This window comes from Gopherus flavomarginatus, chromosome 4 (assembly GCF_025201925.1).
Source record: "Gopherus flavomarginatus isolate rGopFla2 chromosome 4, rGopFla2.mat.asm, whole genome shotgun sequence".
Lineage (NCBI taxonomy): Eukaryota > Metazoa > Chordata > Testudines > Testudinidae > Gopherus > Gopherus flavomarginatus.
In genome coordinates, this window is record NC_066620.1 from 84,935,913 (window position 1) to 85,070,324 (window position 134,412).

General features: G+C 43.1%; 2 protein-coding genes across 3 annotated transcripts; one reads left to right on the plus strand and one right to left on the minus strand.

Moving 5' to 3' along the window:
• Window positions 1-51,233: 51,233 nt before the first annotated feature.
• RAB4A (RAB4A, member RAS oncogene family) lies at window positions 51,234-86,664 on the plus strand. 2 transcript variants are annotated; one of them, XM_050949197.1, is made up of 8 exons: window positions 51,234-51,438; window positions 58,395-58,475; window positions 60,639-60,753; window positions 63,005-63,067; window positions 66,896-67,050; window positions 69,473-69,568; window positions 71,774-71,934; window positions 81,493-86,664. In XM_050949197.1, the coding sequence occupies exons 1-7, from the start codon at window positions 51,408-51,410 to the stop codon at window positions 71,887-71,889; spliced, it is 657 nt and encodes a 218-aa protein (XP_050805154.1). In that variant the 5' UTR covers window positions 51,234-51,407; the 3' UTR covers window positions 71,890-71,934; window positions 81,493-86,664. The 2 variants fall into 2 exon arrangements, with proteins under 2 accessions (XP_050805154.1, XP_050805155.1); XM_050949198.1 differs by lacking the exon at window positions 69,473-69,568.
• A 5,071-nt stretch (window positions 86,665-91,735) lies between these two features.
• CCSAP (centriole, cilia and spindle associated protein) lies at window positions 91,736-110,180 on the minus strand. The gene is made up of 3 exons (XM_050949184.1): window positions 109,758-110,180; window positions 99,715-99,983; window positions 91,736-93,436 (listed from the first exon to the last, which is right to left on the minus strand). The coding sequence occupies exons 1-3, from the start codon at window positions 110,095-110,097 to the stop codon at window positions 93,263-93,265; spliced, it is 783 nt and encodes a 260-aa protein (XP_050805141.1). The 5' UTR covers window positions 110,098-110,180; the 3' UTR covers window positions 91,736-93,262.
• Between the last annotated feature and the right edge of the window lie 24,232 nt (window positions 110,181-134,412).

Here is a 134,412-nt window from a genome sequence, read left to right on the forward strand (position 1 = left end):
CCACACTTACAGCAACCAGCGCTGCAAGTGGTGTTAGATGTGGCCACACTGCGCGCTGTTTGGTTGGCTTCAAGGGGGGTTCGGGAACGCGAGAGCAAACCGGGGAAGGAGACAAGCTACACCGCGGTTTTGCGTCTCGCGTTCCCCGAACCAGCCTGCAAACGCAGGGACGGAGACTGCTTGCATGGGGGTTCGGGAACGCGAGAGCAAACCGAGGTAAGGAGACCAGCTTCCCCGCGGTTGCTCTCGCGTTCCCCGAACCACCCTGCAAACCGCAGGGAAGGAGACCTGCTTGCTCGGGGTTCGGGAACGCGAGAGCAAACCGGGGAGGAGACAGCTTTCGCCGCGGTTTGCTATCACGTTCCCGGACCACCCAGCAAACCGCAGGGAAGGAGACCTGCTTGCTCGGGGTTCGGGGAACGCGAGAGCAAACCGGGGAAGGAGACCAGCTTGATTACCAGAGGCTTCCTCAGGTATGCTTGGGATACCTGCTTATTTCCACTGAGGTCAAGAAAAGCGCTGGTAAGTGTCTACACTTGATTTACCAGCGCTGGATCAACCAGCGCTGGATCCTCTACAAGACCCGAGACAAAACGGGAGTACGGCCAGCGCCTGCAAACAGGGAGTTGCAGCGCTGGTGATGCCCTGCAGATGTGTACACCTCCTAAGTTGCAGCGCTGTAACCCCCTCACCAGCGCTGCAACTTTGTGATGTAGACAAGCCCTCAGTCTAGATAAAGACTGTTGGTGCTTTTGGTTAATAAAAACCATTCCAGAAGTATTTCCTTTTACGTATATGTTTCCCTTGCTTCCCTGTATAGATGATGTGTTAGTATGCGTGCCCCTTATCCTCTGTTTAATAATCCCCTTTGGTCTTGTGCACACATGGTACATTGGTTTTATGTAGATCTTAAGAATACATTTTTTCCTCTTTTCCCCTTACCTTGTCTCTGCTTGTAGCACGCTAATAACAGTTTCTAGAGATGAGGATGATCCAATGGTTTGGGCACTAGCTTAGTATGCCAAAGACTTGGGTTCAAGTCCTTGCTCTGGTATGATTTTAGGCAAGTTACAAATCTCTCTGTGTGCCTTTGTTCACCATCGTACATGGGGATGATCATCCTTCCCTGGCCTCTGGGGTGTTATAAGGATAAGTTACAGTAAAGACTGTGAGGTGCTCATATACTATAGGTATAGGGGCCATATAGTACCTAAAATGAGAAGAGCAATTGAAGAGGGAAGGGAGCCTAACCTGACCAGACCCTCAAACACACTGATGTGCTACTATACCAGTTTCTGAGGATCAGAAGTTTACCCTGGAAACACAGTCAGATTAAAAAGAGCTTCTTTGGTGGCATATAAATTCATTTTTTTCCCATCTGCAAGTCCAGCCACTGAGCACTTGTTACAATTGTCCTTATGTACTCTGCAGGAGCCGCCTAAAGCCAGAATTAAAATGATCATCAATTTTGGGACTGTAAGCAATTCCCCTCACCTCCTACTGACAGCCACCTTTGGAGATTTTTCTTCCTAATGCCGCACTGAGGCATCAACATCTGTTAGCATCATTAGGACGTAACTGATTTAATCATTTTCTTTGATTGCCGGGATTGGATATGGTGGACCACAGTCTTTCCCATCTTCTGTGGGTTTTTGCAACATGATTACATTTTATGACTCAGCTGTTCACTGTGGATATTGCCAAGCTCAGGCTCAATCAGGGCTTTGTGTTTGATTCACAGCTGATCATTTTGTCATTAAGCAAGAATTATGAACACTTCAGACCTGGGTAATGCAAATAATCACTTTAAAATAAACAACTGAGTTTATTTGTGAGAGTGCCCAAAATGGAAATGACAGCAATGGCTGCAAGTAAATTACCACTGACTAATTGGGCCCAAAGAAAGTTGAGGGCCTGAAATGTCTCTTTCTATTTCATGTAGAGAAAATAAGAAAGGAAAAGCATATTAGACCCAAGTGCATTGATTTTTGCACTCCTGAAATCACTCATGTTTTCTCCTAGTCCCAGAAGAATGGGAAAGGACTGATTCATCACTAATTCTTCTTCTATTGGGAGAGGCCCTGAGGATTAATGGTTTGATATATTTACTCTTCATTTGACTTGAAAACAAACTTGGCAGACACTGTTTGTTAATTTAGTTCAACTCTCCCCCGCTCCTCTCTTCCTGTGAACATTGTGTCAGCCCAGGAAATCTGCTGTTCAGCAGTTCTCTTATGCATCTTTTCAGTGTATATTGATTATCCTGACTGTAAAAAAAACAGATGCAAAAACACTAAGTGATGGTTGTTGCAATTATGAAAAACACTGAATTGTTTGTCAGTGATGGCCCAAAACACTGTAGTTACACTCCTGCATCTTTGCAAAGCTGTCCTTCAAAATTGACTAGCACAGGCACAAAACCTATGCATCTGCCCTTAACTCTGATGATTGATAATGATCATTAAATATATATATTTTACTTACCAGTCAAAAAACACACCAACTCTTTGACCTGGGTGAAGGCAAATCGAATTTTGCAGGCTGCAGAACTGTAAGCTGTAGAATTTTGGATCATTAGGATTTAATCACAGTTTGGAAATAAACTCTTTAAAATGAAAAGTTAGCAGATCTGCGTATGGGTGAGTCCTCTTGTGCTACCAGTTCTCTTTTCAAAGCCAAAAGGAGATTATTTAAAGTACAGTTCAAATTATTTGGTGTTCTCTGGGAACATCTGAAACCTTTGGATAATAAGGGGCGCGGGTCCAGCAGGAGATGTGCTCAGGGTGAGGGGCTGATTATAGAGAATTGGCCAGGTTGCCCAATAGCTGCTGGGTCTGCAGCTTCTCTTCTATGGAGCTTTGGAACTCCATCCACCTGCTGTTGCAAAGCCTAGCATTTCCGTAGGACAGAGCTGCACAAAACTTCCTTCCTATGGATCTTAGGAGTTCTACATGTCTGAATGGCTCTGTGGAGCTCATTGGACAGAAGCTCAGTTCTAGCAGAGCTGAGGAGCTCTGCAGTACCAAAGCTTAAATTAATCCCAGATAAAACTCTGGCTTAGTCAGACATAACGTTTGCTAACAGGAGCCCAGTTAGTGAAGATTAGACAGCAGACAATTTATATCTACTAAGGTTCACCTGAATTACAATTCCTCAGTAATTCCAAGGGAATGAGGAAAAAATGACAACTAAGCATTAATATAATTAAAACTGAATTAGTACAGTCAAAGGAGTGGGGCTCAAATCGTCAGGCTGAATTGCCCACATATCAACGCTTGCTTTAATTTTTCTTTTTCACACTCATTTTTTGATCCTGCAAAAATTTTCATTCATCTGGCAGGTTTTCAAACCAGAACTGGTCATGCATGGTGGCCAGTGCCTGATGCTAAGCACACAGGGCTAAACTTGTTTTGACTTCAGTGGCAATTGGACTCACTATCAGATAAAGTTACATAACACCTGGCTCATCCGTGAAGAAATGCAAAAAAGAAAAAAAAAGCATGAGGAACATCAGGGAGGAGCAAATGGCAAGCCCCGATGGCATGATAAGGTGGTGGATTTGGAGGTGCCCTGTGGGTAATGTATGAATACTGCATGTTGGCCTGGTTATTGGGGTGTTTTCTGTCTGACTCTATTGGGTTAGCTTAACAGGAGTCTGTGTGGAAAAACAGGCACAAAGGAAAAGAATGGCTTAAGATGAGCCACCTCTCAGCAAACTCTTAGGAGTTGTTAAGGGACAATGCCAGAACTATTAGCTTCGATTATTGTGCCTCCTGTCCAGCCAACCTACAAAACTGGTTTGGACAAGGGCAGGGAAGGCCTGAGAACACAGAAGAATAAGTGAACTCTGGTAGCATAAAAAGGGACCCTCTCTCAAGAGACGCAGTAATTGTTCAAAGGAATGAGGCAGGGACAAGGGCAGGGAAGGCCTGAGAACACAGAAGAATAAGTGAACTCTGGTAGCATAAAAAGGGACCCTCTCTCAAGAGACGCAGTAATTGTTCAAAGGAATGAGGCTGAGACACAGGACCCATTTGGGGTGTCAGGTGAAATGAGGGCTACGTAGGTCACCATCACAGCATGGTAAAGCTTTAGGTAAGATAAGATTTTAGAGCAACAATCTACATGCATGCCTTTCTCTCAAATCTTTGTTCCAATTGTTAGACAAGCAATATTTTGGTTTAAGACAGCTGTCTGATCACTGCACGCCACTGGTCACAGACTTCCAACATGAAGAACCACAGGTGACTAACTCTGGTAATATGCTTACACTTTAAAGCTATATCAGCATAGCTATGTCGGCCAGGGGTGTGAAAAAGTCACACAGTTGACTGAAGTAGCTATGCTAACAAAACCCCCACTGTAGACACAGTGATGTCCATGGAAGAGCGCTTCTGTCACCATAGCTAAGCTAACCTCAGTTAGGGTTCTGGTTTTCCTACAATGAAAGAAAAACTTCTGTCTGTGTAAGCTGTGTCTACTGTGGGCAGGTTTGCACTAAAAATTTACATCAGCACAGCTGTCCCAGTGAAGCTACACCTCTGCAGGACATCTGGTGAAGATGCTCTAAGCCAATGGGAGAGAGCTCTCCCATCAGTTTAATAACTCCACCTCCACAAGAGGCATTACCTATGTCAGCGAGAGAAGTGTGGATTTCACCATGAGCAACATAATAATACTGAAGTAAGTGTGTAGTGTAATCCAAGCCAGTAGGCGGCTATGCCATCATAGCTATGTTGGCACAGGCTTCACAGTGTAGACATAACCCCAGTAATACCTGTTGGGTAAACACATTTGGAAAACAGTGTTCTGTAGCCCAGGGCCTATTCTAAGGGAAGAATTGCAAAATTCCACCTCAGAAGAGGTAAAGGCATGAAAACATAAGAACGGCCATACTGGGTCAGATCAAAGGTCCATCTAGCCAAGTATCCTGTCTTCCGACAGTGGCCAGGGCCAGGTGCCCCAGAGGGAATGAACAGGGCAGATAATCATCAACTGATCCATCCCCTGTTGCCCATTCCCAGCCTCTGGCAAACAGAGGCTAGGGTTACCAGCCCTGCCCATCCTGGCTAACAGCCATTGATGGACCTGTCCTCCATGAATTTCTCTAGTCCTTTTTTCAACCCTGTTATAGTCTTGGCCATCAAAACATCTTCTGGCAAAGAGTTCCACAGGTTGACTGTGCATTGTGGGAAGAAATACTTCCTTTTGTTTGTTTAAACCTGCTGCCTATTAATTTTGTTTGGTGGCCCCTAGTTCTAGTGTTCTGAGAAGGAGTAAATAACACTTCCTTATTTACTTTCTCCACACCAGTCATGATTTTATAAACTTGTATCATATCCCCCCTTAGTCGTCACTTTTCCAAGCTGAAAAATCTCAGTCTTATTAATCTCTTCTCATACAGAAGCTGTTCCATACCCCTAATCATTTTTGTTGCCCTTTTCTGAACCTTTTCCAGTTCCAATACATCTTTTTTTGAGATGGGGCGACCATATCTGCACACAGTATTCAAGATGTGGGTGTACCATAGATTTATATAGGGGTGATATTTTCTGTCTTATTATTTATCCTTTTCTTAATGATTCCCAACATTCTGTTTGCCTGACTCCGGAGGGGTGCTCTCAGAGAGACTCGAAAGGGACACAAATGCAGCTAGCCCTATAACTGGGACAGTTAAATAATAATCTTAAAGTCCATTTTATCTCTTTATCCTTCTTATCTCAAGAAAGCCTCCCAAATTTTAAAAAGCTTATAATGAAAGGGGAGGAATGAAGATTAAAAACCATGGAGAATGGGAAAAGGTAACCCTGACCTGGGCATGATCACAAATCCACACGTTGAAAGAGAAGGAAGACAACGAGGAAGCACAAAGTAGTCTATACATTTGTGAGTAAGCAGAGGGATTCCAGGATCTAATAGCCGGAAAAATTGCAAGTAAGTTTCATGAAAAATGTTCAACTTACGAACTAAAAAAAAAGTTCGGTGATGTGGGCAAGAATTCATTTCCAAAAGGTAAAGAAAGCTGCAAGATCCAATTTTGTACTGGGAGTCAAACTAATGTGCAATTAACCTTTCCTTCCTGCTTTGCCAAAAGTGAACATTAATCCTCAAAGCCACTAAAAGAAAAGCCTTGCAGAAATTCCCAAACCCCTTTCTGTGGGTGTTTTATCATGGAAGGGTGCTCGTGACTTGGTTTTGCCTGTGTAGGCATGTTAAGAACTGAGCTACAACTCTGAAAAGATAAGAGTCTAGCACAGTTACCTTAATATGGTTATAACACAGACAAAAATCAAATAGTGTTATTCCTCAGTAGGGAAACAACTGTGTTGCAACTTTGTTTCTCAAAAGGATTGCAAATGAAATAGAAATAACTGAGAAACCTTAACCCTTGTGTTAACATAGCTTCATGTAGTTCATTTCCTAGCTTTTTAAAAAAAAATAGAGAGGAAGGAATCTGTGACAGAAAGTTTATTTTCATAAGGCAAAACTCATCCCAAAACTCAAAAAATCCTATAAACTTTACTAAGAATTTGCAGTAAGCATCAAATGTAGGAAATGTTCTACATCTACTATAGTCTGATTCTTCATGCTATTTGTGAGTGGAGTACAAGACAGATGGAAAGATGAAAATCACACATACACCCCAACCCTGGATCTATGGGTTGCCGCTGTGTGCCAGTTTTGTAGGGGTTTTGGGCCTCTGGATCTATGCAAACATGGATCTGTGGCTCATCTCAGACCTGTCCCCAAGCTATCTCCAACCTGCACCCAGAGTAGCCATCTTTGCTCCAGTAACACCAACTTGTAAACAAATAACTATTTTTGGCAACAGGAAATGTCTTTTACAAAGCTTTACAGGTTGGGCCTGATGCTAGTCCCATTGAAGTACATGGGGAGTTTGACTTTGATTTCAGTAGGAATAAGAATGGACCTAGAGTGTAAACGTTTCCTTCTGGAATGAAATGTTTCCGCGGCTGCTGCTTCTTCAACTTCCCCTGACAATTTCTCAAATGTCTTGGAAATGTTCAGTTGTTCTCTGCAAAACCTTTTTTAAATCCATGTTTTTATCCCATGTGATTGTAGGCCTTGATTCTCCTCTTTCATTTATGCTGGTACAAGGCCCCAGTTCAGCTAAGTACTTAAGCACGTGCTTCAATTTAAGCAGGTGCTTAAATGCTCTAGGTCCTGCTTTAGCTGTCTATTCCTATGCAGCAACGTGCTTAAACATATGCTTAACTTCATACATTATATCCCACTGAGGCATAAGTTCCATTGAGTTTGATGTGACTAGTGCTTTGCTGAATGTGAGCCTAACTCAGGAATAGCGTCATTGAACTCAACAGGATTACACTTGCATAAAGTCATTCCAAGTGAAAGGAACATCTACCTCTTGCCACTGGGGATTAGTAGAGAGCAAGGGTTGGTCTACACACAGATCTTATACCATTTTAACTATATTGGTTTGCTGAGCATCACAACACCTAGCTTCTTTGGTGCATCCAGCCCAAAGTGACTTGTCCCAGGTAACCCAGCAGGCCAGTGGCAAAGCCATGGACAGAACCAAGTGCTCCTTAGTCCCAGTCCAGTTCTGTATCCACTATCCCTCTCTATCCACTATCTTATTCCTATAAATTTAGGCAAATAAACTAAATCAGTAGAAAACATCTTTGTCCTGGTAATACTGCATCCACACAAGGGGGTTGTGGTGGTATAACTATTTTGCTAAAAAATCACACCCATAACTGATATAGTACAAAATGCGTGTGTAGACCAGGCCTAAGAACTCATCTTGTGCTTTGCCTGAGGCTGTAATGCAAGCAAAGTATTATCTCACTGGACCATATCTGTTGGATTTCTTCCTTCCTGGCTGCCTGAGAATACGGTCAGGGAGAAGAGAACCACTTCCTTTGCTTTAATGTACTGGCACCAAATGTTTTCAATCAAACCGTGAATGGGGGGTCCTTATGTGTCTTGCGGTGAGCACCCAACAAACAACGCCAGGAGGAGGGATCTGTAGGAAACTGCAGATATTGCTACTGCAGGGCCAGCTCCAGAAATCTAATTACAGATTCTGCAAAGTAGAGAGAGCTCACAAATCACTCACATATTTCCCTTCGCTTAGCAGCTAGGTGATGGATAAAAAGGAACATTTGGTTAAAGAGTCATATATTTGGAGACAGTGGCTCATCCAGCATGATTCAGCAGTGCAAGCTGTAACCCCTAAAGCCTCAAGAGCTGTCTCAGTCACCTCAGTGGATTTAGCACTGCCATTAGCAAAGAAACATATGGCTTTTTAAGTGATGTTGCTTTTTAAGTGACCATATGCTGATTATGTCATTTCCAAGATACTCAGCTGGGCACGCACCCACAGGCTGATTCGCACAGGCGCTCACACACTGAGGCTTGCTTTTGTTGCAAACACGTGCACACATACACAGGCTTGTTCATAGTTTGATATTATTTGAATCATGGAATTCTGACCCAAGTAAGATTCACTGGACTCCGGTCTATGCTGCATAGAGGGTGCTCTATGCTAACTGTCCACATTTTGTACAATTAACCATTGTGAATCACTCAGAAGAAAAAAAAATCTGTTTGTTGACCTTTGTGAAATTAATTGCTTACCTGTCCAGTTCTTAGAAGATAAGAGTCCTCAACAGAAAAAGCCACCATCACCATCATTTTTAGTAATCTCAGCAGAGAGCTCAAGGATTAAATGAGTCTGAAATCTGAACCGTCGCTAGAAGTGGTCCCAGGCAGTCTGACTGGGGCAGCGTAGGGAAGTTTGCATTGCCATCACTCAGGCTTTTTCTGACTATAGTCTTCAGTCCCTGGCTGCAAGTGTAGCTGTTTTCCCAGCACCTAATTCACTTAGGAAAAAAGGTCTTTGAGAATCCCAAAGTCTTACTTTGTCTGAGTTGTTATTTGTCTTATTTATACAGTATCTCAAAATATGCTATGTGCTTGTTATACTGATAAAAAGAATATGATCCCCTGCCTTGAAAAGTTTACAGCCTCAAATTTTAGACAAGATGCAATGTGCAATAGAAACATGGGACAAAGGGAAATGGAGGATAAGGGTTACAATAATATCATGTGGTTACTTAAGGTTGTTATATGCATGTCTTGGTTGTTTCATTATATATATAACACATACATACACACTCTGCCTATGTCTATATTTATCTCTGTATCAATCATGATATACTGTAGCATGAGGGTGTGGTCTCCCCCCCGAAAGACAGAGAGAAAACCACAACCTCTCCCTGGTGGGCAGAACCGGATATCCATGGCCACCCCGCTGGAAAAAGAGTGGTGGGACAGGAACAGGAACTATAAAAGGCCAGTCCTCTAGCTCAGTTGGGGCAGAGCTTGTCATAAACAGATAGTTAAGGGTTAATGTCTCTTTTATCTGTAAAGGGTTAACAAACAGTAAACCAAAAACACCTGACCAGAGGACCAATCAGGAAACAAGATACTTTCAAATCTCGGTGGAGGGAAGCCTTTGTTTGTGTTTTTTGGGTTTTGCTTTGTTCTCTCTGGGTCCTGAAAGGGACTAGACGTGCAACCAGGTTTCTTGCCAATCTCCCTGCTACAGTCTCTTATATATTCAGAATAGTGAGTATTAAGTAGGAAAGGCGGTTATAGTCTTTTGATTGTTTTCTGTATTTGCAAATGTGTAGTTTGCTGGAAGTATTTTAAATTGTATTTTGCTGGGGGGGGGGAATTCTCTCTAGTGTCTATAAGCTGTAAGACCTGTAACTTTTACCATCTAAATTACAGAGACAACTTTTACTTTTCTTTCTTTCTTTTTATTAAAGTTTTGCTTTTTAAGACCTGTTTGATTTTTTCCCCTTGTTGAGGCTTAAGGGAACTGAGTCTGTACTTACCGGGAAAGTGGTGGGAGACAGGGAGAAAGAAGGGAGAAGGAAAGGGGGAATCCCTTTGTTTAGATTCATGGAGCTTGAATCTGTCTATCTCTCCAGGATAACCCAGGGAGGGAACGCCTGGAGGGGAAGAGAAGGGGGGGAAACAAACCTGATTTCTCTGTGTTGTGATTCAAGGAGTCTGAATAACAGTGATCTTCCAGAGTAACCCAGGGAGGGGAAGCCTGGGAGAGGCAACGGTGAGGGAAAGGGTTTACTTTCCTTGTGGTAAGATCCAGAGGGTCTGGTCTTGGGGGTCCCCGGGCAAGGTTTTGGGGGGACCTGAGTGTACCAGGCACTGGAATTCCTGGTTGGTGGCAGCGTATCAGATCTAAGCAGGTAATTAAGCTTAGAGGAATTCATGCTGGTACCCCAATTTTTTGGACTCTAAGGTTCAGATTGGGGATAGTATACTATGACAGAGCTGCCAGAGGAGCAGGATACCTCCCCCTGCTCTGCTGGAGTGCGGACCTGATGGAAGTTGCTACAGTGCCAGAGACCCGAAGGAACGGCCGGAACTGCCAGACACAAGGGACACCAAGGATCTGATGGGGCTGCCACTTGCTGTTTAAGCCAGCGAGACCGACGACGACCCCAGAATCCAGGTATCCTCAGACTGGGAGTGTAGGAAGGAGCCCAGGGAAGCCGAGTAGGGTTTGGCTGTGTTACTGACTGCAAGCCGGCCAGCATGTTGCACCTGCCTTTCCCCGCTGACCCAGCGGCAGACCACTGGTGGCACTGTTAGGGCCCTGGGCTGGGACACAGTGGAGCGGGTGGGCCTGTGTCCCCTTACCACTGTCAGGGCTGGTAGCCTCCCTCCCTAGCCTGCATTGGTCTGACACCCATCTGAGCTAGGACGCCAGACGGTTTAGCTGGCTGTCCCATTAGAGAAATAATACCCCCAACTGCTGGGCTGCTCTTCCTGACAGCAGGCCAGAGCCCCCTTACCTGATTGCTCTCCTGCCCTGAGTGAGGCCTCCAGGCAGATAGATTTACTCCTGTGTGGCCTGACTGCAAGCTAGGGCCATTAACTGAGTATGGCCCCATCCTGATTGAAGGCTCTGGACTATAGATTTGCCACCACCTAGCCTGACTGTGGGCCAGACCCATTAACTGCATGCTGCCCCACTCTGGCTGAGTGTCAGGGCTACCAGACCCAATTGATACCCAGCCTGGACTGAAGGCTGAGGCCTACTAACTGTTGGCTAATTCCCCCTGAACGAAGTCACTCTAGGAGCATCGCAGTGAGGGGGCATGGTCTCCCTCCTTGACAGGTGGGGAGAGAACCACAATCACCTTACATATACATACATGACTAATAGACTGAAGGCTTGACGGTATATACAGTACGCACCTTAAAAACTCAACATTCACTGACCAAGATACTAGCAGTAACTGTGATACTGGATATTCCTGTACTGAGAATAGAAGGAAACCTGCTGTACAATCTCTGCAGGATGGCAAATGTGGAGCTGATAATAGTGGCCACTGTATCAGAGCAGACTGGTAAATATCATGCTGTTTGGTAGCAATACACAGATGAGCCAGTGTGAAAAGTGCAAACGCTGGTAATAGCATCAAGATATCAGTAAATATCATGCTGTTAATAGCAACACACAGAGTAGCCACAATGTGAAAATCTATAACATCCACTGTCACCCAGTCAAGGATGCATGAATGTAAAAATACTGATTCCTTTTGAGAAAGCAGGATACAATGACAGAGGCATGGATTTCAGAATAATTATAGTCACCTCTACTGAATCACCTGTGATGAGATCCATCCTGTGCAGAGAGCCATTACAGGGCTTGTGCACCTCTTAAGTCCTGCATAAGCCTTGTGCTGGTCCTCTTCACACTGATGAATTTCACCCTTACTGCACAAGGTTCCTGATCTTAACCAGGTTCCCTGCTCGATATGACCACAAAAAAAAGAGAGAGAGAAGGCAGAGGGAAATATACACACTCTGTTCTCAGGACCCTGAAACCTTTGACACCCACCAAAAAAACAGTACAGATAGAACCTACCACAAACTAGCTGAGAACTGATTGCTGCTTACAACATGTCCAGGAAAACCCAAACATATGGTAACCCTGCCTATCCTGGCACAGCGTAGGTAGCATCTCCACTAAGCAGTTCAGGTGTGGAAAATCCATATCCCTGAACAACACAGTTATACAGAACTAATCTCCTGTGTACACAGCGCTATGTGTAGACAAGCCCCATGTTGATTTGCTCCCTCCTATGCTTTGTTATTGTGCTTGAGATGAAGCTGTGTTCTTCCTACTGATAACACTGAATCGGGTTATACTGGGCATTTGCACCTTCAGCAAAATTAAGGCACATGTGCATCTGGGGTTAGAATTTTTCCCATTGTCTCTAATGTTGTGGTGTTATTTCTTTGAGATACCAATTACAAAGGTGACTGTTGTTTTTGTTTTTTTTTTTTAAATATAACATGAAAAACTCTTGGAAAACTGAGTAGGGAAGGGGTTCTTTTTTAGTTTGATTGCATGAAAAGATCTAGTGGACAAGGGGGGCTCCTGGTTTATCATTACGTGAAATATTTTTACACGTGGGAAGGTATTAGCAAGAAACTAAATGCATTCAAGTCATTGCTGCAGTAACTGTGTATGCCTGTTGTGTTAGGGGCTATTATTTCAGATGTGAGACCAAGCAATCGTTTCCTTTGTTCCTCAGATTGAAAACAGAAAAGAAAATACTATCTCCGCAGTCAAAAGTAATGTACATTCAGCGCCATTTCCACCATGCAGGCAGAACAGGCCTAGGGCAGCAGAATGTTTAGTGACTCTTGATTCCATCACTGGATGGGAAGAGGTATCCCTTTTCCATTTTGCCCAAGGCAGTGAAAGCGTCAGCATCAGAGCAACTGCATGTTCATTGCTCTGACTTAGTATTCAAGCAGCATTTGCTGTTGTTTCCTCTCACTCTCAGCCCTGCTCCTCCTCCTGTATGCTGAAGTCATCAGGCGAGCAGTGATTCCCACTGCCTGATACCAGCTAGCACATTGCACTTAATCAGTGAGGAGTGACTCTAATATGAACTCCCAGTGCATTCACTTCAGCAGATGGGACCTGTGGGAGGAAATGGAGAAGAGAGGCTAGTGTTCCAGCCAAGGACCTTCATTATTTTTAAACCAGGAACTGTTTTTTTTTCTCATGTATTGAAATATTCTTGCAGACCCTTGAGTTAGAACTTGTCCCTGTTTCCAGAGATATCAATGGGAGTTTTGCCCTTGACCTCAATGGGAATAAGAAGAGGCCCCTAGTCTGTCTTTCTTCTAACTTTTCTGATAATGCTCCTGGATCTGTGAAGCTGTTGATCTACTAGCTTGCAGCAAGTTACAGCCAATCAGCCCATCCAACACCTCAGCCTCTCTCTCTTCCATCTGCCACCTCATAGTGGATGTTGAGTTTCAGTTGGTGACTTGACATGGTCAAAACTGATTTGTTGATCTTTTTCCCCAAACTCTCTCCTCCCCGCACTTTCTCAGTCACCATTCACAACACCTCAGTCCTTCAAAACTCTTGGATGAAGACTGTTACCCCAGGTTTTCAGAACCCAAAGCAGTGGTAACTTAACTGTTTCACTCCAGGTGGTGTCAGGAGTAAATCAATGGGAACACAGCTGTTCTGTCTGATGAAAGATTAATACAAGTAAACATGCTCTTACCTAAAAGTATAATTTATTAGATTAAAGCACACACAGACTTAAGTAATAGATTTAGACCATCCCAAATAATTACCTAGAATCTGAGATGGTATTGAGCAATTTGCAGCAGGTCAGCAATAGCCGGTTGCTTCCCGCTAGGGAGTCTGGTGTCAGGGAAAATGTTCTCAGGGTAGCTTCAGAGAACTGCTCCAAAGTACACTCTATTATCTAGTCTTTTTATAACTAACTTTTATAAAACACATAGATTATCCTGACCCCAACTGGATCATGACTTCACCTAACTTCAGTAAACAACTTATCAACAAACGTTCCTAACAATTTTAGTCGTAATAAGCCTCCATAGCAAAGACACCCGAATTCAAAGTTTTCATCCACTTATTTTCTTTCAGGCTCAGTTTGTTGACTTTTTCTCCCCTCCTCCCATTCTGATTAGCAGAAACTGTAAATGCAGCTAGCATTTGACCTGGCCTCCAGAAGCCCTGTTTGTTCAAATTAACCCTTAACTATGTGGTGTTCTATTTTAATTAATGCATGGTGGCTGAATGCACATAATATGGTTGCACGTAGCTTGATCAAAATCTGGGGTACACAGATCTCTCAACTCAGGGGCAACAAAGACCATCTGGTCCCGGTGATTTATTATTATTTAATTTATCAATTTGTTCCAAAACCTCTTCTATTGACACCCCTGATTTGTTCCTCAGATTTGTCACTGTCGGGGAAAAGACCACCACCTTGTTGATTGATCAGACAGCCTGAGGCTCCTTTTATTGAGAAATCATCAATACATGTGTGCACACACGGAGAGACAGCGTGTCCCCTAGCAAGGGTTAAGCCGCTCTCCCAAACTGATTTTTGCCACAGCTTATAAAGCGTAAAACCACAAATTAGCATATTTGCTTACACATAAATCATAACCTTATTTGGCAATCATATGACATACATTTCCGAAGAGCAATTAACATTATCCTTATATGGTAGGTATAACATATGTAAAATTGCAAGCTCTTATCTTTTACTTCCTTAAGGATGTTTTCGTGACTGTCAGAAGACCCTGACATCAGTTACCCTACTTGTGGTCTAGCTGACCTGCCTCGTAAGGCCCCTTGGGACTCAGTGTCCGGTGTTCAGTTCCCAATTCTGGCCAGCTGTTGCTATGCTGATACTTGGATTATGCTAACACAGGCCTTTTAATATGTTACTGTAGGGCAGTGGTAAGCTGGTTCTTAGGGGAATTTTTCCCTTATGCTAGCAGCATGATCATGGTTTGTGTATACCGAAACTGCCTTCTGGGAGTGCAGTTCCGCAGTGGTTATGTTAGCTCATTTCTTATGTGTTAGTACTTTAGGCCTCTGATCTTGTGATTAATATAAGCAGATTAGATCTGTTATAAAAAGGGGGGGGTAGATTTCCCTGTCAGTCACCTAAAAAGAATGGCTCCGGTGTGAGCATCTCTCTCACATCCTCTACAGTGAAGACTGATACAGAGAATTAATTTAGCGCCTCCACAATGGCCTTATCTCCCTTGAGTGCTCCTTTACCACCTTGATTGCCCAGTGGCCCCACTAATTGCCTGGCAGGCTTATTGCTTCTGATTTACTTTAAAAAAAATTGCTGTTAATTTTTGAGTCTTTGGCTAGTTGTTCTTCAAATACTTTTTTGATCTTCCTAATCATACTTTTACACTTGACTTGCCAGAGTTTATGCTCCACTCTATTTTCCTCAGTAGGATTTAACTTCCAATTGTTACAGGATGCCTTTTTGCCTCTGACCGTGTTTTTCACTTAGTTGTTTAGCCATGGGGGCACTTTTTTGGTCCTTTTGCTGTGTTTTTTAATTTGTGGTATACATTTAATTTGAGCCTCTATTATGGTGTTTTTAAAAAGTTTCCATGCAGCTTGCAGGCATTTCACTTTTGTGACTGCATCTTTTAATTTCTGTTTAACTAGCTACCTCATTGTTTAATTCCCCTTTCCGAAGTTAAATGCTGCTGTGATAGGCTTCTTTGGTGTCCCCCTCCCCAGGATGTTAAACTTAATTATATTATGGTTGCTATTACCGAGCAGTTCAACTATATTCACCTCTTGGACCAGATCCTGTGCTCCACTTAGGACTAAATCAAGAATTGCCTTTCCTCTTGTGGATTCCAGGACTAATTGCTCCAAGAAGCAGTCATTTATCGTGTCAAGAAACTTTGTCTCTGCATCCTGTCCTGAGGTGATATGTACCTTGTCAATATGGAGATAATTGAAATCCACCATTATTACTGAGATTTCTATTTTTATAGCCTCCCGGAGCATTTCACAGTCACCATCACCATCCTGGTCAGGTGGTTGGTAATATATTCCTACTGGTATATTCTTATTGTTCGAGCATAGAATTGCTATCCATAGAGATTCTATGGTACAGTTTGAGGCATTTAAAAATTTTACTGTATTTGAGTCTATGCTTTTTTTCCACATACAGTGCCACTCCCCCAGCAGCCCAACCTACATTGTCATTCCTATATGATCATGTTACCGTGTCCCATTGGTTATCATCATTCCACCATGTTTCTGTGATGCCTATTATATCAATATCCTCATTTAATACCAGGCACTCAAGTTCACTCATCTTAGTATTTAGACTTCTAGCATTTGTCTACATCCATTTATAAAATTTGTTACTTTTTAGCTGTCTGCCATTATGTGAGGTAATTGGTGGCAGGGCCGGCTCTAGCAATTTCACCGCCCCAAGCACGGCGGCACGCCGCGGGGGGGCGCTCTGCCGCTCGCTGGTCCCATGGCTCCGGTGGACCTCCTGCAGGCATTTCTGCGGACGGTCAGCTGGTCCTGCGGCTCCGGTGGAGCTGCCGCAGGCGTTTCTGTGGAGGGTCCAATGGTCCCGTGGCTCTGGTGGAGCTGCTGCAGGCATGTCTACAGGAGGTCCACCAGAGCCGCGGGACCAGTGGATCGTCTGCAGCCACACCTGCGGCAGCTCCACCGGAGCCGCCTGCCACCCTCCCAGCAACCAGCAGAGCGCCCCCTGCGGCATGCCACCCCAAGCACGTGCTTGGTGCGCTGTGGCCTGGAGCCAGCCCTGATTGGTGGGACTCTTTTTCATTTGACAGTTTCTCTTCAATTCCTACTTGTACTTTATCATTTTCCATTCTTGCCACATTACTAGGATATAGAGAATCCCCATTAATAGAGCCTCCCCTCAGGGATGTATCTATCCAAGCAGTGTGATCCTCTGCACCTGCTGGCTTCCCCTAGCCCTTAGTTTAAAAACTCCTCTACAACCTTTTTTGTTTTACATGCCAGCAGTCTGGTTCCATTTTGGTTTAGGTGAAGCCCATCCTTCCTCCATAGCCTCCTCCTTTCTCTAAAGTTGCCCTAGTTCCTAATAAATCTAAAACCCTCCTCCCCACACCATTGTCTCATCCACTCATTGAGACCCTGCAGATCTACCTGTCTAACTGGCTCTGGGTGTGGAACTGAAAGGATTTCAGAGAATGCTACCATGGACGTCCTGGACTTCAATCTCTTACTTAACAACCTAAATGTAGCCTCCAGGACCTCTCTCCTACCTTTCCCTATATCTCTGGTACCTACATGTACCAGGACCACCAGCTCCTCCCTGGCACTGCATACATGTTAAACTTTGAGATTCACAAAAATATTGTTTAAAAATCAAGATAATACCTATTATTTTTGTGGGACAGTGAGACTCTTCCTCCTCTGAGCATGCTGTGGCTATAGTGCATTGTTTATGCTATGGGTTGTTGCTAAAATCTGATACCAACAGCACAAAGATTACTTGTGATTTCATATCATGCTTTTTGCTGCACTTTGGTTCAGAGACTTTACTGATCCAACTTTGGCATCAGTGAAAATTGTGGCTGCAGGGTCAACAGTTACAAGTAGCTAAAACTACAGCGCCTATACAGGGTGATAGGTGCTGTATCAGGCGCCAATCCTGAAATGATTTATGCAGCATGCTTAACTTTATGCACTGGGAGTATTCACATTTATTTCAATGAAACTACTCATATGGCTTGATTTTCCGAGGTGCTGAGAACCTGCTGCTCCCCTTGAAGTTAACTGGAGTTGAGTACTCAGCACTTCTGCAAATCAAGCCCAAAGTGTGTAAAGTTGGCACATGCATATGTCTTGTCAGGTTCAGAGCCAAAATGTGGATACATCAGATATTAGAGAGATAAGGTGGGTGAGGTAATATCTGGGTGCAATAGAAAGGTTTCCTCAGTGCTTGGGATTGCTGCTTATGAGTGGCTGCCTATTCCAGCTTTCTCTCCTGTCCCATATCACTTTACATGCATATCTCTAGTGAAAAATTTATTTATCTTATTCTCACCGTGATCAGAATGGCCCAAACTCTTTCACTTGGCATTATGCATAGCACTCAGTGATAGCTTTCTGGGCTAAAGGTCAACAGCCCACTACTTCCTTAAGCCTTGCCTCAGTGGCACTAACCATCACATTGTGCTATTAGAAAGAAAATATGTTTTGCCTGATTAAGGGAGTTAGACGTCACGGGTAATTGCAGAGTATTCTGCACATTGCACTTGGAACACAAGCAGTATTTTGTCTTGCCAACCAGCAATTAGTAATGTGTTAGCAAACAATGACTTCACCGGACTTCTCTGGAAAATTCAGGACAGGGGCGCACAACAAAAGCAGAGGGCCTGATCTGCCTGCTTTCAACACTGGTATAAATAAAGACTAACTCCACCGAAGTCAATGGAGTGACACCAGTGTAAAACCAGCATACATGGGAGGGGAAGCAGGCCATGGAGTTTTTATTCCGGGAGCAGATGCATTGCACCAGCATTGGTGTCAATACCCTTCAATCCCTGCCTTTTGAAGTGGCCCGCATGACTGGCCAGCCTATTTTATAGTGCTGACAATTGTCTGTCCAGAAAAAACAATGTCAACGAACTGCTCAGCAGTTACTGGCTGAAAACATCAAGCAATCTATAGCTTCAGGATGATTAGGCAGCCTCAGATCACTGGGGATGTGGATGTTCCCCTACCCCCTCCCATTTATGAAACTGAAATAAATCCTTGTTTTCCATCAGCCTTGAGCTGCACAATTGCTTTGCAAGGATCTAAATGGTGAAGCTGTAGAAGAAACGATGAAGCTGCAGTTTATGTTGCTCGTCTTCCCTAGTATGCAGTCACTAAGGATCGCTCAGGGCTCCTTAGCTACCATCCTAGGTAATATGGGGTGTTTGGTGTTGCAAGCATAGTAAAGCTTGAGGCTAGCAGTGGGAGAGGTTGTTTCCCTTCTCCCACTGCCCTACTGGGGCATGGGGAAAGCACATCCTGCCCTCAGCCATAAACCCTTTAGGATTTGGGGGGGTAATGATTCTTACCTGGCAATGATCTTACCCCAAAGAAACCACTCATCACTTCCCAAATGCCTTGGGCCATAGAGACCCAGACACAGGAGGTGGCAGCACAGATGGCTCCCCTGAAGACACCTAAGGAAATACAGACAGTCTCTGAGCCCTGAGATGGGGAGTGGCAGATTCCTTTCCCAAATCTGAGCTGAGGTATGTAAATAGCAAAAGAAACTGAACCACACTCCAATTTCAGGTGTATTCAGGATTCTATGCAAATCTTTCACACAGCCGTAGCGTTAAGACTGCATATTCACTCTTCCAATCCAGTCCAAGGCCTAATGGTGTAAATCAGGAGTAACTCCAGGGCAGTTAATGGAGTGTGAGATCAGAATCAGGCCTGACCTGTGCATTTATGATTATAAAACAAGTCTGGTTCCTTCCCACTCTATTCTGTTGTATCATTTGCTGGGCAGTATGCTACATTGACCAGTGACATATGATTAATGCCTGTGTAGTTTCAGTAAATCGTACTAAGAATGCAGGAAATGCTGTCCCGGGAGACACAGTGACAACTACAGAAGCCTAAATGATGCTGTTCTTCATCTTACCTTCACCTGAGCTTTCTAACCCTCTCCCGCCTTTCCAAGGACTAATCCTTTTTTAGAATGATTGCATTACTCAAGAGCAAATATTTTTATCAGCCAGCTACATTCACAAGATACTGGAGCATTCATTTTTTACTATCTTGTTTCCCTAAAGGATTTCACCTTGAAATGTCACTTGCATTTGCTACTCTCCTGTTTCGTCATTTGCTGCTGTGCATACTGCAAAAAACCACACCTCCTTTGCTTGGGCAGTCAATTTTTACTGAGTGATATAAAGTAGTATATATTTCTCTTGCTGTCTGTGCACAGCACTTGCCGTCAGTCTTCTTATAGTTTGTGTTAGGGAGTATTCATAAGTAGGGCATTTCTCTTCTGTCTTGGGAAGAACATAATAAGTGTGAAGTATCAGAGGGGTAGCCGTGTTAGTCTGGATCTGTAAAAGCAGCAAAGAATCCTGTGGCACCTTATAGACTAACAGACGTTTTGGAGCATGAGCTTTCGTGGGTGAATACCCACTTCTTCAGATGCATGTGGTGGAAATATCCAGGGGCAGGTATATATATGCTAGCAAGCAAGCTAGAGATAACGAGGTCAGTTCAATCAGGGAGGATGAGGCCCTGTTCTAGCAGTTGAGGTGTGAAAACCAAGAGAGGAGAAACTGGTTCTGTAGTTGGCAAGCCATTCACAGTCTTTGTTCAATCTTGAGCTGATGGTGTCAAATTTGCAGATGAACTGAAGCTCAGCAGTTTCTCTTTGAAGTCTGGTCCTGAAGTTTTTTTGCTGCAGGATGGCCATCTTAAGGTCTGCTATAGTGTGGCCAGGGAGGTTGAAGTGCTCTCCTACAGGTTTTTGTATATTGCCATTCCTAATGTCTGATTTGTGTCCATTTATCCTTTTCCGTAGAGACTGTCCAGTTTGGCTGATGTACATAGCAGAGGGGCATTGCTGGCATATGATGGCGTATATTACATTGGTGGATGTGCAGGTGAATGAACCAGTGATGGTGTGGCTGATCTGGTTAGGTCCTGTGATGGTGTCGCTGGTGTACATATGTTGGCAGAGTTGGCATCGAGGTTTGTTGCATGGATTGGTTCCTGAGCTAGAGTTATTATGGTGCCGTGTGCAGTTACTGGTGAGAATATGTTTCAGGTTGGCAGGTTGTCTGTGGGCAAGGACTGGCCTGCCACCCAAGGCCTGTAAAAGTGTAGGATCATTGTCCAGGATGGGTTGTAGATCCTTGATGATGCGTTGGAGGGGTTTTAGCTGGAGGCTGTATGTGATGGCCAGTGGAGTCCTGTTGGTTTCTTTCCTGGGTTTGTCTTGCAGTAGGAGGCTTCTGGGTACACGTCTGGCTCTGCTGAGCTGTTTCCTTATTTCCTCGTGCGGGTATTGTAGTTTTGTAGTTTTGTGCTTGGTGGAGATTTTGTAGGTGTTGGTCTCTGTCTGAGGGGTTAGAGCAGATGCGGTTGTACCTCAGTGCTTGGCTGTAGACAATGGATCGTGTGATGTGTCCGGGATGGAAGCTGGAGGCATGAAGGTAGGCATAGCGGTCGGTAGGTTTTCGATATAGGGTGGTGTTAATGTGACCATCACTTATTTGCACCGTGGTGTCAAGAAAGTGGACCTCCCGTGTAGATTGGTCCAGGCTGAGGTTGATGGTGGGGTGGAAGCTGTTGAAATCATGGTGGAATTTTTCCAGAGTCTCCTTCCCATGGGTCCAGATGATGAAGTTGTCATCAATGTAGCGTAGGTAGAGAAGGGGCGTGAGTGGACGAGAGCTGAGGAAGCGTTGTTCCAGGTCGGCCATAAAGATATTGGCATATTGTGGGGCCATGCGGGTGCCCCTCACCCCAAGCCCAAATCAGCTAACGCGGGCCAGCCGTGAGTGTTTTATTGCAGTGTAGACATACCCAAGACCCTTGGAATAAATGAGAAATCAGGCCCCCATTTGTTTTGCCTGATGAAGAACTACAGAGTTTGGCCCAGAGTGTCTTTTATCCCAAAGCCCTTTACAATTACCAATATAAAACAAGTACATACTAGCCACAGGAGCACAACACTCAGCATTGATAGGCAGCCACTACGGCCAGGAAATGTGGTACTTATTTGACAGCAACAGAAATACCACACAAGAGCTTATGGCCAGGATATGTAGAATATCACTTCCCATTGATATGGCGGGAGCAACTTTTGGTAGGCAGAATGTAGTTACTCAGGCTGGCATTTAGTTACAACTCCAGGGGTAATAACCCTACTTTTACCAAAAATGTCATTGGCTCTTTAATGATCAGATGGGGAAGATCTCAGTTTTATATGATTCCAACAGCAAAGTGGCCCTCAACAATCTGGGCGACTGGTTCAGAGAGAAAAGTACCACCTACAAGATAATCAATACAATGTCATGCAGCGTTTACTGTAGGTTTTCCATTTAAGTACTGATCCAGTCTAACCCTCCTTCACTTAGGAGAGCTGACAGGATCATAGCACAAGGAGAGGTAGCAAGCTACATACATGAAAAACAGCATGAAGTTATTTATATGCTTGTTTGCATTTTAGCATATATAGCATCATACAGTGTGTCATTAAATATTACCATATGCATTGATCTAGTGTGTCTTGTCTTTACCTGAGTGTGGTGTCTTGAATGTACTTAATTAGAAAATCCTTTCTAATCTGACTTTCTGACAGAAATTTGATAAAGCTTTGTAGAAGCTCTTACTGAAATTCCAGTAACATCCATGGTGTAAAACTGGGGTAGCACAGTGGTGAATCAGGTCCCTAAATTTTGGATGGATTTGGAAAAAACAAAATGGGATATATTCTGGCCATTAACAACATTTGAAGTTATGTATGTCACAATAAGTATAATCAAATCTCATTCATTAGGGCATAAATTGATCACCTACAGGAGACCAGAAGGAATTCTTTGTTAATGTACAGCATAGCATAATTGACTATTTGAATTGTGGGGTAGGGATTTTGGTTTCCCTCAGAAGCACTGGATACTGTCCATTGCCAGAGGCAGAATACCAAATTTGATGGACCAATGGTCTGATTTGGGATGGCAAATCCTTCTTTGCCATGGGGAAAACAGATATTTCAGTAAAGAATGACATCATCTTTAATAGTATAGGATTGGCCACACCCAAATCCAGCAGTCCTGATTAACAACCTGAGTAGCCTATTCAGGCGATGAGACTTGGTTGGCATTTGTTGTTATAGACCTCATCAGATAGAACCAGAGACATGAAATTTTGCAGCAGTGAGTAGATTCCATATTGGTTAATCTGAGGTTACCTGGGAAAGAATTTCACCAGGCCAACAAGTGCTCTATCTCATTACTTTTGCTCTGACAGCAGTTGCTTTGGAAAGACTACATTGATGGCAGAAATGTAGTGTTTTAAATGCAGAATGATGGGGGCCAGTGGTAGTTTTAAGACATCTAACTATCAGAGAGCAAAAGCTTCACATGGCCCATTCATGATGTACAACTGTAACAAACCTCCTACACTGCATTGTTACCAGGTTTGAACCCTGAATCTTCAGGACAGATTTCAACTGCTTGAGCTACAGGACTAACTACATTTCATTTTCAAACTAGAGAAGAGAGAGTGAGTATATATGTATGTGAGAGAGAGAGAGAGACAGAGGAAGGAGCAGGAGAGGAAATCACAAACATTTTCTTTCTAGGGATATTCCATCTGACAATCAGCAAATGCTCAATGGGGTGATTTCTCCTATTGAGTCTTTCCCTGCTGGATGCCCCTCCTATTCCATTCCCCATGCTCTGAATTAGAAATCTATGCTACCATTTAGAATCATAGAAGATTAGGGTTGGAAGGGACCTCAGAAGGTCATCTAGTCCAAACCCCTGCTCAAAGCAGGACCAATCCCCAGACAGATTTTTTACCCTAGTTCCCTAAATAGCCCCCTTAAGGATTGAACTCACAACCCTGGGTTTAGCAGGCTAATGCTCAAACCACTGAGCTATCCCTCCCCCCCAAGTCCCTAAGGTCTTGTCTACATGGGGAAGATGTACCCATTATACCAATAGTTATACCGGTATAACCCGCCATGTGGACACTCTTATTCACATATAAGAATGGCTTTGATTTAGTTTAAACTTCTTCCTAAGTGACATAAGCTAAACTGGAAAAGGTACTCAAAGTAATAAAAGTGTCTACACAGGCAGTTATAGTGGAATAACTATAGTTGTTTAAATTCATACATTGGATTATACTAAAAAAACCCTTTCCTGTCAAACAAGACCTAAATTACTTCCTAACAGGACAATTCCATTTAAAAAAGCAATATAAAATCAATTCCTGCAAAGCTTAAAGACAGTTCCTGTAAAGAGGTCTCTTAAGTAACCCACAAGGACAGACAGGAGCCTGCAGATTTTACGTCTTTACTTGAAGAACTGATCTTGCAAAAGTGGTTCATGGTCCTTTGTACTGTCTATCTTACATCTCTGAAGCTGCTGACAGTTTATGGAATAGTATCACTCATGACCTTTACCCCTTAGGAATATGAGTGTGCAATGCCATTGCTATCTCATAGCAGTGCAGTTGATTTCTGAAATACTGCCACCTAGTGACAATTTAAAGAAGAAGCTCAATCAACTCCGATTCACAGATTTCAGTGGTGGGGAGGAGGGGGAGGGGGTTGTTTTGTTTTTGTATGTTTTGTATTTTTTTTTATTTAGGTTCCGTTTGGGGAATTTTTGTATTTACCTTATACCACATGCCATGGCAGCCACAGTCGTGCCCCTGACATCATCCTTATCTCATCTCATTGTTGTTTATTGTTAGAAATCTCTTGCAGCGCATTGTGAATGCCCACAGCACTTTACAAATTGAAGGCCACCTCCCGCACTCCCCTTACAAGTATGGTGGTGAGGAAAACAGGCTACAAAGTCTTACACTGTATCAGTGGGAGAAGGAACAAGCCAATGGAGAATCTTCCCCCTTCCCTCCAACTCCACAGAAACATTTAGGTCAGGGTATGGCTACACTTGAAATTTCAAAGCGCTGTCGCAGCAGCACTTTTGAGTGTGAGTGTGGTGAGTGCAAGCTTACGGGTGTAGCTTGCAGCGCTGGGAGCTGTGCTGCCAGCGCTGCAGCACTGATAACACTGAGGCTTTACAGCGCTGTGTCTTGCAGCGCTCAGGGGGGTGTTTTTTCACACCCCTGAGCACAAACGTTGCAGCGCTGTAAAGTGCCAGTGTAGCCAAGGCCTCAAACTCTGGACAACTGAGGTCCCCCAGAGGCCCTGAGACAGCTGGTCAACGGGAGGGCTGTTCTCCAGGGCATCAGCCCCCTCCAGACTCATCTGGATTTCCCTATCAGAATTCTCTTATGCAAAATGCCATTCCACAAAATCAACCCTGCTTTGAAAGGCAAGTGTTGGCCCAGGTATGGAGCGGGAGCGAGTTTCCCAGGAGAGCTGCTGTGCGAGACAGGAACTCTGGGGAGAAGTGCAGATGCACTAGGATACACTATTAATTTATTGGCCTTCTGCATACATATCTAGAGCTGCAGGATTTTGCTGTGGATCCACAGACTTTCATTATTTGGGAGGGTCATGCCTCCCCCTGCCCTGTAACACACACCCATCACTATGGGCTCTGCCCCCCGCTCCATGGTAGGATGCTTTGTAGAAATGCCACAAACTGAAACACATGGCATTTTCTGGCCCTTGCACAGTTTTCTCCTGCAGAAGGCGTGAATTGGCTCATAAAACACATTCCCACTCCCTGGAGTTCTAAGACATCCACATTACGGAGGCTGGCAATTATAACATCAGTAATGAGAAGTAGGTCAGCAAAGGAGGGATTCACTCCTATGTTGAAGTAGATTTTTGTGCTTGAAGCTGGAACAAAACATGTTTGCTCAATGTAGATTATGGTGTATTTTACAGGAATGCTCACATCAGTTCTGGCCAGAAAGAGAGGCTACTTGAGAGGCAATGGGCAGGTGACTCTTGTAATACTAAGGAGAAATACATGTCATTTCCTCAGCATGTTGTGCAAAAATCTGTGAGTGTGGGACCAACCCTGCATATGCTTGTGGAACATGGAAGAGGGAGCAGAGACTCAAGAGTGCACCACAGCAGGCACAAAAAACGACATTGCAGGTGCACAGGTACCAGTCTTTGTCTTGCACAAATGTAGTGCATGAATGCTCCACAGGTTTGAGAGAGCCATTAAGGTGCCATCTGGAATTGGAGGCAGAATTGGATTACTGCTCTATTGGTAGGGCCCTACCAAATTCAAGGTCCATTTTGGTCAATTTCATGGTCATAGGATTTTTTAAATTGTTAATTTCATGATTTCAGCTATTTAAATCTGAAATTTCATGGTGTTGTATCTGTAGGGGGCCTGACTCCAAATGGAGTTGTGGGGAGTTGCATGGTTATTGTAGGAGGGGGCTGCGGTACTGCTAACCATACTTCTGCACTGCTGCTGGCAGTGCTGCCTTCAGAGCTGGACAGCTGGAGAGCGGTGGCTGCTGGCCGGGAGCCCAGCTTTGAAGGCAGAGCCACTGCCAGCAGCAGCGCAGAAGGATGGCATGGTATGGTATTGCCACCCTTAATTCTACGCTGCTGCTGGCGGGGTGCTGCCTTCAGAGCTGGGCGACTGGCCAACAGCCACAACTCCACAGCTGACCAGCTCTGAAGGCAGCACAGAAGTAAGATTGGCAATAACACGACTGCCCTAAAATAATCTTGTGATCCCCTGTAACTCCCTTTTGGGTCAGGACCCCCAAATGAGAAACTCAGGTCTCCCCCTGAAATTAGTATAGGGTAAAAGCACACAAAAGACCAGATTTCACAGTGAAAGACCAGATTTCAGTCCATTACATGTTTTTCATGGCCATGAATTTGTTAGGACCCTAACTACCAGGCTAGGTGGGAAGCACACACCGAAAGGACCGTGCATTTGCTGCACTCCCTGGGAGCTCCTGGAAATAATGTGCTTCTTGCAGCTCCCAGGTTGTGCAGCCCATGCAACATCTTTTCAGAGGGTACAGTGTGAGTGTCCCACCTAGTCTGAAGTCTTCTTCCAGATAATTTTGCCAATGTTAATATTTACTGTTCTATACTGTTTTCAATCATAGAGTTCAAAGTGTTTTAACAAAGGAAGTATAATTGATCCCATTTTACAGACAGGGAAACTGAGGCACCTATATATTTCCAAGATCACACTGCAGGTCAGTGGCATAATCAGGAAGAGAACACAGGTCTCCTAATGCCCTGTCCTGTGACCTATCCACTAGGACATGCTGCCTCATTTTAGACTCAGCCAAAATCAATTCCTCTCAGAGAAGCAACTTCCTGCACATGTATTAACTATTTTTATTATAATGACACTTTTAAAAAATAGGTATATCCTTTTTTAAATAATATTTTTGGAGTTTTGCTCTAAGAAACTTGTATGATAACACTCTGTTTATCCATAACCCAACCCTTCTTTAGCCAACCATTTTTATATCTGAATCATGTTTGGTCCCCTTGAATGAAGCACTTACCCATTAACTCCCCTGATTGTCCTAAGTCTTTTTTATCTGAATGCTGTTGATGTTGCTGACACATCTTAAATGAGGTTGCACTGCAATCAGTTGTCCTAAGCAAGATAAGCTGTGCACACTGTGCATGACTCCATCTATTAATGTTTTCTTAAGTTTGCTTTTTTTTAAGCGCACCAATATTCATGTTAAAGTTTAAAAGGCTGGAAAATCTTGCAACATGAGGTTTTCTCTAATTACACCCTCTGCATGGTGCAGTAAACTAAGTCTCCACATTTTTGTCTGTGTGTGCTTCATCCCTGGAAACTATATGGAAAACCTTTTATGAAACCCCAGTGCTTAGCTTTGCTGCACAAGAACACCACAGATCCTGATCCCCCCCAGGCTGTTTTCTGCCACTCTGGAGGCATAAAGTATCCCTAAAGTTGGATTAACCAGTTACATGGGGAATCCCCAGGTGGCACAGGGCTGGCATAATATGTGCCTGATACATCCCTTCCCATCCCAACGTGCCAGAGCTGGTTATGTCAACTCTACAGCCACTGGGGATCCCCCCCCATGCTAGAGAAATAAACAGCTGGGGTGAGGAGGCCAGTTTCAGCTTCTTTTTGCCCCTAGAGTTCCACAAAGGGAGCAGAACAGAGACCGGGATCTGGTTGGGAGTGTGGAGGCCCGTGAATAAAAATATTTATGAAAATGCATAGCCACATGTAGTTACTGCAGTTGCATGGACAAATAGGATAAAGCACATGTAAGCCAATAGCTAGATGCCCAAATATCCATTTGCAATCAAGGAGCGTTCAGGTTCGTGGATGGAGAGAATCAGTCAGAAACTGACCTGGAGGGAGGGGGAAAAGAAGAGGAAGGGAAGGAAGCAGTGTTAGAGATCAGTTCAAGGGATCTGTGGAGGGGATAAAGTATCTGCTTGGGCTGAGATGAAGAAGGAAAGATAGGAGCCACAGAAAAGGGAGAAGAGAGAAAATCTCAGATTATTTTAGAACTCATCCTCTGAAGGTGAAGAAAGTCCTGCAATTCAGTCTCCAACTCTAGATGAGTCCTGGAATCCTCACGAGCTCAAAACACACACTCGGAGCCAAGGGTGTCTGTTCAGAATTGCATTTGAAAACTCAAGACAATGAAATAAAGCTCTGCAGACCACACTGACACTGAAAATCTATGGCTGCCAGCCACCTAGTAGCCATTTGTCCTCACCGTAGAATACCAAAGAGGAACATCTCATGGACCTTCCCCCTGGCAATTCTGCACACCTTTAGGCTCCCAGAAGCTGCAAATAACTACTGCACAGTGGCAAACTGGCAGTAATGGCACAGCAGCAATATACTATCAGAGAGAGTGAAAGGGTGTTTCCAAATGAGATCAAGACATGATGTTGACATTATTGCCCCCTTAAGGCTGAAAACACCCCCCTTATTTCTTTTTAATACCTTAGGTTTCATTTAGATTCCATTCCCAAAGGTGAGCAGCCAATTTCCTTCTCCATGAATAATTCAGCCTCCCTGTCTATTGACTATTTCATGTGTCATCTGCAACTCCATATGTCACAGTTCATTTCTGACAATATCTCCACACCAGGCTGGAAAATATTTTTTCCTTTACTTATTACTCAATATTTGCTAATTCTTCTGCTTAAAGATCAAAGCGCTTGGACTTGCTCCAGGAAAGGATTTTCTAGCCTGTGGCTGCATATCAGCCACAGGTCTGGCAAGGTTTCAAGATTAAATGTTAGCATTGCTAGGGGAAGTTTTGCATATGTTACTGAACATTTCAGCACTGGAGGAAGAAAACAAAGCGAAGATTCCAGTTTTCCAAACAAATCCAGGATTTGGGATTTTCAGTAAAACAGAACCAATTGTCTTTTTAACTTCACCAAAAACAAGATCGAAGGCACAAGGAAGCAAATGGGAAACGTTTTCTAAGGGCCCAGTCCAACTCCAATTAAAGTCAATGAAAAGATGCCCAATTCAAAATGCACAACAAAGGTTGATTGGAGAAATGCCTCTATAGCTAAATAGAAGGCCAACAATGCAAAAAGAATGTCTGGGAGACAGGCTTACAAGTCAAAATTAGAGATGGGTCTGATCTGGACCTAAACTTGCCCCAAAATCAGGGGTGTTCAGATCCAGAAATACTGTTTGCTCCATTACCCAGGAAAAGATATCTACAAAGTTTGAATTCAGATCCAGACTTCCTCCAAGTTCAGTGGTGTTTGAGTTCGGGGTTTTTACTCAGGCCCATCTTTCCAGCAAATAAGAGGGCTGACAAGAGACCGTTTCCTTCCCATAATTTAGACACTGTTCCCTTATCCTGTACATAAGAAGAAGTAGATCACAAATCTGGACCAGATCCCAACCTCAGTGGCATGGCTTGTAACTGCAAATCTCCCCTGTTGGGATTGGAATCTAGCCCTTCAGAGTTAAAAATAATTTAGATGAGCTGAGCCAAGAAAATAAAAAGGAAACACCCTCCTAACACCAGCTAATGAAATCAAGAAGCTGTATTATTAAAAGTCATTGTTGCTTTCATTTTATTATAAGTATTTTTTAGCTATACTGAACGTAAAGTAAACTGGTAAAGGTCTTGTGACCCTATATTTCAGATGTCAACAAGGGTATTATGGAGGAGACCCTGTTCTAAGAGTCTATCTCTGCTTCTACTAGGAGCATCATCAATGATGTTCTGAATCCCCTGTAGATACCTGTGTTGGAACTTGTTTGAACCATCATCTATCTTAGACCAAACTTCAGCTCTTTTTTTTTTTCCAGTTCATACAAGTTCAGATAAGGATCTGGTGGTTCATGCTTTAAGCACAAAGCCAGCTGCTGTCACTCCTGTCAGATGTGCAACATGCTTCAGAACTTGTGCAGATCCAAGGGAAAAATTTGGCCGAGAGGACAGGAGCTGCATGTGCCCTGGGAGGAGAAAATAGACCTTCCAACTGGGCATCCCTGAAAGCCATAATAACAAGATAACATAATCTCCCTTCCTCTTCATAAAATAAAGCAACGAACGACTTACAACACTAACAAAGGCTGCTGTCTGCCAAGGTTGGGATTTAGGCTGCTGTCTGCCAAGGTTGAGATTTAGCCAATGACTTGCACTCTGTTTACCCAATATGGATAAATAAACTGATGTCAGAGTAAAGGTCAATGGCATATTTGTCCTAACCCTAAATTACACAATAGTGTGTCAGGGTGCAGACATTACTTCATAATAACTAGCCCTGTTTTGTGTTTTAGGGATACTTGCCCCTATCACCACTGATGTGAATGCCCCTTATTTTGATTTTTAAAGAGGTAAAGAACAAGTTTCAGGAGGCCCTTCAGCAAAATGTTGCCATGTTGTGGGAAAATGGCTGCCAACCAAAAGTAATATCTTGTCGGGAACAAGTTTAAATATTCAGACAACAAAATTTAAATAAGGAAAAAGTTGGAGCCAGGGGATGTTGAAAACTAAACATTGGATCCCGCAGCCTGGTCACATGCTTTTGCTGGGTTTCATCCAAGTATGTGGGCCCAGCTCTGTGTCCCAGAGTTTACCCAATTGGAAACGCTAGTTGGTCTTTTTGGTGTGAGGCAGTACCATTAGAATGGATGAGCAAACACTAGAAAGGAGAGCTAGGATTCCCTTGGAAAACTTCCTCAGTTAGGAAAATGGGTCAAATCCTGCTCTCAGCTAATGGATCTGAGTTCAGAGTAACTCCACGGGAATCAATGGAATTATGCTTACTGATAAGACTGGTGTGACTGAGAGCAAACTGTAGTCCATTGAATCTGTATGAGATTGTATGAACATTGCTGAATGTGAAAGCCAGAACACCATAACAGTCCACCCCTTCTGAGAGATACTGATCACTCTCCTTGGACTTGGGCATTTTTCTTCCTGATTTTAGAGTAATGTCTTGTTGATGAATCACAACCCTGAACGGAGGGTACAAATTATTATTATTATCTATTGCTTATATTGTGACAGTGCCTTGAGGTTCCAGCTGAGAGAGGATCCGCATTGTGCTAGATAAAATACATTGAACCTCTTTGCACAAGCAGGGCCCACCTTGTCTTTGGGGCATTGACTTACAGAGGAGAGGGTAAATGGTAAGTTCACCGCAACTCTCCCTCAGGGATTCCACCTGAGATAAGATTGTAAACTGTGGTCTGGATATCTGCAGAATTTTACTGGCAGAGGATGATAACAGGGGATGCACTTCCGAGTACATCTTCTGGCCACACTTCGTCTTTAACCACCATCTTCTACTTCCAGAGCCTTCGGTGGAAAAATTATGTCTCTGCAACTTCCCCCGGTGGACTTTTTGCCTCAGATGGCTCTGTGCCCAGGATTATATCACTAGAAGATGGGATAATCCGGGGCTGAATCTATTGCAATGTGTTATCACGACATTTTAGACAATAATGCTTTTCAGAGAGAGTCTAACCTCCACTCATTCTTGGGAGCCAGGGACCGGGAGCATCAGGAAACCCTGCTGTTGCATATTCAGTTATAGAGAAGTCTAGTACAATTAAACAAAAACTATACAAAAAAGAATTTTGGTTCTTATTATAGATGGGACAAAATCAGAAACTTGAATCCAAAATCCTATGGATTTGTGACAGCTGAGATTCAAATCCCATCTTCACATCCCATACATATGGCTTTGGTTCAGAGCTGTATTCAAAACAGAAGGGCTCTATTTTCTGGGTTCATTGGTACTGTGACTGAAATCTCCTCTAAGGTTTTGGACCAAGACTCAAAAAATAGGATCCACCTTTGACCTATCACTATCTCAGTGATTGGCTCACATACAGATAGGTTGAGTGATAGACTAATCTACCTATATATACTCTAGCTACACTACCTAGGCACAGTGAGGTAGATTAAGGTTTAGAACTCCATTTGATAACTTCTTCCACACCCATCTTTACATATTCTCCCCGACACACAGAGTATCTTTTCTGATCTGGTCTGCAAAACCTCTACACCGCTCGTAAAGGCTCCATCCTACTCCCACTATAGTCATTGGAAATTTTGTCATTGGCTTAAATGGAGCGGGCTCCAGTCCATAAATCCCTCCTGAAGGCCTACTTCTTCCATGATGCCTTCAAGAAAGCTAAGACACCTATTAATTAATTTCATGTGTTTATGCATGAAAGAACTGCACATATATGTGAAGGGAAGGAAACAATATCACTGGAACTGAGGTAGGGAACTACTGTGAGGGAAGATGAGTAGGCTGAATTGTGGGGGGAAGTTATAATGATGTGCCTGTCATTCTCCTGATCATTTTTTTTATATGTTGAATCCATTTCCCCTGCCTTCTGTCTGGGTGAGATTCTATGATTCAAATCTTGATGCAAGAAAAAGAGGAAATTCATTGTATGAATTATTCATCCAACACTATAAAGGACATTTCAGCCATCTCAATTTTCCAGACTTCAATATTATTTTAATCATGCATTAGCAATGACATAGCTTAGTGTGCTGGGATTTCCTTGAAAAACACCTGATTTCCGGGGTATTATAGCCTGGTAAAGCAAAACCCTTCCAGGTTGAAATGTGATATGTTGAGCCAAGGAAGGAATTTTTTGCAGCATTTGGTAAAACAATAATCTAATCATGTAAAAATGTAAGTGCTGCCTCAGTTTGACTTGAATGTTGCTGGATGTTAATAACAATGCTGTTTTAAAATATTTTGCCATAAAATAAATGGTATGATTTATTTTATACACAAAAAATAACTGGAATATGGAGCATGTTAAATGGAAGAGGCTATTTTGTGTCTCTTTAGTGCTTCTGATGTTTAAATCTGCCTGAAACTAGGGAGAAATGGGTTAAATTCCCTGTTCTACCACAGACTTCCTGTGTTTGGCCATCATGGTCATCTCTGGCCATAATGATAAGCAGCTGCTCAAACAGTTCCCTCTGCTGCTGGAGCTCCTACTTCCTCATCACTCTGTCATGGTTGATGTACTCCGCCACCACCCACTCCTTGCCCTCCCTCTGCATGTCCAGGAGCTGCTCCAACCTTTGTGGAAAGTCCCTATGTATGTCCTGCAGCAGATTGTCCCTGAGCCTTTTCTTTTTGGACAGTGTCCAGGGTCCTCCTTGCCCAAACAGGCTTGGGTGGGTGCCCTGCTACAGCTGAGGTAGAAGGTCCTGCAAAGGCAACGAAAGATTGTTTCCAAGGGGGGTGGGAAATTCTCTCCTTTAAAATTCTGAATAACAGCAAGGCCAAAACCTGAACCTTTGATCTCCTTGGTATCAGGGCCGGCTCTAGGTTTTTTGCTGCACCAAGCAAACAAAAAAAATAAATAAACCAAACAATCAACCAAAAAAAAAAAACCCTCTGGGAGGGCAACTGCCGAAGTGTCTGGAGTGCTGCCACTGAAATTGTGCCGCCACAATCACATGCTTGGTTTGCTGGTGCCTAGAACCTGCCCTGCTTGGTATGCCATTATTCCGTCTCCCTAAATTTTCCTGCTCAGAAACCACCCCAGCCCATCAAGACAATGGTAAATATTTCATATTTATTTTATTTTAAAACATTCAACAAACCAGATGTCCCCAAGAACCTTGGTGTCAGCCTCCAGTCAGCTAGCAGCATGCTGGGATAGCATCTCTGTTCAGTCAGGCACCCTTCAAGTGCTATGTAGAAATGGAGCAGGCCACATGGAATGAGGGATATAAATTCTGACCAGGTGCATATAAACTGGTAGGTGATTTTTAGTGTAGAGGAACGTAGTAGGTAGACAGCCAGGAGTAGTAGGTAGACGGCCCCAGGGAATTGTGGGAAGGGGGTGGACTACCAGAACCTAAGTCTTGTAACTCATATTTCAGCCTGCACTCTCACTGTGAAGTAGGTGTGTTAGAGCCTGAGTAAAAGTGAAATCTGAGCTCTAACCTATACCCCCAACTGGACAAGCAAGCCTGGGTTCAAAGCACATATAAATCCAGGGAAAGGGGTTTTGTGTGTAGATGGTGGGAGGAGGATTGTGTAAAAGTCCAGATTAACTCTGAAGTGATAACATATCTTAATCTCCCTGTGCCTCAGCTCCCCATCTGTAAAACGGGAATAACAGCATTTCCCTACCTCACTGGAGAGTTCTAAATGCATTAAAGATGGTGAAGTGCTCAGAGACTACAGTAATGGGGGTCATATGAGCACATTTGACTGATAAATTGAAATGTTCTGTATTTTGCAAAAACTGCTGCTTGGAATGATGAAAATAGTCACTGAAACATTGAGTGGAGCTGTGCCAAAAAAAAAAAAAATCTATACTACCCCAGGCTAGAAGTGTTCAGTCCTGCTGCAAAACCAAGGATGGATGTGCTTCTTCCCTTCATCTTGCCTGCCGGCTTGGAGTGCATCCTGAACCCCAGCAGCCCCTACATAGTGCCCCCACACAAAGTGCTTTACCAGTTTCCTTTACTTGTTTCCAGTCCAGCAGGGAGAAGCAGTCTACATCACTGACTAGGTTATTAGAAACTTTTTGCGATTCCCCACATGCCCTGAGTAGCTTTGTGCTGTAGGATGTCTTTACATTTGGAGCTGAATTCTAATCTTGACAAGTGAGTCAGCAGTTGGTTTCATAAACAGCTTATCAAGACAGAGTGGAGTATGTAAGACCCAAATGAAGCCCTTACTAGTATGCTTTTATTTGGAAGTGCCATGAATGTTCTGTTAAAGGCCTTAGCCTGTGGAGCTGTCTACCATCAGAAATAAGACCGAGCCTGCATTTTGTAACACCCTTTGCACAACCCTGTCTCCAGTAACAGAGCCACAGAATAGCCCCAGCAACATCTTCCTGAGAGAAAACCATCTGAATTAGCCTGCATGGAATACACAGAAGCTGGGGTGAAAATTATAGTCCCTTCTTAGCTGAATCAACGTGAATCTCATTTATGTGCATGATATTCAGATTCTGCCATAACAGCTGCATTATAAAAGCATAGATAGGAGTATTATATTAATCTCAGGTTTCACAGAAATAACTCCTGCAACCACTTTCGGAAGGAAACCCATTGGATTTATGACATTATAAGATTTTCCATTAAGACTTATGCAGTTGACATTAGCTTTATATGTAAGGACTTTATACAGATCTAAATCTGATTTCTGGAGTTTAAAAGGGATTGCATGGCTCAGCTGCTGTAGAACTTAATCCTGATCCAAGGGCTAAAATTTACTATGCAGTCAGTGCAATGCAAATCTTAGGCAATGACCCATCAATTAATCTATATCAAGAAGTCAACTTTCCCAGCTATAGGAGGTGACATATATAAAAGGGCATCATACACTTTTTTTTTCCTGTTCCTCATGCTGGTAACCCACTCCTCAGAGAATATACATAGTTTATGCATTGGGACCAGCAGGATTTTCTCCTTTATTACTCAGCTTCTTTCTGGTGCCATTGACTGACATTGACATGACCTTACACAGAATAGTCTGGGTTTCTTTGCTGGCATATACATGTCTCATTAAAAGGAAGAGAAAGATTAGAGGTTTCCAAACTGCCTACTGCAAGACATAAGAAAACAAGACGGCCACACTGGGTCAGACCAATAGACCCTCTAGCCTTGTATCTACTCTCTGAAAATGGCCAGTGCCAGATGTTTCTGGCAGTTGTAGGTTTAGGGAAACCCAGAGATGGGGTTTCATCCTGACCATCTTGGCTAATAGCCATTGACATAGGCGCTGACTTTTCATTTTGCCAGTGGGTACCCCACACCGGCTCTGCCCCCTCCCTGAGGCCCTGCCCACACTCCTCCCCAGGACCTTGTCCCCACTCCAGCTCTTCCCGCCCCATTCTGCCCCTTTCCCTGAGCATTCCTCCCCTGAGTGCCTCCCGCCAGCTGCTGGCTCATTTCTGCCCCCTCCTGGCTTAAGGGCAGTGAGGGGGAGAGGGTGGGGCAGCCCCCCTCAACAGCTGATCAATGGATGAACCGCTGAAGTGCTGCTTGGATGTAGGGCCAGCCGCTGAGCAGCTAACTGGCAGCTAACCCCAGCACCATCATAGCAGCAGCCCTGGCCAGGCCTGTGGGTACTTGAGCCCCTGTGCACTCACAAAGTCACATCTGTGACCATTGGCAGATCTATCCTCTATGAATTTATTTATTTTCTGAACCCAGTTATAATTTTGGCCTTCACAATATCCCCTGGCAACAAGGTCGACAGGTTGACTGTGCACTGTGTGACGAAATACTTCCTTTTGTTTGTTTTAAACCTGCTGCCTATAAATTTCATTGGGTGACCCTTAGTTATTGTGTTATATGAAGGGGTAAATAAGTCAGGATAACTTCCTTATTCACGTTTTCCACCCCATTCATGATTGTATAGACCTCTAGTATATCCCACCTTACTTACCATGGATTTATATAGAAGCATTATGATATTGCTTGTTTTATTATCTATCTCATTCTTAATGGTTCTTAACATTCTGTTACCTCAAGGGTTCTCAAACTGAGGGTCATGACCCCTAAGAGGGTCATGAGGTTATTACAGGGGGGATCACAAGCTGTCAGCCTCCACTCCCGAACCCTGCTTCACTGCCATCACATATAATAGTGTTAAATATAAATAAGTGTTTTTAATTTATGGGGGGGGAGGCCCACACTCAGAGGCTTGCTGTACGAAAGGGGTCACCAATACAAAAGTTTGAGAACCACTATGTTAGCTTTTTTGACTGCCACTGCATATTAAGCAGATATTTTCAGAGAACTATCCACAATGACTCCAAGATCTCTTTCTTGAGTTGCAACAGCTCATTTAGACCCCATCATTTTGCATGTATAGTTGGGATGATGTTTTCCAATGTGCATTACTTTGCATATATCAACATTGAATTTCATTTGCCATTTTGTTATCTAGTCACCAAGTTTAGTGAAATTCCTTTATAACTCTTCACAATGATTAATTTTGTATCATCTGCAAATTTTGCCACCTCACTGTTCACTCCCTTTCCCAGATCATTTCTGAAAATGTTGAACAGCACTTTTCCCAATACAGATTCTTGGGGAACATTGCTATTTACCTCTCCATTGTGAAAACTGACCATTTATTCCTATCCTTTGCTTCTGATCTTGTATCCATTTACTGATACATGAGAGGACCTTTTCTAGTGTCTCATGACTGCTTAGTTTGCTTAAGAGGGACCTTGTCAAAGACTTTCTGAAAGTCCAAGTACACAATATCCACTGGATCACCATTGTTCACATGCTTGTTGACTCCCTCAAAGAATTCTAATAGATTAAGGAGACATGATTTACCTTTACAAAAGCTGTGTTGACTCTTCCCCAACATATCGTGTTTATCTATGTTTCTGATCATTTTGTTCTTTACCATGGTTTCAACCAATTTGCCTGAAGTTAGGCTTAGTGGTCTGCAACTGCCAGGATTCCTTCTAGAGCCTTTTAAAAAATGGCATTACATTATCTACCCACCAGTCATCTGTTACAGAGGCTGATTTAAAAGATAGGTTATATACCGGAGTTAGTGGTTCTGCAATTTCATATCTGAGTTCCTTCAGAACTCTGAGGTGAATACCATCTGGTCCTGGTGATTTGTTATAGGTTTGTTTATCAATTTGTTCCAAAACCTCATCTACTTACAACTCAATTTGTTCCTCAGATTTGTCACCTAAAAAGAATGGCTCAGGTGTGGGAATCTCCTGTGTGGGGATGACCCTATTTGGCAACTGCAATTGTCCATGAGCCCTCTTTTCTCTATTGCTTACATATTCAGTTTATAACATGAGTGTCCATGGGTGCAATCAAGAGTAAAGAGGCATATGGTGCCAGTACATATATGCTGGCTGTGTGCAGAAACCTTCCTACACTTAAGATGGCACTTCCTGGGTTATGCAGGCCAGATATCTAAACTGATGGTTGCTTGGCACCTATGTCCATGGCAAGGATCTGATTAGCGTGTGTGCAGGCACAAGGACAAGATTGGCACATATGCAAGTGCCCAATTATGTGCACCAGGTGTAGCTGATGAGGATAAGATGCCCTTCTGGGAACACCTAAACAACTGTCCAACTTGAACTTCTACACTAATGGTTAAAGGAAAGTGCTCTTGATAAGTCTATTCGGAACACAATCTTAAACATGTAACAGATTTGACATTTGCACTAAGCCCCCTTTACACTACCAGAGTGTTGCGAAGGGATTTTAGCATAAAAGAGAATCAGACCCACTGACTGTGGAAAGTGAGACTGTGACTACTTTGAATCAGGAGGAGTGTTGAGTAGTTATGTTAGCAAAATGTGTTGCTGTGGAGTGTAAAGTAGTGATTCCCCAATTTGCCCCTTCTTGAGGGACTTTGCAGTACATGGTGGAAAAAGAATAGTTAAACATCTACACCCTTATTTAATCAATTTGATAGGCAACAGCTTAGGCAAAATGGATCTAAAAGACTTCCTTGGGTCAGCTGACTTTATAAGAGTAGTAGAGTGAAGAAATCTATACTATCTACATAACTACTAAGGATTGCTAAGAATTGAAAGTGGTATACAACTTAGTTTAAACACTTTTTGGTGTGATTTACACACTAAAAATCATTCTTGAAAAATACTCTTGAAAGAAACAAAAGAATAATTTGCTATGATACGTTGCCAATATAGCAGCAATATACGATTCATTGTATTTTCTGTGTTGCTGATCTAATACGAACCCCTGTCCTCCAAATGGATCCACATGAGAAGACTCCCACACCACCTGGAGAAGTTTTAAAGATAAGAGCTATAAATTGCAGCTTTGAGTTATATGGTCTCTGACAGAATTTCACTGAAAACCATGTCCAGTTCATGACCATTCGTTTTGATGTTTTTTTAAACTTAAAAAACAATTGTATAAAGTTACTTGCTGTGAAAGGTCCAGCACTGGGAGCTCTAGAGATCACATTCTCTAGTTGTCCACAGAATAGATACAATGTTGCACAGGTACCAGCAGTGCAAGCTTCTCTACACTGCTCTGCCGGCATATGAAAGGGAGGAAGAGGGTTATCTGCCACATTAAATCTTGTATGCAGTGTTGCTACAGCGGTGTCAGTCCCAGGATATTAGAGAGACAAGATGAGTGTGGTAATATCTTTTATTGGAACAAGTTCTGTTGGCAAGAGAGAAGAACTTTCGAGCTTATCGTATCTCTTCAGCAGACCTGAAGAACAGCACTATGTAGCTTGAAAGCTTGTCCCTCTCACCAACAGAAGTTGGTCCAATAAAAGACATTGCCTCACCCACCTTGTCGCATTAAATCTTGGCCTTTCTGCTGAGCACACCAACAAAAGAGCCAATGAGTGTTAACTGTGCTGTGTGGGTTTTGTGATGTGAACAGCTGAGAAGATGGATTAAGATTAAACACGTTTTACATAGGACATCACAGCTGTGAACAATGTGTCATGGACCATGAAATCACACCTCCCCCATGAAATCTAGCTATTGGAGGAGAGGAGAGAGGAGGGGAAGAGGGAGGAGTGGCAGTGTCCGAGCCAAGAGCTCCTGCCATGCCTGGGGCTCCAGCTGCTAGTCCCATTCAGGCTGAGGAGGGACAGGACTTGCTCTTCCACTGCACAGCTGCTCTTGCGGGGAGAGCAGATCCACCTTCAGGCACGTCCCCCAGCTGCAGGAAGCTCCGGGGCTAGGCAGCAGCCCCAGAGTTTCCTGCAGCTGCAGGAGTTTGCCAGAGGTGGAGGGAGGCGAGTCTGATCTGCCCTTTCCCCCGCCCCCAAGAGCAGCCATTCAGGGGAAGAGCAAGTCCTGTCCCTCCTCAGCCCAGCCCGAACTAGCAGCCAGGAGCCCCTGGTTGGGGCACTCTCAGCAGCACGGGGGAGATCAGACTCACCTCCAGCTCCAGGAACCTCCTGCAGCTGCAGGAAGCTTTGGGGTTGCTGCCTGCAGAGCCCAGCTCTGAAGGCAGCGCAGAAGGGAGGGTGGCTATCCCACAACCCTCTTTTGGGTCAGGACCCCCACAGTTACAATACTGTGAAATTTCAGATATAAGCATCTGAAAATGTGAAATTGACTAATTTTCAAATCTTATGGCCATGAAATTAACTGGAATGGACGTGAATTTGGTAGGGCCCCAGCCATCAGTAACAATCGTCAATCACTACCAGCCTGGGCTGGATTTGAACAATGCTCATCCATTTCAACTTGATGACGTCTAACTAGCTTCCTTAGAAATGAAGAAGAAGTATCTTCACATAACACAAGTATTTTCAAGGTACTGAAATTATAAATATACTCCAAAAAAGGAAATAACAGCAGAATTAACCATCCAGAGATCCAGCAATGCTAGGAAAGTGGCGGTTATGGCCAGGAACAGAAACCTCTTCTGGTAAACATAAGCAATATACTTTTTCATATAGATATTTTAGATATTTGGTAGTTAGGACCAAATTCTGCCTTTAGATACACTTGCCCAATTCCCACTGAAGTCAAAGGCAGTTGGGTGTGAATATATGAAGATATACATATAATTTGGCCCTAAGTCTTCATTACTTAAGTTAATTTTAACGTATGGTCATTTTCAAGTCACATAAATGATCACCTCACCCTAGAAAAAGTGTCAGTTTTAATGTATATTTATGTGACTGAACCAATGATGAAAAATGTAGAGACCAGGAACTTCAGTGTATCTCTAGAACAAACTCAGCACAGTAAGCAGCAGCAAAAGCCCAGACACTGTATCTCAGTCATGATGAAGGATCAACTCTGCTGGTGAGAGCAGTTCAGCCTTTATGTCCATTCAGTCCTGCTGAGATTGCCAGCAAAGGTTCCCATGCTGTTTGAGAGAGCATTTTTTGTTATACTGACTCTTGTCTGACAGGAACAGGACGGACACCATTTCACAGAGAGAAGTGAAATGATAATCCATTTAAGGCAAGACTTCTCAAACTTTGTCAAAGGGTGGACCACATCCTAATAAAGAGATTGTTTCATGGAGCCTCCACCCTCCTATTCATCATCATATAACATCCCTGTGGCACCCACAGCAATTACTCAAATGGAAAAATAAGATTCAAAAAGTTTTAAGGTCTTTAAGCTTTTTTCAGTAAGATATAGCAGCTGAAACCAAAGAAGACAGCCAGCACCATGTGACCAGCTAGTGCTCTGTGGGTGACCAGCTAGTGCTCTGCAGGCCACCAGTAGCTCAGGGGCCACAGTTTGAGAACTATAGCTCTAAACTGCACTAGGTTTCTCTTTAATCAGATTTATTTGTATGGAAAAATAGACAAATGAGAAGCTCCTGGGTTGATATAGATTCACTTGAGAAAGCAAATTCCAAAGTCTAGAGTGAGATTAAGGGCCAGATTTTTAAAGGAATTTGGGCATCCAGAGGTTCAGATAGCACTGCCTATCTGCCTCTTTAAGCACTTAAATACCTTTAAAAACATAGCCCTAAACCCTGAACTTGTGCAAAAAAATTGCAGGTTAAGATTTTGATTTTATCTGGGATGATGAACTGCCAGCAGCAGGCCTTGAAACCCCAAAACAATTTGCCTTCAACCCAATATGAAAAACATAATCATTGCTTCCTAAGTAGAAAGAAAAGTACAGTGAGATTAACTAGCATCATCTGCAGTCAGTGTGGCTTGAAAGCTTGTCTCTCACTAACAGAAGTTGGTCCAATAAAAGATACATCCTCACCCATCTTGCCTTTCAAATATCCTGGGAGCGAACCCACACTTCATACATTCAAACCAATAAATGCTCAGATAGTTGTGGAATAGAATCAACACTATTACATCACATCTTTGAGGATATTTGTTCCAAAAATGTGATCCAGCTGATCAGACTTCTGTCACATGACCTGGCTCTTGAGTTCCTTAGAACAGAGGAAGGAGCTTCATGTTCCAGAGGTTGAACTATAGGCTCTGAATGTTCCCTAGTAATCGATTAGGAAGCCTTGTGTTTCAAGGATGTCATGATGATAAATAGCAAGCACTTCAACCATTTGCCATTGTTTTCAATGAATAAATGCAGCTCATGTCATGTCCCCATATTCCTACATGTCACCAGCATAAGAGTTAGTTAAGTGACACCATCAGGCTACGTTGACAAATACCTGCTGATGCTTCCACAAAGCTGTACTCACCATAGTCACTGCATATATTTAAGTGTTCTTCATAATATGACACATTTTTTCAAAAGTGACTAGTGGTCATGGGTGCCTCCGTTTTTGGGTGTCCGGCCTGAGATACCTTAAAGGATTTGCAGAAAGAGGGTGCTTGGTACTTTTCTGATATTCAGGACTTTTAATGTATCTCAGAGCAGGTGCCCAAAAACTTAAGCCACCTAAAATCACCAGTCACTTTTGAAAGCTGGACCTATACTCCATTTTCCTTGTGAGCCTCTCTCTTATACCATACATTTCTGTTTGTGATATAGGGATTGTTTGCACATTTGTGCCCTATAAAACCCCATGACAAACAGTTTCATCACAACAAACAATGTAAAATGTTATATAATGTTCTAGTGCACATAAAAAGATGGTGTCAGATCCTGGGCTGCATTAAGGCAACTTTGCACCACTCTACTGGCACAAAACTACCCTGAAGCTATCTTATTCAACCACTGGGGGGATTCTCCCTGCATGGGCAGTTTCCTGAGATGACAAAGAACCACTGCAGTGGCTCCTGTGCTCTCTCTCCTCCCTGCAGTTGGTGCAGAAGGCATGACTAGAGGAAAGGGAGTGTAACCAGGGTATCCCTTTACATTGACAAGCACTATCTACCATAATGGTTCCATGGCTGGTAATCAGCACCATATAAGAACCCCTGTAGAACAAAATGGCTCATGAGCTGTTCTCACTTATTCTGGGAGAAGATCCCAGTGCAGATCTACTGCATGACCGAGGGCGCTCAAAAGGTAGATTAAAGCCATTCCTCTTCCTCAGCTGCATCAAACACTCCTTGGCAGCAGCCACAGATTTGGTTCATGGTATTTAAGTGCCATATACTATCTTCAATCTTCAGACACAACTGCAATTAGCTGTCAATGGGAACTGTGCGTGTGGATCAATGGCAGCGTGTGGTCTTCGGTGAGGGCTGGCAGAGGGAAACACTGCAACAGTGTAGGCAGGAATTTTCAAAGTAACCTAAAGGAGTTGTGGCCTCAACTCCCAATGACATTCAGTGCTGGTGGGGTCAGGTGCCTAACTCCTTTAGGTTCCTTTGAACATTTCAGGCATAACTATACATGTATATTTAATTTGGACTCTTTTTACCACTGGTTCAATGACAGTTGAAGGCAATGGCTTCCATCTACCATAGATTCCCTCTGTCCTTCCATGTCAAGTACCCATGAACCAGGAAAGTATCATGAGGGAGGGAGACTCCTTGTATCTTTCTCCCCCCATTCCCTGAGCACTTATGAGCTATAAGCAGAACAGCTCAGAATTGTCAATGGAAGACACACACACGCACACACACTTACATTAACGTCAGTGCCTTTCACATGTGGCCTTTTAGCGCCACCTTCAGGTTAACCTGAGATTTGCTCTGTGTGCTTTCTTCTGAGCACCAGTCCCTCCCTTAGTCCTACTGCATTCCAAAACTAGCAGGAAGCCATGGAGTCTGAAGTAGATACAGGTCTAAACAAAATCAGATCTGAACTTCAGATTCAATTTCAATTGTGTATCCCTGTAACGGGCAGAAGCAAAACATCAAGATCTGACCAATCTCAAACTTGGTTTTTTTTAAAATCCATATCCAAATTGGTACTTCCCCAATATTCATGATATTTAGCTTTGGAATATTACAGAGAGGTTCCAGCTGCAATCTCATATCTGAATCCAGATCCAGGGTTTGACTCTGAGGTTTTGATTCAGGCCCATCTCCATTCATAAGGCACCATACACTCACATTTTTTGGTATACTGGTTAGTTGAAATTTGTTGTAATTGTAAATGACTTGGTAAAATTTCTAAATGGACCTCATGTCTAACCTCTCATTTTATGTCTGCAATTTTGCACCCATAATCAACTGCAGGCACAAAATTATGGCGAGGTTAATTGTGGGTATAAATGATAGGATTTAAATGTCTGTCGATTTGATGTACTGGAACAACCTGATATTTGCATGTTTACCTGCTATCTCATTTGAGCCTGCATTTACTAGCAGGTGCAACTGGTTGCTGCAGGCACAAAATCAGAGGGCATTTTTTTAATGAGCTCATTTTTAGTGGGTCTATAATTTCTCATTATCCCACTCAAGTTAGATGCTGGTGAGATTTGTTCTATGCAACTTTATTTGTTGAGTACTAAAAAAATAATGGCTTGTATTAAGATACAGTAGTCTACACTTTCAAACAGCAGAACTGTTAGCTACGTACTTTCCAGTTTACGTGATTTTTTTTTCTTGGTTTCTAAGTTTTACTTCCTGTTCTTATTTCATCTTAAAAGCAAAACTACTCAAATACTCCATTCCTAACCCAACTCACCCTTTTCTTCATTCTTAATCATAGACTTTAAGTTCAGAAGGGACCATCGTGATCTAGTCTGACCTCCTGCACATTGCAGGCCACAGAACCTCATCCATACACTCCTGTAATAGACACTCAGTCTCTGGCTGAGTTACTGAAGTCCTCAAATCACGGTTTGAAGACTTGAAGATATACAGAATTTACCATTTACACTACTTTAAACCTGCAAATGACTTGTGCCCCGTGCTGCAGAGGAAGGCGAAAAACCCCCAGAGTCTCCGCTAATCTGACCCGGGAGAAAATTCCTTCCCAATCTCAAATATGGTGATCAGACCCTGCACATGTGGGCAGGACCCATCAGGCAGATACCTGGAAAAGAATTCTCTGTAGTAACTCAAAGACCACCCATCTCCTTGCCTTCATCAAAACCACCTCCACCTACCCTCTTTCTGTTCAATAATAATATTCAGCACTTTATATAGAGTTTTACATTTTTAATCACTTTATTACCATAAACACGTTAAGTAATCTTTTGGGGCCATTAGCTGCTACTATTTCTCTACCAATCATTAATCTCTGCATTGTCACACTCTCCTAGCAAGCTATACATAATTAAAGAATCAAAGACAAGAAAGGTCAAATGGGACTAATTGCTATTTTAGTGAAAATGCCACTGCTGTACCTCTGTGCTCTGATACTGGTGTAAAACCATGTATCTCTGACCAAGTGAATTCTTTCTTCTTGTTTGATGGACATTGTAACCTTTTCCTTTCAGGGAAAAAAAAAGAAATCAATAGCACATATACTGAGGGATTCACTGACCCTGGCCCCTTCGCCCAACCTTGCCCTCATGCTGCAGTACAGTTGGCTCATGTGAAGCTCTGGTCCATGGCACACAGACAAGCAGACCTCTGTGAGAGCTTCCTGACTCCTGCCCCAGCCCCTGCACAGCAGAACCACACCAAGAGACTTCTTAAACGTTGCATTTTAGACTCTCTTAAATGATGTGTATCATGGCTAAGGCTATGTTTTCATCACAGGTATTTTTAGTAAATGTCATGGACTGGTTGCAGGCAGTAAACAAAAATGTACAGCCCGAGACCTGTCCATGACTTTTACTAAAAATACCCTCAACTAAAACTTGGGGTTGGGGGCTGCCCAAGGGCAGCATGGATGCTGGGAGAAGATGGCTTGGGTGCTGGGGTGGGTGGGCAGTGGTGCATGGCCCAGAACGCCTGCTGGTGCTGGGGCAGGGTTAGGGTTTGACAGGGCCGGCAGGCTCCCTACCTGGCTCTGCGCCTTCCTCTCCAGCAGGAGCAGAGTTTCGGTGTGGGTGGGGGCAGGGGGTTGGGACATGGGATGGTGTGAGACAGGCTCTCCGCTTACCTGGGGGGCTCCCTGGAGCAGTGACACCGCCACTCGCTCAGTTCCTAGGCAAAGGTGTGGCCAGGAAGCTCTGTGCGCTGCCTCTGCCTGAGTGCTGGCTTCACAGTTCCCATTGGCCAGGAACAGCAGCCAATGGGAGCTGTGGGAGCGGTGCCTGCAGGCAGAGGCAGTGCGGAGAGCTGCCTGGCCATGGCTCCACCTAGGAGCTGAGCGAGGGGGATGTCGCCGCTTCCGGGGAGTCCACAGGAAAGCACTGCTGCATAGGGGGCTGGGGGAGAGGTGTGCAAAGTTCCTTATGTACCCTTATAAATACAGTACAACTTCTAGTAACATAGGGGATATTGAATAAGTTTGAATAATTGAGGGTTTTTTGGTAATCAAGGGAATTTTCAATTTAATTAAATGATGCCATGGGATATGACCCTGTTTTGAATAACAGCGATTATCTGATAATTAAATGTTTGGCTAATCAGAGTTGCACCCTATTAAGAATCGGCTCCATTTCTTTATATATGTAAATTGTTTAAATCTCAGCACAAGAACATTACATTTTTCTAAAGCTCATTAAATGCCCTGATTAAAATACCACTGGCCTCTACAAAATGGTGAATCTGGGGGGATTTTCTTGACCAAATTATCTTAGGAGTAATTACCCACTCTTCACATATTCAAAACTCCCACAGGTTACAGGATAAGGCCTTTATTACTAACTGTCCAACAAAGCAAAATGTACTGACTGGTATCATGTACACCCACAAAAATTATTTGAATCAATATTGAATAATTATCTATTTCCAAGCACAATCTTAAAATTCTACCTTTTCTCTCTTTTGGAAAAGCCCTACATAATTTAAAAAATATGAAAACAGTAAGATTCTATGGAAATGTAATAGATTTCTATAGAAATTGCTCTAAAAATATGGATCCTTTCCACGGGGTTGTTTTTAAACTACCTTATACAAACCAAGAATACAATTGTCTATTGAATTATATATAAATTTTAAAAAAATCTTTAGAAAAGTTATCACTTGCTATTAAATTATATAGGATTATTATAAGATTAAGTTCTAGAGGACTTTTTCATTAGGATTACCTCATACATTACTGCTATCTTTCAGCCATTATTGAAAATACCTTTCTAAAGCATATTTTTCTAATATGAACATTTGAGTTATTTTTCATGTCCCTCTCCACTGCTGCCTATTCGTAGCAACCTGCTTTTCCATCTAGCTCTGAAGCACATTCTCCAGGGTAGACAAAGGGATCACAAAATTTATCAACCACCAGGGGATACTACTGACAATGGAAAGAAGATACTAAAGTTGACTCATTAAAGGGAAATGCAATTTAAAACTCAAACTCCTGTGTATGTGTGTGCGTGTATACACACACACACAAATAAAACATACTATTGTTACAAGTAACACTTAAGATTACAATACCTGAATGGAAATGGAGGAAAATGTTATTTGACTTTTTTACCCCAGTTCGTTTACTTTGTGTATTTTAAGTGTTTGTAACCAGTTTCACTGTTTTACCCTATATAATCAGTTAGCTATTCAGTCAGTTTCTTCTATTGTTTGTGTGTTTTAAAGAGGTGTTTTAAAATGACAAAAATAGGTGTCCTACCTGAAACTACTCAATGTACTGAAATTTACCAAATTTCAAGCAGATAGTGCCTCTTTAAAACCCTTATCAATATTTATGAATGCACCATATAACTCAGCATAAGAATATTATATTAAAACCATCACACTGAAACAATGTTTTAAAAACAAAAGGTACTGACTTACAGAATCTAGACCTTATTAGTTGATTCATAAAAATGACACCATATATCAGAGTACAGCAAAAAGCCATATAAATGAACCAGACAACTTCCAGACCTCAGTATTTAAATTTATTAATAAAGTTTCAGTCTGCAACTTTGACAAAACATCATTTCAGAACACCACAGAAGTCAATGGGGCTGGGAGATGCAGATGTTCACCAGTCTGGAGCTTGTTGCAGGACTAAGGCCCTAGACCATATACAGGCGGCGTCGGTTTCCAACTTTCCCCGGGGGTGTTCAACCCCCGCTCAGCCCCAGGCCCTGCCTCAACTCCACCCCTTCCCCCAAGCCTCCATCTCTGCCCTGCCAAGGATGACCGTATTTCCCAAAGGGAAAATGGGACATCCCTAGTCACTTACCCGAGTACCCTCCCCCTCTGCCCAGCAAGGCTGTTGCGGGCTGCTGGAACCCTGACAGCCCCCCGCATGCTGGAACGCTGCCTATCCCCCAGCTCTGCCTCCCGCCCCCGAGTGGGACTGCCACCTCTGCTCGCCTCCTCCCCCTATCCTCGCATTTTCCTCTGCACCACACCACACTTTTTTGACAAAAGTGGGCATTTGTCCCATTTGCTCTTGCCAACTGACCAAGTCAGCAAGAGCAAATGGGACAAATGCCAACTTATGCCAAAACAGTCAGGGCAGCTGGAACAGGAATGTTATGCTCCTACAAAGCACACCGGATCTTACAGAGGAAAGTAAATACACCACATTGATTGAGAATACAACAGTTAGCATATGTTTTTTAGTCATACACACACAGAGTCCTGCCAGTGATGTTCCTAGTTACCAGTCTGTTACAGCTCCAGTCAATCTAATGGCCAGTTAGACTGAGCATGGGTGTGGAGCTGGGCTCTTGTCAGTCACGATCAGATGCTCCTGGAGTGTGGCAAGACAAACCCAAAGTCCCATGGCCAAGCACCCTGGTTCTGATAGATTTTTCTCCTTTGTTGAAGTCTATGGATTTTGCTGTGTCAGTTTATGATCGGTTACTTCTTAATTGGTGTAAACATTCCAATACATCTCTGAGAGGGTCATCCTATCCTTTGTTCTGATTTAATCAATTGTCCTCAGGGGTGCCAGCCTTTACCTCTGGGTCGTCAATCTGCCCTTCATTATGGATGTACGTTGATGATTCTTTGATGTCTTTTAAGTCTCTTTACTTCTTCCTTGACTCTGGCTATAACAATGTCCTTCACACCTTATCTTTTCCTGATGCATACATCCTCATTCACACAAACAGATTGAGAATACAAACAGCAGTATGAGCAAAAAAGGAATTGCAAATTAAACCTTGCTAATCAATAACCAAGACCGGGTCTTCTATGTTCCTCTCATCTACTTAACATAGTCACAATAGAGAATCCTGTCTCTCACTTGTTAAACCTTAAGAAATGTATATTTAACAAGAGTGCCTAATTTGTAATACATAAAGGAAACCATAGTAGACATTATAACTCATCCTAAAACAAAAGAGTGACCATAATCACTCATAAGGATTGTTCTGGTCTGTCATTCCTTTCTGCTATTCAAAACAGGGTGGCTGACAGGATAAAATCAAATCATACATTAATTCTCATAGTACATTATAGAATTCAGCTCCTACACAGGACTTAAAAAAGGGACTGTCCTGGCCAAAATGGGATGTATGGTCACCTGAGCCCTGCCTGTTCCTGCCCCCACTCTGCCACAGGCCCTACCCTCACTCCACCCCTTCCTACCCCCACTCCACCCAGTCCTGCCCAGTTCTGCCCCCTCCCGTGAGGGTGTCCCATCCCTGCTCCTCCCCCAGCACCTCCTGCATGCCATGTAACAGCTGATTCGTGGTGGGTGGAAGGCGCTAGAAGGCAAGGGGAGCAGCTGATCAGCAAGGCAGCTGGCAGGCACAAGGCAATGGTGGACGGGGGGAGCTTGGCTGCAGACGGGTGCTAAGCACCCGCTAATTTTTTTCCATGGGTGCTCCAGGGCTGGAGCACCCATGGAGTAGGTGCCTATGAGACCATATTTATTACTTGACTTTACATTGAGACCTCTTCCCTCATTTCCAAGAGGCTACTGGACAGTTGCCAGATAGTAATAACTTCCATTCATTACTGAGTGGTTCTGAATTTGAGCCAGCCACCTAGAAGTGAAAGGCTATAGCACCTGTAACCAACCTCTGAGTCATCCTGTTTCCTGCGTTTATGTTCATTACAATATAATGTTTTGTACACGTTGGAAGCTGCAATACAATATATAAATGATTTATAAATACATATTAAAATAAAATGCTGTCATTTAGGAACACGGGAATTGCCATACTGGATAAGACTCGAAGTTCATCTTATCTCTGACAATGGCTAGTACCAGAAGCTACAGAGAAAAATGTAAGAATCTCATTATAGGCAAGTATGGAATAATCTGCCTCCCTTAGAGGTCTCCTCCTGATCTCTAATAGTTAGGGAATGGCTTAATCCCTGAAGCACAGGATTTAATATCCCTTCCACCATTTTTGTTGTACATTAAATCAGTTTATAAACATGAAGCAAGATTTTTACCATTTAAATGTCTTGACCTAGATTATTCCATAAATTGACCTTTCCATCAGAGGTCACCAACCTTTCTTATGGGATTTTAGCCATTCATCCAAGTACTGGTGTGAGGTACAAACTTGAAATTTGCTCCTGCACACTTGTATCTGATTTCTGGGGAGGTGGGGGGGGGGGGGGGAGGCACTGGGGGTGCAGACTGATTATCAAGGATCATCAAGAACTCACAAATCTAACCATTTACAAAAATCATCACAATTCCCTCCGCGCAGGGGCCATGTTGAACATAAGGCCTTTGACGTGGAGACACGACTGTTCTTTCAGGTCAGCAGCTCTATTAATCAAACAACCGTCAAGAAACTCATTTTAAGTGAGTGTGTCACAGGAAGATGCAAGCACCAAAGGGTGGGTTGCTTCCACTAGAATCAAATGTCGGCAGCCCTCAGGTTCCTGGTAGCCAGCCTGGCCTTAGGCCAGGTAAAGAGGCACAGATGACCCGGATGCCCCCCGCACCTCAGGGCCCACGAGCCACCTGCCCCAGCCATCCCACTCCTGCATACCCAGCCAGCGGCCCAGGCCAGCGGACAGAAGGGTCCCACCTATCCCGCACCAGAGCTGGCGAAGTGACACCATCCACCCTCCCCACGTGCCTCCCATACAGCTACTGACCCTGCACCGCGCCCCTCCCTCGCGCCCTCAGTCACCTGCCCGTGTGAGGCAGCCACGCCCCCATCACCTGCTCAGCTCGCCCCGTGACTCCTCCCAACGGCTCCGCGGCTAGTTCTAAAGCCGCGCACGTGCGCTTTGTTTTGGTGAGTCGTTGGGGGTGGAGAGGAGGGCGGAGGAGAGTAGACAATGCGCATGTGTGGAGGAGAGACCACGCCCCGATAGGTTGGGGGTGAAGAGCTGCGTGCGCACGCATGCGCAGAAGTGGCGGTGCGTGCCCGGTCTAAGCCAGTTGTTGCTGCTGAGGAAGTTTCTCTGGTTGGGGGGTTTGTAGCGGCGGCCGCTGTTGGGACTCGCCCCTGCACCCCCCCCCCGCCCGTTGTACTTGGCGGCCTGAGGCGCCCCCAGCTGAGCAGCAGCCGAAGGCGCGGGAGGAGGCGCAGGCGCAGGCGCAGGCGCGGCGCTTCCAAAATGTCGCAGACAGCCATGTCCGAGACCTACGGTAGGAGCCGGGCCGGGGCCGGCGCCGGCGCCGGCTGGGGGGCTCTGCGCTTGCGGGGTCCCGGCGGGTTCGTTCCCCCGTTCCCTGCTGTCCCGTGCCCTGTGCGGCGGTTCGGCCCGCGGGGCGTTGGGGACGCTCAGCTCCCCGGGGGCGGGGGCAGGGCGTGTCAGCGGCTGCGGGAGGGTCTGAGAGCGCTGATGGCTACGCGGTAGCGCGTGTGGCTCGGGGGCCATCGAGTCCCCGGGCCCAGCGTGTGGGATGCAGCAGGAGCAGCTTCCTCTCCGGGCGCAGCGCTGCGTGGGTGCCTCGGTGTATGATCATCCCGGGGGGTGTGTGTGTGAGATTTGCATCCTTCTGAATTACCAAGAGTTGGCCACAGCTGGCGACAGACTAGGAAATGTGATGAACCCATGGCCTGACTCGGTTTGGCAGATCCTTCGAGGTCTTGGACTGCAGCAGGCTTTTGGTACCTATCCTTCCGCCAGGCTTTTTCTCTTATATTTATCAAACAAACAACAAACATTACTTGTGTTTTCAGCCTCCTGGATTCCACCATGGTCCTTCCCTTTGAAGCTCAGTACAAGCAGCCTAAAATTAGAATGCCTGGTTTAATATGTTTTTTCACTGTTAAGAACTAGGGCCAGCTCTTCCATTTAGGCGACATAGGCGGTCGCCTAGGGCACCAGGATTGGGTGGGCGGCAGACTGCTGCGGTGGACCTCCCACAGGGATGCCTGCGGACAGTCCGCTGGTCCCGCAGCTGCGGTGGACCTCCCTCAGGGACGCCTGCGGACGGTCCGCCGGAGCGCCTGTAGGAGGTCCGCCAGAGCTGCAGGACCGGCGAGCCGCCCCTGAGCCTAAGGCGCCAAAAACCCTGGCACCGCTCCTGTTAAGAACTGGTGAGTTATTTGACTTGGTGGTGAAATTCAGGCTTCGAATCTTAAGTAGACACTTAATACTGTTATATTTTAAATGGGTTCAGAAGGAATATCAGAGATCCATTATTTTAGCAGGAGGTGATTGGTACTTTTATGGCAATGCTCAGAGGTTCTAATTAGGTTCCATACAAACTTATAGAAAGACATGATCCTAGCAGATAACGACTCTAATCCTATATCCAAAAAGCTTGAAATCAAAGATAAAATATGTAAGTATAGCAAACCATAGGAGGGAATGGCGAAAGAGGACCAGATAACAGTGATCTCTTGTCTATGTAAGCACATGTATGTTACGGGGCAAAGTTAAGGCAATGAAGGGGCTTGTGAACAGCATGGGCATGTTGTTGCCGCTTGCTTGGTCTGGCTCACTACTGTAGCTGAGATTGTTAGGGCTCTCCTCCTGTCCTAGAAAGGGGTAAGCACAGTTCATCATTGTCCTGTTAAGTTGAGGGTGCCTTCAGTGCTAAGGATAAATACAATTCACATTTACCTGAGATTCCTTCCACTGCATTAGACTTGCCTGTGCTTGACTGCTGGGATTGCAGTGGAGTCTCAAACAGGTCCTGGCTCATGGCATAGTTGGATACAGTAGTTGTATGTCCCCCAATCCTTCTCGTCCTCATTGTTCACACCAGGGGACTCTGGCTTGGTCTCCTCAGACATTTCCATGGGGGCATTCAGGGTAATGTTGGGGTCTCTGCCAAATATGGCATGCCGCGCTTTGTAAAAACGGCAGGTGTGGGGTTTGACACTAGATTGGTTGGCCTGATATGCCTGAAGCAATTCCTGCTGTTGGTTCCTGTCATACCCCTTCTTCTGCAAACCTCCTCTTCACACACCCCCATGCAATCTGATTGTAGATGTCTGCTTCTAGCACTGATCCATAGGTGTGTTTGCATAGCCTCTTCTCCTCACAGGCCCAGTAGGTCCAGTATTTCATGTCTTCTCCAAGATAGTGTGTCTGTAGTGTGTAGCCAGCATGATCAGCTGGGCAGTTGTGCGCGCACACATGGAAAGCTAAATGTGCTTACCAAGCTGAACAATCAGGAAAAGGCATTTAAAAAATTCGTGGGGCTTTAAAAGAGAGGAGGGCCTTCTGGTCTTTGTGACCTGTGGGCAGTGGAGTTCACAATAGTGACCAGAATGGTCAGTATCGGGTGTTATGTGACAGCTGCTGGAGGACAGTTATGATTGATATAAATATCATGATGTCTACACTTGCTCTGCGTTGACCTCCATACATTGACTATGGCTCAACACCAGCTGGAGATAGTGAGGTGATGTTGCTGTAACAGGGTACCTACATTAGTGGGAGACAAATTTAAGTTTAGACATGTGTACAACTAGGTCAATACAAGGCAGCTTGTGTCCACCTAACTTTGTCATGTAGGCCAGGCCTATGTATGCTGACTTGGCTGGCCACCAGTGCTTGAAATAAGGCTATCCTAGATACTGCAACCTCTGCTCCACGGTGTTTTGAATCAGCGCTGCTGTGGGAAATAAGACAGCTGTGCATGAGACCCCTTAAAGTACAAAGACATTGGGACTTGGGTCTGGATTTCTTCTTCCACAGACATGCATAGTGCTTTTCACACTAAAACAGCACTCTAGGGAAAGCACATCTTCATAACCATAGGGATGAAAGATCAGAATGGAGTCATTTGGATATTCATTTGGGAATGCTGACCTCTGCATTCATAGCTAATACTTGATTTTGGTATCTTGTTTGCCTATATTAATGCAGCTCCCTTTTTATCAGTCTCTTCTAGTTTATGAACTAGCCATACCTTTGTCTTAAGTCGCTAATTCTAGGTGGGTTGATGTTGTTCCATAACAAATAATCTCCTTTTGCAAGCATCTCGTGGACTTTTTGGACTGGTATAATGTAAAGCAAATACCTGACTAGAAATGGAATTGGGAGAACTAGCTCTCACAAGTACTTTTGGCTGCCAACAAAACACACAGTATTACCTTTGGGGTCTTATGAATTTTTGTGGCTGCAGTACTTGCTTTGGAACTCTCCACTTGTCACAAGTTAACCTACAGAATAAAAGTTTTTAATTTAAAAAAAATCATGAAAGAAACCTTACAATGCTAAACGAAACAGTATTTTTTTCTGAATCTGTAGATAAACTGATGTTTCAGGCTTAAGAGGTATTAGAAAGACAAGGTGGGTGAGGTAGTATCTCTTATTGGACCAACTACTGTTGGAAAGAGACAAACTTTTGAGACCTGCACAGCTTTTCTTTGAACTCAAAAACTTGTCTCTCTCATCAACAGAAGTTGGTCCTATCTCACCCTCCTTGTCTCTCTAATATCCTGGGACTGATAGGACTACCACTTACAACAATCAGCAATGATACAGTTAACAGTTGTATGCAGTGTAACAGACATCCAGCTAACATGTCTGTCTAATGATCCCAAACTGGTTCCTATGCTTTGAGGCTTCAAAAGTTCTGTTCCTTGTCTAGCTGTCAAAATCTTCAGATTCTCCTTGACCTTTTGAAATGAAAGCTGTGCATTGTTGGTACAAAGGTCTATGACACAGAAAAATGAAAATATGGGGGATAGTATATAATCTGAATTTTCTATCAAAATAGCACAAAGATTACTATACTGACTATATTTGTCTGTATTATCAAAAAATCAGTTTTAAATGAAGCTGCTGTAGAATTTAGCTTAACCAGTGCCACAAAAAAAGAGTGCCGTTCTGCAGACTTTTAGATCTAGCTTAACATGACATACGCAAGGCCTTGGTTATTGTCTGATATTCCTTAGAGTGAGATCTTCGTTATTATGCTGCGTTTTGGTTGGAAATAAGAAGTATGCTGCAGGCAGTCCCATGTATAATGCTGCTGGATTCACTCTTGCAAAGAGCCAGGTCCATCGAAAGTACCCATGGGCTGTGGGAAGTGGCGCGGGCACACGGATGTGCTGGTCGCCGCTTCCCACTGCCCCCATTGGCCTGGATCGGTGAACCGCAGCCACTAGGAGCCGCGATCAGCCAAACCTGTGGGCACAACAGGTAAACAAACCAGCCCACCAGGGTGCCTACCTTGGTGGGCTGTGTGCCAAAGGTTGCCAATCCCTGCGCTACAAAGTACCCACATTGATTTAACCATGATGTCCCATGGTATCTGGAAACATTCAGGACTAGTCTCCACTACAAAGGCTTTGCCAAAACAGTTGTGCTGGTAAAGCTTTATTGACACACTCCCTTAGTGGAGAGTAATACCAGCAAAAGAAACCTTGTTTTTAATCCAGCTCCCCGAATGACATAAGGTATACTAGCAAAGGAGTTATTTTGCCATATAGTGGCATCTACATGGGCCATTTGACTGGCAGAGATGTGATTTTCCCTTCCCCCCATCCTCCCCCCCGATCCGACTTACAACCCTACTTTGCCGTTAAGAAGTGATCCCACATTTTTCAGTTTGGTTCTTGGACTCTACCTACTGCAAATAAGAATTTTATGTTGAGATGTTCTCCTCTTCCTCCAATTAACTTTGCTGCTGATAGAATTTTGGAAAATGGAAGGTAGCTGTTTTGCTAAGGAGGTGGTGTTAGCTCTTCTCACAAAATCAGAGCAGTTCCGGTAACCTTGATGATTCACATGTAGGTAACAGATCCAATACAACTTGAAATAATCTAAAGACCATCTTAGGAAGCAGTCTATATTTATAGTAATATCCAGTGTATTGCCGAGATTGATTATGCAGTGTTGCTTCTGCTGCTAGGTAAAAATGTATGGACCCTACCAAGAGATGCTAGAATTACAGTGTTCTAGTCTATTACTGTAAATTTGCAGGTGATCTGCTGTTTAAAAATGGAAAAATGTCTTAATAGTATCAAGAATATAGTATTCTGTGACTCTCATCATATGAAATTGTTCCTAATACCATTTTTACAAAAATGGTCATTTTTGTTTCTAGAAATCTGGATGCAGACAGCTAAAGCAAAATAATTTATTTCTTAATCAAGTTTCTGTTTTGGCACTAGGTTGAAAACTTGCCCTGAGCTTAACCATTACCACATTTTCAGTGTGAGTGGAGGTTTTCAAGAGCATCTAAGGGAGTTGGTTGCCCAACTTCCACTGAAAATATATTGGAGTTGGATACCTCACTCCCTCAAGTGCTTTGAAAATCCCACCCTGTTTACCAACAGAATTTTAGGTAGGCAAACAAAAGGCTGGATGCTGTGGTGAGTCAAAGATTTGAAGGAGGGGGATTGGAGGTCATTCCCCTGCAAATTGTAAAATGATTGGTGCAATTTTCTGCATTTCAGAAGATAGTAGACAAAAGTTTTAGGTGCTATATAAATAAAAGCCAAATGAGCAGTGGGGGAGGGAAGCCTATCTGTTCTTAATTTGGAGTTCTGATGTAACTTGCTGGTGACAAATAAAATACCAGCAAAGGTGCATCAGAAATCCTGGGTTCTAAAATATGGGGATTTTTGCATGTGAGAACACTAGGATTGTCACTGTTTGGTGTCATGGTGGGTTTGTTGTTTATTGTTTTGTTTTTTTTTAAACAGAAGATTATCACGGTCTCCATAGACATTAGCCTTTTATGTCTGTTGCCTAACCCCAGTCACTTCATCCTACACATATATACATTAAATAAAAATGTTTGATTCTACATCATATTTTACTTTTCAACTTTTTATTACATAAGTAAAATAAATGTCACACTTCAGTCTTTTACTGTCTTTTTCTACTCACTGTAGGCCTTGCTGGAGCCCTAAGCACAACTAATAGTGTGAACCAAAGGCTGTGAACCAGAGTAGGCCTGGCCTTGGCAGAAACAACAAAATAGGTATTTGTTAATGCCAAGAAAGCACGTACATGACATGAGAGGATGACACAAAAACACACATTAACTACGTACACACTCCTAAGAGAGTACAAGAATGCACAGACTCTTCATAAAGATAAGGAAGAGATGACAGGATAATGTTTTGTTCCAACTAAAGCAACTGTCTGCAAAACATCAAGCTGTGGCTAAAGAGTGACAGTTTCTGGAGGTGGTAGTGCCCAGTAATGTTTTTTTCATTTTTAAAGTGAAGTATGTGTTTTAAAACGACGTTTTTCTTAATTTATCTTTGTAGTAGGTGTTATAATACTAAAAATCTTATTTATTCCTTACAAATTGGCTTACATATCTTACTTGACTCCAACAGTTTATTGATTTGCTTATGCCACAGTGTTTCCTGAACTCTAACTATTTCATGTATCAGTATCTCTTGAATGATGTTTTCATTTTGTTCAGCATCATGGTGAATTTCTTGTTAGTTCTTGATACTACAAATAGCAGTGCTTCATTTTCTCTTGACTGTCTGAAGATTGACTTTTTCTGTGTTCTCTTGATGTAAGAACTGTTATGTGAAGCAGATCAGTTTTCGTGTGTTTAAAATAAATCAACTCTTGGGTTCTTAACAGCCAAGAAGCATGGAAATGTTTTACTTCTAAGTAATATCACTTCTATATTTTTATGGTAGGAATCAATTCCTAGAACTTTCAGTATTTGACTTTACATAAAAATCCTTGCATATGAGAACTATGTTGTAATGTCTGAGCAACTTGAAATGACTTTCAAATAATGTTTAGGGCTCTCGTTGTAAGAAGTGGGGATACTGTGAAAAACAAGAATATACCCTCTTGGAATATGAAAAGGCCACCTATCTTACGATGCCTTTGTATTTTTCTTTAAATTGCCCTTTTAATCCAACTTCTCTCTTTTTTTAATTATCTATTTCTATAGCTCAGTAAACATAGTGCTCTCTCTTTTTAACCCCTTTTAAGTTACCTTTTTCCTTATCTTTATGGCCATTTTCCTAAGTTTCCTACCTATTCCTCCTCTTTAGAATAACAGCTAGTGGCAGGTGGCTGACTGAAGAAGTGCTTTCTCCTTATACTTATTTACTTGGTCTGCTGACAAGGCAAAAAGCAGATACTAAAACAGAAGTAAATGTCTCATAGTTGGTTCTTATGTCTTTTTTTTGTTTTGTTTTCATTCTTCAGATTTCCTCTTTAAATTCTTGGTTATTGGAAATGCTGGAACTGGCAAGTCCTGTTTGCTTCATCAGTTTATTGAGAAGAAGTGTAAGTATTTATATCTAGGCATAATGACATTTTTGATGTTTCACCATATAGTGGTTTTACAGCTCTGTCCACACTGCCATCTGTTTTTTTGCTAGCGACAACATTGTTTTAAAGTATTTTGTACTAGCAACACTTCTTTAACCAGTGTAGACAGGGATTTTGTCTGGGAACTGTGTTCAGAACTGTTCTAAAACTGTTGTAGACTACAGAGGGAGGTGATCTATACTATGATACTTATTAATAATTGTTGTCCCCACTGTCCAAGTAAAACCATACTAGGGCATGCTGGTAGTGAGTGTTTTAAGCAAAGTAAGCTTGCATGTTTCTGATGCCAGAGTGCATTTGTTGGAGTACACCTCTCTGTTTTGTACTTTTATATTTGATGGCAAAAAACTGCTTTAATACAGAGTTAACGTTGCTTGGTGGAATGTCATTCCTTTGCAGAACATTGAGTTGATCATAACTAAGACTTCAGAAAATCAGCAAATGCAGAGTTAAGGTTACCCATACAACCTTAACGCTTCTCTTTCAGCAATACTCCCATACACCACCTTAACACACATACCTTTACTCTGCCAACTCCACAGTTGCCGAGCTCTTCACTTCCTTTTACAGCCTGTTCTCTCTCTCACCCACAGGATTCCATCTAACACTAGTAAAGGATGAAAAAGAACAGGTTTTCCATACCCTCTTCAGGCAATACCTCATTATTCACATTGGCTCTTGGCATTATAAGATTCAGGAAGTTCCAGATCCTGGCATATATTCTCATACTTAGCCAACTCCTCAGAAAAAAATAGCATATGTGTTTGTAGGGAGTTGTGGTGCATTTGCAGAGCTGGTGGGAGATGCACTACTGTTGACATAGTGCTCTACATTTGGAGTTAAGTCAGTATAATCTTGCATCGTTCAGGGGTGTGGATTTTATATACTTGTTTTTCCTTTTACACACCCCTGAGCAAAGTAGTTATACCAACATAAGTTATTACTGTAGACCAAGGACATGTCTACACTACAAAATTAAGTTGACATAATTTATGTCAGCATACAGCCACTGCAGTAATTGTGTCGTTTGTATGTGTCCTCGCTTTATTTCTTGTGTCGGCAGGCACGTCCTGATCAAGAGCACTCTTACTGACAGTGACGGGCATTGTGCAATGGCTTCTAAAAGCCAGTAACAGTCAATGTAAGCAATGCAGTGTCTATCTTGGCTCTGTGTTGACCTAACAACATCAACACTGACTCTGTGCCTCTCATGGAGGTCGAGTTAAGTCGGTACAGTGAGGCAGATATGATGATGGGAGCAAAATTTTAGTGTAGGCACTTACATAGTTAGGTCAACACAAGGCGGCTTATGTCAACCTAACTCTGTAGTGTAGACCAGGCCCAAGCCTCAAATTGCAGCAATCTCCCACCACTCAGTTCAAAACTCCTTTTGTCTTAAGTGAGGGATTATGATTAATTATGTTAATTGAATGGTGAGTTCACAACCATCAAGAAGTAGGTCTGTGATTCATCCATTCGTAGTACCTCTCAGTGTAACAGTACAAGGCAGCAGAATAAACCATTTGTGGGGCGCTGTAACTTGCGCATAAGAACAAGCTTTACAGGAGAAATAGAGCCTGCATATTTGTGGACAAGACAGAGTCCTTTGTGTTCTGCTATTGTATTGAATTGGTCTGTTTTTAAAAATGTAGCACCTTAAACATGGTCTTACAGAGACTATATTAAAATTACTCCCAAAATTGCTAGTGGGTTCAGTATTATGAAGTAGTCTTATTTAAAAGCGAACCTTTCCTGCAGTGATATTTTGAATCGGTCAGGATATTAAAAAACTGAAGGGGAAAATGTATTAATGGCACAGGAGCTATGTTGGATTATGAACAATTCATCCGGTCTTTTGACAAGCAGGCTGTAACTTTATGGTTACACTTGAAGTTTTGCTCCTGCCTAAACTGGGAGCATATGCTTCACAGAAGATGACTTATCTAGCATTTGCAGTAAGTGGTAGAGATCTATTTTTAATGGCACTTTCATTGTTTATACTCTTACCTTCACAATGAATATATATTGAAGTGTTTTTAAGTTATGTAAAAACATCTAATCATAAACCTGAAATGTTCTCAAAATAAACACTAAATCTGTTTTTTCTTTCTCTTTTAGTCAAAGATGACTCAAATCATACTATAGGAGTCGAATTTGGTTCAAAGATAATAAATGTAGGGGGTAAATATGTAAAATTACAGATATGGGACACAGCAGGACAAGAGAGATTCAGGTATCTTTTTCATTTACTTTATTAAAGAATATTTAATACCAAATTGGAGATATAGATATTATGGACCAAATTCAGCCCTGATGTAAATGAGTGCAGTTAATGTCTGAGTCATTGGAATTGTATCTGCTTATGTCATGGCTAACTCTGTTCCACTGAACCTGATCCTCAGTTTGTGTAATCTGGCATAGCTTCATTGAGGTCAGTAGAATGATGCTGACTTGCATCAGCTGAGGTTTTGGCCTTCCTTCTGTTTTTCATATAGTGAAACACCATTCATGCAGTTGGTTGTGTAGTGTTGTGTAGTGTAAGTTTTTTATATAATGATTAAGGTATGTAAATAGAAGAATGCATGCCTTAAGTTTGCTATCCAAATTCAAATACCATGTTATCAAATTTTGAGTACTCAGATTTCTGTGGAAGACTTCTGGCTGGAACAAGGAAGTGCCAAGAAATTCTATGCCAATCAAAATATACAAGAAAATAAATCTCAATATCAGTGGAATCTGTTACAAAAATAGTCCTAGTACATTTGTCAAATACATTCATAGTCTGCCAAATACACTTCTAGAGAAACTGATCTATGCCCCAGACATGCTGGTATGGGTACAATATGTTGTTAAAGGTACATTTGGTGTTTTGGTTTTGACAAGTGAAGGGCATTGCCTCTCTCCCCTCCTTAAATTATTCAAACAGCTGTTTATTATCTAGTATATTCCAGGATCCCCATTAAAGTGTAGATACTGCAGGTTTTGATAAAAATATTTGAATGGATCTCTATCTAAAAGTATTGAACGATACGTTATGTCTACTTCAATATTCTTTAACTGAAATGGTTGATCAAAACTCAATTAGAAATTATCTTTAGTTGCTTAAAGCTAAACTACAACTGACCTACACTGGGTGACTCTCTTTATCTGGGTTTATCTGGTGAAGTTGCGAATTTTTAAAAAAATACCATGTCTGAAACACATGTGGACTTACATTGCAGTGTAGACATACCCAGGATTAGTGGAACTCCAGCTAGCACACCCTGAGATAGTTAACGTAGGATTTGAGCATCTTTACTCATTCCTAACTCCAAGTTAGGAATTGTTGAACCCTGGGTCCCAGCTTGGGGCACCATTATCTACACTGAATTATGAGGGCCCAAGTCCAACCACCCATATCCCAGATTTTTTAGCAACTCCCAAAATGTGGCCACTCTAGCCTGTTTGTGGTGCAGTGTGGGGGAACTTCACTGTCCAGAAGACAAAGAATAGCCCATGGGATCGTGGAATATTTTTGGCAAACTCCCAGAGTGTGAGTCTAGTGGGGCTGTGCCTACACTGGAAAGCAATAGGGCTTGAACCCTGGGTCAACTGTAGGGTCCTGGGTCCAAGCCCTGAGTTAGTGCTATTTGTGTGTAGATGGCAGAGGCGGATAGGCTTGAGCCAGAGTTCAGAACCTGGGCTTACATTGCAGACAGTGTAGACATACCCAATAAGAGCCTCTTAGGAAAACCTCCACCGAAGGTCACAAAAGACAGGCCAAATAATAGGAGAAATGAATTACAAAGCTGAAGGCTCCTGAGAATGTCCTGCTGTTGGGCATTGCCTGTTTAAACCAGAGGACTGTTCATGCGCTTCAGATGATCACAATTGCCCTGGAATGAGTGGAGACAATCTCTCATGTAGCCAGGACCCAGAGTTTGGAACTCATAGATCAGACCAACAGTTCAGTCTTCATCTGGAAGTCATTCAGTAACTAGTGCAGATTGTAAAACATTGGTGGAAGGTGCTTCCTCCAAGAAATACTGCTTAATTTTTAGCTTCAGTTTCTGAATTGTCTTTCCTGAGTGCTGGTTGGTGAGTCTTGCCCACATGTTCAGGCTTTAGCTGACCGCCATATCTGGGGTCTGGAAGGAATTTTCCTCCAGGGCAGATTGGTAAAGGCCCTGGAGTTTTTTCACCTTCCTCTGCAGGATGGGTCACGGATCACTTGCTGGAGGATTCTCTGCAGCTTGAGGTCTTTAAACCATGATTTGAGGACTTCGATAACCCAGACACGGGTTTGGGGTTTGTTACAGGAATGGGTGGGTGAGATTCTGTGGCCTGTGTTGTGGAGGAGGTCAGACTAGATGATCATAATGGTCCCTTCTGACCTTAAAGTCTATGAAAGCATAGCCCTATGTGGAACACACCATGATGACCCAGACTTGAGATGAAAAAGACATTATGAGAGCATAATTGTATAACTTAAAATTCCCTTTCAGGTCTGTAACAAGAAGTTACTACAGAGGTGCAGCGGGTGCTTTGCTTGTCTATGACATTACCAGGTAATAAAAATTAACCATTTCTGGTTTTTTCTTTTTTACTTAAGTCTATAATTCATTTGATACTAGATACTATTAACGGTTCAAAATATTTTTTCTTTAAAATCAATACCTGTGTGCTTATCAGTTGGAAATGACGGAGGAGGAGAGAGACCTGGTTTGTTGATCACTCACAGGATGCTTTTAATGTGATGCGGCTATGAAAAAAGGCAAATGTGCTCCTCAGGTATATCAGGCAAGGCATTTCCAGTAGAGAAAAGTATTAATGCCATTGTAAAGGTATTGCTAACAGGAATACTGTGTACAGTTCTGGTCACCTGTATTCCAGTAAAATGAATTAATCTGGAATTGGTGTGGAGAAGATTTAGTAGGATAATCAGGGTCTAAACAGTGAAGTTCCACTCTGCTCTAAAGCAGCATTAATATAAGGTAGAAACAGTGTAACAATCTGACACTAGTTTACCAAGCCCAGGGTATAACAAGTGAAGAGCAGAATTTAGCCTCTTGACGGAGGAAGCAAATTCTTTTCTGGAAACCTGACTTATCTGTGTGCTGATATGGTAGTTCCCCTCTTGCTCTATGGAGAAAGTGAGGTGGTTGACTGGATCCCCCCCAGATCTGGAAGCTACAGCTCTAGATGTAGTAGTAGAATTACTTCTGTTCATGGTTCTGTCTTAATTGTATTTTAGGGTTCTCTGAGATTTCTTAGCTGGTAGTGAAACCCAGTTCTCAACAATGGTTAATCAGACTTATATGCACTGACTTTTATGATCAACTGTCTTCTCCCGTCTGATGTTCTTTAACCAACTTCTTGTAGAACACCAGTCTGATTAGACTGTAACTGACTTACAGATCCTTGAAAATTCTTTAGAGGTGTTCTTGCTTAATATGGTGCTTTTTTTTATTTTTAACACTAAGCTAGATAGCTACTCAAAATCTGTAGTTAGAGGAATTTTGTATTACCATAAACACAAGAACATATACAGAATGTTTCATAGTTACGTCATTATACTTCACTAGAAGCTTACTGGTGTACACATCAGTTCACCAAAAAAAAAAAAAAATACTTCTAGTCTAAAGCTCTTGTGCTAAACTTCATTCCAAAGTGAACTCTTATTGCTGAATTATAAACCCCGGTAAAAACTTCCACAAAAATAAATGCCAATATGATTGTAGTGTACAAAACAACTATGTTACTCAAAGCAGTAACTTTGTGTGCAAGATATGAGAAAATTAGAATTGGAACAAGCTACACCACTTTTTATTTCAATAGCAGTACCCACAAGCAAGAGTATACTGCTAAGCACCCATCATATAAGCACGCACCATACCCTGACAGGTGAGCTGAAATAGAGCCTAGAATGAACTATTGGCCAGATTATTGTATACCTCCCTGGGCTAGATGGTCCTCTTGGCCACCTGGACATTACCCTGACACTCAGCAGTCTTGCCATATGAAGAAACTAAGGGAGATCTCTTACTGGCTCCAGAGATCCAGGATCTGTCAACTTCTAGAGAGAAGGACCAGTCTTCAGTTATTATTCCAGATATACTCTGGTAGTGCTGGAATGTTATAAAGAGATGAATCCAGAGCTGGAGGACCATATCTCTCCAGCTGAGAACATGGCATTAGCATTGCCTCTTTCAGAGGATACAGTCTTGTCCTACAAATTAATAGGAAGAATGGCAACAACTCTTAAAATTCCTCCTGTGGCAGTGTAAGAAACTCAACAGCCTAAATTTGATATCCTGTGTTCTAAGAAGATGACCTCATCAAATAGCAGCAATGTACTTTTAGAGCCAGCCAAATACATATGGTCCAAGCCTGCATCAGTACAGGCTATGCCCAACAAGGGAGATAAAGTTTTGTTAAGGAACCTGACAATAGTTTATTTTCACCTTCACCCCTCTCCCAAAACTTTCATAGTGGAGGCTGCAGTTCAGAGCTCAAAGGCCAATCAAGTTGACTTTACACCAGCAGACAGAGGGGAAAGATGATAGATGTAACTGGCAGAAAATTCTTGTTGGCAACGCTTGGCATCAGAGTATACAATGGCAAGGTACTAGTTGCATCTTTAGGAAAAGATATGGTATTTAAAGATCTGTTCCAGAAGATCAGAGAGAGCTGACTAATGCACTGATATCGGAGGGACAGTTAGTGGCAAAACACTGATTGCAGCATTCAATTCCTCTGATGCATTTGGAAGAGCAGTAGCCTCAGCAATTTCTTAAATGTCACGCTTGTCTCAATCTGCCTTCAGAGACAAAAGTAAGAGTAAAGAACCTCCCATTTGAAGGGGGATAGCTTATCCTCCATTAAGACAAAGGATACTAGGTCTTCTGCTATAATGCAAATATACCAACCTCCCAAAGGAAACCTGAGGTAAGTCTTTAGGAAACAGACACAAAAATCCATTTTCATCTAGTTCCTGTTTTAATCAAAAGCTGCAATACCAACATCAACAGGTCCTCCTTTGATATTGATAAGGAGGATACCATAAGCCACAAATAAAGATCGGGAAACCCAATAACTTTTTCTGGGTCAGACCTGAGGTGACAGACTTGATCTGAGGATCAGGAACTATGAACCAATATGGAACCATATCTCCCTCTTCTCCCCCCAGCACCTCATTTGGATACCACCTATATAACTTTTGTCTGGTTATCCCAGTCCAAGGTGGGCATTTAGAAATGATACGAAGCAGATGTGCAAGCCAATTCAGATACTGCACCCTCTCCTTCCCAGTTCATGTAGCAAGAGGTAGACTTATTTTTTAAAAACCACTCGTACCAAAACAAAACATTCCACTTCACACGCTTTCCCTCTGGGGACAGGATGTGAGAACAAACAACACGTGTAGTCACATTGCTTAATGCACTACCAGAAAGCACTCAGATACTACAGTGATGAGCGTAGTAAAATAATCTATATACAGTGGATTATTCAGGAGTCCTTCTTATTTATGAAAGCCTGCTATGAGCAGAGGCTCTCTTTTTTTCTTTTGGAGATGAGGGCCATAGAAGAAGTGCCAAAGAAGTTTAGAGAGAAGTTTTTACTCAAGATATTTACTGATCCCAGAGACAGCGATCTATACTGGACCTTGCATTCCTGTCCTTTAGGCAATTTTCTAATCAAAGCATCCTCAAAAGTAAGCCTTCCAGCGCTATATCCTCACAACCTGCTGCCTTCTTGGAAGACTGGGACTCATAAGAGACTGTCACTTTTGCTTTCCACTCAAAGGATCCTCTTAGTGTTTCTGGACTCTTGGGTAGGAGCAGCCTTTCTGCCAAAGGACAAACATTCTTTGTTATAAAGTTTCCCTCTTCCTCGGAGTTCTAACTATAATTCTGGACTTTAGGGGCAGAGAAGGGGGGGAAGGGTAGAAGGAAGTGAGGTGGGCAGAACATCATGCCCTCTTTTATAGTCTGACTCAAAGTTGAGGAACAGTGAAAAGAAGAATTGGAGGGTGTGAGTGAGTGCTCCAACAGGTTCTGTCAAAAGAATCCACTATTAGAGCTGCACCATTGACACCTCTCATGAGTGTGAATATTCAGAGTCTATCTCAGAGAACTCTGGTGACAGTAAATAACCTCTTGTAATGCTCTTTATCTGTAGATCTCAACATGCTTTACAGAGATCAGTTTTATCCCCATTTTAAAAATGGGGAAACTGAGGAAGTAACTTGTCCAAGGTCACCCAGCATGCCAGTGGCAGAGACAGGAATAGAACCCAGGTCTCTTAAGTTCTATCCTCTAGGCCATCCTGGTCCAGAAGTTTATAGAAATATTATTCATTGTGTATTATGAAAATGTTGTTTTTGTGTTACACAGCCGAGAAACCTACAACGCACTTACTAATTGGTTGACGGATGCAAGGATGTTAGCAAGTCAAAATATTGTTATCATACTGTGTGGGAACAAAAAGGATCTCGATGCAGATCGTGAAGTTACTTTTTTAGAAGCATCCAGGTTTGCACAAGAAAATGGTAGGTAGTCTGTCTAATCGACTTTTGAAGATTTTGTTCACATTATTCAGCTCTTGTGTCTAAGGAGCTAATGTTTGCCCACGTACAAACCTTGTTACACTGATAACAGTATTAGAATTTTAATGCCCCTTCCCCTTAATTTAGTATTTAATACAGAGGGCTTCGCTGAAGTAAAGGGGGAGGAGGGAGGAAATTTTATTCACGGAGGCTCCCATCATGTAGTTTCCCAAGAGTTCACTTCACTGGCTTCCTTCCCCGACAACAGAAAAGGTTAAAAAGATGGCCCACAAAGCCCCCATTTTCCCAGGAATCCAGGGGAGGTTAGAACCATCCATGTAAGGACTGTGTGCCTCAGGTGCTTCATCCCCTATTTCCTGTTCCCTAATCGCATAGTTTCATTGAAGTCACACTACCAAGGATTCCCCCTACACATAACTACTCTCAGGGCCCTCTTAAAGGCAGATTCTGAACCATAGAGAAGATCCACAAAGAAAATATGGCAAAAATACAGGCAATACAGCTCCAGGATATATCTCCATAGGGCTGGGGAGAAGATGATGAATAGGATCGTCTAGCTCCCACTCCTTCCCCCTATGAGGATCCCTCTCCCATAGAGATTCTTTTGCAGATTCTTGGGGTGGGATGGTGCCACAAAGGCAGCTTCCACATGGGAGGGGTGAGATCCAGACATAGAATTTCCCCTCCCTGCAGGGATCTGGAAGAGCATTATCGGGGGGAAAATATGAAAGTTATAGGCCAGCTGATTCTTTTCTGCGATTTAAGGGGAGAAAGGGAAGGAAAAGGGAACAGAGTTCTAAAAAACCCCAAGACCTGGTCTTAAAAATCCAGTCTTAATTGTTCTTCAGTCTCCTACATGATTTTGCTCTGATCCAAAAATTGCAGGCAGTGCAACATTATGTGAGGATCTGAGTGTGGGTAGTGACTTCAAATGTTGTCTTCTTCTCATAAAGAGGAAAACAAGTAACTTGCTCTGTTAACTGGTGATAATATATAGTACAGTACTTGCTTGAAGCCACTGTGGAGCAGCATTGATTAACTTTGTCAAGGGAAGTTAAGCTTGCTGCTCTTGGAAATGTAACGTGAATGGTAGGTAGGCAGGCAACATAAGCTTCTTGTGAAGATCAGGAGGAACAAAGGCAGCCCAGCAAAGCCTATAAAGTTCCAGTCCTTTAGCCACTGGAACAAGTCAAGTTGGTATTGTCTAGCCAAAATGCAAATATGCCCTTCGTTTGGATAGTGGGAGAAGGCATCTTGGTCTACTGCTGAGAAGAATGGCACTGTTTTCCTGCCCTTGCCTTCCCTGCCCATTCCTGCATAATCTGCTAGCCACTCTCCTTCCACCTGTAAAACTAATCTTTCATAAGTAGACATTTTATTGAGGACTGGATTTTCTGAATGGCATGTTCATGCTCGCACTCTCGCGCTCGTGCTCTCACAAAAAATAATTGAATTTTATAACTGAAAGGTGAGGGGAGAATGTTACCAGGTAAAGTTCACTTCAGAGGACTGGATAGAGATGCAGTAAACTTCCAGTTAATTGCCTTGCTATCATATTTGACTTCTGGATAAAGTGTTAAGCTGAATTTTCATCCAAGAACTAGATGCTCATGCCGTAGAGCCAATATGCAGCCTTTTGTAGTCTAGAACAACATTTTTTAATTTATGTGTGATCAAATAGGTATTTGGTGAATGTAATGTTATTTGTGGCCTATTTGGGAAATATTAGCCATTGATTTAATCATCTCTTCTTCCTTTAGAGGTGCTCAAAATAAGTATGTATTAGGTTTGTCTTGGAACCGCTTCATAGTTTGGTGCTCACATCACCGTTTCCTCTCTGTCAGCATGCTTGCAGCTTTCTAGGGCATTCTTTTAAATTTTTCACTGGAAAACAGTTGTGCTGAATAACAGCGTGGTGCATTAAAGGGACATAGAACACAATCAGTTAAAGAATCCATATCTATATTACTAAAACCATCTTGATAAATCTAATGTCTTACCATAAATATTGGCTGATTTTTGTACTCCACTTGCTTTGAACAGTAGAATTAGATGGGCCGGTGCAGTTGGCTTCATATTCTGGTTCCCGTGTACAAGCACAATGCTGTTGCCTTTGAGTTTCCAGCACTTGAGAGAGAGTGTTTAAATCTCAAACCAAAAACAGTTACACGTAATCATGACTACGTCAATGTTCAGTATGTTCTCGGACTCCTCCCTTCAGAACCTAATTATTTTTTGGAGAAGGTGGGGGAGGCTAAACTGCTTCAGAGTCTCACTTAAAAATAGCTTCTGTTTAAAAGAAATCTTACTGTTCTGACACACTTTTTTCTTGTTTCGAGTACTGCAACGGAGCATTTCAAAGTTTTAATGACCTGAGATTTTATTTTTCTGGCATCAAATGCAGAGCTGATGTTTTTGGAAACAAGTGCACTAACCGGGGAGAATGTTGAAGAGGCCTTTGTACAGTGTGCAAGAAAAATACTTAATAAAATTGAATCAGGTAAATTGGAATAAAGATTATTATTAAGTTAGAATGTATTTTCACTTGTCCCATAGTTAAAACTCCAGTATCTCTCAGCTTTGGAATTTCCTTATAGTAAAAGTTTAGTCACAGTGCATGAGTAAATCTGTGGATACAGTTACTTGTAATAGATTAAATGTATACATTCTCTTGTTAGAAAGGGACTTTTTTTTTTTGTTTATCCACTTCTTACCTCTCCATATATGTTAACGGGAATGAACATTAAATTTAACTGCATTCATCAAAAGGAGGATGTACCCCCATATAGTTTCTTAACGTTAGACTTAATATTCAGCTTTCTGGTTGCAGGCTGCATGCTCTGTAGCCTTCTTGGTCTTCACAACTACAGAGCCTCTGAATTAGGAATATTTAAGTTTTAGCAGCTTTCTATGCTGCATCACTATCCTAGCAGACATGACTCTTCAGATGACTTTTGCACTTGCTTTTATATAGGTAGGGAATAATAATATCAAGGTGATTAAACAGATCCTGTACTAAACATTTCAGACCTTTCATTGTTAGAAGTGCTCTAATTGAACTGCATGGCTTCTGGCTGAGGCCAATTTACTCATTTATATTTTTGCAGGCTCCAGAACACACAAGGTGCCTCACAGTACAAGTGAGACTTGGTTGTGGTAATAGTCATTGCGGCAAATCCACTTTCTAGTCTACTCTAGTTGGTGCCTCCATAAAATCACTTTTAAAATTGACAAAACCAGGAAGCTCAGTCTAGTAGGAGCCAGTTTCCATGTTTTGAATTCCAAGGACATATTTTGAATGTTCAGGAACTTTTTGGTGTAAATTCCTCTACCTTTTTAACTCAGTCAAGGCCAAAACCATTTTTTTTAATTCATATTTTAAACGGAAATGGAGCAAAACAGAGAGCTCAAGGCTAGTGTGTCAAACTGATCGATCTGTCCCTGGTTTGCTGTGGTACTTTTGATCCTTCTTTGGTTGAAAATATCCTGATCCTTCTTTGTTTGAAAACTAATATATAAAATTGGATCTTTTTTTTTCAGAATGAAATTGGAACTATAAAGCCAACATTTAGTTATTTTGGACTTGAACTACCTCTATAAGGGAAAAGACCTCTTGCTGTAGTCTGTCTAAGGGCTTGTCTGCACAAGGGAGTTCGTGCACAGTAAGCTAGAGTGTGAATTTAAAGTGCATTAGCTATTTTGCACAAATCTCCCCATGTGGACACACACTCTACTGCCCACTAAGGCTGCATCTACATTACACAGCACTTTCAGTGGCACGTAGTATACATGTAGCTAAATGTCACCGAGGAAGGCGCACTGCATCCACACTGCAATGCATAGCCATCCAAGTTCATGAAAACCTCTGGGAGAGGGGAGGCCAAGAGAAAAGGCTTCAGCTGCTCCCTGCTGCCAGAGCCTTTCCTTGCTGCCTCCACCCCATCAAAGCCTTTCCTCGCCACTGTGAAAGCTTAACCCTTTCCCTGCTGCCTCCCCCCCCAACCCCACCAGAGCCTTTTCCTGCTGCTGGAATCTTTCCCTGCAGAGGAGAAGGGCTCCAACAGCAGAAGCTGGCAGCCTTTCCCTGCTGCCAGAGCTTTGTACTGCAGAGGGAAAGGCTCAAGCAGCAGGACACTACACTGCTACTTTTAGCAGTGTAGATGGGAGGCACAGCTTGGGCCAGTAGAGAACATGTAAGGAATGTACTCCAGGTACATAGCCACACCCTTCAGGTGTGTCACTCTTACTGATTTAATCCATGCTTCACCATCTGCACTGCTGTTTATACTCGGAGGGCTGTGTGTGTATGCCCACTGCCCAAAAAAAATCCTTCAGTGTAGAGAGACACTGCACTTTGGACAGGCAGAGAAAGCTACTATGCACAAAGGCACTTTTTTTTTTTTTTTAGTGCACAGTGTAAGTGTTCACATAGGGAACTAGTACTCACTAGCTGCTATGGGCTTTTTCCTCATGTAGATAAGCCCTAACTCACTGCTTCAGTTCTGTTCAGGGGCTGGACAATTTGAAACTACTGTGGGAAATGAGAGATGGAATTATCTGAATGATAAAGAACTGGATCACTGTTTTATAACTGGGATAGGGAAACATAAATGCTAATAACTTTATCTAGTGTTAGCTGTTTTTACTTGTCCTCATTTGTAGATAAACAGATTACAACTTATAAGGCCATTTTCTTTCTCATCAGGTGAACTGGATCCAGAAAGGATGGGCTCAGGAATTCAGTATGGAGATGCTGCCTTGAGACAGCTGAGATCCCCACGTAGAGCACAGGCTCAAAGTGCTCAAGAGTGTGGCTGTTAAAAACACACAACAAAACAAACTAAACACTTGTTCTAGAAACAAAAGGTAAGCCGTAGAAACTGAGAATAAGCATCTTTGGTAGGTTGTTCTACCTCATTAGTGTATTGTATTGATGCCTCCATACAGAGCCTTCATATTTTGTGGTGTTGGACTTTTTCATGGCTAACCTTTTTAATGATGGTTTTTTGAGATAGCAAGGTGGGGTCTCTCCCCTTCCCCCTTGACTCCAGTATGAGGGAGACTTGCTTGCACTTAGCTGGATGTCCGCTCCCTGACACCACCAGCCTGTTAGTCACCCATGCACACTCCTCTGGGCAATGCCAGCCCTTTCCACATAGATCTCTAAAAAATCTGCTCAAAGTGCAGTGGCAGTCACAAAAGATATGTTAGGAATGGGATAGATAAGACAATAAATATTGTAATGCCACTGTATAAATGCATGGCACACCCACACCTCGAATACTGTCTGCCGTTCTGGTTACCCCATCTCAAAAAGATATATTGGGGTTGGAAAAAGTACAAACAAGTGCAGTAAAACTTATTAGAGGTAAGCAACAGCTCCCAGTCTTTTTAATCTCTTCTCATATGGAACTGTTCACCTTAGACAAGGGGTGACCAAGGGAGGAATATGATAGAGGTCTGTGAAATCATGAGTAGTGTGGTGAAAATGAATAAGGAAGTATTTTTTACCCCTTCATGTAACACAGGAACCAGATGTCACCCAATGAAATTGATAGGCAGCAGGTTTAAAACAAACATAAGAAAGTGCTTCTTTACACAGCGCATAGTCGGTATGTTGAACTCATTGCTAGGGGATATTGTAAAGGATAGAAATATAACTGGGTTCAAAAAATAATTAGCTAAATTCATGGAGGATAGGTCTATCCATGGCTATTAGCCAAGAAGGTAGGGGATGGAACCCCATGCTCTGGGTGTCCCTAAATCTGACTGCCAGAAGCTGGGACTAGATGACAGGATGTATCACTTAATGTTCTGTTTCATTCCCTCTGAAGCATCTGGCACCAGCCACTATCTAAAGACAGGATTCTGGATTAGGTGCATCATTGGTCTGAGCCATATGGCCATTCTTATGTTCCTTTTACTTTGCAAGTTCATAATAGGTGTATTCCAATCCCCAAGTTCTTTTGATGTGTTCCTGTAGTGTCCAGTTCCTTATCTAGTGAACACTCATTGAAATACCAGGTCTGTGGTCCCCAAGGGAATGGTGTACACACTAGCTTATATGATGCAGTTCAGGATCAACACCTTGCTTAACCTCAGTAATGAGATATAGTGAAAACAACAATAGGCTTATTATCAAAGATTCAAGAGACGGTAAATAATGATAATGGATAAAGGGCTACATAAACAATTACATGCTTTCTAGGTACTAAACTTAACTATTAGGTTAAACTTCTGTCTAATGAAGTCTTATCTGAACCAGAGCCATTTGCAGCTTTAACCGAGGCTGGTTGTGATCCTTTTTTCCTGAATGTAAATGCACTGCCCATTTACTTCCTAGGTGTAGGATAAGTGAGTATCTTCCTTGCCGCCTTCTTATATCACCAACATTGATTGTCTGTATTTAGAGACAGTATACCCATATCACTTGTTTTTCCTCTCTGCTCTGTTGACTTGCACATCTCTCTGACTTCGTATGTAAATGTGCATCCATTGTGTTAACTTAAAATGCTTAATTTACATGGCAGAGGCAGGTGACTAAACATGTTTTGTCTGACAGCAAACCTGTTTTTCCATCTCTGTGATACGGAATCTAATAACTTATTTTCAGTACCCATACATAGCTCTTCATGGTGTCTGTACATACATTTCACAACAATAACAATGACCAGTATGAGCCTAGATTTCATTTAAGACCTCGCATAACATTCTTTGGTGAACCAGAACCTATGTACCATGATCAGGATATTTTTGTAACCTCCTTGCCAGTTAGCATTGAGGGGTTCTTGGGTTGCAAAACCGTACAATAGAGTAAAGTTATATGCAAAGTTCATTTGTGCTGCCATTGACCTTTTCAAGTAGAGGTAGGTTCCATGTGTCAACTCTTTGTTGAAATATGAAATGGTTATTTTTATTCCATAGAATTTCTCAATCAAAAGACCTGCCCCTTGGACTCTTCTGCTGCCATGAAATGTGTTCTGATTTTTCAATAGACATCTGTACTGTACAGAAGTGCAAACAATTTCCATGGTGTCATAAGAAAATGCTTCTAGAAATCAGAATTCAAAAAAAATAGGGTACATTTCCATATCTATCAAACTTTTTTCATAATCAGTTTTTTGATAGTAAATGTTTAAAGATCAAACTTGGTCTTTAAAATGAGTTAAAATACAATATATGGTTCCAAACATTCTCCTCTTCCTTACAGGAAGAATAGTTTTTGGTGTCTTGCATTCCTTCTTATGACTTGAGCAGAAATGCAGCAAATGTTTCTTCCTTTTTGCTGGATTAAGATAGTTACCTCTTCAAGCTGTTGTCTAAGGTCATTTTCAGCATATGGGGGAGAGCCAGTCTGACACATGTCTCTGGGAGACAGAAAGAGAGGCTGGAATGAAACATCCCTTGCTCTCCTTTTAGGAGTTCTCAAGCAGACTGTGGAAATAAGAGGCATGTTCCAATGAAGATCAGCAGCTGATTTTCCTCCTCCCTGCCCTCCCCCACCAAGAATGCCTGACTGTTTCCTGCCTGCTCTTTGCGTGGCTCTTGAAAGCAAAAAGGAAGGCAATGAGCTGTGTTTGGCCAGCCCTTCTTAGAATCAGAGTTGATGCTTCCCAACTCTGGAGATGTGCCAGGCTGGAGAGGGAGAGCTGTTGATAGACCAGCCTGTTTCCTCTCCTCCTTCCAGTAGCACACAGGAGCTTAAAGATGGGTCGAAAGCAGATGCTCTTCTTTAGGGAGCTCAGCAAGCTGGTTTGTTTGCTTAACTTCCTCAGGAGCACTTCTCCCACTCTCCAGTTTCCTCCAACTATCTAGGGTTTTCTTGAGGGCTTTTTTCATTTAGCTGTCCATCCAACATAGGAACGGCCATGCTTGGTCAGACACAGGGTCCAGCTAGCCCACTATCCTATCTTCCAACAGTGCCCAATGCCAGGTGCCCCAGAGGGAATGACCAGAACAAATAATCAAGTGCTCCATCCTGTTGCCCATTCCCAGCTTCCGGCAGACGGGCTAGGGACACCATCCCTGACCATCCTGTAAAATAGCCATTGATGGACCTATCTTCCATGAATTTATCTAATTTTTTTTAACCTTGTTATAGTCTTGGCCTTCACAACATCCTCTGGCAAAGAGTTCCACAGGTTGTGCACTATGTGAAGAAATACTTCCTTGTTTTTTGTCTCTTCCAAGCTGAAAAGTCAGTCTTATTAATTTCTCCTCCTATGGAAGCCATTCCACACCCTTAATCACTTTTGTGCCCTTTTCTGAACTTTTTCCAATTTCAGTATTTTTTTTTTTGAGATGGGATGACCACATCTGCACGCAGTATTCAAGCTGTGGGCGTACTATGGATTTATAGAGGCAATATATTTTCTCTCATTATCTATCCCTTTCTTAATGATTCCCAACATTCCGTTTGCTTTTTTGACTGCTGCTGCACATTGATTGGATGTTTTTCAGAGAACTATCCACAATGACTCCCAAATCTTTCTTGAGTAGTAACTGCTAATTTAGACCCCATCAATGTATATGTATGGTTGGGATTATGTTTTCCAAGGTGCATTACTTTGCATTTATCAACATTGAATTTCATCTGCCATTTGTTGCCCAGTCACCCAGTTTTGAGAGATCCTTTTGTAGGGAGTACAGCAAAATAGAAACAATGGATTTCAGGAAGGCGGATTTTGGTAGGCTCAGAGAGCTGATAGGTAAGGTCCCATGGGAATCAAGACTGAGGGGAAAAACAACTGAGGAGAGTTGGCAGTTTTTCAAAGGGACGCTATTAAGGGCCCAAAAGCAAGCTATTCCGATGGTTAGGAAAGATAGAAAATGTGGCAAAAGACCACCTTGGCTTAACCACGAGATCTTGCGTGACCTACAAAATAAAAAGGCGTCATATAAAAAATGGAAACTAGGTCAGATTACAAAGGACGAATATAGGCAAATAACACAGGAATGCAGAGGCAAGATTAGAAAGGCAAAGGCACAAAATGAGCTCAAACTAGCTATGGGAATAAAGGGAAACAAGAAGACTTTTTATCAATACATTAGAAGCAAGAGGAAGACCAAGGACAGGGTAGGCCCACTGCTCAGTGAGGAGGGGGAAACAGTAACAGGAGACTTGGAAATGGCAGAGATGCTTAATGACTTCTTTGTTTCGGTCTTCACTGAGAAGTCTGAAGGAATGTCTAATATAGTGAATGCTTACGGGAAGAGGGTAGGTTTAGAAGATAAAATAAAAAAAGTGCAAGTAAAAAATCACTTAGAAAAGTTAGATGCCTGCAAGTCACCAGGTCCTGATGAAATGCATCCTAGAATACTCAAGGAGTTAATAGAGGAGGTATCTGAGCCTCTAGCTATTATCTTTGGGAAATCATGGGAGACGGGGGAGATTCCAGAAGACTGGAAGGGGGCAAATATAGTGCCCATCTATAAAAAGAGAAATAAAAACAACCCAGGAAACTACAGACCAGTTAGTTTAACTTCTGTGCTAGGGAAGATAATGGAGCAGGTAATTTAAAGAAATCATCTGCAAACACTTGGAAGGTGGTAAGGTGATAGGGAATAGCCAGCATGGATTTGTAAAGAACAAATCGTATCAAACTAATCTGATAGCATTCTTTGATAGGATAACGAGCCTTGTGGATAAGGGAGAAGCGGTGGATGTGATATACCTAGACTTTAGTAAGGCATTTGATATGGTCTCGCATGATATTCTTATAGACAAACTAGGAAAGTACAATTTAGATGGGGCTACTATAAGGTGGGTGCATAACTGGCTGGATAACCGTACTCAGAGAGTAGTTATTAATGGCTCCCAATCCTGCTGGAAAGGTATAACAAGTGGGGTTCCGCAAGGGTCTGTTTTGGGACCGGCTCTGTTCAATATCTTCATCAATGATTTAGATGTTGGCATAGAAAGTACGCTTATTAAGTTTGCGGACGATACCAAACTGGGAGGGATTGCAACTGCTTTGGAGGACAGGGTCAAAATTCAAAATGATTTGGAGAAATGGTCTGAGGTAAACAGGATGAAGTTCAATAAAGATAAATGCAAAGTGCTCCACTTAGGAAGGAACAATCAGTTTCACACGTACAGAATGGGAAGAAACTGTCTAGGAAGGAGTATGGCAGAAAGAGATCTAAGGGTCATAGTAGACCACAAGCTTAATATGAGTCAACAGTGTGATACTGTTGCAAAAAAAGCAAACGTGATTCTGGGATGCATTAACAGGTGTGTTGTAAACAAGACACGAGAAGTCATTCTTCTGCTTTACACTGCGCTGGTTAGACCTCAACTGGAGTATTGTGTCCAGTTCTGGGCACCGCATTTCAAGAAAGATGTGGAGAAATTGGAGAGGGTCCAGAGAAGAGCAATAAGAATGATTAAAGGTCTTGAGAACATGACCTATGAAGGAAGGCTGAAGGAATTGGGTTTGTTTAGTTTGGAAAAGAGAAGACTGAGAGGGGACATCATAGCAGTTTTCAGGTATCTAAAAGGGCGTCATCAGGAGGAGGGAGAGAACTTGTTCACCTTAGCCTCCAATGATAGAACAAGAAGCAATGGGTTTAAACTGCAGCAAGGGAGATTTAGGTTGGACATTAGGAAAAAGTTCCTAACTGTCAGGGTAGTTAAACACTGGAATAGATTGCCTAGGGAAGTTGTGGAATCTCCATCTCTGGAGATATTTAAGAGTAGGTTAGATAAATGTCTATTAGGGATGGTCTAGACAGTATTTGGTCCTGCCAGGAGGGCAGGGGACTGGACTCGATGACCTCTCAAGGTCCCTTCCAGTCCTAGAGTCTGAGCTATGAGCTCCTTTGCAGTGTATCTGAAAACTGTCATTTATTCCTACCCTTTGTTTCCTATCTTTTAACCAGTTTACCAGTCCATGAGAGGACCTTTCCTCTTATTCCATGACTGCTTACTTTGAAGAGCCTTTGAGAGACCTTGTCAACAGCTTTCTGAAAATCTAAGCACACTATATCCACTGAATCACCTTGTCCACATGCTTGTTGACCCCTTGAAAGAATTCTAGTAGATTGAGCCATGATTTCCCTTTACAAAAACCATGTTGACTCTTCCCCAACAAATTCTGTTCTTCTGCATCTTACAATTTTGTTTTTATTATAGTTTCAACCAGTTTGCCTGGTACTGAAGTCAGGCTTACTGGCCTGCAATTGCTGGGATCACCTCTGGAGCCCTTCTTAAAAATTAGTGTCACATTAGCTATCCTCCAGTCATTTGGTACAGAAGCAAATTTAAATGATAGGTTACAGACTATAGTAAGTAGTTCCACAATTTCACCTTTGAGTTCCTCAGAACTCTTTGATGAATACCTTCTGGTCCTGGTGACTTCTTGCTGTTTATCAGTTTGTTGCAAAACCACCTCTAATGACACCTCAGTCTGGGACAATTCTAAGATTTGTCACCTAAAAAGAATGGCTCAGGTTTAGGAATCTCCCTCGCTGAATTCATTTAGTTTCTCCGCAATGGCCTTATCATTCTTGAGTTCTCCTTTAGAATCACAGAATATCAGGGTTGGAAGGGACCTCAGCAGGTCATCTAGTCCAACCCCCTGCTCAAAGCAGGACCAATCCCCAGACAGACTTTTACCCCAGTTCCCTAAATGGCCCCCTGGGTTTAGCAGGCCAGTGCTCAAACCACTGAGCAACTCAATCGTCCAGTGGCCCCACTGGTTGTTTAGCAGGCTTCCTGCTTCTGATACAATTAAAAAAATGTTGCTGTTACATTTTGAGTCTGTGGCTAACTGTTCTTCACATTCTTTTTTTGGCCTTCCTAATTATATTTTTACACTTCCTTTACCAGAGTTTATGCTCCTTTCTAGTTTTCTCACTGCAATTTACCTTCTACCTTTTAACGGATGCCTTTTTGCCTCTCCTTGCTTCTTTTGCTTTGTTTAGCCGTGGTGGCACTTTTTTGGTTTTCTTACTGTTTTTTAATTTGGGTATACATTTAAGTTGAGCCTCTATTATGGTGTCTTTGAAAGGTTTCCATGCAGCCTGCAGGGTTTTCACTTTTGGTGCTGTACCTTTTAATTTCTGTTTAACCTCCTCATTTTTTGTGTAGTTCCCCTTTCTGAAATTAAATGCTACAGTGTTTGGTTGCTGTGGGGCTTTCCCTGCCACTGGGATGTTAAATTTAATAATATTATGGTCGCTATTACCAAGCGGTCCAGGTGTATTCACCTCTTGGACCAGATCCTGTGCTCTACTTAGTCCTAAATCAAGAATGGCCTCTCCTCATGTGGGTTCCAGGACTAGCCTCTCCAAGATGCATTTAAAGTGTCAAGAAACTTTCTCTGCATCCTATCCTGAGGTGACATGTACCCAGTCAATATGGGGATAGTTGAAGTTCCCCATTATTGAGTTTTTTTATTTTAGTAGCCTCCCTAATCTCCCTGAGCATTTCAGTCTCAGTCACCATTACCATCCTGGTCAGGTGGTCAGTAATATATCCCTGCTGCTATATTCTTATAATTAGAGTATGGAATTACTGTCCACAGAGATTCTGTGGTACAGTTTGGTTCATTTAAGATTTTTACTTCATTGATTCTATGCTTTTTCACATATAGTGCCACTCCCCCACCAGCACGACCTGTTCTGTCCTTCCCATATATTTTGTACCCTGGTATTACTGTATCCCATTAATTATCCTCATTCCACCAAGTGTCTGTGGTGCTTATTATATCAATATTTTAATTTAATACGACGCACTCTAGTTCACCCATCTTATTATTTTGACTTCTAGCATTGGTATATAAGCACTCTTAAAAACTTGTCACATTTTAGATGTCTACCATTACACGATGTAATTGAATGGGACTTGCTTTCATTTGACTATTTCTCATCAGATCCTACCTGTATTATATCTTCCATCCTCTCCTCCATTACTAGGATATAGAGAATCTCCATCCTCCTCCTAAGGGATGTCTCTGTCAGAATCACATGCTCCTCCATGCCTGTTGGCTTTCCCCCAGCCTTTAAAATTAAAAAGGTCATTGAGGAGTTTTTAAACAAAGTGTCAGCAATCTGGTTCCATTTTGGTTTAGGTAGAGCCCATCCTTCCTGTACAGGGTCCCCCTTTCCCAAAAGTTTCCCCCAGTTCCTAATAAATCTGAACCCCTCCTCCCTACACCATTGTCTCATCCACATATTGAGACTGTGTAGTTCTGCCTGTCTCACTGGACCTGCACGTGGAACTGGAAGCATTTCAGAATAAGCTACCGTGGCGGTCGTGGATTTCAATCTCCTACCTAGCAGCCTAAATTTGGCCTCCAGGACACACCTCCTGTCGTTCCCATGTCATTGGTACCTACATGTGCCATGACCACTGGCTCCTCCCCAGCTCTACACACTAGTCTGTCTAGATGTCTCGAGAGATCTGCAACCTTCACACCAGGCAGACAAGTCCCCATGCGGTTCTCCTGGTCATCGCAAACCCAGCTATCTGTTTCCAATGATGGAATCGCCCATTCCTAATACCTGTCTCTTCCTAATAACTGGAGTTCCCTCCCCTGGAGAGGTATCTTCGGTGCAAGAGGGTACCACAACATCATCTGGAAGGAGGGTCCCAAATGCAAGATAGTTTTCTTTGTTCAGTTGTCTGTCCTCCTTCCCTGAGACATTCATCATCAATAGCACAGAGGCTGTCAGACTGGAGGTGGAATCATTCTACTGTGTCCTGGAAAGTCTCATCTGTGTACATCTCTGTGTCCCCCTTAGCTCCTCCAGCTTAGCCACCCTGGTCTCCAAAGCCCGTACATGGTCTCTGAGGGCCAGAGTTCCTTGTACCAAATATACACATACGCCACCTGCCCATAGGGCAAGTAATCAATACATGCTGCATTTGGTGCAATAAACAGATGGTTATTGAAGAAAGCCACCAACTTGCTCTGAGCTGCAGATGTATTAAAAATAAAACTGGTCTTTGAAACACAATAACTGGATTATTTTCTCTGCATTCATTTTGGCCTGAGTGGGATACAGTATGAGTAGTACACATCCTCCTCATTCAAGCTGCTAGCAGAAATCTGAGCAGAGGAGGTTGAAACTTAAGAGCAAAGTTTTAAACATTTGCAAATACTGATTTCTTAAATCAACTGTCAACCATAAATCTTAAAATGAAACTTTCTATTCCTAATGTAATCTGTGAGTTAGCAGTCCCTAAATCAAAGGGGTTTGTGCCCTTTAAATGAAGGAAAACTGGAAGGATGCAGCTTGAGGGATCCTGAGTTTACAAATGGCTTGAATGCATCCATCTGAAATCCCAGGAACTTCAATGTGGCTCTGCAAGGGTATATGTCCGCAGAGCCAATTGCAGGATTTGAGCCTTTTTATTCCTAAACTTAGATTAAATTTCATAAAATGTTCACACAATAATTTGTTTTTGTGTTTTTTCAGATGTCCATGCAATTGGTGTTTGTAGCAACAACTGACACAGCTTGAAGGCTATGCAGTTTTTTTAAAACATCTTTACTACTGTATGTGAACAGAAAAACCACTGCTGGAAAAACAGTACGGTATGGTGGTAGGCAGGAATGTGCATATGACATAGCAGACTGCAAAACAAACCTGATAATTCAGTGGACAGTACTAAGACTCACCTGTATGTAAACATTTTCCGTTACATATTTTTGTCATTCACCTTTAAAGTATTGCTGTATACTGTATATAATGTAACAGTAAATTTCCAAAGCATGATATACTTATGTTTGATATAATAAATGTTGCACTAAAAGCAATTATATTTTATTTTTTTAATCATATTAACTAAAACTTTTGTTAACTGAGTTAGGCTTTATCATGTTTGTGTTAATTGCACAGTAGGTTATATTTATGACCTGAAATACAAAGCCACTGACACTGTCAGTGATTTTCCTACTTCACTACGTTTGCCACATTCTACAAGGTGTTTACATAATCCATTCTAGAATTACGGTGAGGACATTACCTAAGTTTACTAATCCTGTCAAATTTGGAATGGACATTTCTAGTGAAGTGCATCTGTCCTGTTTTCTGACAATTCTTAAATAAATTTTCTCTCAACTGTATTTTTTCCCTACTTTGTAGGTTAAAAATGCTGCTGCTAAGTCTCTGAAATGACAGTTGTCTGACCTTAGATTTTGGAAGTTTCTTATCTGTGCTTTCTGGATCTTTTCTTTTCCTTTTCTACTTCTGTTGTATAGAAGTGGGGGGCCAATGAGGTTTGTTTGTTTTTTTAGCAAAACTGTATTTTCTGTTTACTGCTGTGTGAGTCCATGAAAGATCACCACAATGATTTCTCGTGTGTCTATATGAGAGAGCCGTTTCTATAAGATATTGCTTAATCTCGTTGGACTGCACTTCTCAAAGATGCTTTAGCTACTAATAAAGCAATCTGCTATAAAAAGTCTGTTCAGTGAAAATACCTGTTCAGTGAGGCCAAGTGTTTCAAACGTACAGTACCTAGAAAGTGCAAGTAACTCTGCTGAATGTGGAATTTTCATTAAAATGTATTTTAAATCTTCTAAAAATCTATAATGGTATTATAGGAATTTAAACAAGGGCTTGATGGTCCTAATTAGAGGGTCTCTTCATACAAGTCTCCCCTCTGGCCTGGAATAAGGTGCCATCCTCCCTGTTGTCAGATCCCGCTGAGGGTATTTCATAGTGTTGGATTTATATACATGAGGAAATGGAATATAGGTGGGCTACATGCATTTTTCTCTCTGCCCCTGGAAACTATTAGGTATTCAGCTTGTCATATTAACTTTAGTTCATAGTTTAGGATGTTGGAACCTCTCTCCTGACCTCTTTATTGTGGGGCAGAACAGTCAGCACAGGAAATCCTGTTGTCATGGCTCCATTAGAGCTATACTTAGGTGGTAGGAGAGAGTCCAATGACAGCATGAAGCCTAGGTGTCTACATCACTCTCCAGGAGTGGTGGGAAATCTCTGTAGCTTTTGTATTACCCCCTCTCCACAGGTCCTTAAGTGGCATTTCTGAAAGGAATGTAATAAGGAGAGGGTAGAAAGGTTTCTTATGAATGTAAGTCCAGAATAACTCCATTGAGCTCAAGTTATACTAGTGTAACTGAACGGCATTTAGCCTAAGAAACCTAGTAACATAAAGATTATTTCTTAGACATCTGTTACAATTCATGGGCAAAAACTGCATTATTGATGGACACCTGAATCCTCACTTGATAAAGAACACAAATGGAATTTAAATATTAAAACTAAATTATAGGGCTATAATTCCAGACGGTATTGGCAGCACAAAAGCACACATAGAGTGCTTCAGGTAGATTCTAGAGCCCCTCAATGGAATTCTAATCCTGCATTTAAAAATAGTCCATGGTGAGGCTTGGTTCAGTTTAGATAGAGACCCACACCCTTTTGGAAAAATTGAAACTGAATGTAAAAGCACAAGGATTAAATAGAATCACTTGACCATGCTTTATACAGGAAAAGTCTCTCTTCTGAAGTCTTGCAGGCCATTAATCCAAGTAGCTTTGTATGATATCCCTCTCAATCAAGAGTCAGCATGCAGCATTAGACTTAAATGACATGTAGAAAAGACTCATTGTATTACTCCTGTAGGGAATTCTGCACCAAAAACATAAATGAATTCTGCATGCAATATTTATAATTCTGCAAAATTCTGCGTATTGTCAAAATAATACACTAATCACACCAGTTTCAATTATTTTAGTAATTTATTTCAAAATACCTATGAGCATGTGTGTCTGTAACAATACAGACTACAAAAAAGGTTCAGGTTAATGCTTTTTGACAAATAGATTCTTTACTAGGCATATTTAACCCAAACTCTGAGTAATTCATTTAAATGACAATACTGAACTATATTCCCCCCCCCCCCCCGAGGAAGCAGTGCAAAGGCTTGGGGGAGTCAAGGGTAATGGAGGCACTTAGGGAGAGGAAAGTAAACTGCTGGGAAGGAGCCTGGATCTGAATTTAAAGGGTTTTCTGGGTATGAGTAGGAAAAGTATGGAACCGGGATGGGGCATGGAGGCAGATTGTTAGGGAGTGTCTCCACACAGTGCCTAAGAGAGTCCTTTTTACCATTCAATCTGCCCCCTCCCCATGTGTGTCTGTGCCCCCATGCTCCATTCCCCTTCCCCCCTGTAGCTCTGCACCCCCCTCCCCCATGTCCCTGTGCCTTCACTCCCATTCAGCCCCTGCCCTAGTCTGTCCTTCCCCCACTAGCCCTTATGAGCCCCTATCTGACCCCTGCCCCTGAGCAGTCCATCTCCCTGTATCTCTTGACCTGGTCCAACAGGCACTGTGAAGAAGGTAGGCTCTTTCTCTTTCTCTTCCCCCTATCCTGGCTGGGGCTTGCCAGGAGCAGCTGCTGTGCTCTAGCACCACATTGCCCTCTGGTGGGCAAAAATGCAGCAACTTTTTAGCAGAAGCTATTTTCTACCAAAACATTTTTTAAAATATGTATGGTACATGAAAATATGCACACATGCACTGATCATAGAATATCAGAGTTGGAAGAGATTTCAGGAGGTCATCTAGTCCACCCCCCTGCTCAAAGCAGGACCAATTCCCAACTAAATCATCTCAGCCAGGGCTTTGTCAAGCCTGACCTTAACCTCTAAGGAAAGAGATTCCACCACCTCCCTAGGTAACCCATTCCAGTGCTTCACTACCTGCCTAGTGAAAAAGTTTTCTTAATATCCAACCTAAACCTCACCCACAGCTACTTGAGACCATTCCTCCTTGTTCTGTCATCAGGTACCACTGTGAACAGTCTAGAGCCATTCTTTTTGGAACCCCCTGCAGAATTCCCTCAGGCGTATTATATATATAGCATGGATGTCTGTTGCCTAGCTGACCAGAAATGCTCCTAAGGAATGTTCTTCTCCTAGTATATTTGCATATATTTTTTTGGAAACTGCCTAATACTGCATTTCAAAGCCTAAAATAATGCCAAAGAACCATACTATGTAAATATCTACCTTGATCCCAATTTCTTGGTTGTCTTCCAAGTATATATTATCTGGAAGTGCTTTCTACCACAGCCCCTTTGTTTCTCCTCCCAGAAAAGAGAATATGACTGGTGATTCAAAATAGAGGGAGTTTACACATCAGATTTGGAAGACCCTGCTGATAGCTTTTAGTTTTAGATCATGCAGTTGCCTGTCCTTTGATCCCAAACTCTGCTGGGGGTAGTCCAGTGGAATATGTTGCCTTCATACCAGCTTCTCAAAGTTGGGAGAATTGTGTCCTGCTTTCCAGAGCCCCAAAGAGGACTGAATGCTGAGAAATGACTGTCTGGTTTTCACATTTACACCTCCTGCTCAACTTTTTGGTAGATGGTGAGAAAAGGGGAAGGCTGCTTGACCTTCCCAGTTCTGAGATGTAGCACAAGCTGTGGTCTCTCTCCAGCCACTGTTGTTGTGACCAAAGCAGGTAGGGCCTTTAATCATCTAGTTTTATTACCCACCAAGTTAAGGGTGCTGATAAAAGGAAGGTTTGCTTAATTCCAAGGTTCTCAAACCCCAGTAATACTTGCACTGTGGTCTCAAGTGGTTTTCCCCTCCTTGGGTGCTAAACCTCATTCATTTTCCTTCTCTGCAGCTCTTTATTTTTCTCCATTACAATGTCATTATCTTCAGTGTTACAAATGTGATTTTATGTTTTTTTGTTCTTTCCAAACAATCTGAGAAATAACTGGTGCAGATTTAGATTTGGAGTGATAAAAAGTCTCTCTTCATTCCTCCTGCCGTTTACATACAAAACTGATAGAGAAACCTTTTGTTTATATGTGAGTACTTTTTGAAGAGTTTGGTCAATTTTCTGGAACTAAAAAAAGGCTAAGCACAATTTTTTTCCTGTAATCAGTTATCTTAAGCTTCCAGATTCCCTTCATGTAGAATAAATAGCTTTATTACAGTAAGCCTTAGTGTATATACTTGATCTTAACATCTTAAAGTGTTTCTAAAAATAAAGTGCATTCAGACAGTGCACATTAACAAGGTTAAAGTGCATGACATATATGTTACAATTTGTACTGTGATGCATATTTCATTTTAATGACCAGTTGGTACTAGAGGTAAAGTAACAAGGTGTTCTAAAACTTAATGTAGCAAGCTTTGGGGAAAATATCATGACAGAGGGTAGCTCTCCACAGTGTGTAGTTTAGATTATCTACTATTCCACAGTGATAGATTTGAAGATGTTACATTTCATGCCAGGAACATCCCCAAACTAAGTTCACATTTGGCTCTAAAGTTTTAATCATACCTGTAACAAGCTAGATTGACAAATGTAGTGTTTACTTAAATAGTCTGCTTACCTTCCATATACATAGTGCATGCATTCCATGTGTGGAGACGTTCTTACCCTAATTGACTTACCAAAGCAAAATGGCTCAGCAAAGCTTTCCTACCACATCAGGCATCTGAAGTCTAATTCATTGTTCATGGAGATTTTAGATTGTTAAAGTTTGTGATGGTTTAAGTATTTTATAAAACCCTCTCTCCTACCTTGAGTGTGTTGCTGCACTACACCATTATGTTTGATGCTTGTATCTACTCTTGAATAAAGAATGTTTTCTGAAGAGTATAGGTGTTCTGTAGTGAGTCATCTTATTTCTTGTACCTCTATTACAGTGCACAGATGGTTTAACTCAGTTTGTTTAGGTGGTTTTATGTTGCTGGGCGAGAGCAGTAGCTGTACTAGTGTAAGCTTGCTAGTGCAGACATCACCTCAGTCTTCTGAATCAAGGCAGGGTTGCTGTATGGGTTGTGGCACCTGTCTCAGGTCGTCATTTGTGAATTAAGAATTGTAAGCCAGCACAATGGAAACCCTATTTACATACAAAGTCAAGATACCAGAGAAGGTCAATCTCTGAGGGCAGACTATGAACTTTGAGGAATTTAAGGGAAGGGCAAAAAGATGCCCATTTCTCCTGTGGGGGAAGATGACTGTTTATCTTCATGAAAATGGAATCCAAAAGAGCCTTGCTTGGAAATGTTATGAAAGACATTTGGGATGAGAAATGCTGCTTTAGGTAGATAGAAACAAGTTACACAGAAAACATGATTCCTGAAGACTACACTTGGACTATCAGCGTCTTGATCATTGATAAACATTGTAGCAAAAAATGTTTGTCAATTCAGGATCAGCACTTACCTAACAGGCTGGGCATATACAGTTTCTTTGAGGACAGGATATTGGGTATTTACTGGCAGTATTCAGTGAATGCTAGAAAGGGATGTGTCGAAGGGGACTAAGGTACATCTGTTAGCCTCCCCCAACACTCTTTGGGTTATGCAGCCTTTACTTTATCTTGCAGGTTAAGAGTGGTGGTGGTAGGGAGCTGATCTACCCAGTTAAGCACAAGCCAATATTTTGCTGGAGGCAGGGGGATAAGTGACTCACTCCCACAGATACTGCTACCAGATATTCCACCCCTGCTTTATGTAGCAGTGGTGCGCCTGAGATGAAGGACCCCTACCCTAGTGCAAATGGCAGTAGGATCCTCTATTCTCCCCTTGCACCCTAAGATGGCCAAGTTATTAGTAATATTTCCATAAGTAGAATCAACACTTGCTTAAGAAAGCAAGTTTTAGGAGTATGTGAAGTAAGAATATCCTCAGGGCAAGAAGTCTTCCCATGAATGTTCAGTGTGTAAGAGGCTGGACACTACAGGGAACGCTGAGAAGGCCTGTGGGTTGATGTATGTTATAGCAAGGCCTACAGAGGCCTCAGAGGTAGTGCTTGTACTGCCAGAAGCTGATGTTTCCAGGAGCTCATGCACAGTGGTACACTAAGGCAGGTAGCTCACAACCCTGGGGAACATTAGATAAGATACTCATTGCTGGCATTTGGTCATTTATCTAATGTAGTTTCCAGCTATGTCTAGAAAAGAAGTTGCTTGCTAAGCTCTTGGAACACTTCCTCTAGCCTTTCCTTTGATTTTGCAATTCCCCAGGTTACCAGAACTTTAGTGTGACACTTGCATAAAAACTTCTGTAACTTCTTGGAAAGTGACAATCTGACCCTGATTCTGCTACAAACTATTACAGATAAGCACCTCTGACTACTTGTAGAGTGGCCCTTCTCAGCATGAGGGTAGCAGCATCAGGCCTGAGTAAGCCCACCACTGCATTAAGGCTGGGCAGGATACTGCATCCTTTCACTTCTGGAGCTCTCAATGCTACTTTGCATCAACAGCTATGGGGGCCAGTTGAATTAATTACCTAGGCAAAAGAATGATGGAATTTCTTCTTGCCCTTGTCAGAGGGACCCCCATCTGCACTTAACAGTACAGAGCAATGAAGCCAATGTTGTCATCTGTTAAGCAGAAGAGGAAATGGTATTAGGGATCATGTTACACTACATTAACTACTGTAGGAACAAGAGGAAGGGAAAAAAGTAGACAGTTCTCCAAAGGAATACTGCAAAGTGGCCAGTAGAAGATGGAAAAGCACCCATTCCTTTTTCCATACTAATACCTATTCCTAATGTGGTGTCTCGGAGTACAGGGTGATGGCTAGATGGGGTTGAAATTTTTATATAGCCATGTAGTGGCTTTTTTCACTTTAAGGCCTGCAAAGTCAAATGAGTACTCGGTTCGTGAAGAGATGGTTACATTCACAAAGCTATACCCCCACCTTCTGTCTGCACCACTGTTTAAGTCAGAGGCTAAACCAGTTAAGTCACTCAATTTTATTCACATGTACAAGTTGACCCTACATAGTGTTAAATACAAATACAGAAGCTCTAAAAACAAAATACTGTTTAAAAACACTTTAAAAAAAAGTCACATATTGCTTCAAGCTTAGATGGTATTTTCCCCATAGTTCTTAAAGTGAATTCAGTGCTCACAAAAGCTAACAAAACAGCATCAGGCAGGTTCCCCAGCTTCTACCCTTGTTTTTAGAGGAGCCAACTGTAGAGTTGAGTCAGGCTCCATTATGGCTTTGCTGCTGAGTGATCTAGGAATGGACTGAAAACAACTCATTGAACATAGATCCTCAGATTATGAACTTTTGGTCACTATAACCATATGTCCAACTCAAAGAATTTAGTGCCAGTGCATTACATTAAAAAAAATTTAAAGACTGATGTACTTTCCCCAGAATGAAAAATTGGGTGGTGTACATCTGCTGCCTCAATTAAAGTGGATCAAAACAAGTTACTAGGAATACAAGACATCATAAGTCAAATTCAGCATCTTAAACGGATATTTGTTACACTGAAATTTAGATAATTACATGATGCAAGAAAGATGTGACAGCATGATTGAACACAGCATGCTACTCTATTATACAAAGGCATTCTTTTACAGCTTTCATTGCAACACTGTACACAAAGTGCACCAAACTAGTCTTCATAGAACTTGTGAAGTTGACAAACTGCAGCATTATATTAGCAAAATCTACCAAGTTTCACTTAATGTAGAGTGCTGTTAAGTATCTAGTGAATGAAGGGACACCCTTCAGAGTTTTAGTGAAGACTTTGGTAAATAGTTCATAGTATTTTTTGCCAAGTATAAAACAAGCCTTGTCTTTAAAATGAGGGTTCATTAAGCTGGTAGATTTACTTTTTCTGTAAAATCAACTCAATTCAAGATAAGCTTCTGTCTCCTCTAAACTGAAAGGGTTGTGACATTTAAACTTAAACATCTACCTAGACTCTCATTGTCAAAGAGGCAGTCTGCTTCAGCGAATCCATCTCTAAAGCAAAGTAGCTGTAGCTAGCTAAACCATTATAGGTATTTAATAGGAGTTTCTGGCTTTTCATCAAGACTCTGCTCCAATATCACATCAAGTTTAGTTTAAAAGCTGTTGAGCTGCCAAACCCCTGCTTTATGAAACTGTCTTTGGGACTTAGATCAGCCATGGCCATAATTAGGTTAAGTCTGCACTTATGGTGGCAAGTAGAGCAGACACTGCTAGCATAGGTATGAATAGCAGCACAGACAGCAAAGCACAACTTAGGCAAGTAAAGTACCCTACATGTCTCTCTACAGGCCCAAGCCAGCCTCCCACCTCTACTCTATGGTTTTTAAACAGTGTAGTGTCCTGCTGCCCCCCCCCCCCCGCCATCAAAGCCTTTTGTTACCATGTCTTGGTACACATCACAGTGAGTGTGGATGCAGCCTGCCTGTCACTGCAACGTGAAGCTTCACATACTCTACACACTGCCACAAGTGTAGAGAAGCTCTTAGATGTCAATGCTACAATTTGCACCCACAATTGATGGCAAACTTCAAATGGTCAAGATTAGGACCCTTTAAAAATATGGCCCCAAGTGTTGACTGATGTGTTTATTTTCAAATGGTTATCTTGAAGAGTCAGACAGATCAGCAGCTTTCTCAATTTAAAAAAGAAGTCTTCAGAAAAAACCTGCCTTGCAACTGAGGCTTTACCTGAGTTACCAAAAAAGTCAGTCCATGCACATAATTCAATGCTGTTTTTAGCCACAGCCTGGTACTGCAGAACCTTCCAACTGACAGACATATGACCTAATTTTGTGACACTACTGCCTTTTAGCTAGTCAGTCAACAGCTGTTCCTGTCAAAACTAACTTAGCCAGAGGGTGAAAACAGAACAACCGCTTAAAAAAAAAAAGTTGTCAGAGAGAGACTGATGCTGTAGCTTAGTTAGGGCATAAACTATATAAGATATTTAAACAACCTACTGAATCTAAATACTAAAAGACCAGGGCAGTAGTTTGGCTGATTTAATAGCTGCACTGAAAGTATGGAACAGAAAGGACTAATATTAGGTACTTCAAAATATTCCAGCAAAGCCAGAGAAGCACCCAATGTTTGAGTAAAAGCAGTTTTGTTTATCCAATATAGTTGCTAACATACAGCTAGTGGAGCTTCTGTGCTGCTGTCTAGGGGAGACAAACTAACCCTGAGAACAGAAGGGGACATTTGGAACTAGACCATGTTTACAGCAGATGCATCTTGAGGAAAAGTAAACTAGACCCTAGATAGTGGAAAGATTTTAGTTAAGTTAAAAAAAGTTGACATGCAATGGACTAGGATGTCCTCAATACTGGGCATTGATCTGGAGGAAGGGAGATCTATTAAGTATATTTTAGCCACTGGTACTAGCCACAAATAAATTTACAGAATATTTTCAGCTGTAGACAGAAATTAGTTCTGAAAAGCAAATGATCTGTCTATTAAAGACTCTACAAGCCTAGTCTTCTAAACTAGTCACTAGAAAGTTGCATAAAATCTATTGGATGTTTTGAATTTTTTTTTGGAATTGTATTATAAGTTTTTAAAGCCAGAAAATGAGGCCATGTCTTTGACTTATTAAATCCTTCTGTATTTTATAAGTCAGTTTTAATGATCTCTGGCCTCAGTGACATACAACTTTCAAATTATTTAACCTAATAGTATCCCTTGAAACTTAAATATGAAAGCCATGCTTACTCAGTCAATGTGGCCAGTTTCAGCCAGACTATTCTAGACTGAGTCACATCAACTCCTTTATTACTACTAACCTTAGATTTTTGGATTCTAGTTTACTTATTGCTGTTACTTTATTTTCTGCACTTCACTGTAGTGAAATGAAGCAGACTGGTCAAATGCATTAAACACACTGTTACTATACTTCCAATAATAGGGGCATAACATTTCTCAGATTTTAAAAGTTTTGTTTAAAAGAGAGAGTCTGAAATGTTAAGTGTGATCAAGCTATGTCAAAAGAGGTCAGTGATCCCAAAGCAGCCTGTAAAAGAATGAACCTCAGAACTATTACACCACCACCACCACCACCGCACTTCAAAGAGATCTCAAAAAGCGCACAGCTACTGCAAGGATCTTTAAGCTCATGTTTACTACAAAACTAAAATTACATTTAGAACAACTGAGTAAAGAAACAAATTGAGGATCCATCAATTACTGGCAGTCCTACGTTGTACAGAAAACAGCCAACCAAGTGAAAATAGCCACAGATTTCATTAGTCTCCAGTTACTAAGGGGTTTATTTTCTTTCCCCTTGGCAGAAAGTTATGAACATGCCTCCAGGACAGATATGGCCACGAAAACTTCATTTGCAAATGTTTATCAAAAAACTGTTCTACAAATTTAAAACTTAAGTATTATTAACCATACTAAACCAAATGGAATGCATACCAGTGAAATACACTCTCCCCACTCTCCAGCTACAAACATTAAAAACAAACAAGACTTCACTAATGAATCAGCTGGTGTCTGGTCAAAGTACATTTTGAAATATATATACAGTCTTCATTGAGAGGCTGGTATCAAAATGATTAAGCACAAAACGGGTGTTTTTACCAACTCAGTATGATGTTGTCAGGTCAAGAGCAGTACAGCAAGCAATTGTCTATTGACCAACAGCCATCAAATAATGATTGTCTACATCAGTCATTTGGTGTAATAGTCACAGTAATTGCAAATTAATCCTGTGGACTTCTCACTTGGAAAATAATTTGCCACAACTGAATCATATTAATCTATTCCACTGACATTCTAAAACAGCAATGAAACTCAGTTGAAGAATATCTGCATGATTCACTAATTACTGAAAGTTTAGAGAAATATTACCAAAGTTTTTAAAAAAAAAAAAGTCTAATATATAGCAGACAACACTTAACAGCTGTCTTCATCAGGCCAGTATTCATTGTGTCTCAGATTGTGTACCAGAGCCACTTGCTTCCAGGTTGGATATTGTAATCTACTTGATATTTTGAAGGTGTTGAATCAAGTATTTTAAATAATGCAATAGCACATACACCACACTCTGGGAAAGGTTTCCAACACCACCATGATCACATGATTTGAGTTAAGCCCCCCCCACACACTTTTTTTTTTTTTTTAAGGGGGCAGTTGAAAGTTTTTTAGAATTGGTTCATTTCACAAAGATTTTGTAAAAGTTTAGACTTTCAGTATTTTGAAATCATCTCAAAAGATCCATTGAAATGCCTCTTAAAGACTTCAGAAAAGGAGAAATATTTAAAAATTTAAGGAACTATATTTAAAAACATCTTCAAATGTTATGGCTCCAGCTCTACGCTCTACTGATGAGGTAGGTAGCCAAAATACAAATGATTATAACAGACTGCTGGAAACCCCCTATAAAAACCTTGCATAAGTAGTTCGCACCAATGTCCTGATCTAATATAAATATTTTAAATTTAGAAATATGTCCAAGCAACTTTTGATTCACCGAGCTCTTGCTGAGTAGCATCTCATGTACTCAGTCATCCAGGGATTATCTGGCAGGGAAGGCTTTACTCTCCAGGTCCGATCCACATCTGCAGAGCGCACTCGCTTTTGAGACAATTTCCTTTTCTCCACTTGCCTTCTGTTCTTTGCTCGTAGTGCAGATTCATGAATCTATCAAGAATTTAGAATTACAGTCAATTTTGTGGAAAGAGTAAGAAGTCTAATTTTTATTCAAGAAAACAAAGGTTATTTAAAAATTGACCCTTGACCTTCATTCCCCCAGTCAAAGGGAACAATTTGATTCTACGACTATAGGATTCCAAAGAGATTTTAGAACACCCTGGGGTATACATCTTGGTGCCACTAATCACAAGAGAGGCATGTTAGTGTTTGTGGTCTCAGATTAGATGAAATTGAACTTTACAAACATTTAGTATTTCTGCCCCCACTGTTTTTCCTCCCTTCATGATTTCACTCCAAGGTAGAGTTGAAGTTGCTTGCGAGTCTTGAGTTTGCATTTCTATATCTTAGAATCATAGATTATTAGAGTTGGAAGGGACCTCAAGAGATCATCTAGTCCAGCCCCCTGCTCAAAGCAGGACCAATCCCCATATCTTAACATGTTTGAATCTGTCAAGTGTAACCCTAACTGTGAATTTTAAAAATTACAACAACATCCCTCTAATTTATCTTACCCTTAAAATGGAATTAAGTTAGAGATGTACACAACTGTAATTTTTCCTTCTTGGAATTTTTGGTTTTTAAAAGTTAAAAAATTCATACATGAACACCAAAACCCAAAAGAATGCAATTATAAGATTTCTATTGATTTGAAAATGAATTAACAAGCTTATTTTTATTTTAACTTAAGGACAGATTCACCAGTACGCCACAGCAGTCCTTAACATTCAAAGCATACTGTACTTACACAAAATTAATTACTTTGCAACTGACATATTGGTTTAAAGGGCAGTGTTTGGAGACCAAAAAAAAAGTAAGTAAAAGAAATGGAAGCCAGCCCCCAAGTCCCAACATCTGAGCCTGCATTCCTTCCACAATTATCCCAACAGTGCTCAGAGCCATAGGGAACCTTTCAAGCACTGACACCTAAGCTAGCAGGCAGTTGGAGAACCTTGAAGGAGGATGTGTCAAGTCTTCCTCATACTAAGCAGTCAATAGAATGGTTGCATGCAAGTAAGCTGTAGAGCAAAGCTGATGGTTGGCTTGAATTGCAGCCAGTGTGAACAGCCCCACTTCAGAGTCCTCTGAGCTGTTGAACTGACCCTGTAGAATCACAAGTTAGATACATTAATTAATGTATCTTAATTACAACCTAATTTTTTCAAATGTAATTATGCACAAGATCTCCAGATGCTTTAACTATATGGAAAGTTGAGTGTTATTCCATTCCTATCATCATCATTCAGGAAAGAAGAAAGACTACAGCAAAGCTTTCTTAGGACCCACTGTTAGCTTGAGTTTTAAAATTTTAAAAGAATATCATGGTATAATCTAAAGTGCTCTAGGTTCAGAGAGGATATACTGCATTTTTCATAAAGCAAAGCTAGAATCTCAGTGTAAGAGGAAGACAGAACTCAACCTTAACTACAGATTCACAACCAGCATCTCCATAATTTGGCCAGCATCCATGCTTAGCCCAAGATTAGCCTAATAAGGTTCTACATTCTACAGGATAGACTAAGGAACATGCTATAGAGAGGAAAAAACAAGCAAGTCTTTCTGTATTAAGAATGATTACTATGTGGACTTCCAAAGAGTTGATTGGGAGGGCTCATGCAGGCTGCTACGCAATACATGTTTGCACCTATTTTCAGTGGCATTGGTCACAGCCTTCCCCGCATCCCAAAAAACCTGCTGGAATAATGCTTCTGGAATACATGTATTCGAGAACAAAGTGATACCATATCCCAGCAGACCTAAGTGGCCAATAGTTACACATAACTAAAAGGCAACATGACTGTGAGGGATGAGGAAACAGTCACACTGCACATAAAGGCCCTATATGCAGAGCAATTATGCAGCTGCACAAACCACTACCCACTTGCAGATGTTTGGGCATAAGCCTTCCGAAATATCTGCTTCTTCATTAAGAGTGTTCTGGAACCACTGCTAGTCATCCCAGGCCTGCATGATGTGATCCCACCAATCCATGCTTCTGGTCCTGCTCCAGAAGGATCAGCCTACATATGGAGAACCTGCAACTACGACAATAGGCATGAGCAGCTTCAGTCAGGTTGCAGCTGCCATGGCTGTGACCCCCTGCCAAGAGATATTGTCAATAGGATAATTACTGCTGCCAAAACAGCCATCAGTATCTCAGATGCTTTACCCAATTCCCAAAATAGGAGAATGTGAGCTGGAGGTCTTCCTCCAGTGATGGATCCAATTGATGACTCTGGATGCTCGGAGCTTGCAGACTCAAATGGCTTGCCTGGATGCACTGGCAGGCTCCAGTCAAGTTCCACAGGATGGGCAGAAGTGTTCTCCCACGATACATGATGAACTAAGCTCTAGAGTGTCCATAGCTACCCAGGGTGCTGAGAAACCTGGAATATGCCCCAGAAATCTCAATGTCTGACTCTGGTGTAACTCTGGTCTGCGTAGTGCAGTGAGGATGCATTGGCATGCTTGTGAGACTCATACAGCAATGCAGTGTGGACATTTGCATGAGAGCTTGGAAAGAATGGGTCCCACAAACCCAGGTTTGCTATGCAGCATAACCATACCCTTGGTCCACTGTCATGGAACATCAGGCCTTGACATATTCCAATGACAAGACTATGGCCTGGTCTACACTATGCGTTTATACCGATTTTAGCAGCGTTAAACCGATTTAACGCTACACCCATTCACACAACGAGGCCCTTTATATCGATATAAAGGGCTCTTTAAACCGGTTTCTGTACTCCTCCTCAACGAGAGGAGTAGCGCTGAAATTAGTATTACCATATCGGATTAGGGTTAGTGTGGCTGCAAATCGACGGTATTGGCCTCCGGGCGGTATCCCACAGTGCACCATTGTGATTGCGCTGGACAGCAATCCGAACTCGGATGCACCGGCCAGGTAAACAGGAAAAGCCCCACGAACTTTTGAATTTCATTTCCTGTTTGCCCAGCATGGAGTTCTGATCAGCATGGGTGGCGATGCAGTCCCAAATCCAAAAAGCACTCCAGCATGGGCTGTACGGGAGATACTGGATCTGATCGCTGTATAGGGAGACAAATCTGTTCTATCACAGCTCCATTACAGAAGACGAAATGAAAAAGCATTTGAAAAAATCTCCAGGCTACGATAGACAGAGGCCACAGCATAGTGCTGTGTGACAAGCGTAACGGAAGCCAAAGAATCAAATGGACGCTCATGAACGGAGGGAGGAGGTACTGAGGACTCCAGCTATCCCACAGTCCCCGCAGTCTCCGAAAAGCATCTGCATTCTTGGCTAAGCGCCCAATGCCTGTAGGGTCAAACACATTGTCCAGGGTGTTTCACAGTATATATCGCCAATTTACCTCCCCCCCCCCCCCCCGTGAAAGAAAAGGGAATAAAATCATTTCTTGACTTTATATGTCACCCTATGTCTACTGCATGCTGCTGGTAGACGCGGTGCTGCGGCAATGAATAGCAGCATCCTCTCCCCTCCCCAGTGGCAAACACTACAATATGACTGCTATCCATCGTCATCAGCCCGTGAGTGCTCCTGGCTGGCCTCAGGTGAGGTTGGCTGGGGGCATCTGGGTAAAAATAGGAATGACTCCCAGTCACTCCCAGTAGATGGTACAGAACAGCTGGTAACCATCCTCATCCTAGTAACTGGGGGCTGAGCTCCATCAGCCCCCCCCTTTCACATCTGAAGAAAAGATTCTGTACTGCCTGGACTATCATAGCAGCTGGAAGCTGCCTCCCCCTCATTTTATCTCACTAAAAAGTCAGTGTTTCTTATTCCTGCATTCTTTATTACTTCATCACACAAATGGGGGACACTGCCACAGTAGCCCAGAAAGGTTGTGGGAGAAGGGAATCAATGGGTGGGGTTGTTGCAGGGGAACCCCCCCGTGAATGGCATGCAGCTCATCATTTCTGCAGGATCTGACACGGAGTGGCTGTGCTCTCTGGTTCTCTAGTACACTTGCCCCATATTCTAGGCAGGACTAACTATTTTTAGATAAACCATAAAGGAGGAATTGATTTGGGGGGTCATTCCCATTTTTGTCTTTGTGCCCCCGGCTGACCTCAGTGAAGGTCAGCCAGGAGCACCCATGACAGCAGCAGACGATACAGAACGACTGATAACCATCTCTGCTACAGTGCAATGGCAAATGCATGCTGCTGTGTAGCACTGCAGTACCGCCTCTGTCAGCAGCATCCAGTACACATAGGGTGACAGTGACAAAAGGTAAAACTGAGGCCCAAACAAGGTCAAGGTCAGCCATTCTGTAAGATAGTGTGTTACAACAGTCAGAACTTTCACCATTTTGGAGTAATGAGTTGTTATTCAGACATAACATTTTACTAGCTACCAACACTATCAGGCTCAACATTTACAACTTCATAACATTACTCAGCTTCCAAGGGATAGATACAAAGGAATTCACTCATCGATAGCTGAACCACTTATGTCATTTCTAGGCTTGAGCTCGTCTACCTGTCTGCCTGCTTTGGGACACTTGCTGCTAACTGCCCAATTCTGATAGACTTTCTTTCATGGAGTTCAGACCCTGAGGGTACATTTATTTCATCCACTTTTTTTCCAGTAGCGCTGAAATAAGACAAAGAACTATGCATTAATCAGAGGCTGCACCAAGGAGTCATTTAGTCTCGAACCTTTTGAAAGAAATTGGCAGTTTAGAAATATGGGGCATGGCTTTAGTCGACATTTTAAATGTCTATCTGCACATCTATATTAGGGCTGTGAAAAAACCAGACCCCTGATTGGCCAGCTAGGCAGACAAAAGCCCTGGTATAGACACAGCTGTACTGACAAAGGAGTGTTTGTTGGCATAGCTATCATTTGGGTGGGGGTGTTCCTACACCAGCAGAAAAACTCTTGTCAGCATAGGCTGTGTCTGCACTAGGGAGCTATGTAGACAGACTCAGTTGTGTGAGAACTAAAGCAGTATTGTTAGATCCAACCAAAACCAGCTATAAACGTAGTCACTGGTTTTCTTACAGTTGAAGCTATAGAGTAATCGGTGTGCTTGAAAAATTAGTGATGGGAACAAAGTATTGGTCAAAGTTCATTTGGAGTCTTCAGACAGGAGATTTTGATTCTTCATAAGCAGTTGCTCTCTCTACCCCAAAATCCCCACCCAAGCTCTATAATGACACATAACCATGTCTAATGACAGTCAGATAATTGGCATCTACATAGATAACAGGACCCAATCTTCAGCATCTCACAGGAGCAGGCCCTTAATGAAGAGGGGAGGGGAGAGGAGGGATGTGCATTCACTATACTATTTGACTAGGAAGAAGTTTGTCATACACTACATAATTTATAAAGTGACAAAACCACTACAGTTGAGACCAAGGCATTTTAGTTCTTGCGGTCATCACTGAAATAACGGCTTGATTGTGAATTTGATTTTCTTCAGGGTAGAATTAAGGTAGGTTGCATTCCTCGTTTGAAGGAGGTGTGCAACCTTAACTGAATTTCCTGGAGTTTTTTGAAATTAATGTTCTTGAAAGGTACCATGCACTCAAACCACTGGTATGACTTCAACCTTTGAGTTTGAATTGAACATTTATAAAGAGCATATGCATTTATACACTGGGGCAAAGGGTGAAAGCCAATGAAAGGAAAGGCATCTATTAGAGGAGCCATTCTGATGTATTTATGGCAAGATTTTCCAAAAGTGATCGGTTAATTTAGGTGCCTATGTTTTAGATGTCCAGTTTGTCATCTCAACAGCCTGAGTTTCAGAGGGCAGGTACTTAGCACTACATGAAAATCAGGCTTGCAGGGTGTCAAAGTGGGCACCCAACAATTTTTAGGAAGTGGCTGATTTTTGCTGTGGAAGCCTGAGCTTCGTGTGCATAGGGCAGACAACTACTGTTTAAGTGAAAGCGCACACACTACATGGAACTCAATTTTCCTAAACTTGGAAAAGTTAAGGCCAAGTGAGTCCTGCAGGATTCAGGCCTGGAGCTCTAGAGAATTTAGGTATTTCAAACCTAATGCCTCCTAGTCCACTCCTCCCAAAGTGTCATTCCTTCTGACTGATACAGAGTGACAAAATAGCATGGCAGGACTAAGCTAGGAAAACTTTACAAGACATTAATGCCCCAAAAGTCCTGGATGCAGGTTAAGAGGGGTTAATAGGGTAGTGAATTTTATTTATAAATAATCAGTATTATTCTTTTCCCTATAGATGGGGAGAGATTAAACTGTAAAAAACAATTTTATATTTATATTTGAATGTTTGCTTACTTCATGCACTGAAGCAGAAGCACAGACATTGTGAGTTTTCTGGCTCCCTGTATCTGTACGTTTTTCTCCCCAGCCATATAAAGCAAATGGATGTTTATGCTCCTTTGCTGCATCTGTCCTTTGAGGACTTTTAGCTGATCTTCGATCATTCCGACTGGACAAGGCACTTCGACTTGGTTGTTGTCCTGTACGGGTGGTTGATTTGTCAGTTTCTTTCACCAATGCCTGTTCTGCAACTTTCTCTTGGTCGTCTCCCTCTGTTTCTTTCTCTAAAGGAAAAATAAGAAATCAGTTCAGCTTTAAAACATTTAGCAACAAAGACCGCATACATATATGTGCCTGAACAACAGTTAAAATTTTTCTTCCTAAAGTGGTATTGAAAGATAGAGAAGAGGAACAGCCCCCAGTTGCATGACTGCAGATACACCCCCATTAAGTCTCATTTATACAAGTGATCTTCCCCTTGTTAGTGTCAGACTGGCAAATGGAGCATGCTAGTCACTTGATGTCCAAAACTACAGAATATCAAATACTTAAAACAAGTGCACTCAATATAAGGGTGTGACCAAAGCCACCTAGGAGCACTTGCTAGAATAGACAGACTGAGTACCATGAGGGGCCATCATCTTGCAACTTTTTCTACATAGCCAACAAATATGTTGACATAGGCATTTAAACTCGGTCATTATCTTCAGTGTGCCTGGTAGAGTATGTGAAATATGACCTCATGCTGTAGGAGTGCCTACCCTTACAAAAGGGTCTTTGAATTTAGGCTTCCTTATGTGAAAGCTTTCATGCTTCCTGATTACACACATTTTTGCCAACTGTATCCTGCTGATATTTTCATGGGAAATCACACTTCTCAAAATAGCCTTATGTTTAAGTGGCCCCACTTACACACTGTGCCATGCTTGGCCCAGAGCCTTTAATACTGCTCTGCAGATTCCTTTCAAAACACCAAAAGCCAACACACAATATGTAGATTTATAAACAGGTATTTGAGGGTTTGTTTTCTTTTTGCTGATGTTCTTTTAAGTGAGTTGTTTTACACTAGTGTACTTAATATGCAAGTGAAAGAATGGCCACCAAATTCAACTGTCCAGCACTGCAGGACTGGAGAAGCCATCTTGCTCCTAAAAATCAAGTTTTATTTCACACGCTGCCTTTGCAAGAAAAAGGTTAGACTATTGCTTGCCTTCAGATTACCTGAGCTTAGTTAGAAAGCCTATGCTCATTCTCCCCTGCCTCCATCAGATCACTTACATTCAAACTGAGCCCCAGCCTCCAGCATGCTCAACTGTGTGCACTGCTCCCAAGACATTGCTTTTGACATCAGCTACTATCCATCATACTCCACTCTAACTGGCAGCTCTGCTCTAGTATTTGCATCACTCTTCCACCCCCACAGCTGTTTATTGTGCTCCACTTCCTCTCAGCCTTTCCAGACATCCCCATTCCCCACTCAGACTAGCAACTCATTGCTGTTGTCCCTGATGTTAGTCAGCCTGCCTGCAGCACCACCTGTTGACCATGCACAGTGGGAAGGGAAAGTGACACTTTACCAAACTGCATTTCTACTTGTCCTGAGTCGACAAGAGGATTTTTCCCCAGCCTGTTCAGCACAGTTCCAAGGAGTGTTCCACATGCATTCAAGAAGAATCTTTCAAGGTTCTATCTATGACACAGACCCCTGGCTCTCAGTACAGAGATCAATTAACTGTTAGAAAGTTTGCTCAAATGCCAAGCGTCCCTCTTTCTTGTAAAACAAAACTGTTTCTATACCAGAAAATGCAAAAAAAAGATTTATGTTATAGTGTGTGTGTGCGCGCATGTGACAGATCTCCCTGCCCCGAGTTGTTACTGGTCTACATGGGCAAAAATGTAACAAATATGCATAGGAGAATTTTTTCTTTGAAATTTACAGTAAAATCCAAATGGTTTTACAAGAGTTAATGACAAAAATATCAGGACACAAGAGATGATGGAAGGACCTCAGAATAGACTATTCTGCAAGTTCTACTTTAAATAAAAGCCATCTTTCTGTTATGAACACAGCAATCACAGTGTAAATCAAAGTACATCCTGTTAGTGGCCTCTGTGCCCAAATGCAAGGCTAACCCCCTACTCCCAAGCATCCAGTTTTAAACCCCACAATGGCACTTGGTGGGCAGCACCACATGCATCCTCCATCCCAAGACTCATTAACTCATGCCAGGTTTGCCTTGTAGAGCAGACAGAGCTCACCTTCTGCTCCCTTTCTCCAGATGCCAACACGATCCACATAGAGACATACCCACAATCAGGAGGTGAGAGCAAGCCAATAAAAAAATTGAGTGGAACATTTAATGAAGTGTTTCAGTTTGTAGTTTTAAAGTGTGTATGGTTGAAGGTAAAGAGATACCCATACTTTAGACAGAGCTCCTATTGGACCCAACTTGCACAAGCAAGCTTAAGATTTCACTGAGCATGTAAACTTTAGCACAGTTTGGGTACTTAGCTAGCACAGGAAAAGACAGTCATGTAAGAGGAAATAGTCAAAATTATTTTTAGGTTTTGTGGTTTTGGCCATAGGTTGTCGCCACAGCTTGCCAGCTTGTTCAAAGATGACATCTGCCCACTGCAGAAACTGAGAATACAAACTATGTAGCCAATAGAGATGAACTGCTTGGGAAGTGGGATAGTATATGCAAACCGAGAGGGTGTCACATTATTTCTAATTCTTAGCACCTTTAAACGCCATATGGAATGGGGGAAATTCATCTAGCTCAAGGTTGGAATAGCTAGTGGACTATGGAAGTCAACAGGAGAAGGGGAAGTTTAAGAACATTACAAAAAGAAGAAACAAATTCAGTAATACACTTGCCTGCAAAGCTTCAGAAACAAAAGGGCAGCATGGAAGGCTACAAGAAGGTAGTGGTGAAAGAAAGAATATCCTCCACACACATCAAGTACAGGATGAAGAGTCTGTAAAGAGCAATTCCACAGTCAACAGCAGTCATTCTTTCCTGCCTCTTCTCCAGCACAGCACTATCATCAGACCAACCCCTCTTTAAGGCACTTGACTCTGGATTGGTCATGCTACAGCTATATAGCATTTGGATAATTCTCCAGCACAGGCCTTATGTGCACAGGAACCTGCACCAGTAAAAATTACTCTTAAAACCAAGACAAGTCTGTTGACACATCCATATGTGTAAGAGGCAACGGGGTTCTTTAAGGAGGATGAAAATTGAGATGCCAATCTATATCCATCGGTGACTTTTGCAGTGCCATCAGCACCTCCACACCAGAACCCTGTTTATGACAGGTTTTTTTAATATGGGGAATAACTTTTCAGCAATACTACCACCTAACCTGTATCTGAATGAGTCAGTGTGATGCAGTTGCTAAGAAGGTTAATATTCTGGGATGTACTAAGAGGAGTGTTGTATGCAAGACATGGGAGGTAGATGTCCTGCTTGGCGCTGGAGTGCTGTGTCCAGTTCTGGGGGGGGGGGGCACACTAAAATAGATATGGAAAAATTGGAGAGAGCGCTCAGAGGCAATTAGCAAAAGCGATAAAGGCTTTAGAAAAACTTGCCCTATGAGGAAATGTTTAAAACCTGGGCATATTTAGTCTGGAGAGAAAAGACAACTGAGTGCGGACCTAAGTCTTCAAAATATGCTAACTACTGATTGGTTGTTCTCCACATCCATTGAAGATAGGCCAAGAAGTAATGGGTTTAAATCTGCAGCAAGGAAGATTTAGGTTAGATATTAGGAAAATAGTTGTAGCTAGAAGGGAAGTTAAACACTGGAATAGTCTTCTAAAGGAAGTTGTGGAATACCAGTCATTGGAGTTTTTAAAAGAACAGGTTAGACAAACATCTGTCAAAAATAGTCTAGGTATACTTGATCCTGCCTCAGCACAAGGAGCTGGCCTGAATTACTGAAATCCCTTCCAGCCCCACGTTTCTATGATTCTATAGAACTTGTAATGTGGATGCAGACCATGTTAAGGAAAGAAACAGTTTTCAAGTTAGTTGACAAAGGCCATGTGGATGGGATCTTTATTTGGCACTCCACAACTCGTGTTAAGTGGTTCCCTTCCAAATGAACATAAGCCTGTGTGACAGCTTTCTATTGCAATAAGTCTTAAAATGTGCACTAACCATCCAGCACTGAAACCTAAATAGGACTTATTTCTTTGGGAAAGACTGCTATACAAAAAGACCAAGGAAGGAAGAAGCAGTAGTACCCATAAATGTCACTGCAGCAGTGAAATATTCCTGAATTTGAACAAGAAGTGCTAGCCATGAGGAATGCACAAATCTGAATAGCCATATAAAAAAAAAGCACAAGATTTTTAGTACAAAAATAACCTAATGAATAAAGTTGCAGTCTTGAGTCTCAAACAAACAAAAAAAAAACAACAACTGTATACTGCATGATAAACAAGCACATCTCCTGGTAAGGCCCTATCAGATAACTGCAGTGTGTAGGTGGATGTCAGTCACAAAGCTTGGAAGAGCTAAGTAAAGAAAATGCTGATATTTAGCTGCCCACACAGCACTTTTAACTGTAATTAAATTTTTCAAGAGATGTAGCTGGAAAGTGTAGATACTACCGCTTCATAAATTTTCTCCTCCTTGATCTTTGAAAATTATAGGCGTTAAGCAAAGAATGAAATGGGGGGGAGGGTTTCGACAGAGTGACCAATAGGAGTTCTGAACTACTGTATATTATACCCAGCATAACCGTTCACAGTATGACCAGAGGAGAGGGACTTTTCCTAAAAAAAAAACAGAGCCAAAAAACCTTATTCTGCAATTATGCAGAGACACTAAAATCTCATTTAGCATTGGCCTCCTAAACCCAGGGGTGTGAGTTCAACCCTTTAGGGAACCAGTTTAGGATTGGTCCTGCTTTGAGCAGGGGGTTGGACTAGATGACTTCTTAAGGTCCCTTCCAACCCTTATATTCTATTCTATGATTTGTTTGAAAAGTTATGTTTCAAACTTTCTTGCTAAGGCTCATGAGTGCATGAACAGTTGCCACAAATGGATGTTGTGCAGTGAGTCATGACAAGTCAGCAGGAACCATATGTGTTTTTCCCCCCCTGGAAGCAGGCAGATCTTGGGGGAAGTGTGCGTTGCTTATTTGCACCTATTGGAACCATGTCAGCTGTGTGTGTGACAGGTTGGTTTCATCAGTCAAAAGCCCTCCATGCAGTTTTAAGGTGATGGCAGCTCATCAAAATGTTGGCTCATATAGCTCCCCAAAACATAAATTAGATGTTAATGTGGGGCTGCATGCAGCTCCAAATTAACAAGGTGTATGCCAACTTCGGCACTACATTGCACTATGCAAGCCAGAGTTACACCAGAGTCAGACACTGAGGTTTCTGGGGCATATTCCAGGTTTCTCAGCATCCAGGGTAGCTATGAACACTCTAGGGCTTGGTTCATCATGTATTGTGGGACAACATTTCTGCCCATCCTGTGGAACTTGACTGGAGCCTGCCAATGCATCCAGGCAAGCCGTTTTGAGTCTGCATGCTCCTAGGATCCAGAGTCATCAACTTGGAGGAAGACCTTCTCCAGCTCACATTCTCTCCTGTTTCGGGAATTGGGCAGAGCATCTAGAGATACTGAGATGTTTTGGGAGCAGTAATTATCCTATTGTAGAACATTTGCCTCTGCTCCCCAGGAGGTTCCTGCTAGCTCTGGATCAAGGCAGTGCAGGAGGAGCTCTTTTCTTTAAGTGTTCTAGATGGGAAGGGTATGTTAGACTATGGTCCTATTCACTCCTAAATGAGTGACAACTGGCTGAAAAGGGAATGAACAATCCTCAACACAGATTGGAAGGGGCTCATTGGTCTGGCAGTGTAAAGGTGTTGCCACCATCTTAGATTCCCTTAGTGTAAATAGCTAAAGCATTCATGTCCTCGGTAAGGGACCCTTGGATATCATGTACATAGTCACCCACATGTACTTATTGGCAGGTCATAAGTATACATGTTGATAAGAAGAGGACTTAGAATGGATCCTTGTGTAGGAGTCTATTATGGAGATGCTGTACTGTGCTATTTTCCATGACTGAGAGGCTACAGAGGGAGCCAGGCATAGTTTCTGCTGTTTCCCCTGCTCACCAGAATCACTGCTATATTACACAGGTTGAAATGTGAACCAACTGTGTCCATCCAAGTACTTATTGCTGCTACACATTAGGACAGTGAGCAACAGTAAATCCTGATCCAGTTGGAGAAGGATATGTATGACCATGTAAACATACTGTCGGCACTTGAACCCATAGCAGCTCTTGATATCCACTAGTGATAAGGGGGGGGGAGGATTGATCTCTATAGGGTCCTGTACAAGAGAGCTCCCAATGAAGATGAGCAGCTGTCTGTCAAGATCACCTGAAATCCATCTGTGAGGAATGACCAGAGAGCCAGCCTCCAGTCTATCAATTTGCTACCCAGTGTAGCTATATAAATAACTTCATGGAATATCTTCGATAGAGACAGATGTCAGAAGTTGTAGCTTCCTGGCTTGAATTGAATGGCCTCCTTACAAACAATGACACTACATGCCCCCTCTTGCCCCAAACACAGGTATAAATAGCAGCGCAGATGCTGAAGTAAAGACATGCCTGAATACTGTCAGTACATACCCTACAAGGCTCTCTACATGCCCAACCAGTGCCTTCTCTGTCTACACTGCCAGTTTTAGCAGTGTAATATTCTGTCACTCTCCTGCTGTAGGGAAAGGCTCTAGTAGCATCCTTGCCACAAGGAAAGTCTACAGCCAACTCCCCTCTACCAGAGCCTTTCCTCACTGCCTCCCCGTACCAGAGCCTTTCACTGTCATGTATAGGTACACATAGCAGTGTCAACATAGCCTGATTTCACAACAGCACATAGGTATACACACCCCACATACCACCATGCTGCGTAAACATACTCTAAAGATACAGTGCTCTCAAAACTCCAGTAACTGGCATGTAGCCTTCCTTGCTGCTGCTGCTTTTTGCCACAAAACCTGCTTATGTAATTATAAAGATACACTGACACCATAGCAACAATTTACATAAGCAGCTGTGAGTCAGGATGAGAGATACTGCCACAATTTGTTTCTTTAAACATGCTCCACAAATGCTGGAGTTACAGTTTCCACTAGCCTGGGTCATGACAATTCATGATTTACAGTCAGTCAATGTACCTAGTACTTCAATACCACCTTCATTTTACAAAAAGTGCTGCAAGAAAAGAGGTGTTAAAAGGAATACGTGGAACTTCAGTGGTTAAAGTGTTTTACCTCACAAAGCACTTAACAGTATAGATGCCCTAATAAATCTATATACATGGTGTGACTGCTTATCATTAGTTTTTGTACATCACAGCCTCCATTTTGAGTTTCACATTTTTACTTAATTTACTTATGTTAGTATACTGTACATGTGTCAGAGTCTGACCTTGAGGTATTGCAGGTGCCAGGTACCCATTCACTGCAATGGGAGATTCAAGTGCTCAGGAACTCCCAAGGATTAGGGCCTATGGTGTCTGCCCAAATCACACTTAGCACTTGTGTGACTGACTATAATACAGCACAGTTCAGGGATAACTGAAAGTAGTTACTACACAATGCTGGGTAACAAGAAATGATAATGGGCAATGGTCCACATAGCCAGTTATCACAACTAGCCCGGGTGTTGGCAGTCTTGACAGATAAGGAATGAATGAGCATGAGAATCAGCTGCACTTGCATACCCCGGAGAGGTTACTTCTAGGGCAAGACATTAGGAGAGCAGAGCAGGAAGATGTGCACAGGTGCTGCCTATATGGTACACAGAGAGCTTCAATTTCCAAGGTTATTGCGTTTATGAAACATGCCAGACATTCACTTAACCTGGAATTATATAATTCCCTGGGCTACAAATGTATGAAACAGTGCAATTTAACATCCCACGCTGTTGTTTTTAGTAGTCTTCTTATCGCTAGGATAAACTAGACTCAAGGATTGTCTATACTTCATTAGGGATAGGACTCAAAGGAAAAAACAGGTTGTTTTTTTTATAGACAATTATTTACAGTGCCACATAACAAGCCTCATTGTTTTCACAAACCAAAATAGTTACTCTGTATTTCAAAAGAAAAATACTTAACTCCAAAAATTGGAAATGTGGAGAGATTTTATTAAGTTTTCTAAATACATCACAGTAGTATCTAGGCACTGAAAATAAGGTAAAATGAAAAGTAAAGGACTCAAGTGGACTAGAGCCTAGGGTACAGTCATGTATACTTGCACTTCCCCATTCCATCCCAAATCACCACTTCTGTTATCATGAATAAACTTCAACACTGCATTCTGCACTAAGCTCTGAAGGTGGAAAGAGATGATCTTTGGCAAACTGTTCCACAGTAACGGACTAGCACCTAAAACACTTTGTCTCCAGCTACCAGTGGCCTCACTCTGGGTTCGTCCAGCTGATGAACACAGGGGTCTTGGAGGAGGGTTGGGAACCAAGCGGCAGGCACAGAGGTAGCTTGGTCCAAGCTCCTTAAGAATTATAATGGGGCCAGGACCTTCCATTGAACTCAGAAGCAACTGGAAAAGCCAGCAAGAAGGTGTGGAAAATTGGTAGTGTGCTCTGTGGTTAGCCTCCTTTAGGTAAAGGGTATTATGAAATCTAGGGTGAAATCTTACAAAAGGGTATTGAATTATGAAAGGAGAGGTCAACTGCTAGACTTTCAGCTTCCAAGCAAACAAGAAGTTACTAGGCTGCAAATAAACAGAAATTGCTTGAGCCAGGGGGCTAAAAAAAAAAAAAAAACCTATTTGTGTATCACCCTCTGCAAGCAGGAAAGCTGTCATCAGGGCAGGCTTTAGGAAGTGCGGGGCACAATTTGAACAGTTTTGATGGGGTCCCAGCAGGGATGACTAAGTAAAAAACCACATGGGGCTTATACTTACCTGGCAGTGCTCCAAGTCTTCGGCAGCACTTCCACGGCGGGTCCTTCACTCACTCCAGGTGTGTTCGGTGGCACTGAAGGACCTGCCGCTGAAGACCTAGAGCAAGCGAAGAACCCACCACCGAAGCGCCGCCAAAGACCTGGAGTGCCGCCAGTAAAAATTAAAAAGGCGCCTCTAGCCAGGGAAGAGATTCTCACTGGATGCAGGGCCCGATTTGGGGGAATTGGTGGAATTGGCCTAAAGCTGGCCCTGGCTGTCATGCCAAGTGATGAGACCTACACAGTCAATTCCTGCAGAATTTAAACCTTACAAGGAAAAATATGGGTCAGAAAAAAGCCTTCCAAATGGGAAAGGAGCATAACCAAAGCAGCCTTATCTGTCTGAGCCTACATGCAATCCTCCCAACAGGTCTCAGCCAGCAACAGCTTTAAGCAGGGTGAAATTAACAAGACCTGCACAGGGCAGCTGCTCTGGGAACCAAACCACTATATTCATGGGCACAAATTCACAGAAGCGTTGGGTTTGTTTGGTTTTTGTTTGCTCCTACACCTTTTGCGTGGGGCACTGAAAACGCTTGTTGCTCTGGGTGACAAGGGACCCGGATCCTCATCAGTTTCAGGGATGCGTTGTGGGCATCAGGCAAGCTGTCAAGAATCACATGATTCTCCTGCTGCGCAAAGCTGTGAGCGACAGCGGGGACCACCAGGGCTGGAGGCCACCCCCCCGCACAAGAGAGACGCAGAGGGGACAGTGTAGCAGATTTTCCTCTCCCCCACCCCCGGGCAGCAGGAAGGCCCGTGTCTTACATGTGTCAGGCCAGGAGCAAGGGAAGGCAGGAACCGCCTTCCCCTTGCACCGCCCAGAGCGGGGATAGCGAGGGGGGATTTTAATCAGAAACCCGCAAGCTGGAGGCTGCCATGGCCGATAGAGCGGCACAGTCTAGCAGCAATCCAGGGACTGCCCGACGCGCCCAGGAGCAGCCCGAGAGGGGGAGCAGGAAGGTTTGACCTCCCACCCTGGCTCTCCAGACCCCATACCACGGAGCACCTGCCCACGGGCAGTCACGGCCCGGCCCCGCCTGTTACCTACCCGCTGGACGCGGGGGCTCCGCCGGGCTCGCCTTCCCCGCTGCTCCCGGCTCCCCAACGCGGCTGCTGCCGCCGGGACCGGGCGCGCCTGGCGCTGGCGCCTCCTGCTGCTGCTGCGCGGCCGGGGGGCTGGTGCTGGGCGGCGAGGGGGAGCCGGCGCTGCTGCCGCTGCTGTCGGGCTCCCAGCCGTCCCAGAGCCAGGGCCGGTGCGCCTGCTCCAGCAGGCGGCGGCTGAGGCGGTAGCGCAGCAGCTCCCGGTAGCAGGGGCCGCACGACTCCCACTTGGGCTCCTTGAAGCGCTTCATGTACTCGCTCTTCACGCGGGGCCGCGCGGGCACCATGCCGGGGCCGGGCCGGGCAGCTCCCACGAGCCCGCTCCAGAGACCCCGCTCGGCGTAGCCGCTACCTCCCCCCGCGAACAGCGCCTAGGCCCGCCCCTCCCGCTGGAACGTTTAAACCCAAACAGCGACGTTCTGTGCCCGCCCCTGCCCTGCTCTGGCCAATCATCGCGGAGGCAGCGTCTCTCCCTCTCTCCTTCCCTCCCCCTCTCGCGCACACACACACACATATATCTACGTCACAAAGGAGCCTTGTGGAGCGGGGCGGGATGTTGCCTGCAACCTACCTGTGGTCTCGCTCGCTCTACCTGCCGGGGGCCGGGGCGCCGTCCTGCCTGCCCTCCCGCCGGGGCTGTGATGGGGGGGCTGCAGCTACTGTTGTCCCGGCGGGCTTCTGGGGGACTGGGCCTCGTATGGGCTGGAGCAGCGCAACCCCCTCCCCCGTCACAGGCGGGACTACCCTTGCACAGACGGTCCCTGGCAGATGCCTCCCCGCTGCCGATCAGGGGCAGCCAGGTGCACTAGTAGTTGCTACTGCTTCATAGCGGAGGGGGTTGGGGCTCAAAGCCGGATCAATGCACCCAGGAGACCAAAGCGAAGTGCAGCTGGCAGCCTGGGCTGATGTGCCCCTCTCCTTCCAGAGCTACGAGGTACAATCTACAGCCTCCCTCCTCTGTGTCACCCCATCAGCTCTCTTTTAACATACTCTTTAATTAACGCTAGTCCCAGGGATGGAACTGGACCAGATCAGCAACTCCGTGCTTTTTTTAAAAAATGTTGCCAACCTCTTCTCCAGAATTTCAGCTTTCACTGGAATAATAATAATGAAACCCTCTAGTCCTCATAATTGCAATGGAAACCTTTACAACTTGAACAGCATGTAAAGGATGCAGTGGTGTCTAGCCAGGTCTGAAGGCAACCTGAAACAATCACTCTGGGAGGTTTAGGCTGCTCCATTGACCTCTGTGAGATAGTAACTGAGATGCCTTGCCCTTAATTTTCAACATTGTTGACTATTTCACTGCTGTTCAAAGCATGTCAGAAAGGAGGGGGGACAATCAAATTATGAAGATCTGCACAATCAACAACTCAGTTTGGTGCCGTGAATGAGTGGCACTTGGGAAAGTACCATTTTTCCCCAGAAATTGCCCTGTGGGGGTCAAAGGGGAGGACTGAAGCACAGGAGGGCATCTAGTGAGTCCTACGAAGCAGGAGCCAATCCTGTAGAGTCTAATGGGATAGCTAGGTCCTCCTCAACTAGCCCATTGTCTACCTCTTTAGAGAAGTGGAGGCCTAGACTGCTCTGAGGGTGAGTGTGGAGCTATGCAGTTTCCTTTCTGGCTAAGTGGGTGCTGTTGGGTGCCTGCAGACTCAGGGAAAGAAACATCATTAACTCAGTGTAATTGTTTTCAAGCCATTTTCTGCAACCCTGGGGACAAGAAACAATTTCGTTTTAAATAAGCTCTTAGATTTTGATGTTATTGAATGATGCTGGGAGCAGAGACTCTAAAGCATTTGCCTAAAATGTAGGTAGGGTCTATGCTGCAAACTTTTGCCAGCTTAGCTATGTTGGTAAGGGGTGTAATCTGTGACTAATTTAGCTGCTGCTGTCAAAAGCCCCTAGTTTTACGTTCAGTTATACCAGCAAAACTACACTTTTTGTGGAATATCCTATTTCACTTGGGAGAGATGTAGTGTACGCTATACCAGCAAAAGCACAGTTTTGCTGATACAAGCTGCATCCACAGTAGAAGCACATGATTGCTGGTATAGTATACCGGTATAGCCTTAATTGGGCTCTGCCTAGTATCAAAATTCCATTGAGGAGAAGCAAAAAGCCTGAGGGATCCAACAGCACAACTGATCTTATTTTGAATATCTGCACAATCTACTGAGTGGTGTCCTATTTTAATATCTGAGGTAGGCAGAACTTGGTTTAGGGGTGGAGTTTGAGAAAAGTACCACTATATTTTTTTCCTTCCCGGTTCAAGCCCTCAAGACCTATTGAGTTGTGGAATAACCTAGCTGCATTGATTGAAGCATTATAAAATGGATTGGTCAAAACAATAGAAAATAAACCATAGGGGATAATCCTATAGTGGCAGAAGGATGGATTGGATAATATAATACATCTCTTCCATCTTTATCATGAATTCAATTCAAACTAAAGTGGGAAGTAACAGAAGCAAAATGTTATTACCTAGGTATTGCACATTCTCATGGGGAAAAACAAGTTCGTAAAGTGCTTTGAGAGCTTCAGAAGTGCACAGTATTGTCACATTACAGGAAATACTGTACCAAACCTGAATGTAACGTAAATGGAATGAACTAGTTTTACAAACATGAAGTTAGATGGGAAATGGAGACATTTCCTTTGCACTGCAGGCCTTTTACTGCTAACCTTTTAAATTATGTTGCACAATTTTATTGTTAGCGAATGCTGGCTATAGGTTTCAAATGCCATTTGTAAAGGAACACAATTAGGTTAAAAATCACATTTAAAAGTATTTCCTTCCCTCTGCTATTAACCCAATCTTAGATTAATAAAAACAGAATAATTTTAAGATATAATTTACTATTTAACGCTTATGTGTTAATGAGGACTGGATGTAATGACCCAAGAGTTCCCTTCAAGTCATATGTCCCATTCTGTGTACGCTTTGCCCTTCATTCACCGCATAGACCATTCTTTCTGTTGTTACGTCATGAAAATGTTTCCTCTGAAATGAGTTTATGATTTGGGTTAACAAAGCCCATATTTTTGGCCTTAGCCTGATAAGCATCCCTCTCACAGAATTAGATCATATAAAAAAGCACTTTTTTAACCATGAAGTCCCTTTTATCCACTGAAATAAAAGACTAGGTAGAGAAGCAGAATTATGCTGTGACATCTTGCTCGTTTATTTTATTTGCTCTTGAGAGCAAATAAAACTAGAAAGGCTTCACATCTTCCCATAAGGATCCTTTGCAAAATATACAACTGGAAAATAAAATGTTGTTTTTGCGACAGCTTAACTCGCCATCAGAAACCTGCTGTTGAAACCAGAACACTTTCAAATTTACCCACTTGAGGTCCTGAGGAGACTTTTGCTTTTCATTTGCCTCCCATAATTGTTTCTACACTGAGTTGCACAGACTATGCAGTAGTACTTGGCACTCAATATTTATAATGTAAATTATGTTACAGAAAGCATCATAACTAGGTATCTGTTTATTCTCTATTGAGTTTCTGAAGTAATATCCACTTAACCATGGTCAATAATTCATTGTTTCTCCTCTATAAATGACTTTAAATATCCCAGAGCTCTTTGGGATACATCTACATGAAAGGTACTATATAAATATAAAGGTATTATTTATTATTCTTAGATTGTAGTAGGCATCTCAGTTGTCCAATACATTTATATTCCAAGTGTCTTGTCTGGGGTTCTTTTTTGCTGAGCAATGGATTGTATCTCCTCTGCTGGCACAAAATATTTTGAAGCGTGGGAATGGCAGATTTCTCATAAAAATGATTCTAGATAGAATAGTGTTGTAGCCATGTTGGTCCCAGGATATTAGAGACATAATGTGGGTGAGGTAATAGCTTTTCCTGGACTAATTTCTGTTGGTGAGAGAGACAGACTTTTGAGCATACACAGAACTCTTCTTCACTTCTGGGACTGAATAGAGACACTGAAGCTGGGTCTACACTACAGACCAATATCAGTATAACTGTCACTCAGGGGTGTGAAAGATCCACATCCCTGAGTAACGTAATTATACCAGCCTAATCCCCCACGTAGACAGCATTATGGCAATGGGAAGGCTTCTCCTGCCAACATAGCTACCGCCTGTCATGGAGGTGGATTAACTGTGCCAACGGGAGAAGCTCTGCCGTTGGCGTAGGAATGTCTTCACTTAAGCACTACAGAATCGCAGGAACACTACACTGCCTGGAGTAGACAGGAGATATTGGATCTCCTGGGCCTGTGGGGAGAAGAGGCTGTGCAAGCACAGCTCCGAATCAGCCATAGAAATGTGGGCATCTCGGAGCAGATTGCTCAGGGGATGCAAGAGAAGGGCTATGACAGACACCAGCAGCACTGCCATGTAAAAGCCAAGGAACTGTGGCAGGCGTACCAGAAGGGTGGGAGGCCAACAGCCGATCTGGTGCTAAGTCACAGACCTGCCACTTTTACAATGAGCTGCATGCCATACTTGGCAGAGACCCCACACACCACCGTGAATACCTCCAAGGACCCTGAGCCACAGGCCCCTGCTGTGAACAGCAAGGAGTGGGAGGTAGACGAGGAAGAGAAGGAGGAGGGACAGGTGACTGGGGAAACCTGTGTAGTGAGCCAGCTGTTTTTGACTCCACTGCAGTCCAGCCCATCCCACCACTGAGCACAGCTGAGCCCGATGCAGGGGAAGGAACCTCAGGTAAATGTGTAAATAAATTTCCCATTCCAGGGATGGCGCTCCCAAATTAGCATGACACAGGTTTTGACTTTTCATTAATTTACTTGTGCTAGAAGAGGAAGCAGTACAACCAGGAGTGGTAGCGATGCTATCTGCTTCTCATTCCCCTCTAGCGATGGGGGGAGAAGACATGGGGAACAGTTTGTTTATGGACACAGGGATGTCCCTCGAATCCTCCTGAGAAATCATGCTGAAAACTTCCATGAAGGTACCCTGCAATCCATCTCCTCTAAGGGTGACAGCCTTATTTCTTCCTCCACAGTAGGGCTCTTTCCTGCGCCAGGCATTAATAACTTCAGCAGGCACCACTGCAGTACAAAGGCTAGCAACAGCTTTGGGCCCAGGTGGCTTTGGGACGCCAGCAGCAGCTGTGCTCTCTGTGCCTTTGTTACTCTCAGGAGTGAGATACCGGCTAAACACCACCGCCGCCTGTGGAAAACCATGCCAGTATTCAGCAATATTGCCCTATACTCATAATTTCATACATCTGAGCAATACCCTCCTCTTTTCCTTCACACATGGTGACCATACTCACCACAGCTTGAGCTGAAAGTGGCACCAGGGATCAGGGACTCCAAAACAGAAGTGTCAATGAGCTCGTTTTGTTTAACACTTTAGAAAGCAAGGGAAGGGGGGAGTTCTGAATCACTTTCTGTTTCTACTAGCCCGGGATGGGCAAACTTTTTGGCCTGAGGGCCATATCGGGGTTGCGAAACTATACGGAGGGCCGGGTAGGAAAGGCTGTGCTCCCCAAACAGCCTGGCCCCCACCCCCATCCACCCCTCCCACTTCCCACCCCCTAACTGCCCCCTTCAGAACTCCTGATCCAACCAACCCCACCCCCTGCTCCTTGTCCCCTGTTCGCCCCCTCCTGGGACCCCCCCACCCCTAACCACCCCCGGGACCCTACCCCCTATCCAACCCTCCCCTGACTGCCCCAACCCCTATCCACAACCCCGCCCCCTGACAGGCCCCCCAGGACTCCCACACCTATCCAACCCCCTCTGTTCCCCATCCCCTGACCACCACCCCCAGAACCTCCACCCCATCCAACTGCCCTCTGCTCTCTATCCCCTGGCTGCCCCCCAGGATCCCCTACCCCTTATCCAACTCCCCCACCACCACCACCCAGCCAGGGAAGTGGACAGATGAGGGGAGAGAAGGAAGATAGTGAGGCTGCTGCCAGAGGATCCCTGGGCTGGGACCCAGAGTAGAGGTTGGGCCTGGTTCCCCCCCTTGCAGTACACCCAGCCATCGGCCGTGGGGAGTAGCCATCATAGACTACACCAGATCCCTGACAAGAGGGATTAGACTTTAGGAGTGTGGTTGGATATGGTGGCTGGGGTGTAGTAGGACTGCTGATCACCACCACCACCCCCTGGAAAGGGGTGTGGATGGACTGAGGGGCACTGCCGGAGGGCAGTGGTCTGGAAAAGGATGCCCCCAGCTAGAGAGTGACGCGGGCTCAGATGCCAACCCAGGGTGAGGCAATGGGTGGGACACCACCAGAAGAGGGTACTCCACTGGACTGAGCTAATTCCCAGAGACAACCAGCAGGAGGTGCTGGGTGGTGAGTCCCAACCTTGACACAGTCATGTTGAGCTCTTCTGATAGCCCTTGTGTCTGGCTGTTCAAATTCAACAGACTGCTACTCCACCTCCACCCCTGCGGCAAGTTTTCCCCTTTTGCTTCACAAATATTATGCAGGACACAGCAGGAAGCTTCAATCATTGGGATATTTTTCACACTGAGATCCAATCTGCTGCATAAACAATGCCAGCACCTTTTCAATCTACCAAAAGCACATTCAGCTGTCATTCTGCATCTGCTGAGCCGATAACTGAGTCTTTCTTTAGTGCTGTCAAGGTAGCCAGTGTACAGCATCATGAGCCACGAGAAGGTGGGGGCTGGGTCCTCCAGGGTCACTACTGGCATTTCAACATTGTCAGTGGTAATCTGCCAGTTGGCAAATAAGATCCCTACTTGTAGCTTCCTGAACAGGCCTGTGTTCAGAAAGAAGCAAGCATCATGCACCTTCCCATGCCAGCCCATATTGATGTCAGTGAAGCATTCCCATGCATAACCATGGAAAAGCAGCCCTTCCTGTTGATGTACTCTGTAGCATAGTGCTCTGGGACCAAAATAGGGATGTGTGCCATCTGTCACTCCACCACAGTATCCCAGAGCTGCAAATCCATCCCTATGTCCCGCACATTGCCGAGAGTCATGGTCAGGGCCGGCTTTATTAACTGCGAGGCCCAATTTGAATACCCAGTGGCCGTCCGGGACTTCAGCAGCACTTCAGTGGCGGGGGGTCCGCTCCAAGTCTTCCACAGCACCGAAGGATCCCCTACCACTGAAGACACCCGGAGCGGACCGCCATTGGGTGAGTAAAAAAAAATTTTAAAGATGCCTAAGGCACAGGGCCTGATTCCTGGGAATCGGGCGAATCAGCCTAGAGCCGGCCCTAGTCACGGTCCTGCGTAGCAGAAGGTGATTAATAGCCCTGCACACTTGCATGACAACAGCCCCCACAGTGTGTTTTCCCACTCCAAAAGGACTTCCCACTGACTGGCAGCAACCCAGCATAGCTAGTTTCCATAGTGCAATCTCCACTCACTTCTCCCTGTCAGTGCAGTTCTCATTTTGGTATCCCTGCACTGGAGGCGAGCTCACCACACAGATCCAGGAGTGGGGCCTTGCACATCTGAAAGTTCTGCAGTCACTGCTCATCATCCCAAACCTGCATTACAAAGTGATCCCACCAGTCAGTGCTCATTTCTTGGGCCCAGAAGTGGTGCTCCATTGTTTGAAGCTGCTCTGTGAACACCACCACCAACCACCATTGAATTGGTTCTTGTTATGTCCCACAGCAAAATTACTGCCAGGAAATCATCATGTTCCCCACGGTTCTCCTTGGGGCTAGGCAAATACCAAAGGATTGTGTGTCCTGTACTTACAAAACTCATAACAATAGTGCAGAGCTGTGCAGATCTCATGCTACTATTAGAGATGGCAGATAGTGACAAGTCCTGCATGGGTTCATGGAAATTGAAAATAGGCATGAAAATTCTGTCTATTATTAACCAGTGGGAAATTCTCTCTTATGTATGATAGATACTACATTCTATGCTCAAATTGATGCACTAAAGCATGGAGTATATTTACAAACAAAAAACTGTGTCGTGTTATTTAAGGTTGCTCTCATCAGTAAACTAAGCCATAACAAATTAGGAAACACAATGTTAAGGATTAAAAAGTGGCAAAGGCAAGCAATCTCAGATTAGGAAGTGCCAGAATGTACATTGCTCATGCAGCCTTAATTTAGCCCCCTTGTGCCTACACATTATGATTAAGGCTACGATTTAGTCATGAGTATTTTTAATAAAAGTCATGGACAGGTCACGGGCAATAAACATAAATTCAGAGTCTGTGACCTGTCCATGGCTTTTACTATAAATACCCCTGACTAAATCTTAGCGGGGTGGGGGGACCCTAACAATGGGGGAAGCTCTAACTATGGTACAGCCTTTAATGACATGCGGCGGCAACTACCTGTGAAAAGTTTGGTGTAAGTGACAGTTTCACACAGGAACACAGTGGCAGAGGCAGGGGTAAAGTCCAAGTCTGCAGAGAGGCATTCAGCTGTTCTATTAAGTGACTAAACAACGGCTTTGAAGGTTTTATTGGCATTTTACTGCTTCCCTATCACACTTACACTGTTTACAAGTAAAATGGAGTTTTCCTCCCTCACTTCTAGGCCAATAAATTCAGTTTGGGATGGAGCATCAAGCTGGGTGTTTCTTTTTTATACATCATCTCCAGTAGTAAAGATGATGCAGTGATGCCCTCAGTGCCTTCTGGGTAATTCCCATTGTCTTCAACTCTTGTCCCCAACTGCACCTGTGCAATCCCATTGTCTTCCAGCTATGTCCTCAGTCACATCTTTTGCAACAGAGTGTGTTTGTTGGAAAATAATGAGGCTGCACAGCTGTATCTGAAGGCATAATTTGGCCTCCAGCATCTTTACAACCAGGCAAACTAGAATAACTGAGAGAATAATTAGTGATTGAAGAATGAAATAAGTTACTTCATTTGCAGTAACCTCCCGTAGGTTTAGGGGAGAACAGACTATTTTAATTCAGAGAGAGAGGGAGAGAGAATGAATTATGGCTTGTTGCAGGCTGGTGATCTTCTGTGACGTTCCCGTGGATCCAGAAGGCTAGGGGATGAGGATTACTAACAGATTTAATGTAAGAGGGCAGGCTCCCAAGCTGGCAATTTTTGTTTCATTTGTGGCTAGAAAAGCTGTCAAGTTTATGAACAAAAAATCCCCCAAATATCTCCCTGGCAGTCATGACTCAGAGAAAGCCATTCATGGAATACATTTTAGAAACGTTAATCACTCTTTTCCCTAAGAGAAAACTCCCACCAATTTCGGAGGAGATGGTGGCTGTAAGGTACAAGGATGCTGTCAGGCGACTTACAGCTGACATTTTGCAAGCCAAATGTGCCTCTTGTATAACCTCTGTGACCTGAGTGGACTCTACTGAAAACACACTTCTTCCAGGAAGCCTATATATCCTAGTCCTTTCCTCTGAGTCATTAACAAAAATGAATGATTTAAAACAAGTCACCTGACCCAAAAAGGAACAAGTGTGCACTAAACCTCACAGTTCTGTTACTTCCATTGTGTTGCTTCCCATTTCCTATCCTTCATCTATATGTTGTCTGTTTAGATTGGATGCTCTTCAGGACAGGTATTTTATCTCCATATTTGTCTGCAAAGTGTCAGCACTATATAAACAATGCAGAACTTTTGCTAGCTACTTCCATGAATCATTTCCCACCATATACTATTTACCTTTAAGTTGTTTTTCCTTGGTGGTATGAAAATCAGGATTCATACACCACTGTCCACTGTAAAAAGCTGTGGTTTCACTCTAGGACCAATGGTCTCTCACTTTTATCCATACACCTATGGTTTTCCAGATTTAATGCTTGCATGTAGATACCACACTGATAGATTTCTTAGTAAAACCTAGGATAGATCATCATCAACTAACATGCAGGTCAGAAGAGACCACAAAATCTTTTGTCCTAGAAACATAAGCTGCTGTTGGCTGAACTAAAAGAGCAGTTTTGTTAGCTCAGCATGGACAGGGACCGCAGACACATGGGCAAGCAAGTGTAATATATTCCACCCAGTAGATGGCAGCAGTAATCATGCACAAGCCACTTCATGTCATATTCTCCCCTATAGTAATTGATCAGTGCAGAAACAAGAGATGTTATTTTAAGATTTTATTTTTAATAGTTTCTTGAGCACCTTACAGAAACATGTTCACATGTGACTTGACGCAATAACCCAGATACACAGTCCAGTGTGCTTGTATCTACGGCACCCAAGACATTTCCAGTGAAAGAAGAACAACACTGGGGGGGGGGGAGTGGATAAATTTTGACCTTCATACTTACAAGATAGAGCAGCTTTCAGGCACTGATCTTTGGGATGTGTGGTGAACTTCTTGAGATAGACAGTATTCCTTTCACTAATTAAAGTGTTTTTGCTTTCCTGCCCACTGCATTGGGAATATGCCTTAGATTTCAATATTGTTTGCACTGTTGTTGCACCCATTATATAAGAGACACAAAAAGGTGAGTGAGGTAATATCTTTTATTGGACCAATGGCTGTTGGTGAGAGAGAGAAGCTTTTGAGTTGCACTGACTGAAGAAGAGCTCTGTGTGGCTCAAAAAGGTGTGTCTTTCACCAACAGAAAAACTAGTGCAGTAAAAGGCATTACCTCACCCACTTTGTCTCCCATATTTCGATAGTCATCAGCCTTAGGAACATAGGAATTGCCAGACTGGTCCGTATAGTCCAGTATCCTGTCTTACAGTGACCAGCACCAGTTGCTTCAGAGGAAGAGTCAAGAAACCCCACAGTTGGCAGTTATGGGAAGTTTCATGCTCAAAAGGAAGTTTCTTGTGGAACCCCTTCCGTTAGAGTTGATGCTTCAATGAGTGTCCAAACCCTTTCCAATAGTTGTTTTCTCAGCCTTACTGCTAGAATTCTGGATGTTTTCATTTATCCATATAAATGTCCATTTTTTTTTTAATCCTGCTGAGCTCAATGATATCTTGTGGCAATGAGTTTCACATGCTAATTGTATCAAACTCTTAAGTAACACCAGCTACATAGTTTCCAGGATAAGAAATGATGATACTGGGACACTTTCATAAATGAAGAGATATTAGAATTATAATGATACTTAGCACTTTTACAGCCCTTTTTATTTGAAGATTTTAATCCACTTTACAGACCCTAAGTAACCTTTACAACACCCTTCTATTCTATTTTACAAGTGGGAAAACAACAGCCCAAGTAAGTTAAGTGCCTTACTAGGTTTGCACACCAAGCCAGCAGCAGAGCTGGGAACAAAACCAAGGAGCCACAACTCCCATTCCTGTCCTACCCAATTCTAAACAGAATACTGCTTCCCATTACAAAAGGAAGAGAGACAAGAAAGCTACATGGACTGGAAACTGTGTTATTTGCATCTGAAGGTCAGCAGATGCAAGGAAGATATAAAATGATTGTTAGAAAGGAGAAGATAACAGAGAAGTAAAACAGATCTCTTTTCTCACAAGTAATTTCTAGGAAGAGTAAATATAATCATATATACTATATGCCAAAGTGCCTATTGCAATCCTAAATGATAAGAGAGGATAGCAGCTGAACTATATGTAGTAGAGGTGGAAAATTAAGCATCAACATAGCTTTTCAAGCTACAGCCTAGCTCTTGGCCAAAACCAGGAATGATGGTGATCTGAAATGGGACTTCTGAACGAGCCCTTTGGATAATGGCTGGGTGTGAGAGTGAGCCACAGAGGGGAGAAGCATACTGTTTCTTAGAGAGACCTATTTTTTAGTTCCTGTCTGGTTCCCTAAGCAAATTAAGCAGCAGGAAAAACCAACAAATGGGCAAAATAAGGCCAGTAGTTAGACAAATAAACTCCCTGGACCTGCATCCACTGATTAAACTCTGCCAAAAACTAGAGCAAGCTGTCTCAGTCCAAGGCAATCACACTGGTAATAGAAGGCCTGTTAATCCAGCAATTGCTGGGTTTTTCATTTCATGGGCTGTTTATCCCTTTAGGCTTGTACCAGCTGTGCAAAGAGTAATGCTGTCCTGGGGGAAGGCTCAAGGGAGCTGGTGCAGATACCATACAAAGCAGTTTAGCAGAAAGCAATGCATTTTGCTGCAAAAAGTACCTCAGAGACAGGGTTGGTTCTAGGGGTGGGTGAGCAGGGCAGTCCCTCTGCGGCCAACTTCCAAGGGATGCTGAACTGCTGTGCTGCTTGGATTCCTTTTTGTGTTCTGCTCCTAATTGGCCAGCTTGGGGGAGGGGGTGCTCAACTGCTCATGGGGGTGCTGAAAATATTCCCCCCCCCCCAGCCAGCAAAGAGCCACTCCTTTTGTACAACAAACCAGAGAGCTTAGAAATGGTAAGTGCAAGTTTATTGTGACCTGGACAAGTCACTTGTGACTCCACCATCACAGTTATTGTGAATCTCACATTCCTTCCATATCACATTCAAGCTTTTCACCCTCACCTTTACAGCTGTGAAGGAGTCTTTCCCTCCTTACATGGCTGATATTGCTTCCTACTTCCCTTCTTGTTCCCTCCCCCTACAAGAACCCCCCTAGAGCTGGCCTTTAGCCTTGATTTGGAGAAATGAGAAATGCAAAGAGAAATGCATCTTTTATTTAAATAAAAACCGTCTCTCTCTCTCTCTTTCTCTCTCTCACTCACACTCACACACACACACACACACACACGATGCTGAGCACTTACCATTCCCATGAAAGCCTTTGGATCAAATTCACCAATGCCTTGCACCTTAGCTAGTTTTCACATCAGTGCTAAGTAGGTATAAAATGCTACCAAATCAGAATGGTGTTGTTTTACACTAGGCTGCATGACAGCCCAACATGCTGGGAACACCTTGCAAGATTGGGCCCATTCTTCCCAGGAGGTAATGTGGCTGCTCTAATCTACATTAGCTTTGAAAGCATTTCACTAGCAAGAGTTCTCTTTGCCTGTCTCAAAAGTGATTTACAATGGTATTAAGTGATGAAGGAAATTGTGATGGCTGCATCTTGGACCATCTAAATTGATCTAGTTTACTGCAGTCTAGCCAGCCTTTTACCCTCCAAGCCTTGTTTGTGAGAGCTAGTTTTTCTGCATTGCATTTTTAAAAAGGTAGAAACCATGAGAGACTCTAGGCCTGTGTCTACAGAAGCCTTCTTGGGGAAATCTCCCATCATTGTGCTACCCTCTGGGAAGTGTATTAGCACAGGCACAACAGGTACAACTGCAAGGAGGGTCAGTCATAAGACTGACACTCTCCTCTAAGGATCTGGGACATGGTTTCAAAACTGTAACCTCTGAAACTGCTTGAGTTTCTATAGCAACTGTCACAGCCATTTCTCACACCAGGACATTGTACTATTAACTATAACAGAATGATTAGCACTTAAGACAGTAGTTCAATTTCTTATCAACAGCCCTCTTTGCAATAACTTGGTGGATAGGTGTACTCTTTACCTACCCCCATATCTCCTTGCAACATGAATTGTCTCTTATTGTCCAGTCTCTCTTATTTTCTCTTTTATTCCCCCTATTCATTCTGGTTATTTGCTCCTCTCAGCTGCTGGTTCCATCTGTTACTAGAAGGCTACCAGCTGCTATTGGTGACTCTGTGGGGCTGGCACAGGGGCTCTCACAGCTGGTCTGTGTGTTTGCAAAAGCAGAGACAGTCTGGCAAGCTGAGCTGCTTCCTGAGCATGTACTCCATAGGCAGGAGCAGTTCCCGGGGCAGCCTCAGGTGGGAAGGTGCATTTCAAAGGCTTGCCTGCTGCTTTCCCCACCCTACAGCAGCAAATTTGCAGGGGGAAACCATGGGTATAGTTTGGGGAGTGTTGGAGTGGGGCATTCCCCCCGCAAGCCTCAGGAAGGTGCAGAATTCTCCCCCTGCCCCTGACACAGACACACATGTGGCCCCGTTGGCCTGACTGGAGCTGCCCCTGTCATAAACAGATAAGGGTTAATGTCTCTTTTACCTGTAAAGGGTTAACAAACAGGGAATCAAACTCCTGACCAGGGGACCAATCAGGAGACAAGATATTTTCAAAACTCGATGGAGGGAAGCCTTTGTTTGTGTTTTTGGGGTTTTGCTTTGTTCTCTCTGTGTTCTGAGGGCAACCACACATACCTACAGGCTCTCTAATCTTCAGTTCAAATTTAGTAAGTACAAAAGGCAGAAAGGCGGTTTAGTCTTTTTGATTGTTTTTCTTTATTTGCAAATGTGTATCTGGCTGGTAGAGTTCTAATGTGTATTTGGCTGAAAGTATTTTAAATTGTATTTCTGCTGGAGGAGGCTTTTTCTCTAGTTTCTATAAGCTGACAGACCCTGTAACTTTTACCATTTAAATTGCAGAGATAACTTTTACCTTTTTTCTTTCTTTTTATTAAAAGTTTTGCTTTTAAGACCTGTCTGATTTTTCCCCTTGTTGAGGCTCAAGGGAACTGAGTCTGTACTCACCAGGGAATTGGTGGGGAGAAGGGAAATGTGAATTTCCTCTTTGTTTTAGATTCACGGAGTTTGAATCTGTATTGCCTCTGGATGAAGGGAAAAGAGGGGGGGGGGGAGAAGGTAACATTCCTCTCTGTGTGGTGATTCAAGGAGTTTGAATCACGGTGATCTCCTGGTGTACCCAGGGCGGGAAAGAGCTGGGAGGGGAGAACAAGGGGAGGGAAATGGTTTATTCCCCTGTGTTGTAAGACTCAAGGTATTTGGATCTTGGGGTCCCCAGGGAAGGTTTTGGGGGGACCAGAGTGTATCAGGCACTGGAATTCCTGATTGGTGGCAGCTTATCAAATCTAAGCAGGTAATTAAGCTTAGAGGAATTCATGCTAGTACCCCAGCTTTTGGACTCTAAGGTTCAGATTGGGGAAAGATACTATGACAGCCCCACCAAATGAAGATGTCAAACTATGCCTATGGGAGGAACTGAAGTGGATCCAAGCCCATGAAGTTCTCCACACCCACACTGCTTCCTTCTTGTGTGCCTGTATCTTGGCCTCTCCTGGGCTGATCTGTCATCACCCTATCTGGGAAACACTGACTCAAATTGAAGTCATAGTAAACATGGGGTGGATTCTCTGCCTTGTTCTGCTCCATCTGTGCTGCTCAGGCAGCAGAAGGAGTGGAAATAACCCAGGCCTAGCAATCTGATATTCTTCATAAGAACTAAGGTGTATAGAGGGCCCCAGCAGGAGGGTCTCCACACCACATGTAAGGGCTGCCTGACAGGAACCATGATTGGAGCAGTTGTATAAGGGGGCCTCTGAACTTCCAATGTGCTGCTGAAAGTTCTCTGTGCCAGCACCACATGGACTGACCTGGAAAATCATGATGGGACATGCTGGAGTCAGGCCACAGGGCCCTTATGTTATACCAATTATATTAGACCAGTAAAAACCAGCAGGATCTTATTAAAGGGGACAAGACAAAAATGCCACATTTATTATGATAATTTGATTTATGACTAATAACTAATATCTTAATTCTTATACACACGCATTATACCTAATACCTATACATGCACACACACACATTCACACACACACACACACACACCCATCAGATGTTCTGAAGCTGCTGCATAGTTGCCAGTCCTGAAGATAGCTTAAGTTCATAGCTTGATTTTGTAGCTTGGGTTCGTAGCTTGTGGCGGCTAACTGGCCAGGAAAGCCAGGCACAAGGACAAGCTGGATCTCTGTTGGGCAGGCACTGATGTCCTTCCATGTTGGTAGCAGAATGTTACCCAGAGTCTCTCATCTCACCCTTCTTTTTTATAGGCTTTTAGTTTGGATTCAAAGTCTATAGGTCTTGCTGTGTCACGCTGCCTCTGGGTTTAGACTGATCACCCATCAATTGCAGGTGTGACTTTCAGCCTTGAACCTGGCTTTGATCTTCCTTCTGTTGTTCTGTTGTCCCTTTCTTTTTAGGGTGGATGCTTCTTACTTTGTTTAGGGTTGTTGTCTAGGTCTTCAGCCGTTGGTATTTGAACTTTATCTCATCAGGACAGGTGGGGCTGGAGGTTGATTCCGTCATCCACACATACCTCATTCACACGTCTAAACTAAACTAATAAGATTTCAGCAGGGTTTGCAAAAATGAAGGTTGGAGGAAGCTTTTACAAAATGGAGTGAATGTTTTAAAAGGGGGGTTGAATTACAATATGGAACATAAGTTACAGTGTAGGCAAGTGTAGTGAATGGTGAACAGAAGTTAGATTAATAAAGTGAACAATTAAAAACAATTTCATTTATCAGTTCTACACTTATGCAGATCTGTAGCCTTAGCAACTCACACAAGTAGCACAGAGGAGCTGAAGTTGCTATGCCAGCCATAGAGGAACAGCAGCCATGGGGTGAGAGCCTACACAGCAGGCGCACACACTGGTCTTGGTTCTAGGGAGTGGTAGGTATATCCCCTTTCTAACCTCTCCTCTCCCCCACCCAGCACAAACATGCTGGCTTTAGGGAGGTGAAGCCAGGTTTGCCCCCAAGTCTTTTAGTAAACTGCACATTTAAAAAAGTGCTCTCAAACCAGCTTGTTTAGTAGATGTAACAGTCATTGGACCAGACTCTGATCTGGGTTACACTGAGATAAATGTGCACGAACTTCTGAGGAGCATCTCTGGATTTCCCTCAGTGTAACTGAGAGCACAGTATGGTTCCTTATCTACAGACAGGAATCTGTAATGGAGATTCAACTCTGCCCAGGAGCGGCGCCAGGGTTTCTGACGCCCTAGGCGGACGGCCATTTCACTGCCCCCAGCGCACCTACCACAGTCATGCCGGTGGACGGTCCACTGCTGGAAAGGCTCCGGTGGAACTGCCGCAGTGATGCCTGCGGCAGGTCCAGAGGAGCCTTTAGACCAGCGCACCGTCCGCCAAAATGACTGCGGCAGCTCCACCGGAGCCTTTCCAGCAGCGGACCGTCCGCCGGCATGACTGCGGTAAGTCCACCGGACCCGCGTGCCGCCCCCGGCAAACTAGCACCCCCCAAAAATTCTGGCGCCCTAGGCCATTGCCTAGGTTGCCTAAATGGTAGCGCCAGCCCTGACTGCCATATCCCAAAACAGCACTATTGCCCATAATCATCTGGCGCACAAACTGATCTGCTGTCTTGGTCCTTCGCCTGTGGCCAGTGACTTACCCCTATAATCCTGATCCAACTATTCACAGCAAACCAGAACACACTCTTTTTCTCTGTCTCCTAACCATATGTCTCTTTAAACCCTTGGACCACTTTTCTGGGATATTGCTTAACTATGAGAGTAGTGTATTCAGACCCATTCAGCTCCTTGGCTTCCCTCTGAATACACACCCTCCTCATCTCCTAGCAGACTAATCCTTGCTGCCAGTTTTGCCAGTTTGCCTGTTGTGATGTGATGTGACTCCCTGCTGTTTCCTGTCGAGTGAAACACACTTGATAAATTGGTCAGCATAGCTATAAGATCATGGGCAAAATCAGCAGCTGTTGCCACTGCTGGATCTCTTGTATCTGATCACAATTATCACACTCTAGAAAAGCAACCCTGACTGGTCAGTGAACTGTTACCTCCTCAGCCTGTCCCCCTAGTCCTTTTGGCCTATGATCCTTTTATCTTTTTCATGCATGCCTCCATCTGAAAGTGTGCGGGCCACTGGTAGAAATCAGCTCATCCCCACTGCAGTCAATACACCTTGGCTGATTTCCACCAGCTGAGGCTCTGGCCCAGCATGGCTGTGTCCTGCTCATTGCTCTCTCCCGGAGGGAATGGTGGGCCAGCTCCAGCATGCTGGATCATGTTGCCACAGGCAGAACTGCCAAGTTCCAGCTAAAGGTGAGAGATTTGCTTGGTGCAGGAAGGTGATTCTATTTGTGTCCCCCCTTCATTCCTCCCCCAGCCCCATTTTGGCTTCCTCTTTGCTTTTATCTCTTTCCCCTTTACTAGCTCTCCCCAGCGGCGGATCCAGGCACCAGCGCTCCAAGCGCATGCCTGGGGCAGCAAGCCACAGGGGGTGCCCTGCCAGTCCCTGTGAGGGCAGCAGTCAGGTAGCCTTCAGCGGCAATTCCTGAGGGCAAGCAGCCTTCCGCCGGTCCCATGGCTTTGGTGGCAATTGGATGACAGGTACGCTGAAGCCACAGGCCCGGCAGACCTCCCGCAGGCAAGCCGCCGAAGGCTGCCTGACTGTCGTGCATGGGGCGGCAAAAAAGCTAGAGCTGCCCCTGGCTCTCCCACACACTAAGTGTCTTCTCACTGGTGCTGTAAACAAACTCACAACAGCAGAGGCAGTGCTGGCCCCAAAGAGCTTGTGATACTGGGCTAGTTTCTGCCACTGTTCCTTGCACTGAGCAACACCTTGCTCCCCACGTAGTCCCAGTGATATCAGTTAGCCCCTCAGGGAGTGAGGTGTCACTCACTTTGGGCAACAGCAGAAGAATCTCGCCCACCTAGGCAGACATTATAATTCAGACACACAGGGCACCAGTAAGGGAGAGGGGCAGAAGTTGGACTTGTATCTGATCCTACCTATCTTCCTCCTCCCTCTGTCTGGACATGAGGGCAATGCAGCTGCTCACTCCTTTCTCCCCTCCTCACGCCAGTAATCTGTGCTCTCCCATGCTGCCTAATAGGCAGGGCCAGCGCATGGAGACAAGCGCTGTTCCAAGGAACGTTCCCATCTGTTAAGCAAAGTGAAGAGCTCTCATCTCATGCGGGTAGGAAACAGGAGCAGACCCCAGGCAGCCTAGTTTAGCAACAATAACATTAATTTATCTGGAATCCTTCACCAAAAGTCACTGATCTCTGACCGATGCAATCCAACAAAACTATCAGTAACCAGAATTACATCAGGGGAAGGGGAAGGAAAGTGTTATTCAAGCTCTGGATGTTTCTACTAAAATTATGTGCAGTAAAATACTTAACAAGGCTGCTATTTAAATTGGTCAGCACTGGACTTCAGGGTTAGCACTGAGTTGAGCTGAATGGGTGCAGTTCCCACCACTCAGAACTGTTCTTTCAGGCTGGCTGGCTGCGTACATTCAGACCCATGAAGGCTAGATATTTATCTTGTTTTCTGTGACATCTTACATTCTGCAGAAACTAAAGGGGCCACTAGAGAAGGGCTGTTACAACATAATGCTTCATAAAATCTCAGTCCAAGCTCTGTGGTCATTTAGAGAGAGGGGGCAGGGCTTCTTCTTTGGTCTAAGCACAGGGGCAGAAGCCAAGAACTCCTTGGGACCTCATCACCACATCAGTTGCCCGCAGGTGCACTTCTGGTGCCCAGCTGCCATATGAGCTCCCAAATACTGATCCTGAATTTAATATTGACACTTTGGTCTTGGGCAAGTCACTTAACCTCTGTGTTTCATTCTACCCATCTGTAATGTGGAGGCAATAATACTACCCACACACATTATGAGCACTGTGAAAATTAAAGTAGCTAATGTTTGCAGAGGACTTTAAAGATGCCAAGTACTAATTATTAAGAACAGTTATGCAATTAAGCTGCAGCAAACATATTCCTAAATATCAATATGAAATGGCAGAAATTGAGCAGGCATTTCTGAATAGTAATTCTTTGCTGTTTTTGTTGTTGGTTGTCTTTTTAAATAAGGATAAAATCCATATCACTTACACATCTGAAATTTACGTTTGTTTCTTTCTAAACATAGTCTCTTCACCCCAGGATTGAGAGCCTGCATACAACTCCACTTACAGACCTGAGTGATATAATTTGTGCTTTGAGATCCTTGATTGGAAGGTGTATTGAAATTCACATTATTATGAGGCACTCAGGTACCACCACAGAAATAACTATACATCAGTGGCATGGCAGGCTCTTTCACTTTGGTGAAAGGTAGTTTTAAAAAAAATTTCTAGTGCTTTAAGTAAAGTATGGAGCATGAGCGGTAAGTTTTAATAGTCTGAGTGCTGCCTATTGACAATTGCAAAGAAGAGAGCAATTTATACTGGGCTGTATTATCAGAGGAAGGCAGTATAAATATTTGGAAGTGGTATATTCTTATAGAGGGCAATGATTAGGCTTAATTTCCAGGGTGCCATGCAACATGAATGTGTTACCATGCTTCCTGGAGGGGGTCTAGTTCAAAGCAATTCAAATAATTTTAACTGTGCATAACGAATGAGACATCCAGTGCTGTTCTGGCTAGATGAAAGAGGACTCTGCTGCAGTTTCTAAAGGAAGAAAGAAAATGCACATTACACTTGTACAAAGAAAAAATACATTGCCAGCAGAGGAAAGTGAGGATTTCCCCATCTTTAGCAGCTGGTGCAGTGGCTTGTCTTGACTTTCACTTGGTTGGGGGCAATGCTGGTTTGGGAGATTAGCAAACAGCCAATTAGGGTGACCAGATGTCCCAATTTTATAGGGACAGTCCTGATTTTGGGGTCTTTTTCTTATATAGGCTCTGATTCCCCCCAACCCTTTCTGTCTGGTCACCCTACAGCAAGTTGATGTGACATTAGAAGCCTACGGACACCTCTTAACTGCTCCTTTCACTACCTCTTGAGTCAGACTAGAGGGAACCTCACTGATTGCTGCATTGACTGGGAGTCCTACTGTGGGAAATGTGAGAGAGTAGGCTTGCTACTGAGGTTTGGTGAATGGAATTCCATATATGGTAGTAGCTTCTGTGATTGGTGGTAGGTGCTTGAGGGGAGAATGTAGTCCCTTATAAAAGCATCCAGGTCCTCACATGAATGCAAACCTTTCTGGGTTTTAGCAGAGATAGGGTGAGGCTGGCTTGATATGTGAACCAAGTGTGCCTCTTGGACATTATCCAGGCTTTCTTGGGTTTCAGCACAGCAGTAAGTGGTTGACTGGACTATGTATAGCTTATGATATTGACCAGAATTTGATGGACTTCAGAAAAGAAAACCCTTGTATCCTTTTTCAAGTAGTGCTTAACTTCTGACAGCAACTCTGTTCTACTATAGTAAGTCACCCTGATAAAACATCTACTTATAAAGTAATAACTGTGGCGAGGAAGTCACTGAGCTGTATTTTGAGCTCAGTCATACCTGTATATATCCAAATAAATGCATTCATTTTGGTAGAGTTTCTCTGGATTTACACCCTTATAAGTGATCCTATGCCTTGTCTATATGAGAAAAGTTGCATCAGTTTACTAATCATTTTAAAATTAAACTAGTTAAAATGGTGCTAGCCAATAGTGTAAAATCTCTCAAACTGGCTTAACCCTTCCTGAAATCAGTTTAGCTTAATTTGGTAATATATTGACCCAAACTGAACTGAATTAAATGCAGGTTAAACTAAATTAGTTACATGAGGTTATGGCTACATTTGAGAGCTCTCCCATTGATGTAATCCACCCCCAATGAGCAGCAGTAGCTGTGTTAGCAGGAGAAGTTCTCCCACTCACACAGTGCTGTCCACACTGATGCTTAGGTCAATGTGACTTATGTCCTTTGGGGGGTGGCTTATTCACACCCCTGACCGATATCGGTTATACCGACATAAGTGATAGTATAAACAGGGCTTGAGTCTACATTAGTGGCTTTCACCAGTTACTTAAAATGACACAATTTTGCTTGTATTTGTATTACCGTAATGCCTAGGAGCCCTAGTCATGGACAAGTTTCCCATTATGCAAAGCTCTGTACAAACACAGAACAAAAAGATAGTTCCTGCCCCAAGAAGCTTAGGCTATGCACACACTACAGCTTAAGTCAGTATGTCACTCAGGGGTGTGAATAAACCACCCCCTGATCGATGTAAGTTACACCGACCCAAGTGCCAATGTGAACAGTGCTATGTTGGCAGGAGAGTTTCTCCCACCGACATAGCTATCCTCACTCATGGGGGCTGGAGTGATTAAATCTATGGAGAGCCCTCTCCCAGCAGCTTAAATGTGTCTGCACTAACAGTGCTACAGCAGCGCAGGTTCAGCTGTGCTGCTGTAAGCTCTGTAGTGTACCCATAGCTAGAGAAGGCCTTTGAATCTGGCCCTTTCTGTTAAAAGCTTGGCTACCATTGTTTTGCTGATAATTGTTGTTCTGCCTTGTGTACCCTCTCTGCTTTGTTTTGGCTTTGTCTCTCTCTCTCCTTCAGTTAGTAGTCTTAGAAGTGCTTGGCCTTGGGAGAGGTGAATTCTCAAATCTGATTTTGCGGTTTTCCTTCCTCTGGCTTTCCATTTGCCTCCCCTGACAGTAGCTGTGATGCATGGGTTCTTTGACCCCTTCTCTTTCCACAGTTCCCATATTTATAAGTCTGCCTATCCCCATGTTCACTACTGACACCCACTTCTCTGTGGCCTTCCCATGTTGAGCTCTCCCCACTTCAGTAAATGCAGAATTCTGCTAGCTGTCTCCTCAAATGTACAGAGTATACCATGTCTCCTCTGGCTCCAGCAACTCCACTGGAACCCCATGCATTGCAGGATCCAGATCCAACTGGCCTTTGTTTCTTTTGTTAAATGCTCCATGGACTTGCTCCTCATCCGATGGACTTTGTGTCTCATTACTCCCAGGCTTCCTCATGTAGTTTTGGTCACCTTCTCGGTCCTGTCACACACACTCCCCCCTGTGGGTGTGTGACCCTTCCCCTTTGCAGGCTATGCCATTTGGAACAGCCTTCCCGTGTCACTCCAATTTGCTGACTCTTCATCTCATTTCAACATCTGTTCTCCTTTCACTAAACCTCAAAAAGGATATATCTTTGCTGCAGATATAGCAGGGGCTCTTGCCTGAGGTTTTTCCCTATCACCCAAGTTTGGTGGTGCTTTCAAACCAGGCTAGCTGGCACAGCTGGAGTTATAGGCTACAGTTCCCCTGCCACTTACTTTTTGATTAATTACCCACCCACTTGGCAGTGAGGACACATGCTAAATCACCCAAGTGCTGAGTGTCCGTCAATGCCTTCCCACAATTCCCTCTAGGTGTCCATGATGGACAAGTTCTCCCACAATTCATTGGGAAAGAATCAAAGTGGCTCAGCTTAGTGCTGCACAGAGAACCATGAGATGTGCCCCCAGAAGTCCTAGTGATGCCATAACAGGATTTGAAGGATGTAATCCAGACCAGTGAGGGGTTATGTCACCACTTGCCCTGCAACCCTGGGTGCCTCACAATGCCTTGCTGCTGTAGCTTTCTGCCTAGGATGGTCACAGTCAGCAACAATCATGCAGGTTACACCATGAGTGTGTGCTATGCAGCCATTCCTGTTTCAGCAACTCTGACCCCTACAGCCTCACATTCCTACCCTGGCTTCCACCAGTCTTGGTTACAACCAGCAAGGTGACCCCAACACACTCCCCTTCCTGAATTTCCCCAAACCAGGTGTCTTGAAATGTCTTGCCCTCTCCTGGACTACCTCAGAGAAAAGAGACAGAAGCACATTACGGCTTATTAACATAATGGGGATAAATACATCCTTCCCTTCAAATACAGTATTGAGTTGGTTTATTGCGGGGGTTGGCAACCTTTCAGAAGTGGTGTGCTGAGTCTTCATTCATTCACTCTAATTTAAGGTTTCGTGTGCCAGTAATGCATTTTAACGTTCTTAGAAGGTCTCTTTCTATAAGTCTATAATATATAACTACACTATTGTTGTATGTAAAGTAAATAAGGTTTTTAAAATGTTTAAGAAGCTTCATTTAAAAATTAAATAAAATGCAGAGCCCCCCCAGACCAGTAGCCAGGACCCACGCTCTGTGAGTGTCACTGAAAATCAGCTCGTGTGCCGCTTTCAGCACCCGTGCCATAGGTTGCCTACCCCTGGTTTATAGTAAAAATAAAACAAATGTATTAACAGTAGGGCTTAGGTTAAGTGATGCCAAATAAAAGGAATAAACTTAGACAGGGTAAGAAGAAAATAAAAGTGAAAACACGCATCCAAGATAATCCAGCAAGGTGCAGGCTTTGTTCAAGATGGTTTCTCTCACCAGTCATTCTGCTTCCCAGCCACTGTTAATTTTCTCTCAGTCATCAGTTTCCATAGAAGCATAAGGGTCTGGCTTCCCTTGTCTTCCTAGGTGAAAAATCTTTGCCTCAGCAGGCATCTCACCTATTTTCAGTTTCCAGAGACTTCAAACCCCGCCCCCCCCCCGACCTCTTAGTTGAAGGATCCATCTTTCTTAGCTTGTAAGAACACCTTTCCCTTGTGTCTGTCTAGGTATCGATGCCAAAGAGGGGTTTTGTCTTTGCTTCTATCTTCCAAAGTTCAGTGAACTTGTTTCAAGAGGCAAGATGACCTTATGCTGTATTTCCCTTCTTGTGAGCTTTCCATCTCCCTTTATGTAAACAGGGCTTCCATTATTTCTTGTCACACCTTGCTTAATGTCATTGGAGACAGCTAGATAGCTGCCTTTCCTCCTGTCTGGGGAGCCCTGTTTCTCCCTTTTGTTCAGAAACAGACTGTAAAGCCTCATATCAACGAGGATCCATAATTCCTTATATAGTGTTAATATATTTTATGATATCACCAGTGTGTCATAGGTTTACATAAAATACCTCATTCAGTACACTTTTATAACATGGTAATATTGTATCCAATCAGTTGATTCAATTGCTTGTCAATGGAGGTTCAGCCCCCGCCCCACCCCGTACTCCTTTGCAATATATTATATGTCAACTAAACCCAGACCAAGCTTCTCTCTCCTAAAGTATGTAGACACCCAGCTGTCTCCTCCTGTCCTTGTTAGCTTTCTTTACCTGCTATGTAAATGTACTTTGTCTTTTCCCGAT

Excerpts from the sequence above, each read along its gene's own strand:
- RAB4A (XM_050949197.1), top strand. The coding sequence starts at position 51,408 with ATGTCGCAGACAGCCATGTCCGAGACCTACG. Across the intron at positions 51,439-58,394 it reads AGCCATGTCCGAGACCTACG|ATTTCCTCTTTAAATTCTTG; the intron begins GTAGGAGCCGGG and ends TTCATTCTTCAG. Across the intron at positions 60,754-63,004 it reads GCAGGACAAGAGAGATTCAG|GTCTGTAACAAGAAGTTACT; the intron begins GTATCTTTTTCA and ends ATTCCCTTTCAG.
- CCSAP (XM_050949184.1), bottom strand. The coding sequence starts at position 110,097 with ATGGTGCCCGCGCGGCCCCGCGTGAAGAGCGAGTACATGAAGCGCTTC. Across the intron at positions 99,984-109,757 it reads GGAGCCCCCGCGTCCAGCGG|AGAAAGAAACAGAGGGAGAC; the intron begins GTAGGTAACAGG and ends TTTTTCCTTTAG. Across the intron at positions 93,437-99,714 it reads CTTCTGCTTCAGTGCATGAA|ATTCATGAATCTGCACTACG; the intron begins GTAAGCAAACAT and ends AATTCTTGATAG.